This window comes from Sebastes umbrosus, chromosome 20 (genome assembly GCF_015220745.1).
Source record: "Sebastes umbrosus isolate fSebUmb1 chromosome 20, fSebUmb1.pri, whole genome shotgun sequence".
NCBI classification, from domain to species: domain Eukaryota; kingdom Metazoa; phylum Chordata; class Actinopteri; order Perciformes; family Sebastidae; genus Sebastes; species Sebastes umbrosus.
Genome location: NC_051288.1, coordinates 10130106 through 10261125, shown reverse-complemented (window position 1 = coordinate 10261125; position 131020 = coordinate 10130106). Strand labels below are relative to the sequence as shown.

The 131020-nt window shown below is 40.6% G+C and overlaps 10 protein-coding genes across 24 annotated transcripts; 4 read left to right on the top strand and 6 right to left on the bottom strand.

Annotated features, from left to right (window-relative positions):
- The first annotated feature begins 13154 nt into the window (after positions 1-13154).
- LOC119479701 (cytohesin-3-like) lies at positions 13155-49474 on the top strand. Its single transcript, XM_037755602.1, has 13 exons — positions 13155-13530; positions 29644-29726; positions 30165-30229; positions 31740-31806; positions 31972-32090; positions 35017-35097; positions 35211-35323; positions 37543-37691; positions 37835-37946; positions 42771-42847; positions 45097-45168; positions 45280-45434; positions 47995-49474. Exons 1-13 carry the CDS (start codon positions 13512-13514, stop codon positions 48065-48067), a joined length of 1185 nt encoding a protein of 394 aa, XP_037611530.1. The 5' UTR covers positions 13155-13511; the 3' UTR covers positions 48068-49474.
- On the bottom strand, positions 48996-65006 carry usp42 (ubiquitin specific peptidase 42). 6 transcript variants are annotated; one of them, XM_037755555.1, is made up of 18 exons: positions 63165-63490; positions 61682-61930; positions 60931-61137; positions 60659-60769; positions 60335-60434; positions 58806-58873; positions 58618-58688; positions 58409-58491; positions 58172-58283; positions 57949-58089; positions 57489-57589; positions 57200-57368; positions 55784-56494; positions 55588-55670; positions 53029-54150; positions 51274-51587; positions 51096-51161; positions 48996-50971 (listed from the first exon to the last, which is right to left on the bottom strand). In XM_037755555.1, the coding sequence occupies exons 2-17, from the start codon at positions 61920-61922 to the stop codon at positions 51100-51102; spliced, it is 3696 nt and encodes a 1231-aa protein (XP_037611483.1). In that variant the 5' UTR covers positions 61923-61930; positions 63165-63490; the 3' UTR covers positions 48996-50971; positions 51096-51099. The 6 variants fall into 6 exon arrangements, with proteins under 6 accessions (XP_037611483.1, XP_037611481.1, XP_037611480.1 ...); XM_037755553.1 differs by adding an exon at positions 64721-64739 and having other exon boundaries at positions 49005-51161; positions 63165-63281; XM_037755552.1 differs by adding an exon at positions 63849-63988 and having other exon boundaries at positions 49005-51161; positions 63165-63281.
- A 1694-nt stretch (positions 65007-66700) lies between these two features.
- On the bottom strand, positions 66701-77673 carry eif2ak1 (eukaryotic translation initiation factor 2-alpha kinase 1). Of its 2 annotated transcripts, none has more exons than XM_037755573.1 (15): positions 77475-77673; positions 75498-75665; positions 75253-75389; positions 74515-74558; positions 74319-74418; positions 74148-74228; positions 73969-74062; positions 73806-73854; positions 72154-72538; positions 71313-71421; positions 71103-71209; positions 67833-67947; positions 67637-67716; positions 67237-67470; positions 66701-67025 (listed from the first exon to the last, which is right to left on the bottom strand). In XM_037755573.1, the coding sequence occupies exons 1-15, from the start codon at positions 77635-77637 to the stop codon at positions 66900-66902; spliced, it is 1992 nt and encodes a 663-aa protein (XP_037611501.1). In that variant the 5' UTR covers positions 77638-77673; the 3' UTR covers positions 66701-66899. The 2 variants fall into 2 exon arrangements, with proteins under 2 accessions (XP_037611501.1, XP_037611502.1); XM_037755574.1 differs by lacking the exon at positions 77475-77673 and adding an exon at positions 75847-76435 and having other exon boundaries at positions 66843-67025.
- LOC119479699 (ankyrin repeat domain-containing protein 61-like) lies at positions 68408-71101 on the top strand. Its single transcript, XM_037755600.1, has 5 exons — positions 68408-69071; positions 69432-69526; positions 69751-69922; positions 70090-70287; positions 70387-71101. The coding sequence occupies exons 1-5, from the start codon at positions 68889-68891 to the stop codon at positions 71011-71013; spliced, it is 1275 nt and encodes a 424-aa protein (XP_037611528.1). The 5' UTR covers positions 68408-68888; the 3' UTR covers positions 71014-71101.
- A 95-nt stretch (positions 77674-77768) lies between the features above and the next one.
- Positions 77769-83725, top strand: pms2 (PMS1 homolog 2, mismatch repair system component). Of its 3 annotated transcripts, none has more exons than XM_037755570.1 (16): positions 77769-77898; positions 78487-78558; positions 79027-79166; positions 79300-79386; positions 79466-79568; positions 79664-79847; positions 80212-80379; positions 80628-80725; positions 80808-80907; positions 81092-81176; positions 81267-81419; positions 81507-82305; positions 82396-82563; positions 82654-82754; positions 82853-83022; positions 83259-83725. In XM_037755570.1, exons 2-16 carry the CDS (start codon positions 78545-78547, stop codon positions 83400-83402), a joined length of 2514 nt encoding a protein of 837 aa, XP_037611498.1. In that variant the 5' UTR covers positions 77769-77898; positions 78487-78544; the 3' UTR covers positions 83403-83725. The 3 variants fall into 3 exon arrangements, with proteins under 3 accessions (XP_037611498.1, XP_037611495.1, XP_037611497.1); XM_037755567.1 differs by having other exon boundaries at positions 79024-79166; XM_037755569.1 differs by lacking the exon at positions 77769-77898 and having other exon boundaries at positions 78229-78558.
- Positions 83726-84055: 330 nt separating this feature from the next.
- rsph10b (radial spoke head 10 homolog B) lies at positions 84056-91401 on the top strand. 2 transcript variants are annotated; one of them, XM_037755572.1, is made up of 18 exons: positions 84061-84346; positions 84492-84567; positions 85191-85259; positions 85693-85866; positions 85951-86036; positions 86117-86237; positions 86408-86584; positions 86711-86923; positions 87007-87196; positions 87308-87416; positions 88298-88377; positions 88636-88781; positions 88918-89022; positions 89144-89335; positions 89435-89494; positions 89737-89827; positions 91012-91229; positions 91266-91401. In XM_037755572.1, exons 1-18 carry the CDS (start codon positions 84111-84113, stop codon positions 91290-91292), a joined length of 2370 nt encoding a protein of 789 aa, XP_037611500.1. In that variant the 5' UTR covers positions 84061-84110; the 3' UTR covers positions 91293-91401. The 2 variants fall into 2 exon arrangements, with proteins under 2 accessions (XP_037611499.1, XP_037611500.1); XM_037755571.1 differs by lacking the exon at positions 91266-91401 and having other exon boundaries at positions 84056-84346; positions 89420-89494; positions 91012-91247.
- Positions 91402-91759: 358 nt separating this feature from the next.
- On the bottom strand, positions 91760-100086 carry dlgap5 (discs, large (Drosophila) homolog-associated protein 5). Of its 3 annotated transcripts, XM_037755560.1 has the most exons (19): positions 99958-100086; positions 97500-97747; positions 97223-97410; positions 96999-97073; positions 96847-96886; positions 96660-96752; positions 96463-96549; positions 96208-96285; positions 96031-96080; positions 95669-95925; positions 95298-95471; positions 95112-95200; positions 94841-95001; positions 94637-94738; positions 93552-93801; positions 92829-93442; positions 92543-92708; positions 92178-92230; positions 91760-92033 (listed from the first exon to the last, which is right to left on the bottom strand). In XM_037755560.1, exons 2-19 carry the CDS (start codon positions 97735-97737, stop codon positions 91926-91928), a joined length of 2823 nt encoding a protein of 940 aa, XP_037611488.1. In that variant the 5' UTR covers positions 97738-97747; positions 99958-100086; the 3' UTR covers positions 91760-91925. The 3 variants fall into 3 exon arrangements, with proteins under 3 accessions (XP_037611488.1, XP_037611489.1, XP_037611490.1); XM_037755561.1 differs by lacking the exon at positions 99958-100086 and having other exon boundaries at positions 92178-92221; positions 97500-97737; XM_037755562.1 differs by lacking the exons at positions 92178-92230; positions 99958-100086 and having other exon boundaries at positions 97500-97737.
- Positions 100087-101500: 1414 nt separating this feature from the next.
- ccz1 (CCZ1 homolog, vacuolar protein trafficking and biogenesis associated) lies at positions 101501-114554 on the bottom strand. 3 transcript variants are annotated; one of them, XM_037755590.1, is made up of 17 exons: positions 114378-114554; positions 112990-113065; positions 112798-112894; positions 112582-112679; positions 112113-112206; positions 111897-111977; positions 111761-111808; positions 111579-111662; positions 109892-110067; positions 109294-109375; positions 109021-109082; positions 106437-106548; positions 106098-106131; positions 105807-105924; positions 103813-103971; positions 102140-102267; positions 101501-102025 (listed from the first exon to the last, which is right to left on the bottom strand). In XM_037755590.1, exons 2-17 carry the CDS (start codon positions 113001-113003, stop codon positions 101970-101972), a joined length of 1443 nt encoding a protein of 480 aa, XP_037611518.1. In that variant the 5' UTR covers positions 113004-113065; positions 114378-114554; the 3' UTR covers positions 101501-101969. The 3 variants fall into 3 exon arrangements, with proteins under 3 accessions (XP_037611518.1, XP_037611519.1, XP_037611520.1); XM_037755591.1 differs by having other exon boundaries at positions 114491-114512; XM_037755592.1 differs by lacking the exon at positions 112990-113065 and having other exon boundaries at positions 114378-114535.
- Positions 114555-116956: 2402 nt separating this feature from the next.
- On the bottom strand, positions 116957-121918 carry pvalb9 (parvalbumin 9). Of its 2 annotated transcripts, XM_037755632.1 has the most exons (5): positions 121669-121918; positions 120210-120277; positions 119499-119631; positions 118888-118997; positions 116957-117255 (listed from the first exon to the last, which is right to left on the bottom strand). In XM_037755632.1, the coding sequence occupies exons 2-5, from the start codon at positions 120268-120270 to the stop codon at positions 117230-117232; spliced, it is 330 nt and encodes a 109-aa protein (XP_037611560.1). In that variant the 5' UTR covers positions 120271-120277; positions 121669-121918; the 3' UTR covers positions 116957-117229. The 2 variants fall into 2 exon arrangements, 1 of the variants encoding a protein (XP_037611560.1); XR_005204737.1 differs by lacking the exons at positions 118888-118997; positions 119499-119631; positions 120210-120277; positions 121669-121918 and adding an exon at positions 118561-118697.
- Positions 121919-124941: 3023 nt separating this feature from the next.
- Positions 124942-127501, bottom strand: LOC119479720 (parvalbumin beta 2-like). Its single transcript, XM_037755631.1, has 5 exons — positions 127349-127501; positions 126792-126866; positions 126224-126356; positions 125498-125607; positions 124942-125389 (listed from the first exon to the last, which is right to left on the bottom strand). Exons 2-5 carry the CDS (start codon positions 126850-126852, stop codon positions 125364-125366), a joined length of 330 nt encoding a protein of 109 aa, XP_037611559.1. The 5' UTR covers positions 126853-126866; positions 127349-127501; the 3' UTR covers positions 124942-125363.
- Between the last annotated feature and the right edge of the window lie 3519 nt (positions 127502-131020).

Genomic DNA, 131020 nt, shown 5'->3' with positions numbered 1-131020 from the left:
ATTCAAAGTGCTTTACATAAACATTCAAGAACATTTTGACAAAGCGCAAAAGATCATTAAGACATAATTAAAACAGTTATAAAAACATAAAAACATTAAAACATTAAAAATTAGAAAATAAAAACAAGCTAAAAATAAAAGCTAGGATAGAAACTAAAATAGCGTAAAACACAAAAGAGTAAAAGCTCTAGTGCAGTATCAGATCATTATCTGGTTTAAGAAAAGGCACCCGCAAACAGGAAAGTTTTAAGCTTTGTTTTAAAAGAAGTGAGAGTTGGAGCGGTCCTGCATGTTTCTGGGAGCTTGTTCCAGATATTTGGTGCATAAAAACTGAATGCTGCTTCTTCTGCATGTTTAGTTGTGACTCTGGGGACACTAAGCAGACCTGATCCAGATGACCTGAGAGATCTGGATGGTTCATAACACAGCAGAAGATCGGAAATATATTTTGGCCCTAAACCATTTAGTGCTTTGTAAACCAGCAGCAGTATTTTGAAATCAATTCTCTGAGAGACAGGGAGCCAGTGTCGAGACCTCAGAACTGGACTGATGTGATCCACTTTCTTGGTCTTAGTGAGGACTCTAGCAGCAGCGTTCTGAATCAGCTGCAGCTGTCTGATCGATTTTTTAGGAAGACCAGTAAAGACGCCGTTACAGTCGTCAAGTCGGCTGAAGATAAATGCATGGACTAGTTTCTAGTTCAAAGGGGTCCCTTGACCTCTGACCTCAAGATATGTGAATGAAAATGGGTTCTATGGGTACCCACGAGTCTCCCCCTTTTCGGAAAATTATTTTTATTCCTATTATAATTCCAAACATAGCATGACAAACATAACAAAACATAACACCGGTGCCATAATGCAAAAAAACAAAAATGAAACCTTACATTTAAAGGGACTATTTGTAACTTTTTAAGCGTATAAATGTAACGGGTCGCCACACATGCGCGTTCGCATATGTGCGCTCGCGTGTGGTTGGAGCCTCGTCTTCGCTGCCTGCTCTCCTTCACTCAGAATGCGCGCGCGTCCTCGCTGTCTCGCTCCACCTCTAGACGTGAACGCGCGCTCACTCCACACTGCAGAAGAGTTAGTTCAGCTCTGAGAATATCTAGTGAATGCACAGGGGACGTTTGTGCAGAAATAACTGCTGCAGCTCCTCCAGACCAACAGAGGTTTCCCGTGTCTTGTGAAGTGACGGAGCTCTTCAGAGAATTACGTTACCCTCTCGTTACCGACCGGGTGCCGGTGTCTCCTCTGCTCTCTCCGGCTGCGGGCGGTGAGAGCAGGGAGACACGCTGGAGAGCCCCGCTGCTTCAGCCTGCACTGAGGCAGGAAAAGCCAACACTAGGATCAAATCTAAATCATGTTCATGGAAAGACCTTTGTCTGGTCAGCTAACATTACTGCCAAGCAGCTGAAATATAGAGTGATATCGTGCTTTTAGCTGACGTGTGTTGCCTCACTGTTTTGAGCGATGCTCGTTCAGGTATATTTAGAGCGAGCAAGCGTGAGCCCGACGCTGACTTTCGTTGATTTCACGGCCACAGGTGTCGCTGTTAAGAAGCATTTCTGAAAGTTACAAATAGTCCCTTTAACATTTAATATGTACATACATAAATACACACATACACATCACCTCCCAATCCCACACAGGTCCAGCCTTCTTCCCACCCCTAGAAATGTAGTGGAGTAGAAGCATAGAGCAGAAAATACGAAATACGCAAGTAAAGTACAAGCACCTCACACTTTTATTTTGTTCTCAAGTTGAAGGATTTTCTATCTATTGATTCTTCAAAAATCAGTAGCAGAAAGTAAACTCACTCCATTACAATTGTGCAACCGTGAGGTAATTGTAGCCTAACTTCTTTTTTATACTTTCCCCCCACTACGTTTCATAGATAAATAATAGCTTTTAACTCCACTACAGTACATTTATCTGATAGCGGTAGTTACTGATTAATTTGTAAATAAAGATTTTACACCAACATATAATAAAATGATAAAATACAATGCATTTTTCTAGATTAAACCACCCACAGTATATAAAGTAATTAAATCAGCCTCACTTCGGCCAACTGCAGCATTAAATATATGTATATTAATAATCCAATAATATGGTTATATAACACTCTGAAGCCACTCTGTATCATGAATAGTTTTACTTTTGATACTTTACGTATAGCCTATTTTGCTCATAATACTTTAGTACTTTTACATGGGTAGATTTTTGATGGATATTTCTGTCATTGCTGTAAATGGTTGCTTCTTCCTTTTTCATGTAGTAGTCTAATGCAAAAACAATCACTGCAATTCTTCATGTGAACACGAGAGGGCAGCATTTTATAATTTTACAGTTTTACTGTCCAGACTACAATTTATGATACTGTCCAAATCTTTATTGACAAAAATATAAAATGTAAACACCTAACAGACACACACACACACCTACATGCTGTATCTTTCCTCACAGTTTGTCTTATTCCTAAAGACTCATGCATCATCTCTGTAATGGTTTTATTTCTCCATCAATTAACCACTGATTCCATGGCAACCACTCAGTGTAGCACACACACACACACACACACACACACACACATTCGTAACCTTGACTCTGGATTATGTTATTGGGGGATTTTTCCAGCCAACAACACATTAATAGGATAAACGTCAGCATTAAGTGGGGGCTAAAAGCAGAGGAGAGAGATTAATGAAGGATAAACAGGCCTGTCGCCGGCACATCAGGGAGGCTGTAAAACACAGCGGAGTCACACTGGGGGACCTCAGGATGTCAAACTGAGAGAAGACATTAAAAGGGAAATCTGCTCTGAGGCGGTATTCATGCATCGCCAGAAAAAAAAAACATATTTTAGAAATCAGTAAGAATTTAGTTTAATGGACACTAAGCTTTTCAAAAAGGTTGGTCATATTAGACTGCATGCATCCAAATTAGCAGCAAATCCATCTACTGTATTTGCCCAACACTGCTGGTTAGTATCACATTTTGACTAGTTCGTCCTTTCGGCGCAATATTATTATTTCCCAGGCTGTTCTACTGACATATAACTCATTTAGCAGGTCTTTTCATGCATGCACCTAACTGCAGTTTGTCCACTTTGGAGCTCTTACAGTGATTGAGCTCTCTTGCTAGACCAATTTTATAGCTAAAAATACTGCTTTAACTGCCTTTTGACATAAAATAAAACCCAAATATGCAGCATTTTTGTGTTATTAAAGGTACAGTGTGTAGGATTTGGTGGCATCTAGTGGTGTGTTTGCAGATTTCAACAAACTGAATATCCCTCCACTCACTCCTCCCTTTCCAAGACTGCGGTAATGTGAGCACAAGTGCAAAATTGTCCCTACTTTAGGAGCAACGGAAGTCAGACGGCGGCTGGCGGTACCACTGTTTTGCACTCTGCGGCTCACGTTACTGCAGTGTCGGAGAACTACGGTGGCCTTCAGGTAACATCAAATTGCGAAAGGCTCTCTCTAGAGCCAGTGTTTGGTTTGCTCGTTCTGGGCTACTGTAGAAACATGGCGGAGCAACATTGCGGTCTCCGTGAAGAGGACCCGCTCCCTATGTAGATATGAAGGACTCATTCTAAGCTAATGAAAACACAACAACTTTGCTAGTGAGGCTATTATTGTGCACTGTCACGCTCAGCTCTCCTCCTGCTTCCCTGCCGACCCTCATGCACATCCCTTCACACCGCAGGTCGGAGAGTCATTTTATCGGATCATTACGTTCAACCATTAGCTCTCTAAATAATCACCAAGATTTAATGACCCCTGTCACGGTGCTCTCATTTGCATAGGAGTCAGATTGACTGTCTGCAGGCAATCAACACTTTAAATGCCAGAATGTGCTCCGTAATAGCAGCGCTCGCTCAACAGAGTCCACGGGACGTCTGCTATCACACAATGTGGAGAAAGTCAACACTTCTAATGGAGTGAAAGCTGAAGGATGAGAAGTTATTCCCTGGATTTCATCATTTCAGCTGAATTGAGCACATAAAGCAGATGGCTGAACCAGAGGCTTTGGCATTTTGTGCTGCTGCTATCTCTAGTTTCCACATGATCAATGTAAGAAAGTGCAGTAATAAGATCCTATAGATAACTAAGCGTTGCAGTGAATCATCCAGCAGCTCGAACCGTGACATCTGATTGGATTTTCAGAGGATTTATCAGTGGAGGCGAGTCTGATTAGAGCGCTGCGAAACTGATAATAGAGTTTCATAATGCCGCTTTTTTTAAAATGTCACAGCTGCATCAAAGAATAACATTTTGTCATCCATGAAGGCCTTTCTATCAAACTCACAACACATTATACACTCATAAATGCACAAAAACACCCTTTACTCTTGTGCTAAATCTACATGCACAGCCGCACAATACAATAAATTCCTGAAAATGCCTCCAACAATTGACTGCATGTTGAGCTGTGACAGAAGGGTGTGCAGTTTGCTTCAGATTGGTTTCAGGCAGCCATGTGCAGCTTGTTTATTAACCACTGGCAGCAGATGTTGAAGCTCTCTAAAAATAAACTTTTGTCCTCACTCTGTATGAGCGGTGACATGCAGCATACGCAGAGCTTTAGTCATCAGGAGAAAGAGGACTTCTTCTGTGTGATTACTCGTGTCCAGTCCCATCTATTCTCAAAGCTATTCTTTTTTTCTGATGACAATCAGCCATGAGTCATTTCTGCAATCAGATGCGATCAGATCTATTAGAGCTGTGAGGTGAATCACATGCTCCTGTGATGGGAAGTTTCCAGCCTAATGGCAGCACTTTGCTCCCAGTTGGAAAGATGTCCCACGCGTTTCCTTTGTCCTCGCTCTCATTTTCTGTGTGCGTGTGTTTCTCTTTCTCCATTTTCTCTTCCGTTCGTCACCTCCTGCTTCACTCTCTCAACCGCTGTGAGAAAGGAAGTGTGTCACGTTACTTGTGTGTTTGCATTAGCAGGGAATGTGTGTAGGGGCTGTTGCAGATGGTTTTCACAGGATTCAGGAATTCCTCAGAAGCCTGACATCCTAAAACACACAAATGAACTCTTGAGACCCATCTTTGAGTATTTATTCGTACAACAATAAACTTTATCAAAAGAACCCTGAAGTTACTGGTAATCTCTGGTGATAAATCAAGTGTAGCTGACTCAGCCTAAATGCTCAACACAGCTCAGATAAATGCAGCATGTTATCTTATTGCTTTAAAGTTCTCTACGTATTTCACCACGTGCCAGGCAGACATATTGGAGGGCTGAGTACACGATGAATAATCAGCGTGTCTCAATCAAAATAAATCAGACTCTAATTCTACCTCATTATAACAGTATGGGTCATGAAGTAGGTTACTTGCTTACAACGTTGCTGCTGAACAACTGCAGCCAAGAGATGCTCTGGATGAATCCGCCGCCACACAGCACAGGGTCATTTCCTTGATGAGAGTGACAAAAGTTCAGGGCACGAAAATTTGGATGAGCCTGTTCGGAGGGCAGGAAAAAAAAAGCCACACTGAACTGAAGAGGTACTGTGCAGAAACTGTCCACGCTGATATGAGACAGGCTGGAAAAAAGCCCATGAGAGGAGTGTATTTGTGAGAGGCTTTGGGTGTTTGTCTGGCAGAGAGTATGGACCTGCTGTATGTGTCTCTTTGTGGACTAAATGGCTGTTTTTGTTCTTTGAGATTCCAGTTTTGACGAATTGTTGTAATTTAGGCCCACTCACCCTCAAGGTGTGTGATCTCCCACATTTCCCACCAAACCTCCAGAGAGCAGAACGTGTTGCATGCTCTTGCTGTTGGGTATAATCTTAAGTGGTATAGTAACAGCGATGTTTTTCCCAGTGAAGATAAAGTGAGACTACTCATAGGCTACTCAGAAAGTAAAGTCTTTACCAATATTGTCTATTCCCATTAGCCCCCAGCTGTACTTTGAGTCTAGTGCTACACATTTTAGTAGCATGTTAACACGCTAAGATGGTGAACATCAGTCTACACCTGCTAAACATCAGCATGTTAGGCACTGTCATTTTGGCATGTGAGCATGCTGACGTTAGCATTCAGCTTCAGCAAAGTGAGTCCTCACATACGCATAAAGTACATGACTTTTGGATGCATTGCATTCTGGTCTATGGAGGCTACTGAGAGAGGAGAATTAGAGCACAAACCCCAAAATCTCACCATGACATAAACTTGCCTACATTGTTTGACTTGCGGGGGAATAATAAACTTATCCAACCAAATAACAAAATAGTTCAAAATACATCATATTTCAGAGGGCCTGCAATTATTATTATTATTATAAATTTTTTCCCAATACTCCTCACGCAGCCTTGCCAACACATGCACAAAAAATACATCAAAATGTGCAGGATGATCGGAAATGGTGTGCTGTGATTTTTCTCAGAGATACGCCTAGCCGTTTTCACGAAAATCGCAAAAAGCTGCCAAAAATGTCCCCGTAGAGAAAAATGGGAAATCAACGTGAAGAGAGCTTCCCACTGTATGTTAACAGGAAACTAGGGATGAACCTATTTTTTTCAAAATAAAAGTCCCAAAAGGTAACTGTCTTTTAATTTTTTTAGTTGTCTGTTTTTGTTAAACAATATAAACCGTGATAAGTCACGGTAAACTGAAGCAGATTTCTGTGCAGGAATGTAAAAATGTGTAAAATCATAAATTCACCCAAATGTGTGCTTGCTTTTTCTTAACAAAGTCATATCAGCCAGCTGACATAGCCCAACCCTGTACTTCTCACATGCGTGAGTGCATATTGTATATGTGCCCAGCTGTAATCATGCTGCAGCACATGACCATAGTCATCCATATGACTGCATGACCACTCATTAGGGCTCGAGGTCAGTCCATCCACTCCCTGGCTCTGCACATGAGATGTTTTAATGTGGCTGACATATTCTGCCTTGTAGGAACCCGCTTCCAGAGAAATATGGAGTGCATCCATCCAACATTTTTTTTTCTTCTATTTTCTGGTGAAAAAATAAAAATAGCAACATTTTAGAGCGGCCAAAAATGATGACAGACTAAAGCCAAGTTTATGGGTCAATAATTAATCAAAGAGGCTGAGCCAAGCAGAGGCTGACTCTTGCATCTTCTGTTCTATTATATTTGCTGGAATATGGTTCATTTGGGAGACAAATACTTCATTTCCAAATGCTCCTAATCCCACTAAAAACACTGTGTGCATTGTGAACAGCAGATGAATTAGCTCCAGTGCTTCATTGATTAGAGGGAACTAATTGAATTGTAGCATCGAGAGTGCTCTTGCTGGGCTCCACCCTTGTTGGTTCCACTGAAACTGGAAGTGGAGCCTCTTCCTGTGCTGGTCCGGACATCTGCACTTAACATAGGATTATTCCCAAAACTGACTGCCTTCACTTTCCTCAGAAAAAACTCCCCTTTACTTCTTGTGAGCATTTCAGGGAGATACACCAGCAGAATAAAAAGAGAGATGGTGATGAAGACGTCAACATCAAGTTTCTCTGTAAAGATGGAACTCTGTTTGGTTCCTGTCTGCCTTCAGGGGGTGCGGGGAGGAATTTATGGGATCATGCTGCAAATTAATTGTAACTACCAACGTTGTGGAGCCAGTATGTTGTTTATGCCTGCAGCTTTTGAGGGAAAAAAACATGTGAGACCATTAATTATCTATTTTGGGAAAGAGAGGACAGCTGGTTTTACAGTACACTGTCATCCATTTGGAATTGAACATTTAAGCATTTTTGTGGAAATGAAGGGAAGTAAAGTCATCTTTATGTTCCTGAAGAGAGAGTAGCTTTTGTATCAGTAACATGTGATCAGATCATAAGAGTGATGCTCTGTTGTTGAGACTGAACTAATCAATACTTAAAGGTTATTAAACCGTTCCGAGTCTTTGAGCTTTTGCCATTTGATAATTTGACCATTACAGGCTGATGAATTAAACATAGTACTGTAGTATGCTGTACATACCAGTATAGAAAAAGTATATATATATATATATATCATATGCAGTAATCTGCCTTACTTCAAGGTACTGTCAGTACAAAACAGCCCTTGAAACGTCATGAACAAATTTGCATTGATTGGAAACGTGTGTAAATTTAGTACTTTGGTCATTCCAGTAATGCTGAGGTCATTCCTGGTGTATGAAACAATGGATTCATACATCAGTTATGTCAGCGTGCACGGCTCTACTGCCAGCAGGTGGACCTTTAAAGCAGCAGCGCTGCACTGAGATTTTGACCACAGAAGGGGAAGTAAAGGTGGCAGTAGTGTACCAATTTACTTGTTGCGTAACAGTTCACGCTTTGCATGAACAAAAGGAAATTACAACATAATTAAACATTCACTGTATAAGTTCACAGCAATGGTCAGACTGGGTCTGCGTGCTTAAGGTCTAGCATACCCGTACATGTTAAAACTGGCTACTTGCACTGACGATGATTGACTAAATGAGCCAAAAGATGTAATTCAAATAAAAAAAAAAGAAAATTGTGCTGTAAAAAGGGAAAAAACATTAGACTGTTGTCAAGCTATTAAATAGGTGTTATCAGTCGCTATAACCCCCATAGATGTGGGTCAATAGGGGCCTACTACACCCACAAGTAGGTTTTATCACCTATTCACATGGTAGATCACCGAAAGAAGGTATAAAAGAACGCAACAGCTGTTTTTTTTTGCCTAAACTCAAAGAAGTTGTAGTTTTGTTGCCTACACCTAAGGAAGTCATTTTGTTTGTGTTCAAGACGTGACGTTTCATTCAGTTTTGCAACATGTTAGAACGTGTTACTTTTATGATTCACTTTTACAATGTAGTAGGCGTAGTAGGCCCCTAATGACCCACATCTATGGTGCTTAAAGCGACTGATAACACCTATTTAATGGCCTGATAACAGTGGAATCGGGAGCAGCAGCGTGTTGTGTACAACTTGCCAAACAGAAATCATAACTTCTCAATTGGATAAACATTTGTTAGCAAAACATAGAAACAGTTCACTACATTAGCAGCCTCCTGCTCCTCCTTTATGGAGCCCTTTTAAAGGCCAGAAAGAGCCAGAGCAGAGCCAGACTTCTAGATGGATTAATTTGCAAATTTGCACCAATAAAGTACAATATCAACTAAAGAAGGTCCCGTGTTATCAACTAATGTTACCTAATGTCAAAATATAGTTTAAACATATTTATTATTTTAGAATATATTGTGCTTTTATGTGTTTCTAAATGAAGTTTGTTCAACGTGTAGTCAGTGGAGTAAAAAGTACAATATATCCGTCTGGATTGTAGAGGAGTGGAAGTATCATATAGCATTACAATGGAAAGTACAGGTAAGTCAAAATTACACTTAGTTACATTCCACCACTGGTAGTGAAGTGACAGATCAGATTTCATAACATAGTAAGGGTGGAGGAGGGCAGGCCGATCACATCACTTCCTGTTCTGTAACTTTCTTCCATTGTCCGCCTGTAGTGCTGCACAATGAGTCCCTTCCTGAACACGCTGGGTCCAGCCTTCACATTTGTCCCTGCAGTACATCACTGCCGGGATCTTCCCTGGAAAAGCCTCAGTGAGGTATGAGCTCACATGGGCAGGGACCGACAGGAAGTATACAAGCTGTTTTTGTTTTTTTTCTTTGGCCACTCAAAGGTGTCCTCATGCCTGCATCACTAATAAGGAAAGTGGGGCGGAGGTATGAGGTCAGACTGAAGAGAAGCACTGTTGACGTAGAGTTTTAGAGACGTTTTTAGGAAAACTCTGAAGCAGTTCATCAAATGTTTGGATTTGAATGTACAGTTAAATCTGATCTGCAATAAAAACCAAAGACATGTTTCCTGCAGCTTATCAGTTTACCTTCACATCATTAATGAAGGAGTTTGAACTTAAGCAGCCTGTCCTCTGACCTTAAAGAGTAACTTAACACTGACTGGAAGTGTTTTGTAGAGAGTCTGTAAGTTGCAGATTGATCTACTTATTGGCTTTGCCTCGCTGAATGTTCTGAACAACTCAGAGAGTGAAATGTGTGGTCAGAAGTAGTCTAACTAACATACTGACTCTTGACTGTGTCCACAGTCTGTATAGGCTTCTTTTATCATGTCCACACTATTCTGCTGCTGTACCCTCACTGGTTTAATAGGCAAATATGAGATTTAAAGAGGCACTATTGTGTGCAAAGATTCAGAGTCATCCAGTCAAAATAAAAATTTAGAAAACAGTGTAACAATGGCATATGTATATTTATTATTGTTGGTATGTTTTTAAAAAGACTGAATGCTAAGTTGAGACTGAAAGTTCATTCTTGACCTTGGAAACAATAGCTTTGATCATATCACATCTTCCTCAGCTGATGGATTCACCAAGTTGTCACTAAATTGTAGATGCTCAAGTTTCCGTGGACTTTTTCTCCTTGTTGGCTGAGGAAGACTGTGTGATAGGATAGAAAGCTCCAGAACAGCTGCTAATGGACTTTGGAGTGCATTGTTTTGTACAATACTTATAGCCTGTTGGGTGAAATATTTGATCTTCATTAATCCACGACATCAGATGGAATAATCCAAATACAGTGCATCATTTTAAACATCTAATGAAGATGTTAAGAGACTGGCTCTTCTCAGTGTACCTTCGGTCATCATTCCTGCCAATTATAATAACATTTTACTCAGATCCCAAACACAACATAGTAGAACAGAGTCAGTTAGAGCCAGCCACCTGGTCAGACACGCTGTAAATCAACACCCAGTTATCTGAATCAAACTGAAAATGGACAGGGTAATAATTAACACAGCTTTATGTTCAACTTCCAAATAAGTTGATTAGATAAAACGGTAAAACTTGGCATGTATTTATGACATGTTTACTTACAACAAGCCCTATTGGACTCTGATGTACGTGGTTTCATCAATTAAATGTTAAATGACGGAGAAAACTATGTAAGTATGACCCCTAAAAACTTTATATCCCTTTAGTTAGTTTTATATTTGTCCCCAGTGGATAAATATATAGCTATAGCTGCCTTCAGCAGTGGTAGAAAGTAACTAAATACATTTACTAAAACACTGTATTTAAGTACAATTTTAAATTTTGATGTACTTGTGCTTTACTTAAATATTTCCATTTTAATACATTATACGTCTACTCTGCTACATTACATACACATACAGGAAAAAAATGTACTTTTTACTCTTTTAATAATCAGATAATGTAGTATGATACCGTAGCGTTACAATGACATGACACAACTGCCTATGAGCACTTTTACTTTTACTGGTTGATACTTTAAAGGAACAGTGTGTAACATTAAGGGGGATGTATTGACATAAATTGAATATAATATCATAAGTATGTTTTCTTTAGTGTATAATCACATGAAAATGAGAACTGTTGTGTTTTCGTGACCTTGGAATGAGCCGTTTATATCTACAGTAGCCCAGAACAGACAAATCAAACACTGGGGTTGCGTCTGAAATTCCATACCAACATGCTACTTAGTACGCTAAAACAGTATGTGCGATATTTTACTATGTTCGAAACCTTAGTATGGAACCAATAGTACGCAAATTGCCTACTATTTCTGGTGAAATATTACAGTTTGCAATGCTGGACACTCTACGGCATAAATATCCCACAATGCAATGCGGTAGTGATGACAAAGTTCATAACAGATGTTGGCGGACAGCTTTGTAATATCATTGACGCTTCAATTTAACTGTAATTATAAGATTTCGCAATGCGCGGCGTAATATATCTTTTAAATTAATTCAGACTTTGATTCTCACAAATTGTCGTTTTGGTCAAATGAGGTTGGCATGGGTTACCATGGTTACACATCTCCGAGGATCTCAGGAAGTGACGACATAAATTACTACTCAGTGCGTCTGAAGAGATACATACTACTGTTTATACACACCAAAGTATGTAGTGCATAATATATGATATCGGACGAAGCCCGGCCATTTGCGTTTTCACGTATTAGGGAGAAGTTTCAGTCGGTTGCAATTTGCAACCTCCTACACACTGCACCTTTAAGTATTTTTGTTGCTTATACCTTTATACAGTAAGTAATATTTTGAAGGTAGGACTTTTTTTATAGTTTGATATTGCTACTTTTACATTTAAAGGGACTGTTTGTAACTTCTTACATGTATAAATCAATCCGGGTCGGTGTCCCATGCGCGCTCGCGTGTGGCTACGCTGTTCAGACTCAGACTCCAACACAAACTACACAGAAGCACCAAAACCGCAAAGTTATATCTAATGAAGCCTGTCTTGCAAAACAGTGTTGGCCGCGTTCGGAGGACGCGGGGGAGACCGTAGCTTTGGTCTCCAGGACCGGAGTCTCTGCTGTATTCTGCTCCTCTGCTCCTCTGCCTGCTTGCCTTCACTCACACACCGCGCTCGTACTCGCTATTTCGCTCCACTCGTGCATGCGCATACACTACACACTGCAGAAGACTTCGTAGCTCTGAGAATATCTAGTGAATGTCCAGTGGACGTTTGTGCAGAAATAAATGCTGCAGCTCCTCCAGACCAACAGAGATTTCCCGTGTCTTGTGAAGTGACGGGGCTCCACAGCGAGAAACGTTATCATCTCTGACCAAAACTCCGGTGTCTCCCCTGTTCCTTCTGACCGCGGTCGGGAGGCTGAGGCAGGAAAAGCCAACACTAGGATCAGCAGTGATTCATGGAGAGACCTCCGTCTGGTCAGCTAACATTACTGCCGAGCAGGTGAAATATAGAGTGATATTGTGGTTTTAGCTGACCTGTGTCGCCTCACTGTGTTGAGCGATGCGTTCATGTCTATTTAGAGCGAGCACAAGCGTGAGCCCGACGCTGACTTTCGTTGACTTAACGGCCACAGGTGTAGCTGTTAACAAGCATTTCTGATTCTTACAAACAGTCCCTTTAAATACTTCATTCACCACCACCAGCCACTAGTCCTCAGTGTTTTGTTGTGGGAATTTGGGTCTTTTAGCAATCAGTGGGGAATTTATTTATTGTCCAATTACACGCATTTATAGGCTGGTTACAGTATTTTTAGATTCAAAACATTTAAATTGAGCTGCCTTTAGTGTGTGTGTGTGTGTGTGTGTGTGTGTGTGTGTGTGTGTGTGTGGTGTGGGGGTGTTATTAGTAGGGGCGGGGCTTGGTGACGTCACCGTGGTTGCAGTGTAGCTAATGTGGATGCAGACTGAGGAGCAGCGGAGGATGGAGCAGAGCAGAGCAGCAGAGAGGCAGCTGCTGTCTCACATCGCGGTCTGATGAAATATCCCTTCTGCAAATTAAGGACCTGATTTTAATCTACACCCAGACTGCGGCTCCTTTTTTTCTGTCTCTTTTTATATTAATTTCTACGCTGCCATCTTCGCACAGGTCCACATCCACTTCATCTAGTCTGTCAACACACCAGCTGTCTGTCAGCAGGGAGAAGAAAAAGACAAAATCCTGTTGAAAAAAACACTCAAAATTACATTTTTCATTCGGACACACCTTTCTACTGGACTGCCCTGTCACTGCTACCATCAATATGGATGAAGACAATCACGGTAAGGCTGTTTTTATTCTGTCCCCATGCAGTAACACATTGGTTTCCTCTCCTCAGTGTGCATGGATGCATGGATGGATGGATGGATGGATGGATGTGTGAGTCAGGAGATGGAGGTATATGATCAGAACCAGGATGTTGTTGTGGTTTTTCCTGCAGACCAGCCCAGAAAAACAACAACAACAGTCTGCTGTCATGATTTATAACCTGATATTAAAGGAGCGTTCCTCATAAAAACAGAGAGGTGAGAGATAGAGTCTCCTGCAGAGAAAAAGCTGAAGTCATGGTATAAAACCCCCCAAAACACATAAATTTTATCATGCATGCACCTTTTTCCATCTGTTTGATGTCTTGCTGTAAGGCTTTGAAGTTGCTCTCACTATCTCGTAGCCTCTAAACTGGTGGGAATTGATAAGATAATCTGACTGGCACTCTTCCATATGGAGGATATGACCCAGCAGGGTCTACATCCTTTTGCAAAAACATAAAAAAAATAAAGAAAAAGAAGTCCCTGTTGGGATATTTGAGTCATACAGGAGATTAACCCTCTATACATTATGATTAGGTTGCAAAAGAAGCTGCAAATTGTGCAAAAATATAGGATGTGCAATGATGCAATGTAGCAAAAAACACTTTGAATGCACTAATCAGTTTAGAAAACATTCCTATTAAGAGAGGAAGTGCCTTCAGATTAAGTGTAATAAAGTCACATTGGGCTTTAATTACCCAATAGTGAATATTAGAAGAGTCATAGAAGGAAAAAAATCAAGTATAATGTGAGTATTTGGTGCCAGAGACCTGACTGTGTGTGATAAAGCTGAATGAATTGAACCCGTGCAGCTGCATGTCTAACCAGGATTAAAGCTCACATGGCGGGCGGCTGCAGGCTGAAGGCGTGTAGTGTAAACAAATGGCCATAGTCTGATAAGAGTTTGTCAGTTAAACTGTGAGAGATTAGCATGAGCCAGGGGGAGAGACACTCATCTGGACTTCCACTCTTGTTTCCCACATTATCCTCCATGTCTGAACAGACTAAAACCACGAAGCCTTGCCCTGAATTTGAGTCGAAGTGGGGATGACCCAGTTTGACCTATTTCATTGATCTTAATTTGCGCATACAGGGGCTGTGGTGTAGTAACAGAGCCTGCTCCTTAAGTAGCCATTGCTATTCCTGTCTTTCTACAATAATACTCCTCTCATGTCCTTATATTATTAGTAGTGGGCAACTGCGGGGTCTGAGAAGTGAAGCCAATGCCGAAGTGCCTTAAACTTGCATTCTTTCTAATAGCCAGCAGGGGGCGACTCCTCTGTCCTCTTCTGAAAATGAGCCTACTTCTCACTTGATTTATTACCTCAGTAAACATTGTAAACATGAGTTCATGGTCTCAATTGCTAGTTTCAAGTCTTCTTCAATACAGCATGATGTTCATTTAGTACATGATGGTCGCATTTAGAGTCAAATAGACCATAAAGCAGGGTATGCTTTAGGGCGTGGCTACCTTGGGATTGACAGGTTGCTACCACGGCGTTGTCCGGTCTGGGAGTTGTCCGTGTTTTCGTCTTAACCCTTTCACAGTGTGTTTTCAGTTCATGAAAGTTAATTATAACATTTTTAGTCGCCAAAAAATGTCTTATTCAGCGTTCGGTTGTACTTAGCTCCACTCTCACGTGTCACCTCTGGTTGCAAAAAACAAGATGGTGACGGCCCAAATGCCAAACTCAAGGCTTCAAAACGGCTGCCCACAACCCAATGGGTGACGTCACGGTGACCATACGTCCACTTCTTATATACAGTCGATGACTATTAGATACATTTTCATTATATTGCATTATACTTTCCTTTAGTGCCAACTTTGGGCACACATTGTACACAAGAAATTTCAAAATCTAATGCCGAAATTACCATGAAACTAATTGAACATATTCATGATCCAGCGGGAAAGAACCCTTTATATTTTGGACAATTCATTAGCTTTACTCTGGTAAAAAAAAAGGACTTTGCAATAACACTATCTACTTTATTTTGTGTGTTTCTAGAGAGAGGTTTTAACCTTGGTCTAAATGTTGTTTCAGAGGCTTGTTGAAAGTAATATTACTCTGAAAACCCAGTGAAGGACTTGACCTCTATCCTCCTTGTGATTTAAACCATACCAATCACATGTTCCACCCGCCATAGATGAGGCCACTCGAAGAAAGAGATACCGGTCACTGAAACATGTGACAGGATGTCAGAGAGGCCCAGAGGCTCGCTGTCTGTGATCAAACTGGAAGCATTGTGACACAAGCACAGAGAGATTATGTGCAGCAGCATGTGAGAGTTATTAAAATAACTTACCATAAATGTTGAAGTAATTAAGAGCTCTTGTTCACTTCGCTCACTCACACCCTCGCTGCCTCTCGCTCTCTTGCACGCATCACTTAACATTGTTCCACATGCACACCTTGATACGCTGGTATCACAGCACGAGCACTTGGCGCTAAATTTGTCTCCGGCAGTCACTTACAGCAGCTGAAGTCACAGTTACACCTTCGTCAAGAGCTGTCGGCAATTAATTCAGCGAGTAATTCGATGGCAGGCCTAAATAAAAAAAATATAAAGTTATGATAACTTAATAGTTTTGAATCAGGACCTGCAGTATGTGGATCAAGTCGTGGCAGACTTAGTAGTCTACAGCTGCTATTTCAGTGTGGCAGACACCAGAAGTGTGGACTCGAGTCACATGACTTGGAATCGAGTCAGACTTGAGTCACAAATTTGATGACTTTAGACTAAACTTGACAAAATCAAAAAATACTTGCGACTTGACATGGAATTTAACACCAATGACTCTTGACTTCACTTGGACTTTAGCCTTTTGACTTGAAAATACTTGATACCTTACCCCAAGCCCTAAGATTAAAAAGTATGTTATTTAAAATGTGTGCCACGAGTCAGTTAATTTCCCTTACTTTCCTGAATCAAATAACGTTAACGCTATTAATTCCCAGCAATTCAACACTTGATTCCCCAGTTCCACTTTGTTTGAACCGATCCAACAGCATCCAATCAAGTTGCAGGAGAGAATCTAAGAACTAATGTTACGTTACTGAGCTCCAGTTGGAAAAGATGATACCAAAGATAATTTCGTTCGCATACAAAAACTATGCAGTGGTCAACAAAAAGCTAATTGCATTATGCAAAACGTGCAGGTCGAGAAGTAAATGGCATTACATTTGGTGACAAGCGCATTATGACTTGTTTAGGACTCAAAACTCAAAGTTTAGGACTTGGCACTTGACTCGGGACTTGCCTGCTTTGACTTGGGACTTTTCAGTCTTGACTTGGGACTTTAGTGCAAAGACTTGAGACTTATAGAACAATGACTTGGTCACCCCTCTGGCAGATACATATTTAATCAACATTTAGGTAAATATAAGTATCAGATCGGACATCCGTACAAAAATCACAAGACTGCGAACAAAACCTATGTCTAAGTCATTTCTGGGGAGCTTTTAGCTCAGTGTTTGTGAATCCATCCAATGACAAGCCATGCTGTTCAGCTCTGCTTTTTTTTTGCATGCCAACAAATATGCACATGACCCTCATGTGTGTGCATTAGGGACTGTATTCCCGTGCTTGCATGTATTGTATGCATGCAAACTGCACAACATATGTTCAAAGTCGGGGCTATAAATTATTCTGCACCACTGAGTGAACAGATGCCATGATACTCTTTTTAAGATTAATAAATGGTATATGAACATTTAAGGCTCCCGCAAGCCACCTCTCGTGAGGCTGAAACAGTGTGTGGGGACTGGAAGCTGCATTTGGGTGATCAAAGTCACTGATTACCCAGGGCCCCAAACCGAGGAAGGGGTGGCGTAGTTTGTGAACTGAGAGACCTTTCGTAGACCAATGGAAAACCAGTAAGGGACATCATTGGTGGTGGAGTAACGGTGGTGTTGCAGCAAGGGGAGACCAACCTGCACAACATATTTGTCAGCTAAACTTATCTACAGACTGAATGAAACTATAAACGGTGCCGCTGTGCATTTTTTGCGGTACTCAAAAAGCAATGGATTCATTAGTACATGTTTACTGCGCTCGCTAATCAGAGGTGGCGCTTCTCTGCTCTGCTTACATGCCACAGAGCAGACAGGGCCGGGCCTCAAAATGGACGAAAAATCAGCAACAGGCTCGAAATCCTAAGTGTTTTTATTACTCACGCGTCTATTTTTAGCATCATCGTATAGCTGGATGGAGAAGTGGAAAGAACACAGAAGCAGAAATTGGCTGGAAAGTGGCTCAGTCAACGGCTGGATGGAGGCCACGGATTTTAACACTTGGCTTTCTTGTATTTTCTCTTCTTTATAGCAGCTTTGTTATGCTGCAGTCGAGGGATTAATATGGGCTGAGTAAATGGCTGTTTTGGGAGTCTTAAAACGCTGAATGGAATTCACCTTTTAAAAAATGCCTTGCACCTGAATAAAGACGTCTGAGGCTCCTTAACAAAACACATTTTGTGTTTTTTGGGGGTACAGACGTCACAAAATGTGCTGAAATGTTTGTTAATGGGGCTTCCTTGACCATATTTCCTGTGTGATAACCCCACTGTGTCAATCAACACTCTCCTGTCTATCTGGCCGTGGGAAAAGTCGAATAGCAAAGTCCTTTCCTTCAATTCTTCTATTCTCTTTGGACTGAACGTGTGAGTGTGCGCTGAAATAACAAATCGTATCGGACTGCAGCACTTAATGTTTTGTCTGTAGGGGCCTTTTTAATGGTGCACACATGGCGGTGCCTGTGTGCAGTATCACGCCTCGGCTCTCTGATTGGAAATATCTCCCTTAGAAAGAGAAACGGTGCCTTTGTTCTCTGCATTTTCTTTGTAATCATCTCCTCAAACTTACTGGACATCTGACTATATGCAATTATTTCATATCGCATTCACCCCGGCAGGCATGAAACCTAAGCTAAGGTGGCTTTCTGGAAAACCTGAATCAACACAATGTGTGTGATTTCTTGGCGCCCAGTACTGTACTTCTGAGGGGGATTAGCCGGTAAGAAGGGGAAGTCGGTGTGATTAGGGTACGGCCTTTATTGTGGTTGCAGGGTGAGTGTGTGGGAGGACATCAGACAGTCACTAGGGGCGAGCTGCTCTCTAGCTTTACTTCGCTAAGGGAGACTGGCTGGATTATTGTAAGTGGTTGGTGCTGAATGGCTAGACAGCAGCAGAAGAGAGCTCACACATCTGTGTCTGTCTGCATCTGCATGTTTCATCTACCTGACGACTCCCTGGAGATGCGCTGCAGCGCTGCATGTGGAATTTGCTTTTAGGTAAAATGCGTTGGACCTGAAATGAATTAGTTGATCGACAGAAAATTAATCTGCAACTATTTTGGCAAAAATGGCGAAGAACTGGTCGCTAGTTCCAGCCTCTCAAATGTGAATATTTTTTGGTTTTATTAGTCTTCTACGATAGTAAACTAAATATCTTCTGGTTTTGAACTGTTAATCAGACAAAACAAGAATATGTCGCCATGGGGTCTGGAAAAATAATAATATAATAACAGTAGATTAATCTATAATTAAAATAATCATAATTCCATAATTAGTTGCAGCTAAAATAATCTTTTCAAGAGTGAAAAGTAAATCACAGTAAACTCTTTCCTTCCATGTGTAATGAAGCTAGAAATATGGATGTAGTACTGTAGTATTTTTTAGTCATTAATGTATTTTCCCTCTAATATTAGCTTTGCACAGTTGGGGGAAAAAAACAGACCCGTCTAGCTTAAAGGTGCAGTGTGTAGGATCTGGCGGCATCTAGCGGTGAGGTTGCAGATTGCAACCAACTGAAACTTCTCCCATGTGCCAAGCGTGTAGGAAAACTACGGTGGCCGACGCCGAAATGTGAAAACGTGAATGGCAGTATCTAAAGCCAGTGACCGGGCTACTGTATAAACATGGCGGCCGGAAGACAATGTTCCATATCTAGATATAAACGGCTCATTCTAAGGTAACAAAAACACAACAATTCTTATTTTTCAGGTGATTATACACAAAAAAAAAACATAATTATTAATAATATATTCCATTTCTGCCAGTAGATCTCCTTAAATGCTACACACTGTTTCTTTTGGGAACAGACTATGCCATTTTAGCTAGTTGCACCAAAAATCAGTTCCACAGTCAGCCAGACAGCAGTAGTTTTAAGTAATAGTTTTAAATTTTGGGAAATATGCGTATTCGCTTTCTCTCCGACAGTTAGACGAAAAGCTCACTTTCTTGTCTTTACGCTAAAAATTAAGCTACAGCCAAGTGACGATAGCTTAGCTTAGCATAAAGACTGGAAACAGGGGAAAAATTTAACCTGGCTCCATCCAAAAGTAACACAAATCTAGCTAAAGCTTGTTTGTTAACACTTTATATCTTGTCTGTTTAATTCATACAAAAACTTGGTGTAAAAAGGACATGTTGGGATTTTTCGGTGGGTTGTGTCACAGTCTAATACTTGTTGTTTGTGACCTTTTGACATCGAGGTTTTCCTTTTTTCAGTCTTTGTGCTACGCTAAGTTGAGCGGCAGCTGGCGGTAGCTTCATTACCGTATCGATCTTCTCCTAATTTTGACGAGAAAGCAAATAAGTGTATTTCCCAAACTGTCAAATAATTGACCAGTACAAATACCACCATGTATCTTAAGCTATAAATCCTTTTAAAAGCCTTTGCTTTAATGTGAACGCTTTCCATACTTCACATCTGTTTTATTCACCTGGCTGCAGAAAGAATTCCCCTTTGGGTATAAAAACATGGAGCTACATTGCATTCACCACTTGCAAATTTCCTGCAACACCCCAGTAGCCTGACATGAATGTCTGCAATGTTTTAGGGGGGCAAAAAAAAAGCGTCTTTTATGTGTGTCGACACAGTTGCCAAAAAAATGTGTTCAAATGTACTCTTTACAATCTCGTCGGTTGACCCGGCAGGCTGGCTGTGTTGTTTAAAGGCTTAAGGGGAGATTTGAAAAGAACAGAAATTCATTCTTACTGCCAAGATTATGGGTTTTGTGGTGCAACATTAGAAGATTAAACACATAGTACGGTACCACATGCAACCAGACAAATACACAAACACAGACAGGGCTGGCGCGTGACGTGCAGGGATTGAGCCGGAGCTTGTAACAAACTGCACTGCTTAAGTGTTGAGAGAGAAGACTACATATGGACCTGATTAGGAGAGAGACTGGGGAGGCTTCCCGACATGTTCCCATCACCATGGTAGTGTGTGTGTGTGTGTGTGTGTGTGTGTGTGTGTGTGTGTGTGAGGGATACAAGACAGTGTAAGGCTGCTGTCGTGAAAAGAGGTACGCTCTGCCTGGAGTTATTGCTCGGAGCTGTCGAGAGGAGAAGCTCTTTAAGCGCGAGACAGAGAGCAGATGGGAGACAAAAGGAACGGCAAATTAAATGAGCGGGAGTCTGGGAGGAACACAGACGGACATTAAGGGCAGCAGAGATGTGCTGTGTTCGAGTAATCCACACCTAATGTCAGTGGAAGGAGGGTTAAGAGACGACATGGTCCAGCTGACCATACAGACAGGGTGAGGGAGGGGTGTTCATAGAAAGAGAGAGGCTGGAGAGTAGACGGTGTGTTTCTTGGCGTCTGGCTCAATAGAAATGGAGAATCACACCAACGCCCAGCTCGTTCTCACCTTAATACATGTCCTGGCTCTCTTTCATTTCATTTCCTGCACTTTTTCTTTCATGGTCAAGTGTATATTTTCCCTCCTGTTCTGTTTTCTAATAGACCTGGTGAGGACAGAGCTGTCTTTGATCCAGCAGGTAGCCATGGGACAGGTTGCTATGTAACATGATCCATCTATTAGGAACCAGCCAATACCAAGAGAGACCAATTAATCTAAAACTTTGTGGGTGGTTTCTGTTATTGTGAATGGGATAATGGTTGTCCGCCAAAGTCAGTGTTTTTGCAGGCAGGCGCACAACCATCACAGGAACATCCTGAACCGACACACAGAGCTACACGTCCTGGTCAACAGAGCCGCACACCGAAAGGTTTTGAAGTCGGTGCCAATCATCCAGGTTGACCCTCTCTCCCCGCTGATGTCTGCACATCATCAGCATCATCAGAGATATCGAAAACGTATTTCTTCTCATTCATCGTGTACAGAATAAAAAAGCACCCAATACAGATTTCAAAATTGCCTCCCAAGCTAGATATCTATCGCAATAACGGAGGTGAGCGTGTTCATATCAGATAAAGCGTTGCATTCATTCTGCTTCCTGTCAATCACCTGACAACCGCAGGAAGCAACAGCAGTGTCTGTTGTCAGGAAATGATCCCTCAAATATATGTCGACTTTCAAAAATGTATTGTGACATCCATGTCTTCCATCCTTTGTTTGTTCAGGCCAGGATTATTTCCAAAGCGTGAATTTCCAATCCAATCCAATCCAAATGTATTTATAAAGCACATTTAAAAACAACAAAAGTTGACCAAAGTGCTGTATAATTATACATAAAAAACATAAAAACAACACAATAAAACACTAAGACCAACTTAAAACCAACAGGACATTAAAATAATAAAAGCGTTAAGACCAATAGGAAAGGAAAAAGGATTAAAATAGTCAACTCTCATGCCGAGCCAAAAGCCAAGGAATAAAAGTGCGTTTTGAGGTTCGATTTAAAAAACAGGCAGTGTGGGGGACAGCCGAACAAACGAATTTTACAATAATAAAAGCAAGGGAATGCTAAATCAGCTATGTTAGCAGCTATGTGGGGTTGTACTGAGGCACAACGGTGCTTTGAGTTAAATGGTAAAATCAGCAGGCTAACATGCTAACCATGTTCACCATCCTAGTTTAGCCAAGCCCCCAGGAAGAGTGCCGAGCAATGAAGCACATTTTCGTACTGGCCACAACAGTGGAATTACAACTTCCGGGTCGGTCAAGTGATGCCAACGTTAGGCTATAAACAAACTACACCACAGTCGCATGAGTGCAAGTACACACAACGAGGCTGTAGAGGCAGACGTGTCGGCATGATGACGTCTTATAGTCTCATTTAGCCACTTGTTAGCAATCGCATTTACATAAAATCTTGAAAATTCAAGTGTGGGATATTATGTTATAGTATGTTTTGGAGATGTTTAGTATTAAAGTATTTTTCCTCCAATATTAGTTTTACACAAGACCTGGGAAAAAAAAAAGACCCGTCTATCTTAAAGGTGCAGTGTGTAGGATCTGGCTGCATCTAGCAATGAGGTTGCAGATTGCAACCAACTAAAATTTCTCCCGTGTGCCAAGCGTGTAGAAGAAACTACGTTGGCCGACGTGAAAACGTGAATGGTCCTATCTAGAACCAGTGTTTGGTTTGTACATTCTGGGCTATTGTAGAAACATCTCCATGGAGAGGACTTGCTCCGTATGTAGATATAAACGGCTCATTCTAAGGTTACGAAAACACGACAATTTGTATTTTAAGGTGATTATACATTAAAGAAATCATACCTATTAATATTATATTCCATTCCTTTCAATAGATCGACCTAAATGTTACACACTGTTCTTTGAGACAAGGGAACCGGAAGTGCTAAAATGCTAACTCATTTCCGGGTTTTAGGACTCATTCTTGCACCACTCTATTGGCCCAATGACTGGGGAAGATCGCCTCCGATGCTGTACCCAATTCTCTTCATACATCAATGGTAATGTTTACCATGTTCACCATCTTAGTTTAGCGTGTTAGCATGCTAACATTTGCTAATTAACACGAAACGCAGACAGTTGTGCTTGGACGTTATGTGAACTAGATAATAGTAGTAAAGAGGCTTTAACTCTGTGTAACACCAGTATTCAGCCACTTTTTGCTTAATTTGAGATATTCTAGCACTGTGAGAGAATGAAAGTGAATTATATTAACATAGATTTTATAGACTAAACTTTTATAGCGTCCCTCTAAATTCTGGCTAAAACCTGTTGACACTGGTGAGTGAACAGGGGGCCACATGGAAGGCACTCGGCCTGTGAAAGCCCCCCATCCTGCCTCGGACGCCAGAAGAAACAGCATCCATCTAATCCATTCTCAGGCCGATCAAATCATCAGATTATGGTTACTTTGGCCGCCAGCATATGGCAGTGGAAGCCCCTCAGATTCTGCTGGAGTTGTTCATCGAATCAAATATTGACACAGTGCTGATGCCGAGCAGATGTGTGATATAAGGAGGACATCGTGTGCGGACCACCTCCGATGCAACAACACACACACTCGCACAAATGCACTCACAGCAGGAGGTCACTCCCCAAAACTGCAGATTAACCAGAGCAATCAGCGTGAGGGCTCTTCAGCTCCCCGAGCCCCAGATTCTCCTCGCGACCCCAGATGTAGTTAAAAATTGAAGCCATATTAGCTCCCCAAATCTCTCCTCTCACGCAACGGCCAGGACTGTTGTTACTGAGTTATTAATGTACAGGCTACAGCACAGTGTACTGTACTGATGCTCGATTTCACCGGCACAGATACCACACGAAACGAAAATAACTTTTTCATACAATTTGAAAGGAAGTCATCTTAAAATGTGCTACTTGTTAAGGAATAGTCAGTGTATCTACTCCCCATACCTGATTCATTTAGCAGAATAATGATTCAGCACACACAGAAGCGTATATGTTTTCTGTTTTAATTGATTTCTATATGGTATGTCTGTCCTTTCTTTTGTTCTTTCTCTCTATGTAGAGCTGAATCGACTAGTTAGTTAACCAAATCATTTGTTTAAAATTATTTGATCTACAGAACATCATCAAAAAAATGGCATTTATTTTGATAATCAATTAATAATTTAAGTCATTTTTTCAAGCAAGAATGCTAAACATTCTCTAGTTCCCGCTTCTCAGTTGTGAGGGATTGCTGCGTTCCTGTATCATATGTGATAGTTATTTTTATATATAGGTTTTGGACTCTAAATATGATTATGATATGATTGTTTTTCCCTGTTTTCATCCATTCTGTGGACCAATGAATTGCTTAATTGAGATAAAGGATCCGCAGATTATACACAATAATGAAAATAATTTTTAGATGCATTTTCCAGCAGCAACAGCAGTTTGAAGAAAAAATGAAAACATGAAGAAGAACTTTAGTACGTGTTCATCATTAGGAGCTAGAGCTATCATGGCTGAACAAACATATGAAAGAGAGCTATATGACGTAAAGAGTCTTGCAGATGAACACTTTACAGATTGGGTTTTAAAGGAGACTAGAATGAAATGAATAGAATTAGAGGTTTTCCTCATTAAATGTAATCTCTCATTCAGCACTTCTTTCATCTGTCTTGTGTTGCTGGGATTTACTTTCCATATTCTAAGAGCATCTATCACAGCACTAGCCAAGTTAAACAGCAATTCATTGAAATTTAAACAACCATTAATTAAACAGCTCCCATGGAGTTTGCATGTGATTTCTTCCATATCCATGATATTCACCAACTATTAATGTCATTCATAAACTTTTTTAGCTGTAATCTCTGCTGTCTGAACAAGTAAACAACAATATAACAATGTTTTTCAAAAACGTACAACCCTTATCTAGACGTATGGAGTGAACCACGTGACATACTGTTGAGGATTTGCTAATTTTTGGTAATTTATACATTTTTTAACGATGTTTTCTTGTTTTTGTAACACTGGCTTCTCCGTTTCACTTATTGCTACATGGCAGCACGCTTTTTGCACATGCCCGTAAACCCCCCGTGTGTGTGACCTTTCACCGTCTGCATCGTGACCTCCTTCACCTCCTCACTTTGGCCTTTGCGCTGACGTCCCGGCATTCCTGCTTTGTGGGCTCAGAGCCAAAGTGCCTCTGCAGACGGCTACGCCAGACTATCTCCTGCTGCACATCACATCATTTCATCACTGGAGCAAAGTAGGTTAGAGGAGGGCAGCGGCTGGTCGGCGGCAACATCTGTGTATGTACGTGCTGTTATAGTGTCCATCACACTTCCGCTCTGAAAGACTCGTATTGTGTTTACAGAGCGGAGGGGAGGGCAAACGTGTGGGATTAGCGCCAGCTGCCGTTAGCGTGCGTGTGCTCATGTGCAGTTACATGCACGTTTCTCTGTCTGCATGTATGACCCAGGCCTTAATACAGAGCGTGTCCTCGTCTACAGTTAGAGGGATTGGGGGCGGCGGGTTTCAGATTAGAGTCTGGATCCAAGAGGAGGTTTCCCTTGCCTTCCCGCTTCCTTGCATGTGTCCCATTGTAATGTGCGGCGGGGCCAACCAGGGTAACAGGGTTATCTTTTTTTTTTTTAAAGCTCATCCACTTTAAAAGACATTACAGCCGTTAAAGTCGCTAGTCTAAAGCCAGTAGATCTGGACAAATCCTCCCTCACTCACACGAGTCAGTGAAAACTGGGCCAGCAGCCAGTGTTAAGTGAGCGTGGGATTTTCACTCTGAGCTCCATGTGCTCTGTCGCAACTGGTATGAATACTGGTTTTTAAGTTTTTCGATCGCTTCTCAAGACGTATAAATTTGATTTATTCTCCCCCTCTCTGTCTTTCCACTCTAACAAATGGCCTTATTGATATGCGACCAAAATAAACATGGTGAAAGTTATGAAACTGAAGGGTGATGAGGACTGGTTTGCGTGGGCCAAAGCATCCCAGCATTAGTTTAAATGCCATCAAAGCCTCTGGTTTCAGTGGGTGGCCATAGGGACAGTTGTTAGTTTTGGGTGTGATAAGCAGCAGGGGATTTACTCCTAAAAGTAGATTTAGGGGGATTTTGTTTTTTAAGGGGGAAACTCTTGTTCTGTGGTGCACATGTTAGAGTTTAAACCCTTTGGACCCTCTCAACCCGACGCTCCATACAGTGGATTTCTGAGCTTCGCATTGGGCAGATTTATTTTAAATATCACAGAGATTCAAATGGGCTTCGAGTCTAGTTTTCTGCATGCACACATTGAAATCAGCGCCTCACCAGCTACCCCACTATTGGACTATCTGACCCTCCCAAGGTTTACTATGAAGCAATGACTCACGCCATAAATGATTTTAGTAGATTACCAGTCGAGCGTGTCTGTGTTTGGTTTGAACGTGTGCGGAGGTAACGACCAGCCCCACGACGCCCTCCGTGCTTGTTGAAGACACTAAACTCATTTCCTGAATGAGTCATATAGAAGGTCACAGGGGGAGGTGTGTTAATAATGTAATTGGTGGACCACCTCTGTAGAAGAGCGTCCCCCCACTACTAAACAAGATTATGTACTGGAACAGAGACCTTAGCACTGGTTTTATAGTCCTCTCTATTATCAAACGCGGTTTGAAAGACATATAATACAGTATATAATACAGTAAGAGAGACCTGGAATGGAGGATAATGGCAATGCTTTGCCATTAATGGTGGTAGGCTTTTATTAAAGGCAGCATCCTCCGCTTTTCATTAGATTTGTAATGAATCAAGATTTCAATCATGCAAGTTGTTGCAGCCAGTGGAGATCTCCATTAGCTAATGCACGGCCTCAGGCGAATGGAAAACATGGAGCTGTCATCTTACTCTGAGCAACATATAAAAAGACAAAGAAGAATCCCAATATTGAGGCCGCAACTAATGATTTTTTCCCATTATTGATTATTCTGCTGATTAATCAATAATGGGAAAAAACATTAGTTGCGATTGATTGTTGATCATCATCGACTGGTTTGGTCTATGTGAAAATATAAAATGCCCGTCACAAATGAACATATTCATATTGCTTGTTTTGTCTAAGCAACGGTTCAAAACGTATTGTGTAGTATTAAGTTAACTATCATAAAAGACAAAGAAAACTAATATTTGCAAATATATACATTAGAGAAGCAGGAACCAATGTATTTTTTTGTTCAATAGCCATGCTAGCATCCTGCAAGGCTGTTCTTAGGCATAGTAGCTTTTTGAGCTAAATGTTAACGTCAATATGCTAACATGCTTATGTTTTATCATGTTCAGTGTTTACCATGGTCACCAACGTTTGTTAGTTAGCACTAAACACAAAGTACAGCTGAGGTTGATGATGAATGTTATTAGTTTTGCAGGTAGCCTATTGGTCATACATTTACGTAGCCTAATGGAAAATTGACCTGCTAGATGATGTTCCAGCTCTGCAAACATATAGTCTGGTTTGTGTGTCTGTCACATCAGTTCATGAATGAAAAATGTAAAAAGTGTAATATCTTTCAGTTTTATCAGAATTAGAGCAGTGCTGTGGCCGTAACAACCTTTTGAAGTTTGAAATGTTGACCTTTTAATTATAGCGTTTCCTCAGTCCAATCACTTTTTGTCTTTTTTAAACCGGAAAAAACACACAGATAAAATGCACTAACCCCCCTATGCGTTTCAAATTAAATGTCAAAAGGTCAAACATTTTGACATTTAATTTGAATGCTCTCATTATCTCCGGCGAGTTTAAAGTAATAGTTTGACATTTATTCTCTTTCTTGTAACAAAATTTGATCTAACAAACAAAATATAACATGTTAATTAGTGAGCTTTAGAGATGCTGGTAGGGTTTTTGTCTCTTCAAACACACCGTGGCTAGCTGCTTCCCCATTTTCCCCATTGTTTTTATGCTAAGCTAAGCTAATCACCTGCTGGCTCTTGCCTTATATTCAACGGACATACATCAATCTTCTTATCCAACTCTGCAAGAAAGCGTATAAAGAGTATTTCCCAAAATGTCACACTATTGCTTCAAGTACAAACTCTTCAAACTCAGCGCAACAATGGATCTTATACCCCCAGGCTATAACTTCTGTTGTGTTTGAGATATCCTGTAGGACAGATGGACAGATGATGCAGAAAGCATTCCTCAGGTAGAAGATTAAAGAACTGTGTAAAACAGCCTTGAAACTTTTTAAGAGCACTAATTGGCTTTAGAGCCACGTCCACAGCGCTCACAGTTGTATTGTACAAGTGCTGCGAGGTAGCCGGAGGTCAGCGACGTTAATTAACATCTTTTATTTTCATCCTCTCAGTCATTGTGCGTTTATATCCCCCATCTCTTGTCTATTAAAAAAAACATGGCACCACAAAGGAAATCCCTCAGCTGTTCCTCCCGCTGTTTACCTGACCCTCATCACGGTGCTTCACGATTACATAACTAGGTTAGGAAGCGCCTTTTGTTTCAGGGTTAATGTGAACACACCATTTATAACAATACTCAGCTCCTCTGAACGCAAACTCTTTTGAATTAAAAGTGGGCTGAATGCTTCCCTCCTTGTTTTACTTTAATTGGCGCCGCTTCCCGCCTGCGGAGGGAAAATAACAAGTTTTTTTTCTCTCCTTTAGCAACATGTAGGCACAAAGCTGCGACTGTGATATTAGACGTGCCATTTTTTCCCGTTGAGAGATTTTGCGTTTTCTGCCTCTAAGCTGGTTTAATGAAGCGAGCTCGCGCAGGATCTTCTGTGCTGCAGAAAGATGAAGGGAAATTGAGAAATAAAGTGTGCGTGGGGGAGAACGAAACAGAGAGAGAGAGGGGGGGGTGGAGGGGAAGTGGGATAAAAGATTGAAAAACAAGATTGAGACAGAAAGACGGAGTGAAGAAGAGGGGGGAAGAGACATCGAACAGATTATCCTCCCCTCTTTTTGCCTGGAGCTCTGAAAACCCTCACGACCGGGGGAATCAGGGTCGTATAGGCCGTGTTAAATTAGCAAATTCAGTTTTAATGAAAGAAAACTTAATCTGGATTGGTTTTATTAATAGAATTTGCCCCTGAGCCAAGTGGAGACGGAGGGAAAACACTTTCAAGTGGAATAATTAAGACCCTTTGCCTTCTCTCTTTCTCTACTTAATTAAGACGAACATGAAGGCTTGTAATATGTGTTGCTTTTGCTGAACAAGTCAAAACAGTTGATGCAGCAGCAGCAGCAGCAGCAGCCCCGTCACTTTACCGCATGAGGAGTGTGAATCTTTTTCGTTTTTTTACACCATCTCTGGCAGTGAACTCCTTAAGAACTTAGTAGGTGCTAGATTGGATTTACTTCTCTCATCTGCAGTGAGCTGAGAGAGTATATGTGCGATGCGAGCTGTGTACAAATGAGGTTTTAAGGTCTGCTCTGTTTTTTCTCCATCACGTGTTTCAGTTCCTGAGGATCTGTCCCTGGAGGAGAGGGATGAGCTGTCAAACATCCGACGCAGGAAGAAAGAGCTGCTCGATGATATTGAGGTGTGTGTTTGCAACATGTGAGCGTATACAATATGTTCAGGGTACATTTGAGCTTCACCTCAGTAGCTCGAGCGTCTGTTCATTAGCAGTGCAGTGTAACTATGGTGATAGTCTTGCTTTTTTTTTTTTTGATAAATGTCATGGACTGTATTGATAGTAGATCATTTTAATGTGAAACTGGGAACTAAAATATTCAGCAGTACAGTATGTACTTATTTCTGACCTGTTAATTCTTGATAATTTAATTTGCCTACGTACTGTACTGCAGCACAGTAGGTCTATTTGCATGCTGTATGTAATGCAAATAGACCTGCAGTACATCTTTGCATGCCCACTTTGCTCACAAAAAGCATTTCCGCTGCTGACTGTACAGTGCATATCTGTACCCTGGTACTTTATCCTGTTTTTGACTTAAAGAAACTCACTCTTTTCTCGCAGAGGTTGAAGTTTGAGATAGCAGAGGTCATGACGGAGATCGAGCAGCTGACGTGCGTTGGAGAAAGGTAAGTAACTGAAGTCAAGATGCTTTGTCATTCTGCACCGATGTAGTTTGTGCATGCAATGTTTACATCTTAATATAGCAGCATTTATCAAGCATTTTCAAGCACTCTGTGGCTTGACAACTGTGTGTAAATGTGTAAATTCAACTTATTGAGACAAAAACTGATCATTATAAGCTTTGTAGAGGTAGAATTTAGGCGGAGCTGATGTATTGCATTGCATTAGATTGTACAGGTGACATACATTTAACTGGAAACTAGGGCTGCCAATCGATTAAAATATTTAATCGCAATTAATCGCATGATTGTCCATAGTTAATCGCAAATGAATCGCACATTTTTCATCTTTAAAAATGTACCTAAAAGGGAGATTTGTCAAGTATTTAATACTCTTATCAACATGGGAGTGAACAAATATGCTGCTTTATGCAAATGTATGTATATATTTATTATTGGAAATCAATTAACAACACAAAACACTGACAAATATTGTCCAGAAACCCTCACAGGTACTACATTTAGCATAACAATATGCTCAAATCATAACATGGCCAACTTTTGAAAATGGCCATGACTGTTTTTCCTCGCCAAAATTTAACGTAAGTTTGGAGCATTATTTAACCTACTTCGCGACAAGCTAGTATAGATACCAATGGATTCCTTATGTTTTCTAGCTTCATATGATACAAGTATCTTCACTCTGGATTTAAAACTGAGCCCGCTACAACCTAAAAATCGCAAGTTGCGTTAATGCGTTAAAGAAATTAGTGGCGTTAAAACAAATTTGCGTTAACATCGCATTAACTTTGACAGCACTACTGGAAACACTAGGAGACCAGGACCAAAGCGATAGTATTTACAGGCTTCTATAATGAATGTAGAAAATATTAGGAGCCTTTAAATAAACAACCACGAGTGGACACATTTGTAGAATGTAAACTGTTCCTCAAGTCACTAAAATCCCCAAATTCCCAGAAAATAATACACAGAACATGACCTCTGTCACCTCTACAGCCCTAAATAACACTAATACTTGGTTTTACCTTCAGTTATAAATAGCCAGGACCAGAATATGACTCATTGCCTCTATCTTAGTTGAATTTGGGATTTGCATGTCCGGTCAGAGACGTCAAAGGCAGTTAGATTACAAAGGTGTAGGCTCACATAGATGTAGCTGGGAAGGAAGTGACTTTATGTGATAGCAATATTGGGTTACCATAGCTACCAGGTTGATTGTATAGATCAAATATTGACAGTGTATGTCGTCCAACCAACAGCTGCCTAAAACAAACAATGACAGACAATGTACAGCATACTGTATGTGCCCAGAGTCATCTGTTTTTCTGATTAGGCTCAAGCATGCACACATGTTCACACACATACTGTACAATGGGTAGAACAGATGTTGCAGGAACTAGTATCATCTGTTGCGACTATAAATAAAGACAATCTGCTGTTTTCAGTGTTTGGGGTAAATAAATAGTAACCCTAATTAAATGCTTCTGTATTGCAGTAAAACATCCCAGAGAAACAAACAGATCGCCATGGGCAGGAAGAAGTTCAACATGGATCCAAAGAAGGTAGGCCTACCGTGTATCCTGTAACAGCTTCCACTCTCTCTGTAGCCTTGAAAGGAGCGGTTTTCATCTGGTGTGAAGAGCGATCCATTCTCAGCCCTGTCATCTTCCATCATCCATCCTCAATTGAGACGAGCAGCAATCCCGTTTTCTCCTCTTCCTCTCCAGGGAATCCAGTTCCTGCTGGAGAACGACCTCCTCCAGCACACTCCCGAAGACATCGCCCAGTTCCTCTACAAAGGCGAGGGCCTCAACAAGACCGTCATCGGAGACTACTTGGGCGAGCGGTGAGACAGAGCATCCATCAGTCCTCCTTACATGAGATTTATGCTCCCCCTGTGATTAGAGAAAGACATTAAGGGCTGGATTTATTGATTAATGAGGGAGAACATGATTGACCCCCCCAACATGAATCTTTGAGTGTCTTCTCATTGTCCACCCATGTTGGACATATAACTGGTAATAAAAGGGGCCATCCGGCTCCTCATATCTCAGGCCAGACTGCTGGATAATGAAGAAGAAAGGAAGTGCTGCAGCTAGAGAGATGGATGGTGTTATCTAAGGGTGAGATTAGATAGTTAAACACACTGTATGAGGCTCACAGGGACGAAATGCACTGAATCAAAAAACAGGAAAAGGGAGCTGCAAGAGAGAGCACATCAAAGGTTTAGCGTCCCGGAGCTTGACTCATCATCATTCATCTGTATTTCATTTGAAATTACTAATTTGTAAAAAGTTATTTAAATTGGATGTGTTTTGAGATGAAGTATGTGCAAGACATATCCTGAGAAACTCCTTTGGTACTTTAAAGTACTATTTCTTACAGTACATCCATTTTGCTCCCCATAATCCCCAGTTGATAAAACACAAAGCAGTGATTCAACTGATAATCAGTCCTTCCATCTGCTGTTGTGAAACCCTCACAGTGTGATACTGTAACTGTACCTTTTAGCTTTTTTACATTCAATTCTCCATTGAACAGAAAGTGATGCATTTTATATTCCTGGTGCTTTATTTTATAGCCTTATAGACATATACTGGATTTATGAGGCTGATATATATGGATATTTGAGAAAATCTGATCATGATATATCGACCAGTATCGACCTATAGTCTTTTTTATACATAACCACATAATAAAAACATTTTGAAAAAGGATCCCTTAAAGTGTATATGTACTGCAGAACACACAGAATAAGATCTGGGTAGTCAGCACGAGTACTGATACCTGCTGCGCCTGAAGAAAATATTAATTTCATCAACAGAAGATCTAAGGGGAAAAAACATCACAGGCTATAGCTGCACTATTTGAATGGCAGGTGATCTTTGAGAAGTGTAGCGCAGAAACACAACACCAATGAGCGATTAACATCACAAATGTCACGAGAGAAAATGTCAAGGGGGAAAATAAGAATCTCAAACATTTCTAAGGCTGGCAGTAAGCCTATACTCCCAGTTGATTTATATACTTTTGTCTGTTACATACTGTCACAAAATTTAAAAAAAATTCTTTTTAAAGTTGCTCTGTATGATATCCAGAGAATTAATAGAGCAGCAAACAACTATTTGAAGATATACAGGAGTAATGTCTCCCTGAGCAGAGAATGAAGTCTCTCTCCTTCTGTGTGTGTTTTAATTTGAGCTTCTATCTGCTTTATTGACAGTTCCTCATCAGGTTAACACTGTTAGCTCTGTCAGCAGTGTTGCCGTTCTTTTCAATGTTAGTGCTGCTCAGCCGTCGCCATGTTGAGAGCCGTGCGGAGGCAATAGAAATGCTCCCAATCTCGCATTTAGCACCTTTAAGGAGGGCAGAGCGAAAAAGATTAGAAACAGAAAACTGTTTTTTTTTTTTTAAATCCCCTGAATAAATGCAACATTGTCTGAACTCTTTCAGTGCAGGAAGTCACATCAACTACAGTCTATATTACCTGAGTACAGGTGCTGATTGTGCATCAGTAGACAGATGATCAATAGTCAGTAGCAGAAACAATGAAACACACACACAATGTGAATGTTGGGGATGGGGGGACTCCTCTTGGCAATAGGCTTTACTCATGGATGATCATCAAAGAGGCCACCTACTCAGTGGAAATCACACTAAACACAGGCTGAGGGTTTACACTCAGTAATTATCACTAATTGAGCTTATGCAAGTAGCAGGAACCTATCATTACATGGTGAGCAGAGAGGGAGATGAAGAGAGGGGGAAACAGAGAGAGGGACACATGGAAAGTAAGAAGAAAAATAGCCAGAAGGAGGAGAGATAGTGGGAGATGGATGCAGACTGAGCGGGTGATTGACTCCGAAATTACGCTACCAGACCTTATTATTGTTCCTGTAGAATTGTCACATACAATACACTCACTGTTATCACACAGAGACACGTACTGTATATAATGCAATTTCATTTTCTGCAAACGGCAAACATTCAGGTTTCCTTGTAATAAATATACCTATAGCAATAAACATATATAATCCTCATAGGACAGGATTCATTTTATTTGGCCGCAGATGCCAGAATAGAAGTACAAGAAGAAGAAGAAAAGCCCCCAAGCCATCGTTCAAATAAATCCAAGACTGTTTTTGCAATACAAGTTTTGTTGTTCGTTTCCTGTAAGCCATCGCTCTTTGTACTCTTCCCAGCCATTCTTCAATCTCGCCACTAAAAACACAAAACGCTAAGTCTGAAAATTCCTGGATTCATTTGAACAACAACACACGATACCGTTGGCCCCTGATGTACAACAAACATGATCAGAGAAGCTGTGACCACAGCCTGAGAGCAGCTGTTGACTTTTTCTTCCCAAAAAACCCCCTCCGATGGCCAAACAATCCTCTGACGAAAAGGAGCCTGTGTGGGTTGTTTGGTTGTAGCTGTTTTTTCATCAGTCAAACGCACTGTTCCCCCCCCCCTCCCCTCAGGGTGGAGAAACACTCAGCATCAGCCAGCTGTTTAAATTGCTTCCAGACTCCGCACTCAGCGGTCGGTATGAATAAAGGCGCAAACATGACAGGAATGCTGAGAAACAGGAATTCAGGTTGAGGAATTCTTTTTCATAAAGGAAATATGGTTTAACCCCGCCCTGTCTTCTGGGTTCACATTGTGTTCAGAGTTATCTTCTCTGGATGGTCTTCTTGTTCTTTGAAAAAAAAAAAGAGGAATGGCTTAGAGATATTGGAAATCTGATTTTATCATCCTTTTTTTTCCACCAGGGATGACTTCAACCTCAAGGTGCTGCAGGCTTTTGTGGAGCTGCATGAGTTTGCAGACCTCAATCTCGTCCAAGCACTACGGTCAGCACATTGTTTAATTCAAATATTGAGCAGAAAAAAAGTTACAACAGCTATGTCATGTGACTCGCTGTGGCATCACAAATGAAACCCCTCTCTTCTCCCTCTAATTGTAGGCAGTTCCTGTGGAGTTTCCGTTTGCCAGGTGAAGCCCAGAAGATCGACCGTATGATGGAGTCGTTTGCATCGCGGTACTGCGGGTGCAACCCCGGAGTCTTCCAGTCGACAGGTCAGAAACAATGCAGGCTACTATCGTGTAAACCAGTGGACCCCAACTTATTTCATCAGACGTACCCCGAAAGGCCCGTCAGATGAGCTCCAGAACCCCCCTCACTGATCCCACCTGGCATGTCCAAATGTGTTTGTGCATTCACACTCCTCCGTTTTGATGTTTCAGCTATTTATCCATTACTTTTAGCTATTTATTACTTTAAGTTAAAGGTCCCATATTGTAAAAAGTGAGATTTGCATGTCTTTTTTTATTATAAAGCAGGTTTAAGTGCTATATAAATACGGTAAAAGTATCAAAACGCTCAATCCATGGAGAAATGCACACAGCCCGTATTCAGACACTGTGCCTTTAAACGAGCTGTCAGGATTTCTGTACATTTGTGATGTCACAAATCTACAATATTTAGACTATTTCAGTTTTAAACGTAAAGATTTTAAATGTGTCCCAGTTTATTTCTGGTTGCAGAGTATGTGAATGACACCAGCTGACAGGAAGTAGACATGGACCCAAACTGTTGCCTGGCAACGCAATTCCGTTGAAATGCACTAAAACAGAGCGTTTCAGACAGAGGGTAAAATACAGGCATATTTAGGCAGTATGAGGAAAATAAAGTTGTTTTTGAACATTACAGCATGTAAACATGTTTTAGTAGTAACATAAAATACAAGTATGAACCTGAAAATGAGCAAAATATGGGACCTTTAACTATTTCAACCATTTAATCCATCCGTTTTTATTCACTCTCAATCACCACAGTGTTGATGTTACAGCTGACTCCATGCGATTTCTTATTTTTTAAGTAAATTCTAACTTTTAAAAAAAAAAGATTATTATGATTTGAGCTAATCTTTTCACGTACCCCTTGGAAACTCCAAAAGTACCCCCTGGGATGCATAAGAGCAAAGTGCGAAATCCAATATGTTGGACAAACTCGATGCACAGATAAGCAATTTAGCCTAATGCACCAACAGAAGTACTGCCTGAGGGTGCGTTGAGTGATGGCCTGTTTTTTAAAATGCATTTCAATCATTAAGCCATAAGAGTTACTGTAAGTAAAGCTCAATGAGGATTAACCAGATTACAGTAACTACACATCACGGTTCACTGCAGCAGATGAGTTCAGAGTAAACAGCCAGCAACAAACAAGGGACATCCATTATTCAGGAAGACTCAACCCGGCTGAGTGATACATGGTCTTGTGATAAACAAAGCCTGCTAGTACAACAGTCGGTAAATAATTAAATAAGTTATAGAGCAACGTATTGTATACGAGATTGTTGAGGGTGCATGAGGTCCCATGGAGGGACTGCTATATTAAATAAAGTGTAATAATGTATGGTGGTAAAGCCACACAGAAGACTCTTTTTTTGGTCTTTTTAGAGATATGTTCTACAGGCCGCGACAATATGACAATTTGTGCGTAGGCAAGCATGCATGTATGTCCATGTGTGTAGCAGCAACCGCACGCAGAGCCTATAAAAATATAAAATGATCAGGGATCTTTAATCACCAGTGGAATGAGCAACCCGTCTCTCTCTGTGCTTCATACATTTTTTGATTACACCGATATTCCTCTCGCTGTTAGCAGCACCCTTTGCCCCGTATTACACACTGTGAGCAAAGCTCCTCTATTTTTTATAAAGAATGCGTGTTAGCGGGCAGACAATAGGCAGCACAGGACAGCCAGGACTAAAGTGTGTCAGTGAGAGGAGGCAGACAGAGAGGGATGAATGATTCATTTACAGGCAGCCACTGGCCCGTGTGTGACTGAACATTAACTCACAGTAGCGAGACTAAAGCCCTGCTTTCCCCCCGTTTTCTCACTTAAAATAGTCTACAGTCTTTTCTCCGTGTCTGCATATTTCTCGTCCCAGCCACTAGGAAAATTCCTTTAAATCAATAAAAGAAAAATCTACATGTAGAATAATTAGGGCTCACTTCCCAATCCTCTTTGCCATCTATAATAGCAAAATAATAATGGCTATATGTGTAAGAAGAAATAGAAATGAACACAAAATATCACCATATGCTGATGACATCCTGTTATATCTATTGAAAACCTGAAAATGTTACACTGCTCATGCTAAAAACAATTTGATAATGTCTAATATACAAAGTAAAAGTCCACCATAAAATTAAAAATAAAAATAAAATCTGGACTGTAATGATCTGTTATGTATTTTTGATCTATTTGATTCCCTTCCTGTTGCTCTCAGATACCTGCTACGTGCTGTCATTTGCTATCATCATGCTGAACACCAGCCTCCATAACCCCAATGTCAGAGACAAGCCCCCCGTGGAGCGCTTCATCTCCATGAACAGAGGCATCAACGAAGGAGGAGATCTGCCAGAGGAGCTTCTCAGGGTGAGGCTTGGTCTGTAATGTGTGTGTTTGTTTGTGTGATGATCGATCTCTGCGGCCGCTCTGTCATGCCTACTCCATACGAGCGAGTCATTTTCCTTACTGTTCACCTTTGTGATTAATTAGTTTCCCTCCCCTGTCTGCAGAACCTTTACGACAGCATCAAAAATGAGCCCTTCAAAATCCCAGAGGATGATGGGAACGATCTGACGCATACATTCTTCAACCCTGACAGAGAAGGCTGGCTCCTAAAGCTCGGTATGTTGCATTTATAGTCACAAAAGTAACCTTGATTATGTCGATTTATCATTTGTCAGCAGAGCCTCAGCATCGGTTTGATGAGCAGTGTCCTTTATTTCCCTGGTGATGAGTGTTTGTGTCGTTTGTGTGTAACTTGTTGGAGGTGGACAGCTCTTGGGCAACAGTGGCTGAAAAAAGCTGATCTTAACTTGACATTTGTCAATTTCAGCAGAATGAAACATTAAATCTCTGTTTGTCCCAGTATGCTCCAATTTTATTAGATGATTACTTGATTTAAATGATGCAAGATATTCTAACAGATGTTATGAGCTGATGCTAACACCACATTTAGTTTTTATTACCTGTTTTTGCTGGTGATTCAGCCTGAGGTGTTAGCCAGCTGCTTAACATCAGCATTGTCATCATGAGCATGTTAGCATGCCGATGTTAACATGTAGGCCTACTGACTGCAGTGCCTATAGAGTGCTAAAGAAATGAGTCCTAAAACCCGGATATGAGTTAACATTTTAGCACTTCCGGTTCCAATGGGTTTTTAGTTAAAAGCCTGAAATAAGGTCTATGGTTAACACAAGCTTAAGAGATTTTAACATTTTGTTCTACAATACAAAATACATCAGTAAATATGCCACTCGTGAATTTTGAATCCTTTATGTGTCTTAAAAAAGGCAGTTGCTAACAAGTTAAATGAGACCACAAACGCCAATTTCTTTTATAGCCTAACGTTAGCTTTTTACTTCTGGCGATTGCATTCACACTTCAAAAATCATAAAAGTGTTCATTTGTGAAGATTATCTTGCTAAACAAAATGTGTAAGTATCATAAATGTTGCCACAGAGCTTATTTTCTATAATAATAACCCAATGGAACAATCCCATTGGCTTTTTGACGAGGTAACCACGGCGATGTTAACTTCCTGTTTGGCCTACAAATATACGTCCTCCCTGCAGCACTCTATTAAAATGTGATAAACCTCTGCCTCAACAGACTTGTAATGGTAGTTGCAACATTAAATAGCAGCACTATAAAAACAAATTTTAGTTAAGTCATGATTTCTGCTCATGCAGCCTCATTTTTGCCCGAAAACTGTCCACCTTCACGGTGCTAGACAAGGTTGCTAGGAGATCTGTGACGCAACTGCAAAGTGTCTTTTCTTTCCTCGTCCTTCATCTCGTGACCTCTCCTCTTCGTTTTGTCTCGTATTGTCTCTCCTCTCCTTCCTCTTCCTCTCACTTGAAGCATGCTCCTTTTTGTGATTACTGGCATGGTGATTTCCGTGTGTCTTTCAAAAATCCTCCTGTGTTTTTTGTTCCTCGCTCCGTGTCTCTAACGTTTCACCCTTTCACCTTTTGTTCTGTTCTCTCATTCTGTTCTGTGATGGCTGTTCCTTCTTAAATCTCTGTATTAGGAGGTAGGTAACACTCCTTCCTCCCATCCTCCCGGTTCATCACAGAGTGCCCTCACACTGGCATTGGCTTGCCATTATCTCCTTAGCACACCGGGGCCCCTGAACATGCTAGCCTCCTCATTTAATTGGCTTTTTGTAGCAGAGCTGTTATTGGGCAAATGAGAACAGCATCGTGAGGTGATGGGTTGTCTCATTCAAAGGCAAGGCGAGTTGGAGGTCAGTGATCTCTCTCATTGTGCATGGGGATTGGCTGCATTCCTCTAGTGGCTCTGGAGGAGGCTGGATGACGCAGAGGGCTCGTCTCAGATGGTGCACACGCAAAACACAAATGTTTAAGAAGCCTTAGCATAAAAGATAGCTGTTGACCTCGTCAAACCAAAGTGCCACTCGCCACATCCCCTTTACTTTTCACAAAAATGTACCATGAATACCAGATAAAGAACGAAAAGTCACATATATTAGGCCATAAGCAAATTTTAAGCAATCATTAGTAATCAGGCAAGTTTGAAATCAATCCACATTAATTAAAATTATTAATTTTACTGACCTGTATTTACTGTAGTTGCGGTTTGAAAATTAAACTGGAGATCACGGGTGCTTTCACCTTTGAGTTCACTTCCATATTGCTCAAGACAACTGATTTAAAGCCTCTGAACACCCACACAGGTGTTTTCAGTTAACCCGGCTGATTAGACCTCTCAAGACTGTGTGGGTGTGTATAAACTAATTGACTGACGTCTTCCTGAGTCTCCTGATAGCTTTGTTGAACCTGTTAAGGCGGGATAAATTACACCTTTATCATTCTTATTGGTGGAGATTTGTGACCTAATAAATTCCCATCAAAGCGCCGGCCAACTTTCAACCTGAGCAGAGGTTTAATCAGCGAGAATAACTGAAAACACATGTGTGGGTGTGGCTTTAAATTGCATTTTGTTTAAAGGAATAGTGCAAAATGTTGTGAAATGCACCTATTAGAGTTAGAGGAGAAGATTGATATGACACTCAAGCATAGACCGTATGTAAAGGTGGACGACGCGTCTCCAATTCCTCCCACTGTACAGAAGTGAAGCCAAAATATTCCGGAAACAGGAGTTGCCATCTTGAGATTTTGACGAAATTTGGAGTCCGCGCAGTAGTGATCAGGGAGTGGAGCCGCGGTATCAAGGTCACCCGCCCTTTAGCGTACAGGCAGGAGATTGGTAGCAATCTTCTCAGCTATCTCTCGGCAAGAAAATGAAAAAGCACATTACCCAAAATGTCATACTTTTTCTTCAAAGCTGTGGAGTCAAAACATTTTATATGAGAAACCCTTAAAACTTTAGCAAGTCAATCAAACAACTAAATCATTTTTTTCCCTAAGTAATGCTAACGTGCATTGCTCCAACATAACTGAGGTTTGCTTCCTCGTGGATTCCCTGAAACAATCACCCAGGGGTCAGCTGAGCAGGTCACCTCCTGCTCTGTACCATTAGAGACGGCCCTGCGTGTCATACAGCTCCTGAGTAACCAGAACACACATACTCCAGCTTTAGTGAATGGGCTGCTTGAGTCTGCGCTGTGGGAATGTGTACCTACCGCTGCGTGGCTGGTCATGCAGTGAAATAAAGGAGACGCTCGCCTATTGTCATTCTCCTCCCTCTGTTCCTGTCCTACAGGCCTCAGTACCCCACGCTGCTGCTGCTGCTTCTCCTCTTCCTGTACAGACCTCCCCCTTTCTTTCTCATTTTGCTCTCTATCCCACCAGCTGCACTTGCCACATCATTTTAGGTCCAATTTCCCCCACCCCCTCCATTAGTGAATTCCACGCTAATTTTAGCTCCATCAGAGGAGTCCCTGCTTAATGAGAGGCAATGAGAATTTTTTTTTTTTGAATGAAGCACTCTGCTGGCCTGTCAGGTTGTTCAATATGACATATTGCTGCACTGCTATGAGGCTGTGAAGCTCCATAAGATCTCATTACAGTACATTATTAACCAGGACTGAGCCTGCTGCTATGCCTGAATCCATCATCATCATCTAGTGTTAACCAGCATGTCATAAAATACAGTTATTTAGACGTATAATCTATTATCTGCAGAGGGGTCACAAAACAGCACCTCCGTTGGTCACAAGTTCAGCCAAGCTTGTATTCTGGGCCGAGGACGGACGCAAACACTGTTTCCTGTCCTCCACATTCATTTGAACCGAAGTGAACGGAACAGGGAGACGTGATGTCAAAAGCATTATAAGTGGAACTTGGAAAGTTCAGCATGTAAACTGACAAAACATACCATCTAATCAATATTTAGATGAGATAAATGGCCAGTCAGTGTGCAGTATTGTGGCTGTTCTGCATGCGATTAACTTAAATTCATTCAACAAATCAGCTTTTGACTAAATTGCACCCGTGGGAAACATTTTTATAACACAAATTGTGAAAATTGAGGAATGCAAGACTTTAAACTCCCTGACACTTCCCTCTCCGGAGTGTCCATAAACAAACAAGTGAGTGATAAATCTGCTTTAGAAACGTGCAAACACGGGAGGTCCTGCAGCGGAATCCATAATACATGTCAGGATGAAATTAAACATATGACTAAATGGGATAAACAGCTCTCTCCAGACTGTAGCAGAATAAAATATATATATTTTGTATTCACCCAACAATAGTAGAGCATATTTTAAAATGCAGCGGGTGCATCTGAAAGTAAACATTGCTCATAAATAATGTACGACAGATGTTGGGTTTTACTCTAGCGAGCAGTATAGAGGGGAAAATCTGGGTCAAGTGAACATTACATATTGATTACATCAGTAACGACTGCTTTGTGCTCATTCTGTAAAGTCAGCAAACATGTTATTATGGTGCACATATTGCAAACTGTGCATTGACATCAGACGCATTGTGTGTTTTTGGGGATTACGTAGGTGAATTGCATCACTGATGATGTAATTAACAGAAAATCCAATAATCCCAATAATCTGCTTTTATCTGACGATGGAGGCAGATGGAGAGTCTCTTATAAGGAGATATCCTTATATTATTACTACATTCAGATGTTTAATTGTATATTAAAAAAGAAAGTGTTTGACCTGCAACAATCACAGTTTTCTGCCTCTGTTTTTTATCCTTAAAATATCAGCGGAGACAAATTGAGTGCGCTCCTGCTTTAGTCGCCACGTGTAGGCTATGTGGCGTGTACACTGTGTTGAATAGTTATCACAAGCCCTGCAGAGCCCTCAGGCATCCATCTCTTGAGACTGGGAGGGGGTGCTGGAGGCCTCTGATTGAGCCTATTAATGCAGAGGGAAAGAGCTGATGATCAGAACCAGATGTGGCACGTGGAGCCGAGGTCTCCTGCAGGTTAGCCTCTACATGACACAAACACTGTCGCCTCTTCGGTTTGAACTCACGTATTGCACGTTTCTCTCCGCAGGCGGCCGGGTGAAGACGTGGAAGAGACGGTGGTTCATTCTGACCGACAACTGCCTCTATTACTTTGAATACACAACAGTAAGTAGGCAGATTAACGTGTTGTTATGTGAGTCAGAACGGACTCAACCTGCTGTTGTTTTACCAGAACGTATATTACACAAATATTCATCTTTTTGCAGATTACCAACAGAAAAATAAACATATTTGATCAGAATGGATCTAAAAGGAATACGTTGGCATTATTCGATTCCTTTTTAAAAATATCGATAATAAAATTATATAAACAACATGTTATATGTTGGTTTTGTAATCTGTACAAAAACGTAAAAACAACAATTTATGGTTTTACGGGCGGTTATGTGTTTGACTATTTCTTGCCTGGTAGCAGTTATTTCCTGGAGTATCCACTGGTTGCCTGGCCAACTTACGGTGACGATAACATTCAAAGAAGTTACTGTGCCCGACCAGGAAATTGTCCATTATATAACCCTTCCCTTTAAACCAAAAATTGTTGATTTTTCACTTTGTTTTTTGTAGTTTTGTACATTTCCATTTACTTTATGCTAGGCTAAGCTAACAAACTGCTGGCTGGGGCTTCATAATTAGTGCACAGATATGAGAGTTGTGTCAATATTCTCATCTAGCTCTCTGCAAGAAAGTAAATAAGCATATTTCCCAAAATGTCAAAATATTCCTCGAAGAATCTTAATAAATATCGTTTTATTTTTTAAAATAGTAAATCCAATATTTGTAGTCTAGCTAAGTGAGTGAAACTGATAATGTGCAAATAAATGTAGTATAAATAAAGTGTGACAGGATTGTAAGTAAAGTGGAAACATAACAGATAAAGGTCACACACAAATACACACACACAGACAGGGTTAAAGACAGAGATCTTTGCCTTCCAGCTCTGCTCTTTAACAAATGCAGCCCCTTTGACCTGAATGAACCTCACTCCAGCAATTAACATGAGGCATCATGAGAAACATCTGCAAAGTCTATGGCACACATCTGGCACCGCTAAGCCGCGAGCCAAGTGCCTCCCCCCAACCCGCTGCCTGTCACCCCACGCTTCACCCCAGCATCCCCATTTCTGAGAAGATCCCCCCCCAAACACACACATGCGCCAATCCCTCAGCACACACACACACAGCAGCGATGGGGTACACACACACACACACTCAAAGTAGGCGCACACACAGCCAGCTGTGTGAGCAGCCGTCCCAGGGCATTTCCTCCCCCTGCTGTGCCCCCTCATTAGGGGTAAGATGACAGGCTGGTCCTCAAGGTCCCCTCCACCCCCACATCTGGCCCTGCAGACACAAAAGCAGTCACTGGAGGACGGAAGATGGAGGATGTAGGGAGTGTAGGGTTATGTCTCCCTCGGGTGCTGGCCCCTACGTGACCAGGAGGACTAAAAACTTCAAGTGTGCTTTTATCACCACCTTGATTTTTACTTCGATGCCGTCAGGCTCAATATAATGTAAAGCTAATGGTTCAAATACTTGGCGCTGCATCCAGCATAAAGAAAAATGTTGCCGCATCAACTTTGTGACATTAATATTTTTGTGCCTTGCTGGGGAGACAGTCATCTTGTATATCTGTAGCAAATTTCATGTCTGGAAGAAGTTAAAGACCAATCAAAGAAAGATCTTTCACTGAAGAAGCGAATGTCTTGTTGACAGGATTTATGGGAAATGTGCACTTAAAGGTGCTCTATATGATATTCAGAACATTAATATACTGTAGTATCAAACAACTATTTACCGTGTAAAGATATAGAGGAGTAATGACTACCTGAGCAGAGGATGAAGTCTCTCCCCCTCTGTTTGTGTTGTAATCTGAGCTTCTACGAGCTTTGTTGACATAGCCGAGCTGGCAACGCATGCTTTTAGTGCATGTGAGCGTGCCCGTACGGCAGTAACAGTCATTGTGGAAGTGTAGCACCCACCAAACGGTCCCCCCCCCCTCAGCTGTCGCCATGTTGAGAGCCGTGCAGAGGCAATAAAAATGCTCCCAATCTCGCATTTAGCACCTTTAATTTTTGAGAAACACTAGCAATGATGAAAACAGTGGTGTGACTATGTATTCAGTCATGAATATTAACAGGTATCACAACTGATTTGACAATGATCTCTTCATTTACAGACACAATGTAGCAGCATTCAGTCATTCAGTTTCTTCAAAAACTTGGTGTGTGATGTTATCTGGGCCTGATCCTTTCTTCCTTATGTGTCATTGCGCCCCCATTACACACTGATTTTGTCCTTAAGAGACACTGAATGAGTGACGTGTCGATGCTGAGTGTTGTCTTTGTATGTTTCCAGGATAAAGAGCCTCGTGGGATTATTCCTCTGGAGAACCTCAGTATCAGAGAGGTGGACGAGCCCAGGAAACCCGTAAGGAGCAACTCCAGACACCGTCTTCTCCCATCTCTTTTAAATTCATACAAACATCATACATTTTTTAAAAACAAACTCATATTTTCTCCCTCCCTGATGTTTCCGCAGAACTGCTTCGAGCTCTACAACCCCAACCACAAAGGTCAGGTGATCAAGGCCTGCAAGACGGAGGCGGACGGGCGCGTCGTCGAGGGCAACCACGTGGTGTACAGGATATCGGCCCCCACGCCGGAGGAGAAGGAGGAGTGGATCAAATCCATCAAGTAAGAGACGCCGCGTGTTAGCGTGGATCCATTTACACTGAGAGGGCACTTAGCCAATGCCGGGCTGCTCCCATGTGGGACTTTCTCATGTCTGACCTTGACTGTGAGAAGCAAACACACACAGAGCTGCGAGCTTTATCGTAAATGTGCAGACCAGCACAATACACACACACACACACACACACACACACACACACACACACACACGGTGGTGACTAAATGTGACTCTGTTTCTCACACTTCCACACAGATAACACTCAGAGGTGATTTCTGCTCTGCTGGATAAGCTTGCTTCCCTTTGATTAGACACACACACACACACACACCTACTCAGACACTACGCCTTGCTGCGCTCTCCAAAGTGTTTTGGCAGCCCTTACACCTGATTTGTCATATAGAAATGCTGCCTTGTTAACCAGGAAGAAATAGTGGAGGCGCAGCAGTAAATTGGGCCCAGTGGGTAATTGATCAGCTCGCTGGTTATCATCCACTCAGCTGCAGCTTCACCCGCAAATATGATCAATATCACAGCAGAAATCATATTACACAATGCTTCCATGCTCTAATGATAACTAAAAAAACACTTAGCATTGACATACGTGTGTCCATTAAATTAAAGTGATGGGTTTTTTGGCTAAGTTACTGGAAATCTTGTTCAGGGTGAGGCAGTTAAAGTGATTGGAAAGAGGAGAGAGGTGGTAATTTTTTTATGTTTGGGAGGTTTAGTCACTTGACCTACAGATGACACACTTGTTTCTCACATTTCACACTGCTGAAGCAGGTCTCAGAGCGCTTTTAGTGCAGAAGCACAAGTGTGAACCCGGAGTGTTTTAGTCCAGTTGCACATTATTCATGTAAAGTCTCTTCTAGTAGTTACTGCTGGAACAATAAAGATCACAGATTGGACTCAGCAGGACAGAGAGCCGCGCTGCCTCCAACACACTCTCACTTGACTCAGCTGCCGAGGCGGCAGACTGTCCTGTGGTCAGCAGATTCACACACACACACACACACAGAGTGTAGCCACGCTGTCCCACCTGACTCATCTGCAAAGTTGGAAACTGCTCTTGTGGTAACTCTTCTGTGCACACACACACATACGGCCATCTCAGCATGTCTACTGTTGTACTGCTGGGAAGGCTGCGGGTTACTCAGCGTTATTCCCATCCTCAGTGTGCGTCAGCGACGACACTTTTCCTATAGTGAGCGTGGATGACTATGGAGCCACTTTAAGCTACTTGCCCCTACACAAAAGGGCAGGCAAGGTTAGCAACTTGCTGGTGAACATGTGGCGCCTTCAAATGAAACTCGTGAGTTTACAACATGGGAGGTCGTGTACACAATATGCTTGGCGTTCAAGCGGTTAAGTCGTGAGAACACCGCTGCTTAAGCAACGGTAATATTAACGTTACAGTCGGCGTCTAGAAGCCACAGAGGCTAACAATTTAGCAAACTAGCAAGAGGGTAACATAATACAGAAAATGCAAAGGCATAATGACAGAGGACAAAGATGAGGCCGTTTGGAATATCAACATTTTCCTCAGACATATTATAAAATTACGAAGAAAAACAATATATGGCTAAAATTAAAATATATCAACTTATTATGCACCGAAAAATTAACTTCCAAGGCCTCCGCCATTTCTGACAACGTCAACGAACACGTGAACTCGGAACTTTAAGAAACTTTCCACGTACAAAGTCGTGAACACCACAAGAGGGGAGCGTTCATATGGACTCTTCTCGTAAACACAGTAAATACGACCCTATTTGAAGGCACCACTAGTGGAACACTCAGCAGCTAAAGAGCCAGATATTTCCCTCAGGAGTTGGTGGAGACCAAAATAGAGCAAAAACTGGCCAAGTGACTGGCCATCATCATATGGCTAGAAACACGACTCCAAACGAATGTTGCTTCCTGTCTGCTGGGTGTGTAAATAAGCAACTGTTATTACAGTAATTACAGCAACCCGTCACACTTGTCAAGAATTGTTGCACTTTCCTACGTACATTGTGACTGACGGCTTTCTCCTCTAAGACGGCTTTGAATTGACTAATTGATAACATTTTTTTGTTGCATTACTGGGTGCGTTTTGTTGTTTAGTGTGTTGTGTGTTTTTTCTGCGGATAGCATGAGATGCTGAGATATTTATAGCACAGCAAGCAAGGGGAGTTTGATTGAAGAGCAGAGGTGGAACAAATCACTGTAAATGTCAGGATTCGGTGTTGATCACAAGGAATCAAAGCAAATGAGTTTCTTTGTAGATCCACCAGAAAGCTGTGCAGACACAAGACACGATGATGTGCTTTGGGTAAAGATGCACAGACTGATAGATACACGACAGATTAAGGTCAAGTTAGTGAACTGAGAAATTACTGGACCTCATCTAGAAATACTGGAATGTTCTAAACATCATGAATCGATCATGTGTCTATAGTAACAGATCCGACTGTAATGATGACAAATTAGACAACATAATAGTCTAGACAGCGTACATGTAGTATTGACGGTGGGAAACAGTCGATCAGTGATACGCTTCTCCCTTTCCTCTCTCCGCAGAGCAAGCATCAGCAGGGATCCTTTCTACGACATGCTGGCCACCAGGAAGCGGAGGATAGCCAATAAGAAATGATGACCGTCCACCTTTCAACCACACCCCGCATCGCCACCATGTCTGTGACCAAGCAGAGTCCTCTGCAGTGTGTATGTGTGTGTCATGTCACAAAGGGTCGCGAAGAGGCCTCCGGTTTGTTCTTTCAGGGCTGGAGGACGAGCAGGTGGGGAGTTTATTTTTGCACCTGAAGATGGTCTGCACCTCCTCAGCTCTCGGTTGATGTGAATGTGAAGGTTTTATTTCATCCGGCACAGACTCTGAACACTGATGTGAAGAGGGAACTACTGTATGTGCAAAAGATTAAAAAAAATCTTTGCCAAGCTGGATGATAACAAATGGACAACAGAATGAGGACTACAGCCATGACTGGAATCATGGGAAATCTCTGCATAGTGACGAGATTGCCCTCTGCTGGACACATAACGGAATTAAATCAAAGGGAGGATTTGAAGTATCCACCCTCCTCGTACGACATTCCTTTCATCAAAACCGGCCTGGTCGTCTGCCAACAACACTCCCAGCGCCACATTTTATCATCTTCACCTCACGTCCTTCTGACAACTGCCAACAATGTTTCGTAGCGACCTGCAACTACGAAAAGCCTCAAGCTTATAAATCAGCTGGTCTGATTGTTACAGCCCACAAGTGACTGTATCTGTATATGCAAAACACACTGAGTTTCACTAGAAACTCATATACTTCATTTACAGTACGCACCCTTATTTCCTCTTTGAAGAGCAAAGGAATTGATGCATAATACTTCACATATATTGAGTGGAATGACCCAGTTTTCAAAAGCTATATACATCCTATATTAATTCTGTCATTTTATGTATTGAAGATTCACCTCTGTGTTCATTTCTTTTGTATTTATTTTCTTGATTTGTTTAACAAAAGAGGCAGCCCCCCCCCCCTGATTTACATTATGCATGTATAGAATATATTGTACATACTGTTTTTTTTCTTCTTTCTTTGTTGTGTTAATGTAGCATGTAAATCATAAACGGCCGTAGCCTATACCCGTTCACCTTTTTAGTTTAACAGCTAACAGTTTACAATAGTGGAAGAGGGACTTTTTTTGTGCAGCTCTTTGCGGAGCAGTGAAAACCCTTCTCACACTGTTATTGTTACTGAAGATCAGATAATACATGATGTTATATGAAAGAATATGCTGAGTTGGACAAGAGAGTATAGGACAGACGGGTTCAAAGACAATTGAGATACTGGAATTTTCAAAACCTTATTCGTGTGAATGCTGACTGGAATCTGAAGACTGATTTTCCCAAACAGATCGAGACAACTTTCAGCCTGATCTTTCATTAGCAGATGGGAGTTTTGAGGTTTAAAATGTGGCTCGATCTTAAGTTTGGGAAAACGGCTTCTGAATACTTTGATGAATAAAATGACATGCTGATCAGAAAAACAGCTTTTGTGTAAATGTGAATTCAGTGAAAAGAGGTTGACTTGCTAAACTTAACAGGTCTTTGGTTATTTTAAACATAAAAACAGTGTTGTGAATAAAATATGGAGTCAGCGGAGACATCTGGCCAGTGGCTAGAAATGTGTGTGTATTTAACTTGAATACAGTGCGATCAGTTTCCATCAACACTAAATGTATCTACATCATAATTTAACCGCAGTGGAAAGTTTGTTCAACAAGAGGCTCGGATACAATCAGTCTATTCCTCGTATAATATACAAAGGCAGACGGGAGCATTTCAAAAAATCCCTGACGACTCGTCAGTCATCTCAATCAGCGTTTTTTCATTCATTTCAATGCAGCTTGTAAACAAAGTCAAAGACCGAGAACGAGTTACAATTTCTGACATTAACAAATGTATTTTAAGGCTTTTACCTCATACAATGTATAAATTCTGACATGCTAAACTAAAAAGGTATAACAGCAGTTTTTCAACTTCTGTCTACAGTTGGAAAAAAAACAAAAGCAAACCATACTAACTTTTGTCCAGAAAAATATGGTCAAAATCAACATGAATTTGTCTAAAAACGGAGCAAAACAACAAAAACATCTACTGATAACCCTGATACAGGATTTTTACGTATAAAAATAACTGATAGTACAGTTCAAAATAAAATTCACAGTATTTTTGATGACGCTAGAAGACACAAACTGTATTTTTTCATTAAAAAGCAAACACAAATGGTCCACAGCCATGATAACAAAGTTTTGATGCTTTTTTTTTTTTTTAAATGTTTAAAAAAAAAATGTGAGAGAGAGAAAGAGAGAGGCGTGATCCAGAGAAAGACCTCCGCATCTGTGAAAAAGTTTAAAAATTACAGAGTGAATCTTAGGCTTCAGAGCAAAAAAAATGGAAACCAAATAAAAATAAAAGAAGCAGGGAAATGTCCTCAAGTCTGTCCAGGGTTAATGTGGAGGTATCAGGCAGCTCCTCTATCTCATTCATGAAGATCTGCCTCCATTAGTTTGTCCGCTCCCAGTGGGATCAAAGAAAAAACTCAAAAACGTTGCGGCTCTGTAGATATGGTGACATCTTGAACCTGCAGCCAACATGGTGCCGTACAGTTCGTCTCCTAGGCAACCCATTTCCCTTTAGTTTCATTCGTATTTTGAAGCAGGTGGATATCCGCGGTGGATGTTTTCAAGTCCTGAGTTCCACTGAGCAGCAGTTGAGATGTTTAAGCTCCAGGCTTTGTTTGTGTTCATACAAGTATATATTAATATTTTTCATCATAAATGTTTAACAGGTGACAGTTTTTCTTTTTAACCATAGTTAGGAGAATTACGGCAAATAATTCAATGCCTTAAAAAAAAGGATTCTGAACATTTAAAACACTTTTAAATTGTGGTAAAAATACAATATATTCCCAACGAAGAAGCACCACGTCAAAAAAAGTTATCAATGTCATTCCTCTGCTGTTGTTAAAATGGTGGTGATGTGTCTGAAACGAGAAAGAAGAGGCCTCCATACAATCTGTTTGCATGTGCAATAAGAGTTCCTACTGTTTATTAGCACTGACTGTACTAGAGCATACTGTGATAATCATTAAACGGGCGCCCACTCACAGAGTCAGTGTTTCAAGCCACTGGAGAATCCGTGGGAGTCGCCGTTGGTTTGGCTGTAACCGTTTCCTGCAAAACAGGGATCAGCATTTTAAATTGACATTAAGCTCCACAGCAGCATTTACTTCAGCATGTTGGTTATTTTTGAGGATGACTTTTAAATGTGATAAACCTGTGATACCTTTGAATCCGTTGAGATGGTGGTGAGTAGAACCGTTTGTGGGTGAGCTGTGGTTGGAGGGGAGTAGATGGTCAGCGCTGCCATCAGTGTAGTCTGTTCGCCGGCGTTTATCTGGTGAAAAACCGTTGTCGTGTTTAGCGTCCTTGACGTCGTAGTAACGTCGCTTGCGGCTCTCCCTCTCCTCGCTGCTTCTGTTCTTGTGGCTCCGGGCCGCTCCAGGGCTGTTCTGCTCGGCCTCGTCGTCCCGCTGACTCTTCTTTTTCTTCTTCTTCTTTTTTGTTTCAGCGGCTCTGTCTGAATCCACCTCGGAGCTTCTGGGGGAAGACGGACAACAGACCGTGATTATTGTTAATCTGCGACTAAATCCAAAACTCACTGAAGAGTCGGGCTTTGTCAACAGCTAAAGACAAATAATGTAGAGCTACAACTAAAGAGTATTTTCATTATTGTTAAAGTCTATAAAATATCAAAACATTTTAAAAATGTTGTATGACTAAGAAAAGCAGCAAATCCTTACATTTGAGGAGCTGAAACCTTGCTTGCTATGACAATTAATTCTCAAAATAATTGCAAATTATTTTTCTGATTAATTGACTAATTGTTTCAGCTCTACATATATATATATATATATATAGTTTACTTGGCTAATGAAAATGAATATTCCACTAATATTCCCGTTTACATGCAGCCTTTCATACTCCGGTTAATGTAACCGGTGGTGGAATTGTTCGACCAAGGGATGCACCGATATCGCATCGGATATCGGGCCGATACTGACTCAAATAGCTGGATCGGGTATCTGTGACAATGGGGCTGATCTATTCAATTCAGCTCTATGTTTATATACTATATAAATTATAGCCTTCAATTGTAATTCCAAGTTGTAGCAAGTTGCTGGTATATGATTTATATTTTAATGATAAATAACAATTCAGTAAATTTATATCATGTATTTATTTGTCACATTTAGTTTGACAAAGTTAAGAAAGCGATGTTTAAGTCATGCCTGATGTTGTCCTACACGTAAAAGATATGATCCCAGTCACTTCCACACAGTGAGGCATACATCTCATTAATTAAACACTGCTATCGGATCGGTGCTCAGTATTGGCCGATACCCAAAGCCCAGGTACTGCTATCGGTATCGGGACTGAAAAAGTTGGATCAGTGCATCTCTAATTCAACCGTGCGAACACAGCCTCCCTCTTTCATTCCTTCAACCACCTTCTTGAAAAGGTCGGCGTTGCGATATTTGTTTACATCCAAAAACCTGTTGATATCCAAGTCTTTCATAATGTTTAAAAGTAGTTGTGTTTCTCCTTCCAACCAGAAATGTGGGCTTTTCTTTTGGGCGTGCATCTCTGCAAACAGCTGATTGTAGAGCTGGATGTAAAACAGACAATAGGTTGTGTGTCGCAAACTGCCGGAAAAATCCCCAATTCAGACCCATGTTCTGAATGTGCTGTATACATGTCCAAAGAATGCTCCTAAAACCTGAATAATATCGGTATATCCAATATGTCTTAATCGGAAATGCTCCATTCAGAATAAGACCTAATTCAAAATATCCAAACAGGATATGCTGTTTACATGATCCGTATCAAATTCGGAATAATAGTGTCCATGTAAACGTAGTCAGTGAATGGCTGAGCAAAATGGCAAATATTATATATATATATATATATATATATATCCAAAACAAAATGTACACTAAGAAGTGTCATGCAGCATGGTGGTAAAGATAGCGTTACTCACCCGCTCTCACGGTGTCTGTCTTTATCCTTTGACTTTTTCTTTTTCTTGCTCTTTTTGTGTTTTTTAGAGCGGCGGGTCTCAGAGCTGTCATCCCTCTCCTTGCTTGGAGGATCAGCCGTCCTCTTGTGATTCTCATCCTCCCTGTTCGGATCTGATTCAGACGTGGAGAGATGAGCCCGAGGGGGCGAGCCCTTGGACTTTGTGGAGGTTTCTGGCTCTGTAGTGGGCGAGGAAGTCTCCTCTTTTGACGGATAATAGTCCCTCTCCCTGCCGTTGCATTTGTCCTTCATCGCCCGGGATTCTCGACTCTCCTGCTGCCACCTCCCGCGGCCATTAGACTCCTCGCGGTAGGGATAACCGTGTCCCCGCCGCTCACGGTCCCAGCCCTCTCTGGACCGGTGGTGGTGATAGTGGTGGTAATGGTTAGAGCACCGGTCACGATCACGCTCCCTGGGGTGGTGGATGGGCCGCTCCCAGCGCCGCTCAGACTCCAAGTCCCTGTAGGAGCGATTGTGAGGAGTCAAACGATCTCTGTACGAGCGATGATGGTGGTAGGGATCTCGGGAGTCCCGTCTGTACCGATGCCGATCGCCGTCGCTTTCTCGCTCCTGACTCCTGTCCCTGTAGTGTCTCTCCTTGTCTCTGCTCCAGTCAGAGTACTGTCTGTCTCTCTCCCTGTCTCGGGAAGTTTGTCCTTCATTGCCTCTAGAACTGGGCTTGGACTGCTGATGCTCCTTAGCATCCGTGCGTCCTTCAGTTCCTGCTGACCGATCACCGGTCTGTGGTAGATCCTTTGCTTCATCCCCACCTCTGCTAACCTTCTGTGGAGCTGCAGAGCCCCCATTGGTGCTTTGGGAGCAGTCTGGCGGGGTGGATAAGGCCGTAGGGTTGCCATGTGGGGCTGAGGAGGAAGCAGATTCTCTAGATGTGACAGAATGGGTCTTTGTAGCGGTAGCTGAAGGTGGAGAGCTAACAGCGGAGGATGCTGTATGCTGAGGCAGGGGTTCAGACACAGTTTTAGCCCTTGGGTCAGGAGTGGAGAGGGGCTGGCCTTCACTGGCAGCAGGATGGATGCTCTGAGAAGAACTGGCCTGGGATGAGGCAGAAGTATGCGCCTCTTTGCTGGAAAAACAAACAAAACACACGAAGCATTTAAATATTGCTTTGTATCACACTTAAGGGGTGCAACGTCTGTGTATACTGTAAAATGTAAGAAAAATAATGCAAATGTCAATGCAACCAAGTAGATTCTGACACTAATTTAAGTCATTAACCGACTGACTTTACTGTCTTTCACAGGCTGTAGCAGGTTCAGTTTTAGAGCTAGAGTGAAGGTACAGATATCATATGAAACTAGAAAACCTAAGGAAATCTTGTCAGGAAAAGAAGCTGAATAAAGCTCAAAAGTTTGGCTAAATTTTAGCGAGGGAATACTGGCATGGCTGTTTTCAAAGGGGTCCCTTGACCTCTGACCTCAAGATATGTGAATGAAAATGTGTTCTATGGGTACCGACGAGTCTCCCCTTTACAGACATGCCCTCTTTATGATAATCACATGCAGTTTGGGGCAAAAACAATGCAGTTGTTTGAATGCCCTATAAATGTGTTATTTGTGCCTATTCTAAAATGATGTGTTTGAATATTTCTGCATACTGGGGTCCCTAAACAGTCTTGAACTACATAAATTGGGTATCACTGTAAAGCTGAGACTCTTGTGGATCCAATGAGCCCAACTGTATTCATGTGTGATGATGTCAGTCCCCATTTCATTGTAGTGAGACCACTTTTTGAAACTTGACCTCGCTATATAAAATGACCTGTGGTGACCTCTAGGATAATCACAGTCTCATGAAACTTTACAACCACAAACTAGAGACCTAGCGCATTCAGAGGATGGATGGCTTTCCTAGGTAGATTGAGAATAAGGGGCTTTGTGAGCAGTTTCTAGAACAGAAGTGCTCGCCATCCAATCGCTGAAAAATGAACGCAATTCTTCCAGAAATCTCCAAATGTCAAAAGTTTTTAATACCAAATCACAGCATGGCTTTTTCAGTGGTGTTCCTCGAGGTCTTGGTGTAGTAATGAGGGATTTTTTGAGAATTTCTTTCAATTCTCGATTGGTAAAAAATGGTACAATTTAGCACTAAATCTGTATAACAAATAGTAGCAACCCAAAAATTGCTGCAACAACTTATGAGACATAATAGAGCATGGGAATGGCCATAATATACTTCTATCATAATATTCTAAGCCCTTATACACTTTCACCATTCATTTTAATTAATGTTTATTTCTGCTTTATGACTAGAACAACTTGACAGTACTGAGCTGCATCTCAGGTTCCAGCTTTCAGATGATGTACACCACTTCTATGTGACATCTACTGATGACCTGCTATCTCCCCTAAAGACACCCTGTCCCCCCGAAAAAAGACAAAAACAGGTCTATTGTGTGTCTCAGAGGGTTAAACTCACTAAACAAATACGATTTTTTAACTGCTTAATATGTGGTTGACAGAGCAATAACTGTTCCAGCAGAGAATTAGATTGCTAATCTTACCTTGTTTGACTGTGGTCACTGTCTAGTCCATTAGCAGCAACAGTAGCCACAGAGGATGAACTGCCATGGCTACTGCCAGAGACCTGAGGAGCAAAAACAAGACATTTATTATTTATCAATTTAGATACAAAACTACTGTTCAATAAGTTATCAATAATCAATATATTATGAAGCGAGAGCAAAAACCATCATTTACATTATCAGGGGTGCTGTGTCCGTTCACTTTGTGGTTTCCATAATGGTGCCCATTTTGACTGGATTTTGCGACGCCATTGGTTGGTCCATTTAATCCGTTACCGTTGTGGTGCACGCCTGACTCTCCGTTGGTGGCTTGAGTAGAATTATCAAAGACATCTCCCGTTCTGTTGTTTCCATTAAGGTGAGTCTTGGCTAGACAGCCGTTTTCCAGAGTGCCACAGTTCTCCTGGTCTGACTCCTCTGAAGACTCTTGGCCGTACGGCACCAAGAACGACGCTCCGTTCCCTCCCGTGTGGTGATCCCCGTTACTGCGAGACATGCCGTTAACGTGGTTAAGCTGACGTGGAACAAAGCGAACGTCTGAGGTAGACTGTGAGGAGGATAAAGAGCTGGAGGAGGAGGACGACGAGGAGGACGAGGAGGAGGAGGAGCTGCTGCTGCTGCTGCTGGCGGCAGAGGACGGCTGGCTGTAAGAGGACGAGGAGGAGCACGGGCGGTTCGGTTTGCCTTGTCCAATGTAGAATGAAAGCTTCTGGCGCTTGTCCTGGTCTGGGATCATCGTGGGCCGGCTGATTGAGTGAGAGATGGAAGAAGAGGAAGAGGCCAGTCCATGGCTGGGTTTCCCCACAACACTGCTGCTGCTGGTGCTGGGCTTGGAGTTGGTGGGATAGTCCCTCAGAGATCCATTCCCATTAACGTGGAGAGTGCGCTGAGGAGGAAACAAAAAGGACACAAGGATGTGTTTTGAGTGTCTAGGTAAAACACGGGCTATATATCTTAACCCTTTAATAACGGACCTCCTGCGGTCGGCCGCGGGAGATCGTTGTTTGCATGATCCTGTTTAAATTGATCTACAATAAAAACCATAATAGCTGGAGCATTCATTCTTTTTGCAGTGGAAAGCTAAGGATTCTGTCGTTTGCATGATCACATTGTATCCTCCTGATGACATCATTAAGTTATGTTACATGCAGAAAGTAACAAAATTTCAAATAGCCTTTGCACTCGATCTGCTCATAGAAATGAGCATATGTCCAAAAATAAATAATATGCATAGTTCAAATAACTTAAGGAATGTTAAGAATATTTTGCTTTATGTTTCTATATTTAGAAATCTTTTGGATCAATATGTATTGTGTGTTTATTTAGTAACATTTTATGAAAAAACATGTCAGATTTTTGTTTTTTCTTTGTATTTATGACACTTATTATGGTTTATTGACTTATATAACATTTTAACTTAGGTTGTACAGATTTTAGGGATATGAGGAACTTCAAGATAGTCCAAGAAATTACATCACAATAAGCAAAAATGCCAATGTAGGCAATGGCGAACCATTTCTACTGCGGAGCTCAAAGGGTTAAATGGATAATATTCAAATATGTATTTAGATGTTAGTAAGTCCTGCAGTACCTTGGTCATGTGTGGTGGCAGCTGGGGACCTATGAAGCCGATGTTGTTGTTGTGGTGGACGGTGGTGTTCATGCGGGGTATCACCACAGGCCGTGGAGACGACTGACCAGGGATGCCCGGGTTGTGGCTTATGTGGTTGTAGTCCCCTGTTTTCTTCACATCACTGGACCTTGTGACACACGAACGAAAGGAACATTAGAAATAGGTAACATTTTAAAGGGTTCATATTAAAGATTTTGAGACTTTTTAATGTCTCTTAGAATTTCTCTCAAAATGATGGTTGACTCACTTGATGTAGAAAAGGACATAGGCCTGCTGGTTGAGAACAGACCTGATGTCACTGACAGACACAGAGGAGTCGTTCATCTGATACCACTGGCCATTGCTTGTCTGGGAAACACAACAGTTGGTAGGTTTTAGCACATCATTGTTACACATCTTCCATTTCTTTTTTTTTTCTTTTCTCTGTCAAGTACAAATATCATCATGTATAAATGTGTTATCGTACATATTTTAACAGAATAATAATATTGTGTTTATATACTTCTTTGCACTCGAACTAGGACCTGGGAAAATATTTTACTAAGTCAAGACCTCAGTCTGTTAGGAGCAAGAGTTGTGTAGGAACTCTGCATTAAACTGTTACTGTATGGTGAGTTGTTGATAGACCGCTGGAGAGACAAATGTGGCCACATGGCAACAGCATTGCCCTGATAGATTAGAACAGTGGTCCATAGCCGTGCCAGCACCTTAATATAGCAGAAGTAGTGTCCAGCGTGACAGCTGAATCCAGAGTGGACCAGCACAGCATACAACCCGTAGACCTGGGGGTCCCCTTGCGACTGAGACATGAAGGGCCGGAGGTCCAGGTACTCTGGATATTTCACATCCTGATGATGACAAAACAGCTGATTAATATCAAATATTCATAAGATAACATGGTTCTATTATAGTCAACACATGTCATGGTACCTTTGTGATTTTGCCTCCACTGAAGTTTGCAAAGCGTTTTAGTGAGAGGGTGAGCACGTTCGCGCTGCGATGGATGGTAAATCTCTTTGAGGCTGTGACCATTTTTTTGCACCTGAGGGAAATAAATGTTCAGTTAGTTAGCTGGTAAACACATATACATTAGTGAACAAATAAATAAAACACTGGGTACTTCTTTGTCATCTTTTCTAAATTCCTTTAGTCTGTAAAACAACTCACTTGGTGCATTTGTAGGCATTTTCTCCATCCAGCTGTTCTGGCTTGACAAACTGCTCCAGAGCCTTGGAGACACTGGGAGCTGTCTGCATGGAGAGAAAGAAAATAGATTTTAATACTGTTCTTAAGATCATTGCAATGGAATTAATTTGATTTGTTACACATTTGCAGTAACACAGACATATCAGACCCACAAGTGATATTGTAATTACCTTAATTTCCAGAGTTATATCCAGAAAAGGGTCAAATGTATCGGAGACTGCTTTGCAGTTTAAACACTTAACTGAAAAAGGAAAAATCAGTGTTTATTTATTTAGTCTAGGAAAGCTGTAAAACAACAAAAAAATACCTCATGTAGAAGAAACAAATCAAAAAAACTAAATCAACACTTATAACTTACCTCTGGACCTTAGGTACCCGCCAAATACTTGATGGATGAAAGTGGTTGCCTGTGTTTGCCTGTCCAATCTGTCACAAAGATAAATATGAGGATGAAAAACAACCAATAAGGGTGATGACATAACTGACTGGTTGCTTATTAATACAACTAACAAACAAATATTTTCTGGCTGAACTGGAACAGAGAAAAAAATGTCACTGTACAGTATTTTGCACTGACAAGTCACAACATATTGCAGCTGAAAGAGCAGGAGTGAGAAAGGGTGGAATTGGAGCAAGAGTAATTAGATGAGAGGCCACCTGTTACTACAGAATGAGAATCGACTTGCTACTGGAGGTTCTTAAAAATCACTTTTAGGCTCCTGAAAACCACAATGGCCATCCCCAGTGAGTATCTATTAAACATGCATGTAGGCTTCGTATGCGTACGTAACCTACTTGGCAATGGCTCTACACTGATGTCAGACATTTCAGTCATGAATACTTCAATGCATCTACATATAGCTTTTATGCAAGATTAAAAAGGTCTTTCACATCGGGGGCGTGACGAATAAACGAAACGAAAACGTGAAATACTCGCCTGCGAATACTATATGTCTAGGGCTTTTATTGTGAAAGGTAAGAATGAAAGGAGTGGATCTGGTCTGCACCTTTGTCAAGGTTGAAAGGAGTAATAACGTTTGCCGTCCTAGTTCAGACTACGGAGCCTCCATGTTGTCGTTTTATAATGGTGCCTTCAAATGAAACTCGTGAGCTTGTGTTTACAACATGGGACTCGTGTAAACAATATGCTTGGCGTTCAAGTGGTTAAGTTGTGAGAACACTGCTGCTAAGCAACGGTAATATTAACGTTACAGTCGGCGTCTAGAAGACACAGAGGCTAACAATTTAGCAAGCTAGCAAGCGGGTAACATAATGCAGGAAATGCAAAGGCATAATGACAGAGGAAAAAGATGAGGCTGTTGGGAATATCAACATTTTCCTCAGACCTGTTATAAAATTGCGAAGAAAAACAATATATGACTAAAATTGCAATGCATTAACTTGTTATGCAAGGAAAAATTTACTTCCATGGCCTCCCATGGAATGCTGTGCTTTCAGAAACTTTTCACTTAAAAGGTCGTGAATACCACAAGAAGGGGGCGTTCATATGGACTCTTCTCGTGAACACGGTAAACATCAGCCCATTTGAAGGCACCATAAATAAAGGTGCAACTCAACCGGTTCCACACTACGGGATTGATTGATGCCTTTATTCGTGGTGTAAAAGCGCCGAAAAATCAACCTTGTTCCGGAAAAAAAACTATATTGCTTTTTTCGCCACTCAATATTCACGTTCTATGTGAAATTCCTCAACACAAAAACAACAGTTTGAAAAAATATATTGACATGAGAATTAATTGCAGAATCAGCACAATACACAATACATATAATACAGTAATACTTCCACATTCATTTGATGACCTATATTGATATTAAATAACTAATTATCATAAGCTGTGTAGAGTTTTGGAAATGTATGACACTTACTTGGTTCCAGGTAAGCAGGACTTTTGCATAGCATCCACTGTGTACCGCAGGAACTCGTGGGCATCCTCCTGGCTTCCATAGCGGAAGTGCTTAGCAATCCCTGTGAGGGAAAAAACACAAAACAGTACAATATATAAGAGGTTGATAAATGATATCGCACTTGCACGTTGATGCAAAAATTTCTCTTACAGCACACTACAAACTCCCACCAGAAAATTTCCCTCCAAAATTTAAAAAAGGTAAACAGCCACACAGCGCATCCTGTCATTCATTTCAGGTAATCATTTTGTAAAAAGTATTTTAGCTCTACAGACAACCACTTACTTTTGAGCTCGTTGAGCACACCTATGGGCTTAATGACATTCCCAGAGTTCGCAAAAACCTGAATGATGTGGTTTTGCATGGTGCACATCATACAGAACCCGGGCTCGTGACCTGCGGCAAGGATGGACAAAACATTGATGAGTAAGATTCAAATCAGACCAGAAAGCAGCTCATAGATACAAGACTGCTGTGATAATAATAATTACTGCTTGACTGTACAATTACACAAGAACATCCTTGGTACAAAGAAGAACCATGAAACACTAACTTACACGTTTTGGAATGCTCCCGTGTCAGCAAGTAGTTTGCAAACGGAGGGGTATAGGTGAGACACTGCAGGGCTGAGTTGAGGAAGCAGGTGTTCCCCATGTTCTGCAGGCCTGCACCAATGCGGTGGACCTGGGTCCACTTTAGGTTGAGCCGCTCTGGAGGGAAGAGGACCTTCTGCGGCGAGTCAATGCCATCGCCACTGCTCATCACTGTACACACAGAGTCAATATTATTACTATTGTTCGATGTTCTATGCAAGTACATAGTGGCCCATAGTAAAGGAACCTTCAGGATCTTACAGTCATAGCTATCAGTCTAAAGAGCAATGTGATCCTGACTACCGAGTAAGACTGTAAAACAAGCTGAAGGAGAAAAGACAAGGCATAGTTTCTCTTTTGTTTCTGCTGAACATGTCAGGCGGCTCCTCTTTATATCAAAACACCAATTGCGTCACAAGCTCAAGAGATTGATCATGCTCTCAGTTCAAAACTGGCTTTGTTATGTAACTGGATGAATGAAAGTAGAGTGGAAGCAGTAACACAACACCCACAAAACCAGTTGTGTCACACACATACACAAACAGTAGCACAAAAAGTTAAGCTTCATTAGTGCAGCTTGGTATTATTTATGCATGTGTAACTCTTCTGTGGTTTTACTGCGTGAGGAATAAATGGAGGGTAAGGCGTATAGTTTCCTCCCAGCTTTCAAGACACACGCATTAACAACACCGCTGATAAAAGCCCTCGCTCCTACCTTGCTCCTTGGGCCGGTCCACAGAGGAGGGTGTGCTGTTGTACACTGCAGCTCCAGGCGTTGGGCCCAGGCAGCCTCCTGCAGCCTTCAGCCTCGGAGAGTCGCTGGGCATGGTGGGACCCATTGCCCAGCTGCTGGAGCAGCTGCCGTCCATCCCCACGTCTCCACTGGTAAAGGGAGATCGCTTACACCCGACTGACTCGTGGTCAGACTTTTCTGAAGATCTGTCAACTATGGTCATTGTTCATGCTGTATGAGGAGCAGAAACAAAGAAGTATACGATTTTATGAGCTGCTGAAAATACAGATTAAGTTCAAGGTTTTGTGTTTTTTGTTTCTGTTGTTGCTTTATATATAGATACATTTCTGTGTGAGGCACGTCATGACAGTGACTGTATTCAAATATAGAGTGATAACATTTTCTTAACTCTTCTAGTGATAAGTGAAACGCCTACTAAATTCTTCTCGTCTTCTTGTTCTCACAGACCATAGCGCACACAACTAATTTGGATGAAAACTTTATAAACATACACTTCATCTTAATCCTCATACATACATACAATAAATTTGATCTCTGCATTTAACCCATCCCAAGCATTTTGTAAAGTACCAAGGGAGCAGCTTGGGGTTCAGCGTCTCGCTCAAGGACACTTTTTAGAACTGCTTTTAATGTGTAATTAATATTGTGTGTTTTATATCTTTTTTATGATGTCCTTGTTTTATGATCTTTTTATGATCTATGTAAAGTGTCTTTGGGTTTTTAGAAAAGGGCTATATAAATAAAATGTATTATTATTATTATTATTATGTTTCCTTTGACTTAACTAATTATTGGTTGTCTGTTGTATGTATGGATGTATGGACTGGGAATGCTACAAATGAATTGCCCCTTTGGGGATAAATAAAGTTGGAACTCACTCCCCAAACACATCAGAGACTGCACCAACCTGTCCACATTCAAATCACAAATCAAAACTCACCTTTTTAGAACCATCTTTTTTATGATGTCCTTGTTTTATGATCTTTTTATCTATGTAAAGTGTCTTTGAGTTTTTAGAAAAGAGCTTTATAAATAAAATGTATTATTATTATTATTAAAGTTGTCTGAACTGAACTGAACTTAATTAGCTTTTGGTGATAAGCAATTCATGGGACACTTTGCAAGGTTTCCTTTATAAAAACAAACAGGAAACATTCAAGATGTTGACTTCTGTTTTGAATATGTTCAAACTTCTGCTAAAGTTACCTAGTGAGGGGCTAGTAGTTCAAAAGAGGAAATGTCCCGGTCGGAAGCACGTTTACAACAACAGCTGTTCCCTCCCACCTGCTCAGCTCCAGCAGACTGACTGGCTCACTCACGTTGGCTGGCTAAAGACTGGCTGCTAGGCCTTTAACACGCAGCGTCGCTAAACCTCACTAAAACACGCACTAAACCTCCCTTTTAGCACCTTTGTGGGACGACAGAGCACCGATTAAAAGCTCACCTTTTGGTCGTCGACGACTGGAACAGAAAGGGGCTGATGAGGAACGAGGCAATCCCAAAGCCAAGAAGCACAACATGGAAACAGGCGAGCAGAGCACATAGCTAGCTAACACAAGGCCTATGGAAGGAGGATAGGTCACGGGTCTTGTTGTGTGGGGTACTGCACATGCGCAGTGTAACCACCTGACCCAATTCAATCTCCTTTAGCTGAAGTCTGTTAATAGAGGTATGAACTCCAGGATAAGGGCTTTGTTTCAGGACAACATGGTTTATACTCCGGCAGGACACACGAGAGTATGGCAATAATTTCACTTAAAGACTTTAAAGATATTGCATACATTCATTGCTTTTTTGTTTTGTGAGGAAGAAATTGTTGACAGATATAATTCCATTTCTTTCATAAATACAAAGAAATCAAGCTTTTTTTTGGGTAAATTTACACTTGTGAATGTGGAACTTCGCGAGAATTCAAATTAAATTCTGAGAAAATGTTAACAAGTATGAAATTATTGACATCTTTCCACAATTCACATGTTAATTTACAGGACCAGAATAAATGAGAGCAAGTTTCAGGATGTGATTCGCAGAAGGAAACAATTTACATCTATATGTCACTCTTTTACTTTTGTAAGAAATGTTTTACTGGATAAAATCTCTATATCAACTTAAATGACACATCTTTTACCTTATTTGTTAGAAGGAACTTTTGCGGTATGGACCTTTCTTCCAGTCAATATCACTAACAAAATTACTCCAATAAAATAGTACTGCCGGGTAAAATTAAGTTTTTGGTGAGAAACTTGAATAAATCCAGTTGTTTGAAGGAGATGTTTTCACATCAATATAACATAAATATTAGAAAGAGAATTATGTCCTGTTTGACAACTTTCCAAGATTTCTTTTAATCAAAGCAAATATTTAAATATTCATAATCATATGAATTTTGTGTTTTTATGCAAATAACCACTATAGATGACAATAACAAAGTACAGTACAGTACAGAGTACACTACCCTCCTCCCTACATGGTGTTCAAACACTGTAATTTACCATGTATATAATGTTTTATCTGCCACTTTTAAAATCTCTGCGCTTATTTTGTTTTTTTTCGCTATGCTTCTTTTGTATGTAAATGTTTTTAATGTTTTCTGCTGTTACTATGTATACTGTCATTTTGAAATAATAAAAAACAAATAAAAAAAAGATTGCTTCGATTTAGAATAGTGCAGACCAGATTCTACTGCGCATGCGCAATACCCCCCCTATGATATGATGATGCGTTGATGACGCGTGACGCAGCCTCCTTCTACAACCCTTGGCTAACAGCTAACCTTACGTGCGGGCGGCAATATTGATGCTAACGCTGCTAGCCTAGCGTTAGCTGGCACGATGGAGGCGGACTGACATGGCGTAGAGTCACACAACCACGAACTATGAACCTCAAACAGCAGCCTAACGTTCCTACTTTGAGATAAAGGCGGTTTATAACGCGAGGGTACCGTCCCCGGGTAACGGGACGTGTCTGTAGCGGAGGAACGGAGGAGGAGCGACTCGTTACCGGCGGTGTAGTGAGTTGCTCACTGCGCTGCTCTGCTCCGACATGACAGAGAACCGGTGTACCGCTACTACAACTAACCTCAGCCGCTCAGCGCCACTAAAACAACACCGCTGCACACTTAAAGTGGTAAAGATGGTAAAAAATAAACAACACACTCACCTGGAACCTGTTATGAATACGTTAATAGCGGTTGTAAATCCATTCCCTTATTTCCAGCGGGTGTCCGGCGGTGAACAATGACGTAGCTAATTGCCCCACGGGTACATCCGGGGTACCTGCGATGAAACGAGCTCTCTGATTGGTCCGTTCGTGAGAGGGAACGTGTTTCAGGGAAGATCCGTCGCATGTACACTCCTCTGACCTTTGTGTACATAATGTACAACCATCACTGCGTGATTTGTACCCATAAATCAATGCTCCAGCATAATTTGGGTATATTTGTTTTACTTTTCAGGTTGAATTTCATTCATTCATTCATTCATTCATTCATTCTCACTGTGCAATATCATTTTCCACTTGTGCAATTTTGTTAATAGTCTGTTTATTGTCTTTTTGTTTATTTACTGCTCCTATTTTTATACTTCCTTCTATTTAAATGGTAGAACAGAATACAATAGAAAGCTTTATTGTCATTATATTAAATACAACGAGATTCACAGTTGCCACTTCTGGTCAGCGCTTTAAAAACAAATACTTTACAAGACGAGGCATTTAAAACATATAACAGGTAAAACACACATAGTTATAAGGTAAATAAAATAGGTAAAGTAGATGTAATAAATAAATATAAACTGAAGTGTTACACTAGAAGTATAAAATATAAAAATAGATGTAATGTAAACAGAGGTAATACTCCAGCATTATTCGGCTGTATTTTTTTTTACTTTCAGGTGGAATTTCATTCATTCATTTAATTCTCACTGTGCAATATCATTTTCCACTTGTGCAATTTTGTTAATAGTGTATTTATTGTCTTTTTTTGTTTTTTTGTTTATTTATTGCTCCTATTTTTTTTACTTCTATTTAAATGGTTCATATTTTGTTACACTTTGTTTAGCTCTTTTTTTTACTGTGTTAGCTGATGCATCTGTTTTTTTGCACTATCCCCTTTGCTGCTATACACTGCAAATTTCCCCACTGCGGGACTAATAAAGGAATATCTTATCTTAACCAGACCAACTTGACAGCACAGATTGTCATATCAATGCTGAAATGCTCATTTTTTTTTTAATTTCTTTTCTTAAACAATATTTTTATTGAATTTTACATATAAACATATATACATATGGTAAATGGTAAATGGACTTGCATTTATATAGTGCTTTTCTAGTCTTCCGACCACCCAAAGCGCTTTACACCACATGTCAGCATTCACCCATTCACACACACATTCACACACTGATGGCAGAGGCTGCTAAAGTGCCAACTTTGCCCATCAGCCACACACATACATATATACACATACAGACAGACTAAGAATATTAATAATTAAATTATACAATGAAATGTTTAGTCAGAATTTCAAAGAAAGAGAGACATGACATTTCATGTATTTCACTTATCTAACAAAGAAAACAAAGAAAATAAAAGATGAGACAAAATAAATAAATACCTCAAAGAAGAAGAACAAAAAAACAAACAAACACAACAACACACAACAATTCCAACAATAACTCAACATTTAAACCACCATCAACCACATGCACAGGCCAGAGGACAAAGACATTTGTTTGAACATCGTTGCACTGAAATAAATGTGTCCCCATAAAATTGGAAGACTTATTGTGTCCACAAATGGTTTTTCAGTTTGCTGACAATGGACAGCTTCTTCTTCAGGGTCAAGAAGCTGCACAAAATCATAATGCACATTGTGAACTCTGCTTATAGGTCCCTTTTTCAATTTGTTTTGAGTGTACTTCATTCAAAGCAACATTGCAAATGGTCAATAATCACATATAGCTTCTAAGAAATCCCACAAGATGTAGCAGAAGTAGGTTTTATTGGACAGCTGAATGAAGATAAATAATTGCACCCTTACATCCAGGCGTACAAGACACACTCAAATGCTAACACACACGCACACGCTCTTACCACCTGCACCAAGTCACCAAACCATAGTACAGCAGGGGTTGAATAGATCAAGTTTTGACAGTCTGTGGAGGGTTGAGATCTATAAGGCTCAGGTCTTGTCCGACTCAGAACTGGGAACTGTGACTTCTGAGCTCTGAAGCCGACTGATCTGTCTCCTCAGCTGCATGATCTCTTCCTCCTGCTCATCAACCTTTCTCTGCAAACCATGGATCACCTGAAGAGGGAAAAAAGATTGTTTGGTAATTATTATAAGGAACTCTACTGCAGATGCAAGTGTTATTAAGCCTTGTTGGAGCCAACAGAGGGCCTTTTCTGGTGACACATGCAGCGTAGCCACGCATACAGTAAAGCAAAAGCTACACATTATTAAGTTATCCTAAATGGAACTGACATTTGCTAAAATATATCCATTTATCTCCACATACTATGTCTTTACTGCAGAAGAGTTCACTCTGTAGAAGCTCGCTGGCCGTGGGACGAACACCGGGCTCCTTATTCGTCAGCTTCATGATGTACTTTGTCATGACTGGCCACCTCTGGCAGAAACAGTCTGGGATTTTCCCGTCTCTCAGGTCCCCGAGGGTCCGGACCCGCTCCATCTCTGTCCCAAAGGGCTGGAATAGCTCAAAAGCCAGCACCCCGATGCTGTACATGTCGGACTGGGGGAGCAACAAATAAAGTTGTTATAAATGTCATAAGAGATGATTATAACGAAGATTAATGATACAATTATAAATTATAAAAGTATAACACGAAAATGTGTCATTTTACATAAAAAAAGGAAGTCTGAATTCATCATAATTTAGGTAGTATGAATATGCTTACCTTTGAATCATAATGGGAGCCCTTCAGTTGCTCCGGTGCAGCATACACAAATGTGCCAACACCTGTAGTATGTGTGGAATCTGCAAAACACACCAGAAATGTGACTTTAAAGCAAATAGCGCCATCTACTGGTTTTTCTGTGAGGTGCTGTGTCATGTCAAATATAACAAGCTATGAGGTGCAGTTAAAGTTTTACCACTGCTTGGAGAAGTGGTGCTTTTATGGCCATCCATTATTATATCCCTGCAGGCCAAACCAAAGTCCCCAATCCGAACATGGCAGTCATGACCGTGGAGGAAAATGTTCCTTGGCTGTGGAAAAAACAAAGACATTACAATTAGTTCCATATGTCAGGGCGGTCAAGGTTTTTGCATGTGAGATGACAGTATTTCATACGACATATAGAGGGCAGAAATAAATAATGTAACGGTTTCAGAAGCCTTCGTAAAAAGGAGGGGTAATTCTGAAAAATCCAGCTGCTTCACATCACATAAATAATACTATTCAAATTTGGAAAAACTTTATGTCCTGCATTTTAAAAGAGGGATTGGCAAGCATGTAAGCTTTTGCAAAGTAATTAGGGCTGCGACTAACGATTATTTACATTGTTGATTAATCTGTAGATTATTTTCTCGATTAATCAATTAGTCGTTTAGTCTATAAAATGTCAGGAAATGGTAAAAAAAAATGTCTTGTTTTGTCCACAACTCAAAAGATATTCAGTTTACCGTCATAGAGGAGTAAAGAAACCAGAAAATATTCACATTTAGGAAGCTGCAATCTTTACTTTTTTTCTTAAAAAAATACTCAAACCGATTGATTATCAAAATATAGCTATTAATTTAATAGTTGACAACTAATTGATTAATCGTTGGAGCTCTAAAAGTAATAATTCCCTGCTTCCCTAAAAGTCAAATATTGAAGTGCCACAAGAGCTGTAAACTACTCAGAAGGGCGTCACCAGTCCCCATATATGGCCCCTCACGCAGCGAGAAGTTATCAGTTGTGACAGGAAGGCCTTGCATCAAACTTAACACACGGAACTCTCAAACCAGAACGGAACACAGAACTCTCACGTGATTGAAAACACCAAACAGAGAAGCAGAAGTTCAATTTCCTCTCCTCAGAGAAGCAAAAATTAAGTAAGAAATGCTCCGCTTGCATGGACAAACCAGAATAACCAGCTTTCAACCACCACACACACCTCCTGGAAGACTGAACACAGACAGCAACGAAGCTGCGATGACTGGTCATGTTGGAGGAGAGCAAGGAACAGGAGGGTAGGAGCGCAAAAGTTGTCAAGTTTCTCAACAATGAATGCTACACCGCAATCATGGACGAAGACTCGGGACGCATAAAAGACATGTCAAAAAAGTATGGGAGCAACTTTCTCATCGAGATACAAGGCGGCACACCCAGAGAAGTCTTCTGGAAGGTAGATACAACAATGCAACACACAGTTTTTAAAATTATTTGTGAGAGTTGAAACATGTACAATGTAAGTTTCACACTGTCACATGGACAGAAACACAGCATCTTACTGTATATATTATAATATCGCCAAATCTTATACAATAGACACACACTAGACACACACTGCCTTACGCATAGGCAGCAATAACCACAAGAAACTCAAGGATTACTCACTCAATTGTGACACGTTTATGATCCAATGTGATCACTTAATTTATGAAGTTAAAAGGAAAAAGGGCGGAATTTCTTGCAGTGTTAGACTGCAGCATATTTGTATTCTCCACTTTTCCATTTTGTCGTGTCTTGTCTTGTTTTGCCTCAGGGACCTGCTACTCTCCCCCTTCATCTGGCTGCCTCTTACAGGAGAGTAAAGAGCATGCAGAGCCTGCTGTCAACAGGGGCAAACCCTGAAATGAGGTCTGGACAAACACACACCCGACAAGGATACACACACACACACGCACTCACACAGTAACACCAAACATCACACCCAGAGTGACTTGACAAACTCCTGTTACAACTGCTGTGAACTCCAAAAAGTGACACCCAGCGCATGTTCCTTTTGGTTCCTGGTTCTCTTACTAAAAAAGCAAGACAGCTCTTCGTCTTCACCAGATTCACCGTCTCCTCCTCTGTCACAGGGACCAGCTCGGTCGAACCACTCTGCACTTGGTGATAGCCGGCTGGCCGAGCATCCTGACCACTTGGCCGAAACCGGGCTCCAAGTTCCAGACCGCTGTGTTCGGCGTACGCAGGCAGGCAGAGGCCTGTCTGCGGCTCCTCTGTGAGCACGGCATTAATGTCAATGCGGAGGTGAAAAGTCTTTAATATAGCAAATCAATTAGCCTCTTTTTGTACTAATTTAAGTACAAAAATAAGAATAAAGTCACAAGGAATGAGTCATTTGTGATGTTTAAATGAAAAAAGACTGCAATTTGAAATGTTTTGCCAAAGGTGTGCTTCTTGTGGTTCCCCTCTAGGTGGAGGGGAGTCACCAGACAGCTCTCCACTTATCAGTACGCTACGTGGCTCTGTCTGCTGTCCAAATTCTGACCAGCTACGGTGCTGATGTTAATGCTGTGAACAGCAGTGGGATGACGCCCCTGCATATGGCTGCTGGGATCCTCCATAAGGACATTATGGCCAGCTTGATCAAAGCGGGAGCTGATATGAACATGGTTCGTTCCTCTGTTCGCTTTTCTGTCATTTGAGTGCTCTTAATTCCTGTTGAAATATGTGCATCATGTCCTGTCCTACATTAAATGACTATTTTCAAGGGGGTGGAGCACACTGGGAACACTCCCCTGCACCTAGCTGCCGTGGCGATGGCTATGAAGACCACTAAAACCCTGGAGGACGACATCAGCTGCATCTCCGAGCTGCTTGAGCAAGGGGCCGAGGCCAATGCCGTGAGCAAAGCCGGGATGACACCTTTACAGGAGGCGTGCAGCATTGGCAACGAGGAGCTGGTGGACCTGCTGCTCAGGTACGGTGCCGACATCAACAAGCTGAGCAAAGCAGGGGAGAGCTGTCTGTTCCTGTTTCTGAACCACAGGCCTAATGTGAGGAACAACTCTCTGCTAGTGAAGCTCCTCAGCCTGACCTCCCCGCTCGCCGTCTACAACCAGAGCGGCCTCCTGCCCTCCACTTTGACGCTACCGTGCTTCTTCAAACAGAGAGACCAGCTGCTAAAACTCTCTCAGCAGCCGAGGAGGCTTCAGGATATTTGCAAGAGTGACATTTATCTAAAACATGTCACAGGCAAGAGAAAAAAAGAGTTGAGAAAAATCCTTCCTGAGAAGCTATACGATTTTGTGTTCAACTACTGGGAAACAAACATTTCCTTTGCGACAGTTGGTGACCGGGACTCTTTTAACGACTTCTTAGACATAACTCTTATTTGACACCTGTGTGTCTATGCAAACTACGTGTGACTGCAAAAGTTTGCATTAAGCTAACCTGACCTCGAATAAAATGTATCGAAGCACCTTACCTTCAGGTCTCTGTGCATGATTCCCCTGGAGTGAATGTACTCCACTCCTTCAAGTATCCTCCTCAGCAGGCTGAGTGTGTGTTCGGTATCAACACATCCATACGGACCTGAAAATACAAAAGTATAATTTTTTTTCCAAAATTATATTTGATGTAATTTTATAATAAACAATAAGCATTTTGTAAAGTAATGTTTGTTTTAAACAATTACATTTTGAGGCTTGTTCTTCTTTGGGCTTGGTGTCCCTCTCGGAGATCCAGTCCTTCAGTGAACGCTCACACATCTGCATCTGGATGTAGAGCATCAGGTGGAACTGTACCTGCAGACACAGACAAACCATAACTGAAAACTTAACATCATTTTAAGTGTAAGTTTCACTGTAACTTTTGTTTTTAAAGAGGACCTATTGTGCTCATTTTCAGATGCATACTTGTATATTGGGTTTCTACTAGAACATGTTTACATGTTAAATGCTAAAAAATATGCTTATTTTCCTCCTAACGGCTGTGCTGCAGCACCTCTTTTCACCCTCTCTCTGAGCTTCGCTTCGCTGCCCCCTTCGAAAAAAGCCCAGTCTGCTCTGATTGGTCAGCTGGCCCACTCTGTTGTGATTGGTCAACCGAACCAAACTCTTTAGACTCCGCTCCAGCTCCGCTCTAACTAGATTTGTTTGAGGGCGTGTCAAACTAGCCGCTAGGCAGGTATATTATAAAAAATGTGTTACTTGGTGACATCATCCCGTTATGGAAGAAAAGACGGGACTTCTAGCAAGACGTTTCAGGCAGTTCAGGAGCAGTGTTTGTATGGGGGAGAAATATCTCCCTTTTGTGTGGACTTTGTAACTTTGCCGACCTTTTTCATGCGCAAAAAAACTATACAACACACTAAAGGAAAGGGGAAAAAAGCACAAAAGAATAATAGGTCCTCTTTAACTAACTAAAAAACTAAACTAACTAAAACAAATTACACATTTTAATTTCAGTAAGTTACAAAGCATGGCAATCTTTAGCTTTCTACTAATTTGTCACTGAAAGCCTCTTTAAGTACCTACCTCTTTAGAAGGCTTTGTTGTGCGTTGGTCAGCCCACTGCTGAAACTCCTTGTCGATGCAGGAGTTGTTGTTCAGTTCGATGCTACCCCTGCTGGACTCCTCCTCTATAAGCACCGAGCCGTCCCACGCCATAGCAGGACATTTGGAGCTCTGCTTCGAGGCACCTCCCTGTCCCAGGAACACACAGGGGACGTAGTTCTTTGGGATCCGGCGCATCGTCTGGGCACACACCACCTGGCCCTTCTCCTGGGTTGGAATAAAAGCTTTGACGGGCTCCGTCTCTCTTGGGGGTACTTTGGCACTTGATGCAGAATCTGTCTGTGCTTGACTGAGGCTTTCAAAAACTATGGAGGAGCTGGAGCTGCTGTCAGAGATCTCATCAGAGCTGCGAATGAAAGAGCCGGCTTAGGTTTAGTGTTGTTGGACAAAATAATTATTTATTGCATCTACATTACCCTGAGATAAATACTGTAAATACAGTTTTTTTATTTACCTGCTACATGGTCATAACAAATATTACTTGCCAAAAATAATTTCTACCTGCCAAAAAAAACATTTAATGGTCAATGACAAGAGAAAAGACGTTTTAGTAAAACATTTGCTTGTTATATTAATCAAGTCCGTAATTCATCCAAAGATGTCCACCACAAGGTAATAATATTAAGTATCAATAAACCTAATAAATAATATTAGGGCTGCAACTTAAGATGAATTCCATTATCAATTAATATGCTGATTATTTTCTTGAAAAATATCATTTAGGTTGTGTCTGAAATCGCAAACTATGCACTAAATACCCATTCTGTGTACTATCGGTTAACATACTTTTGTGTGAATAAACAGCAGTATGTATCTTTCTGGACGTACTGAGCAGAAATTTACATCGTCACTTCCTCGGCCTCACCTCCTTGCCGGTTGGAGGCGTGTAACCATGGTAACCCATGCCAACCTCATGTGACCAAAACGGTTATTTATGAGAATCAAAGACTGAATTAATTTAAAAACTATATTATTTTTCAGTTCAGCAATTTCCACACGAGTGAATCCTCTTCTCGAACAAATTAATAAAGGATCTCTGAAAAAATAAACAAACCCAACATCTCAATGGTGCTGTTGTGTGTGTCAAACTCCCACACACAGAGAGCAGAGACAGAAGCCTTCAGAGAGTTACTCGCCAAACGGAAAATCCACACGCATTTGGCGCTTGTTAATTTCGGACCCTGATTACAGGCATCCTACGGTACCTTTGGTAATGTAGAAAAAAAGTACCATCACGTTTTTAGAATTTTGGCATTGACTTGGTACCGAAGTATCGGTTCTCGTGACATCCCTACCTGGGACACATTTTTAATGTTTACGTTTAAAACTGTGAGATGTTGTACAGTTGTGACATCAAAAAGTTACAGAAATCCTGACACTGTTTCAAAAGCACAGTTTCTGAATACGGGCTGTGTATATTTCTCCATGGGTATTTATATAAGACTTAAACCTGCTGTATAATAAAAAAAGACGTTCTCACTTTTTACAATATGGGACCTTTAAGATTAATTCCATTATCGATTAATATGCTGATTATTGTCGCAATCATTTGACAGAAAATGGTAAAAATGACCATTAATGTGAGATACGTTAACCTTGGATACTGATCCTACCTGTCTTGTTGTCCAGGTGACTCCAGTGCAGGCAGGAGAGGCTCAGGATCTGCAACACAGTTGTTTGTCACATAAAGCTTCTCTTACGACAAGGACAGCCCCTGTTATTGTTCACTAATTTCAGCCCAACAAACTTGTCACAGGACAGTGGTTAAATACTCACATGCCGTGGGCTGAACATGTTCCATCCACGCAGTGTGATAGCCCACGACATTTACATGCAGCAGGCTCGACAACATTTTGACTTCCCTGAGGACCTGGAGCCAAACAAATAATGTCATCATTAGTCTATTATATCTCTAGTCGTGAAAATGGTCTATTGATAAAACACTGATGGCCCACCTTCATGCAGTCCTCCTTTGACACTTTTTTGATAAGGATTTTCTTCACAGCATAAAACTGTCCATCCAGTTTATTCATAACCTACAAATACATAATCGTGTCAATCAACTGGTGTTCTTCTTTAGAGGAGTGTGTTAAAAAAATAGCATGGAGTAGAACAGAGTGGAATACCTTAAAAACATTTCCATATGACCCTTTTCCGAGTCTAAATATTTCTTCAAATTCACTAAGATACCGCGATGTCTGTGCTTGAAACAGTCCCTCCTTAGGTCTGTGGGAAGGCAACAACAAACATCTCTTACACAACACTTAAATATTTAATATAGCAAGTAAGTCAATATTAAAAACTAATCAAAGTACAGCCTACCTTACAGCAGGATTGTGTGCATTTGTGCCGTGACCTTGTTGTCCCTGCAAAATGAGAAGAGGATAAACTTACTAACCACACTGTGGATATGATAACATTTAAAGGGGACCTATTATGCTTATTTTCAAGAGCATGCTTGTATTTTGGGTTTCTACTAGAACATGTTTACACGCTTTAATGTTAAAGAAAACGCTTTATTTTTTTTCATACCGGCCCAGTCTGCTCTGATTGGTCAGCTGGCTCACTGTGTTGTGATTGGTCAACTGACCCAAACTCTTCAGACTCCGCTCCAGCTCTGCTCTAATTTGTTTTGTTTAAGGCTGTGACAAACTAGCTGCTAGGCAGGCATTATGTAAATATGTTACTCGGTGACATCACCACGTAACGGAAGAAAAGGCGGGACTGTTTCTGTTGGGGAGAGTAACTCCCTTTGGAGTGGACTTTGGGCTTTGTAACTTTGCAGACCGTTCACATGTACAAAAAATTATAAATCACACTAAAGGAAAGAGAAAAAGCACAATAGGTCCTCTTTAACACGAGAATCAACTAGTTAGTAAATTGTTAAAGCATTACCAAATTTACAAAACTATAAGTTGATCAATACTCTTATTCACAAGCCTATTTTACAAAATACAAATACCCACTTTACATAATAGTCCTAGTCCCAATTTGACAACATTAACCTACTGTACTACAACAATACCCCCTAGTGGACATGCTGGTGATTTATCCAGTTACCTGTGGATACAGCGAGGAGCTGGCAGCATGAAGCAGCTCAGTGAAGGCCCGGTTGTGTTGCAGTCTGACGGTGCTGAACTCGTCACTTATGGCCAAAGGTGAGAGGAGGTTCATGGCAGCTAAACGCTGACCAATGACTGTCAGAGGAAACAACAAAATAATTTGCGACTAAATTTGGAAAAAAATACACTTATCTCGGCGTAAATTACAAGCTGTAAATTCCAGTACAACATCTCAGTACGTACCTTTAAACAGCGTTCGTGAGCGTGCTGGATTGGTCTCGTAGACGAAGCACAGGTGCTCCAGTAGAGACCCCAGGAGAAGGTGGTTGGGGATCGCCGAGGCAAACTCTTGGATTGACGGGTAATGTCTACCAGCCATCAACAACTCACGGTTATTATCTGTGTCAGAAGCTGAGCATACAAAAAAATTAAATGAGAAAGAGGAAGCAATTCACTGGAAAGGAAATAATTCACTGTTTCAACATGATTCTTTGTTCGGTTTCTGTTCTTGTAGCACAAATTCAACAGTTTAGATTATATTTGACAATCAAATACTCATGTAATCACAATATTTTCTTCTCTGTAGTCTTACCTTCTTCGATAACTTTTGCTATCATTTCAACAATGTTTCTGTCTCCTAGGTCCATTTTTTTCTGTATAAAAACACTTTTGGTCCAACATTAAGCACTCACAGAGCTGTACTAATGATTATCCTGTTCACCTCCCAGGCGAAATATTAGCTCATCTTCTTTATACATAAGGGGGCGTGCACAGCAGTAATGCTTATCTGCCTGGTCCAGCAGACACCAGCCTCCTCCACCTACTGTACTCACACACTGACTGTAAGCACATGAGGAAGCCGAGACACTCGGTCACTGAGCCAGAATGGGAAGGAGGGGCTTTTTCATCCCCCATACACTTCACACTTTACTCTCATGCATAATGCAGGATGTGTGGAGTGGCAAGTCTAGACTTGTCCTGAAGCAGAAATTCATTCATTGTCTTGATCTTACATATCGATGATGTCACTAGACCCATGCAAATTGATTTGACACCTGCAAGATTATGAGTAAAGGGGCATTACACCAAATTTAAACATAAAGGTCAATTTACTCGTTGTAGAGAGTACTGTGAAACAGCTGAACAAAGTCTTCTGTCGCACTGGAGGGTGCTTTCTAAAGTCTGAGAAAATAACCCGGATGATTAGGGTAACCCTAAATGTGGTATGAGTTTTCAAACATATGACAAACATAAGGAACAAAAAGTCTAGATGTCCCAGTATCCGTTGCTTCTAATTTGACCAGTCTATTTTTAATCGGTCTTGTGCTAGTCCTCCTACTTTATGAATGTCCTATATCAAATTACTGGAGTACCCCTTTAAGCCTGTTGATTAGGATTGAGCATTGCCTTTAATTCCTTAACTACGCCTCTGCCTGTTTATAAAGGCAAGAAAGTCTTTAACTATTCATAATCTGAAAAGCAGCAGAATTTGAAAATGTTTGGAAACCTTTGTTGGAGTTTCTTGGACGTCAAGGGGTCACAGTCAAATGTATCTGTTGTGTGTTGCTGAGTGCTGTTGTTGGGGGTTGTTTTTTTTTTTTTTAGGTATTTATTTATTTTGTCTTATCTTTTATTTTCTTTGTTTTCTTTGTTAGATGTGTGAAATAATAAGGAAGCTGGTTAATAATTAATAATTGACTTATGGAGAAGGGGTGGGATTAAATAAGTTTATACTTCTTCTCACTTCTTTTCCAATATGTAAATCAAGGCATCAAGTGTTGACAATTTATTTTTCTTACGCTTTTCATTGTATGTATATACTACTTGTTTCTGATTGTCCACTTGTTGGTATGATCATTTTTTTCTTTATTTAAATTTTTTTTTTTTTTTGTATTCTACATGTTCGAAATACATTTTGAAATTAAATGAAAATGAAATACATGAAATGTCATGTCTCTTTCTTTGAAATTCTGACTAAACATTTCATTGTATAATTTAATTATTAATATTGTTAGTCTGTCTGTATATGTATATATGTTTATATGTAAAATTCAATAAAAATATTGTTTATAAAAAAAACTATTCATAATCTGATGTTTTATTCTGGTATCATGGTGTCAGGTAATGTGGGATAAAGCAGAGTCAATAAGGATCAGTAAACATTGAGTCACGTTAGCCAGCACCATGGAGTTCAGGAGTTGAGGAGGAAAAGCTGCTTACTGTCAAACTGGACTTCATCGTCCTCTTCGCTTGCCAGACTTAACAAGCTGACGTTACTCTCAACCTCGTGTCTCCTGATGGCTTTAAGGACCAGCAGGTTGCTGCTGCTTCCAGAACAATCCTCTGACCTCAGCAGTCCAGTGCTGGATGAAGAACTCAACATGTTTATAGGTAAAAAAACAAAATAATGATGACTTGACAAAACAAAATACTACCCAATTCACAACAGCGACATCCTATATAAGCAGTAAAAACTGCGTCAAACTACTTAGTAAATCCTTCCTTCTCCGGTGTGTTTACATCCCACGAATGTATAATAAAGACAAGGTGAAAGATTTCTCTCACTAGTCTCCCACACGGTTAGAGGACTGTCATGTTAACACACGGCCATGATTCAACAGCCGTGGAGGGACCGTCTGACAATGTACGTGCTTTACTTTTTATATTTTTATAAATAACATTATTATATTAACTAATAAAAAATGTTTTACCCCAAAATTAGTATAAAAAATGAACACACGTGTTGTTTTATAATAGTACAGCTTCAAACTACAGAGAATGACCCTGCAACAAAAAACTATTTGTTCGTTTTTACTATATGAGGTAAATGCAGATGAGCCCTAACATCTCCAGTTTCCGGTGTGTTTGATGATGAAATGCTACAAAGTTTGAGGCAACGGCTTTAATAATACTAATTTATATACAGCGGTATTATTTTTGACACTTTTATTAATCTTATGTCTTGTGTTTGTTTTGTTATGTTGCTGTTTTGCAACATTTATATTAGTTTTAATAGTCAAACCTGCGCAGTTTGGCGCACAGGTGAAGCTCTCGAACAGTCTGCGCAGTGCGCGGTACAACTTCACTTCTGTGTGTTTACAACATGATGTGAACGAAGAGGTTGCACTACAATGTTTAGCACTAACAGTTAGTGAAACCACTGGTGCAAACTAGCTACATTTGCACGGATAAGTGACATGTTAGTTGGTGTCTCTTCCTTTCCCTGTTTCAGATTAAATCACATTTCATATTTTGAATGAATTCCTCCTGAAGCCTTTCAGTCCTTGAAGATGTCTGATGCTTGGTAAGATATTTATTTAACATGCCTGCAGATATATGTTTTTTACATCATGCAAATCTCTATTTTAAACACTTATTACATTTTAGGTCCAGTACTTCCTGTTGTCATATAGGTTTACTTGAACCAGCACCAAACTTCACTGAAAAATCTGACAATTTATGTATCATTATGTAACTTTAGGCTATCTATTGACATGCAATTAAAAAAAAAAAGGTGCTGACATGAATAATGCGGATGCACTCTACAATTCGGCATGGCAGCCAACTCTCCAACTAGTATTGACTTTAGTAGAACTTCATGTTTTATAGGAAAGTCACCTGACATTCCCACAATCCTCATGTGTTCATCATAGATCAGAGAACACAGAGCATTTTTTTCTTGCTAGTTGTACATGTATAAATCTGTTGCTGCAGTGTAATTTAACAGGAGGTAAAGTTATACATCACTGATTGCTGGTTTTCTTCTCAGCAGCTCTGAACCTGCAGGAGCCATCAAGGCCATTGACAAGCACTCAGTGCATCAGATCTGCTCAGGACAGGTGGTGCTGACTTTGGCCACTGCTGTCAAAGAGCTGGTGGAAAACAGCATTGATGCAGGGGCCACCAATGTTGGTAAGTATTGATGCACATGCTTATATTTATGTCTTTTTTAAAAAAAAAAAGCCATGTCCAGTACAATAGGAGATATTGATTGAGCAAAATATGGGCAGAAATTCCAATATCATGTTTCTGCTGCATGTTACAGACGTCAGGCTGAAGGAGTGTGGAGCTGAACTAGTGGAAGTGTCAGACAATGGCAAAGGAGTAGAAGAGGCCAACTTTGAAGGACTGAGTAAGTGTCAGCTTTGTTTCTCTCCACCATGTTGCCTAATGTTTTTGGTTAAGTGAAACGAATTCTGTCTGTTCCGCAGCGTTGAAGCATCACACGTCAAAGCTGAGGGATTTCTCTGATCTCATCCGCGTGGAAACATTTGGCTTCAGAGGTGAAGCCCTCAGCTCTTTATGTGCTCTGAGGTAAAACACTTCAACAGCCACATCCATTTGGTACACACACACCTATTTTACTTGTCATCTCATCCTCTAAAATCCCCTCCGACCCCCTGCTCCAGTGTCCTGAGTGTGGTGACGTGCCACGAGTCCAGCCAGGTGGGGACCAAACTGGTGTTTGATCACAAAAGCCACCTAGTGCAGCGGTCCCCACATCCCCGGCAGCAAGGTACCACGGTCAGCCTGCAGCAGCTCTTCTACACCCTGCCTGTTCGACACAAGGAGTTCCAACGCAATATTAAGAAGGTCAGTTATTAAAAGATCATTTTTGCATGTTTTAGTCTACTATGTGACTACAAATCATATACTTTTTATGAAACTCTTGATAGTTTTCCAAAGCATAAACTTTTTTCCTACATTCTAAGCAGCCATTGGTTTCCATTCATGTTATATTTTAATCACAAAATGTATTATAACAATATGAATGTTCATTATGATCTGCTTTGTCTCAAACCTTTCTAGACTTTGCAAGTTGATTTTCATACCATGAAGGGAAGCCAGTGGAGGAAAAACACGTTAATCAATGTAAAAATGATCTGCTGAAATGTAACACTGTAAATTGACAAGAACTTATCATAACCCCCAATATTTCATTGTTCTGTATTTTCAGGAATACGCCAAAATGATACACATCCTGCAGTCCTACTGTATCATCTCTACAGGAGTGCGTATCACCTGCTCCAACCAGAATGGGCAGGGAAAGCGCAGCACAGTCCTCAGCACCAGCGGCAGCCAGAGCATGAGAGACAACATAGGGGCCATATTTGGACCAAAACAGGTTGGGACATTGTTTTCACACCTTTTTTTTGATTATGCTGTTTATTTGCAATCTGAAGGAGGTGTCAGTCTCACCATATCTCTGCTCTTTAAGATGCTGCTTACCAATAAGTAAAACACTTTTATTCTATTTTAATATTCATTGTTGGAACTGTGTAATTCCTCAGTTAAAGTAAAATATGCAAATAGTTTTGTCAAATTGCCTTATTTGGTTTGCTAAATATTAAACATTTTTCCTTTTTTCTGCAGCTACAGAGTCTTCTGCCTTTTCAGCAAGCATCACCTGCAGAAAATGTTATTGAAGAGTACGGACTCAAAGATGCAGACCTACCCAAACAGCTTTTTTCGTAAGTGATACAATTGCATGTAAGTCCTGCATTCTCTGCAAAAAAGCAGTTTTTTTAATTAAAAAAAACTCTGTTTTGGCAGCATGACAGGGTTTGTGTCACGAGGAGACCATGGTGTTGGGAGAAGTGCCACAGACAGGCAGTTCTTTTTCATCAACAACCGGCCATGTGATCCCCTTAAGGTAATTTAAGTCCACCTATTTGTCATTTATAAGCAGTATACAAACATTTAATAATGGTTTCGAACACACTATAATCTAGTTGTGAGATGATTTTAAGTGTTTATTGGGGTACTGTATTTGTCAAAAAATTATAACTTCTCCTATGAAGATATGTTCTAATCTTAGTTTTTTTCCCAATTTGCAGGTGACCAAACTTGTGAATGAAGTGTATCATATGTACAACAGACATCAATATCCATTTGTCGCCTTGAACATAGCTGTTGCCTCTGGTAAGAAAATTGCTGAACTGAAGATATTTCTGAAACACTTATTACTGACTTTCTGGACTACATGGGGTTGTTTTTGTGGTGTTATTTCAGAGTGTGTGGACGTGAACGTAACCCCGGACAAACGACAGATTTTCCTTCAAGAGGAGAAACTCTTGTTGGCGATTCTAAAGTCCTCTCTCATCAACATGTACGAGGCCGGAGTCAATAAGATCAGCCTGAACTACACACCCATGCCCACCTCCAGTAAGAACAGAAAATGCACACTCGCAAATTAATATCCCTGAGTGTTTTTCCAGTGCTTTTATTTTGACTGTTTGTCATTGTCTCTAGATACAACGTCTGCATCTGAAATCTGTCAGGTTGTCCCGTCTAATGAGCCAGAACCTGGAGAGGACATGGAACCAATGATTCGTAACCCAAAGTCGTCCCTAAACCTGGCCGGCCTAAAAGCTGCTTTTTCAAGTCACCACAGCTCCAATTCTGGGAACAAGTCAAACGCGGCAAAAGCTGCTAACAGTGGCCCAACACAGAAAACAATGCAGTCTTTTTTTAAGGACACTGTCAAGTCTCCTCCCTTCAGCCCAGATGTGACATCTCCTTTGAAACCCAAAGCTAAATGCTCCCCAGTTAAAAATTCTGTGCTAGATGGGTTCAGGTACGGAAGGATGTCATGCAGTGATGCAGACTCTGAAAAAGACAGCGCCGTGTCCAGCTGTGACGTCACTGTTCCAACGCCAGATGTTCAGTGTTCTGACCTGGAGTTCAGTTCTCCTGAACTGGCCACTGACAGTGTTAAAAACGAAGAAGACTATAGTCACACTGTTCCTGAACACCCAGAGGTACAGACTGAGCCACTGTGTACTGTGAGCCCAGATGCCAAGAGGGCCAGGACAGAAAACAAATCCAACACTTTTTCGAAACCGTCCTCAACGGTGGATGCTCCAGTCTGCCTACAGAAGAAGACGGTGCCCCTCCAGTTCTCTTTCCAAGAGCTGGCGGGGAAGGTAAAGAGGTTACAGGACGTACAGAAACAGAGGGCCGGCGACGATCTGTGCTATCGACGCTTCAGAGCCAAGATCAACCCCGGAGAAAACCAAAGTGCAGAAGACGAGCTCAAGAAAGAGATCAGGTGGGATTTTACTCCTCTAACTACTCCTGAACTTAATATTAAAGTGTTATTTCCACAACAGTAAATACATTTTTTCTTTCATCTCTACAGTAAAGACATGTTCAAAGAGATGGAGATCATCGGCCAGTTTAACCTGGGCTTCATCATCACCAAACTCAACTCAGACATCTTCATGATCGACCAGCACGCCACGGATGAGAAATACAACTTTGAGATGCTGCAGCAGCATACTGTGCTCCAAGGACAGAAACTCATAGCGTAAGAATCTGAAGCAGTTGATGAATTTTGCCATGCATTTTTTCAAATTGTCTTTTTAATAATCCGTTTTTTTCCTTTATGTGTTTGCAGCCCTCAGAAGCTTCACCTCACTGCTGTCAGTGAAAATATTCTCATGGAGAACATTGAGATTTTCAGAAAGAACGGCTTTGAATTTCTTGTCGACGAGGACGGTATGAACATTTAAATATGAGTGAATAAATATGAGTTTAAGCTCAGTTATTTTGATGATTACGAATACTAAACCAACATTTTTTTATTGTGACTGCAGCTCAGGCGATGGAGAGGGTTAAGCTGGTATCTCTGCCCACCAGTAAAAACTGGACGTTTGGCCCAGCCGACATTGAAGAGCTGATCTTCATGTTGAGTGACAGTCCGGGGGTCATGTGTCGACCGTCTCGCGTCAGGCAGATGTTCGCCTCCCGATCTTGTCGAAAATCTGTGAGTTCTGCTGATAATAAATACTTTTAAAGTGTTTTCAGAAATTTACAAAGACCAGGTTTTGGCTTTAGATTAGGATCACTTAAGGTGTTTGTGATTCTGTAGTCTATAAAATGTAAAAACACCGTGATGGTCCTTTTTAAATATCTACAAGGTCAGTTTTGTTATAGACTAAGTGAATAACATTACTATTTTCCTGACATGTTATCTATTGTTTTGTTAATGTCCGTTTCCAGGTGATGATCGGCACTGCCCTGAGTGTGAGTGAGATGAAGAAGCTCCTGGTTCACATGGGGGAGATCGAGCATCCGTGGAACTGTCCTCATGGCAGGCCCACCATGAGACACCTCGCCAACCTGGACATCATCTCACAAGACTGAGAATCTCACTTTACACCGGCTTAATTAATATAACTGGAATGTGCTTTCTTTCCAGTTTATTTCTGTTAAACACTGAGTCCAAACCACAGATAACTGTATTTTTCAAATGCTTGGTGTTGACTGTTTAGTATGTTTTTAATGTCTGTTATGTTCTGATTGTATTTGTAATTTGCATCACAAAGTCATATTTTTTTAGATTTTAACACCCAATTAGCAGGGTAAATAAAGAAAATATCACACTTTCTTTTATCTGTATTGTTAAATCAATATTTTTTATATTTTAACACCCATAATGGGGTAAATAAACAAGATATCACACTTTCTTTTATCTGTATTGTTAAATCAATATTTTTTATATTTTAACACCCATAATGGGGTAAATAAACAAGATATCACACTTTCTGGTGTCTGTATTTTTAAAATACTATTTAAAAAAAAGATTTAACACCCAATTAATGAGGCAAATAAACAAGATATAACACTTTCTGTTATCTGTTATATAAATACTATTTTTTCAGATATTTTAACACCCAAATAATGGGGTAATTAAACCAGATAATGTCACTTTCTGTCATCCGTATTGTTAAATCACTGCCAGTGGATGGTCACTGTATTACCCTTTTTGACTGCTACCGGTTGCGGTAGTTGTGAGCGCCGTTACCATGGAGATGATTCTAGCTTGAGTTAGAGATAAATAAACGGCGTTAAATGACACAGGAAAAGAAAGAAGACGACAAAACTACGATGAAAAACGATCAACAGGAAACGTGCGGCGACTCTGAGCTGCCTCATACAGCGGAAGGAAGAGAAACAGAAGAGTTAGTGAGCTGTTCTGATGCTTTAAAAGCGGATGTGGAGCAGAAACAAACCGACCTGCAGGATGAGCAGCCTGAGAATGATGACATTAATGAACTACCCTCACTCTTAAGCTTAGTCGTAGAGAGGTAAATTATACTCAGAACTTTAAACATTACATAATTATTAATTCTTTATTAGTTTTATTTTATTTTTCCTGCCTAAATCCAGTTATAATAAATGTCCAGGGACTTGTGACCGGAAGTGACGTATATGTTGGTGTCTCATTGACAGACATGAAGGAGAAACCTGTGAAGGCCAGTTTCATGGAGAAGGGGTTGCTTGTTTTGAAGGAGGACATGTGTACAAGGTAGACTATTTTTGCAAATAACGCCACATTATTTGACAATACAGTAAATGCATACTCCCAGCCAACATGGTTATGTGGGCCCCACATGGGTTGTGCTGGGCGTACCTGGGTACCAAGTGGGTATGTATATACATACAGATCTTATCTGGGGCCCACTTGGATCAACTAAGTTCGTCCCACATGCTACCCTTGTGGGTCCTAGTTGGGTCACTAATGGGAAATTAGTGCATGGGGCCAACATAGAAACTGTGGACAAACCCACTTACAACACATATTTCAGCCCATGGAGTCCCCATGTAGTACCCACATAGAACTTAAAGCTAGGACCAAGATGGGTCTTGGGTATGTTGCCCAGTTGGGGCCCACATAACACCCATTGTAATCCTGTATGGAATCCATGTGGGCAATTGACATTGGGTCATTATGGAACCCGCGGACAATCCCATATAGGGCCCATTTTTCAGCCCATTTACTACCCACATGGGCCCCACATATAAATGTTGGCTGGGCTTTAGCCTATTGTAGAGCATTTATTTATTGTCCATTCACTTAAATTAAAAAATAGTGCTAATTATATTATATTAAACTATTTCATGAAGTCACTTTTTTTCATTTTTCTGAAGGGGATGTTTTCTGAGGGACTTATGGATGGACGTGGTGTCTTCACACGGACAGATGGATTGAAATATGAGGTAGGGCACAATAATGATATATTATGATAGCTGCAATGAACTTTAATTTGATAGTTTCTTAAGCAAAGTGCTTTACAATTACCAATGTGTACATAACATTTCTTAACCTTAAGTAAATTCCATGAATTTATGTAACTTAACTGGCCTAGTGTATTACATGGCGATCTATTTGGGGGATGGAGGGATTTATCATCATCATTATTAGTAATTGTTTTATTATTATTTATTTTTTTTCAATTAATGTTTTGTTTTGAATTATGCATTTTCTTTTGTTAATTTCCAATGCATAAAACAAATAACATTTGATTACAAAAAAAATCTAAACATGCATCCTGTATACATACAAAATGAAATAAAATTCAGTAAGGTCAAATGAAATAGAATGTGATAAAACAAGGAGTTTGACAGGGGTTTTCTATTTCTAATCCAACAGGGAGAATTTGTGTGCAACATGCCCATGGGCCAGGGCGCCTACACCTGGCTGGATGGCAGCTCCTATGAGGGGGAAGTGTACAATGGTATACGACACGGGACTGGAAACTACAAATGTGCAAAAAATGTTGTGTCCTACACAGGGCAGTGGGATCAGGGCAAGAGACACGGAAAGGTATGATCCACCAATTCACATCAGGTATAGTCTTTTTTTTAAAGTTTTTTTTTTAAAAATCGGTTCTCTTGTTGTTGTGTTTAGGGAACCGTGTATTACAACCAAGATAAGACCTCTTGGTACAAAGGCGACTGGGTGAAGAACAACAGAGAGGGATGGGGAGTGAGACAGTATGTAATGGAGTACATGATCTAATCTGTAGCCTGAGTGGCATTTGAACCGCCCCAAGGTGACATCTGTGTCTTAACAGCTACCCCTCTGGTAACATTTACTCTGGCGAGTGGAAGAACAACCTGAGACACGGAGAAGGCACGATGAAGTGGATAAAACTGCAACAGCAGTATGAAGGGATGTGGCAGAATGGAATCCAGGTATGAAAGCACACCCCAACATATTGCACAAATTCTAGGACAATAGCTTTGTAACTTTGCAGACCTTTTACATGCACTAAAACTATATAACAGATTAAAGGAAAGGGAAAAAGCATAACAGGTCCTCTTTAAAACAATCCTGTTTGTGTTTTTGTTCTCTTCTCTGGCAGCATGGACGAGGCACACACGTCTGGATCCTGAGGCGAGCAGATCTATCCCATTATTTCCAGAGCAATCATTACAGTGGAGATTTCGTTCAGGGTCAGAGACACGGGCAGGGGACCTTTTACTACGCCGGAGGTCCGATCTATGAAGGAGAATGGAGGGAGAATAAAAAACATGGGAAGGTTAGTCAATGATACAGAATTGCCTCTCACAATCAATACACGTATGTCCCGAAATTCAGTTAAATTCACATGTACAGTATGTAATTACCATCATTTCTAAAAGTTAATGTACTTTATGGTTCATAGGGAAAATTCACTTTTGAGGATGGGCGTGTTTTCGAAGGAGAGCTTGTGGACGATCAGATGATGACACACGATCTGGATGGAAACAATGGTCCCACTCCTCCTCTGCCTGGTAAAACGGAAGATACAATCTTGTTTCTTTCAGATATGGCTCTGAACATTGACTGTCTTCTGGAGAAAATCCCTGAGAGAAAGCGCGACGCTGAGCGCAAACAGGTCAGGTCCCGCTTTCCACTGCAACATATGATCTTTTTCCCACGTCCTTATCTCAACTCCATACGGTTGCTCGTGTGTAACAGGTGGAGTTAGTGGTGTTGAGGCAAGCGAGAGAGCTGAGGTCCGTCTATAGTTTCTACAGCAGACTTGGTCAAGCCCACTCCCCAGACAACACCTTCCTGCTGTCCCGCCTGCAGCTCTGGCGCCTGTTCAAAGACTGCAACATCCACCATCACGGCATCACTCTGACACAGATAGACCATTTTATCAGAGGTGAGAAGGACTAGCACTCACAATCACTCCCACATATTGATCCACCTGACATATACAGGACGGGGCATTGATAGCTCCACAATAACAGTGTTTCTACTCTGTGTGTCTCAGAGGATGCTACAACAGCAGAGATCCACTCTCCCTTCACTCCCATGCTCCTGCGTAGACTCCTCAGCGGTCTAGTGGTTGTGGCCTACCACATCTATCATAAGGACATGGTGTAAGGAATGGCTCCTCATTAACAGATCATAACCAATTGATGAAACAATTGTATCTCTTAATAATTAACTTTTTATTTAAAGAGGACCTATTATGCTTTTTCCCTTTCTGTTAGTGTGTTATATCGTTTTTAGTGCATGTAAAAGGTCTGCAAAGTTACAAAGCCCAAAGTCCACACCAAAGAGAGTTTCTCTCCCCCACAGAAACACTGCTCCTGAACTGCCTGAAACGCCTCGCTTGAAGTCCTGCCTTTTCTTCCGTAACTTGCTGATGTCACCAAGTAACACATTTGCATAATACCTGCCAAGCGGCTAGTTTGGCACGCCCTCAAACAAAGCTAGTTACAGCACAGTAGGAGCAAAGCCCGAAGAGTTTGGTTCTGTTGACCAATCAGAGCAGACTTTAACTCAAACAGAGCGTTTCAGACAGAGGGTGAAAAGAGGTGCTGCAGCAGAGCCGATATGAGAAAAATAAAGTGTTTTTTTTGAACATTAAAGCAGGTAAACATGTTCTAGTAGAAACCCAAAATACAAGTATGCACCTGAAAATGATCATAATAGGTCCTCTTTAACAAATGTTAGCATGCTAACATGCTGAACTAAGTTGGTGAACATTATACCTGCTTAACATCAACATGTGACACACTGTGAGCATGTTAACATGCTGACTTTAGCATTTAGCTCAAAGCACAGCTGTTTCTCCAACTAGAAAAGGGCTCCAGTGATGTTAGAGTTGCAAGGTTTTCACTCAAAAAGCAACATGGGCACACAGAAGAACTACCCCAGCAAGCAATAACACAATGTTATTGTTTTTTTATCCTTGGTAACTGATTTTGAGCGGGGAAACACTTCACAGAAAGAATCCCTTCTCTTCTTTTCACAGGTCACAAAACAACCTTCTGGCAGCCTGCTTTTCCAAACTGATGACAGACAACATCCTTCCTAATTCTAAGAATGTAAAAGGTGCTAACAATATTATATTATACATGGCTCATGTGCGCACACACACATAGACACATATTAGATGACAAAGGGACCCGCAAACTGATTTATTACAGCATAAGAAGAGGCATTATCAGATTTCAGGTTCCTCGTTTGTTGGGTCTTTTTGCACGTTTTTTTCTGAGACGACACACCTACAGGAACTGATTCATCACCCTTGCTTAGCTCTATATTACGCAGTAATGGCTGTTCTCATTAACTGTAGCTGTGTTGATCTAGGCTTCCTGTTTAGGCAGCCAGACTGTGCAGTGGTAGCTGAGAGCTACTTAAGGAAGTGCTGGGAGGTCTATCAGGCTTACTGTAAAGTCAATGCAGCCAGAGGTGACCAGACCATGACCTGCCGACACCTGCTGTGGATGTTCAAGGTGATACAGACTGTAACACAAAGATTACTGTGCATAGTAACTTCTTATCATTTAGAAGAAATTGATGCAGTTTCTGATGCTTGTTACTACAACAAAACCAGAGGGCTGCTCAGTAGTTTCTTGTAACCCCTGCTAGGATCTCCATCTGCTGGACAATAACCTGACCACAGCGAGATTGCTGCAGATCATCACTGCAGAGAGCCATGACCCCAGCTACCTGACCTCCTGTCTGGATCTGGAGGTCTGCCTGTGGTGTTTACACCATTCATTATTTTTCAGTGCCGATTGACAGATTAGCATTAATCGACTTACCCTTTTTTTGTGTATTCCGTTCCCCTTCCGTCCTGCTCTTTGTGCTTCAGATTACATTCCTGGAGTTTTTTGAGGTACTTCTGGGCTCTGCTGAGGTGAAGTGTCAGCAGGTTTCTGAAGGCCTGGAGGAGGAGGAGGGCCCGTCACCATCCAGCCCTGATGCTGAGGCCAGGAGGGATCTACCTCCTGAGGTGGAGGCCATCGAGGAAATCTTGCAGACTACAAACAGCCCTTCCCAGGCGGTGAGATCCTTATTCAAGACTCTCATGACCTCTGGAAACTGTAAATTCTGCACTAGAAAAAAAACAAAGAGTAACTTTTTACGGTTTCTTTCCATGCAGGTGGCAGCTCCAGTGAATTCCCCCATCAGTCCTGAAATCTCCAGCACCAAGTCATTGGAGGTTGGTTGCAACAGACAATCTAGCATGCAAAAAAAGAAAATGTGTTAATGCTTCTACCAGAAATTCCCAATTGCTGCTGAAACAATGCAACAATATCACAGCCAACATAAGACATCTAAATATCCAGTATTATCAATATTGATACACCCCTGCTGCTTGTATTAGTGAAATATGCTGTGAGCTCGGCTATATGACGTCGCTGAAATCTCTAATAAAACAATTTTATTTACATCTTATCATAGACAAGTGACACAGCAGAATTATCCACTGCTCAGGACGTGGTAAGTCAGCAAGAGGTCAAGGCTAAAGTCAATGAGGAACCTCCATCTGCAGGTTTGTTTTGTTGCTTTTTATTTTCTGGTTCTTTCAAATTGTGTTTTATATGCCTGTACTTAAACGTACATACAGTATATGTATGTCTAAATCGTAGAAGAGAAGACTTCAGCAATCTTGTTTATGCTACGTTCAGAAAGTGAAAGGACATTAAATTCATGCAATGACTATATAGAATATACACACGTGGACAAAATTGTTGGTACCCTTCCGTTAAAGAAAGAAAAACCCACAATGGTCACTGAAACAACTTGAAACTGACAAAAGTAATAATAAATAAAAATTCACTGAAAATTAACTAATGAAAATCAGACATTGCTTTTGAATTGTGGTTCAACAGAATCATTTTAAAAAACAAACTAATGAAACTGGCCTGGACAAAAATGATGGTACCCTAAACTTAATATTTAGTTGCACAACCTTTTGAGGCAAAAAATGAAGCATACAAAGAAAAGAACACTTTACCTAATGTGAAACATGGAGGAGGCTAGGTTATGTTATGGGGCTGCTTTGCTGCATCTGTCACAGGGTGTCTTGAATCTGTGCAGGGTACAATGAAATCTCAAGACTATCAAGGCATTCTGGAGCGAAATGTGCTGCCCAGTGTCAGAAAGCTTGGTCTCAGTTGCAGGTCATGGGTCCTCCAACAGGATAATGACCCAAAACACAGCTAAAAACATCCAAGAATGGCTAAGAACAAAACATTGGACTATTCTGAAGTGGCCTTCTATGAGCCCTGATCTAAATCCTATTGAACATCTGTGGAAGGAGCTGAAACATGCATTCGGAGAAGGCACCGTTCAAACCTGAGACAGCTGGAGCAGTTTGCTCACGAAGAGTGGGCCAAAATACCTGTCGACAGGTGCAGAAGTCTCATTGAGAGTTACAGAAATCACTTGATTGCAGTGATTGCCTCAAAAGGTTGTGCAACAAAATATTAAGTTAAGGCTACCATCATTTTTGTCTAGGCCAGTTTCATTAGTTTGTTTTTTAAAATGATTCTGTTGAACCACAATTCAAAAGCAATGTCTGATTTTCATTAGCTCATTTTCAATACATTTTTATTTATTATTACTTTTGTCAGTTTCAAGTTATTTCAGTGACCATTGTGGGTTTTTCTTTCTTTAACGGAAGGGTACCAACAATTTTGTCCACGTCTGTATATTGTATCATATTTCCTGTAGAGCACACAGAAGAGCCTAGAGGTGAAGGAAAGGACATGCAAACCAGAGGAATGGAGGCCAGAGACCGTGAAGTGGAGCTCTGGGAACAGACGATCCATCAGTTCTTCAACCATTTTTTCTTCCCGGCTGTTGAATACAACCAGTTAGTGTCCAGGAACATGAAGGAGGAGAAGCTCCGCCAGGAGGCCCAGAGACGCATCGCTCTGGCCAAAGCCCAACTAAGAGCAGCCAGGTAGTACACTGCTAGCAACTCCCAGCTAAGATGTATTAGTATTATGTAGTCAATGTATTAGCTATGTAATGCATCATTACTCATGAGATTTAACTAGAAAGAACAGCAGTGGTTTGTTCCCAGCTTTGAGAATTAAAGACATGCTTATTCTACATAAACACAGCCACTAGATGGCGTCTTATCACTTTCCCTCCCTGAAGCTTCCCTTCCAGTGTCATCTCGGCCTCTTGGATGTGAACTGCCAAGTCATCCTACTGCTCCTTTACTTACATTATTGTGCCATATACACGTGTAGTGCTCAGTGATGTACTGTATTGTGTTACAGTTTGACGAGGCACGAGGCACAAGAAGGCTGATGAATGACACGAGATGCAGCAGAGAAACCCAATGAACGCAGGATGAAGCACGCTGTTCTGTACCTGAACTCTCCACACAGCCCAAATACAAGTGACTAATAAAAGCATTGAGTGCACTGCTGATTTGTGCTTGGATGTAAATGAAGAGTGACGGCCATTGGCTTGTTGTAACTAAAACTTTAATCAGAACGCAACACTATATTCCAGTAATCTAAAAATATAAATCAGAATCACTCAGATACTTTTTTTCCCCAAAATACAGTAACAAAAGTAGTCAATATATGTAAAAAACTTTAACTTGTATAAGAAAATCTCTTTGCTGCACATTAGAAGGGAGGGGTGAAGACCATGAGGTCACTCGGGCAGACAGACTGGCGTATCCGGTCCTTCAGGTCCGGGGTGAAGAGAAGCATCGCCGACTCGGCTGTCTGGGCCTGAAAAATACACAAAGAAAAATACTGTGAGAATATTCAGCAATAATACGGCTGAAATAAATAAATAAAAGTGATAGTTAAAAGGTTAAAAAAGGTCAATATTTGGAAGTAAAGAAATGATTAAAAAAAGGAAAAAACTTTGACCTGTGGTGAGTGAAGAGTAAACACCGAAGACACCGCTGGATGTGCTGTAGTGACAGTGAGAAGTGAGCATAGCAGTGAAGACAGTAAAATGTGCAATTTAAAACATCAGTTTAAAATAAACCAGAAGAAGGCTCAGTGTGGTATTCCCTTATAACCAGGCAACATATTCTCTGAAAGTTGCAGCATGCACGTGTGATTTATTAAAAGATAAACATATTACTTACTACTCAAATTCCCTTTAATATAAATTCTAGTTTTGCTAACGTCAAACTAATGTCTGCCTACTAGAGCTTTAGTATGCATTAGTGTTGTTAAGGTGTACACAGAGTGTGTATATGCACAGTACCTATGGGCATCAATCATACCTGCTTCCTGCTGAGTAAGCAGGTCCTCTGATTGACCTCTGGGACTCTCCATCTCTACATCCACCGCCATGGGGGACAGCGTCTCTACGGCAACCGTCTCCCGCGGTGACAGGCTGCATCTCTGTGAAGGCTGGAAGTAACGCTCAAAGTCCAACGCAGGATTTTCCTTGAAATTACAAGAGAATAACTTTATTGTATAGCAAGAGAAAACAGCTTTTCAATAAATGGCATCCTATCAAGGCTGAGATTTCGCTCTCTCTCTAGTGAAGCCTGAAAATGTGTTTACCTCGACAACTGAGCTGTCTGGTGTGTCACACACAGACTCTTGGGCATCAACAAGGCCCTGCACAGCAGGTGAGGAGATGGGAGGCTGACTGGGCGTCATGTAGGGTGACAGCGTGAAACTCAGGGATGATGAGGGCTCAGGGGCCTCGGAGGGTGGTGGAGTTGTTTTGCATGGAGAGAGGGAAAGTCTTGGAGAGAGAGGGAGGTCAACCGCTGGTTCCTCTTGCTCCTCGACTACACAAATGGACGGAAGTGAATGTAAAGGCGTGCTCATTTCAGGAACAGAAGCGACGTCTTCCTGCATGGAGACGTCATCTGAGAGCACTTCCTCGACGGGTGAGAAACAAAGGGAGACGTTTACGGCGTCCTTTCTGTTGCGGCATGACTGAGGAGTGCCGTGTTGAGACTTTGGTGCTTGTGCTGGGGTTCGGTTGAGGGAAAGACGGAGGTGGGAAGGAGTGTGGATGGGCTGTGCAGGAGAGGCGGCGGGGTGGAGGGGAGTCTGTGCCAGCGCGAGGGATCGCCGGGTGACTCTTCTAGGTGTGAGGTAGTTGGAGCAGGGAGAGGCCTGAGGCAGCGCGGCAGCACTCAGACAGCCAGATCTCCTCACTGATCCTACAGACGCGACAATATGACAACACGGTTATTAGTCCAACGAGGAAAAGTACACAAGCAAACTGACAAATGACATGAAAGCAAGGCCCTTCGGCAATTTTCCTCTCACCCGATCGTCTGGCTGGGCTCTCCACCTGGAAGAAGCCGCCGTCAAAGACCACTGGCGGTTGGAGCTCTGCTTGTGGTTCCTGAGAGTTCAGGCTGTGGTTGTCCTCTTCGTTACCAGCGTCTTTTGCTGCTTTCTCCGCCTCGGCTGCCTGCTGTTTGGCTTTCATGGCCGCTTTCACTGCAGCCAGGCGAGACTTGGCTGCTGCTGCTTTAGTTCCTGTTGGCTTGGCGGGTGCAGCTGATAGTGGTTTCTATCAAACGGCACAGGACAGATGCGTCTTACTATCCACATCATGACACTTTTTGCCCATAAACAGAGCAAACAAACCTATTTTAAACATGTGATCATATTGTTAAATCTTTAGAAAATACTAGGGCTGTCAAAGTTATCACGGCGTTAACGCAAATTTGTTTTAACGACACTATTTCTTTGACACATAAACGCAACATCAATCTTTCAGAGGTTGTAGCAGGCTCAGTTTTAAAGCTAGAGTGAATATCCTGGCATCATATGAAACTAGTACCATGTCATACTAGCTTGTCACGAAAGAGGTTAAATAACGCTCCAAACTTGCGCTAAATTCTGGCGATGAAAAACTGTCATGGCCATTTTCAAAAGGGGTCCCTTGACCTCTGACCTCAAGATATGTGAATGAAAATGCATTCTATGGGTACCCACGAGTCTCCCCTTTACAGACATGCCCACTTTATGATAATCACATGCAGTTTGGGGCAAGTTATAGTCAAGTCAGCACACTGAGACACTGACAGCTGTTGTTGCCTGTTGATTTGAGCATATTATTTATGCTAAATGCAGTACCTGTGAGGGTTTCTGGACAATATTTGTCATTGTTTTGTGTTGTTAATTGAGTCCAATAATAAATATACACATACATTTGCATAAAAAAGCATATTTGTCCACTCCCATGTTGATAAGAATATTAAATACTTGACAAGTCTCCCTTTAAGGTACATTTTTAACAGATAAAAAATGTGCGATTAATCACGATTAACTATGGACAACAATGCAATTAAATATTATTATCGATTGACAGCCCTAGAAAATACACTGCAAAGAGTCTTCACCTTCGCTACTTTCCTCTGCCGCGGCGGTGGCTTGTGCTCCTCCGTCCAGCCTCGGCTCTCTGCTTCTTTAAGAGCGTCGAACTTCTTTTGGACATCCTCTACCTGAAAGATAAGCAGAAGTTCAAAATATACTGTATATACTTATCTTCTGATGGGTTTGGTGTCTGAAAACAATGTGTTGTCCCTCTCGTGAGGCCCACTCACCTGGTAATACACCATGTCCCAGAATCCCTGCAGGTCAGTACAGGTGGTGATCTTCTCCCCTCGGCCCAGATCGCAGTCGTCCACCAGGCCGCTGAACTGTTTGAAGCGCTCTTTCATCAACAGCCTCGCTTGGCCTACTGCTGTACGCATGCGGTCTCTCACTAAACAAGACAAGAAAGACACTGAATTACAACTGTTCAAGTTAGGGAATAATGTATTTTTACCCCTTAAACGCCACTAAATATAGTCACATATTGAGCATGACACTCACTCTCTTCTGGGATGGACTCATCTTCCACTTTAGGCTCCCAGTCGACACACAGAGTCGTCAGTCTGTCCGTCTCATTGACAATTTCCAATCTGAATAACATAAAAAAGATTGTAAGAACTTTGAATCAACTGGGAAAACAGAACAACAGATGACGAGAAAGATAAAAAAAAAAAAAAGGTATGCCACCTGAAGTATGGTACGTCATGCTTTGATTCCAGGGGGCTGCCTGGAGCAAGAGGGGCCATCGTTTGAGAGGTGTGTGGAGGAGAGCGGCGAGGAGATTTAGCAGGAGAGGGTTCGCTTGGCTCAGCCTGAGGCTTGGCGTTGAAAGCGGGGATCTCTGGAATGCTGAAGCTGGGGCTAGGCAGGGAGAATGAAAATATGGCAGTGAGATAGGAAACACCTCCCAAGTTTTAAAATCATACAATTTTCTTAAGAGGCTCCAAAGACACAAATCTCTGGTACCTTTTTGTTTATTATTTACTGACATAATTGGGCTATTATTTTACGGTGTTTTAAAATATCTTCAACAAAAACAAGAGGGAAAACAGACAGACCTGGGTGTGAGGAAGGCGTCTGCTGAGCGAGGAGTGAGAGGCTCGAACTTGAAGGACGACAAGCCAGTGGGAGCCTGGAAGATAAATCCACGTGGAGCGAAAGAGGATGGCGCTTTGGCGGGATCTACAGCGGGGATAGAGTCAGCCGCCGCTTGGTCCACCACCATGTCTTCCTCCACCACCATGTCTTCCTCCTCAGAGCAGGGTGCTGGGCTGGGGGGACAAGGTTCTTCCTCTGGCTCGTGCATCTCGGGCTCCTACACGAGACAAAAAAAAAAAAAAAATCAGCAAACTGATTAAATTGACAAGTTACTGGGAAAAAAAGATAGTTGCGGATTTCAAACCTTGTGTGTAAAACTCACAGAAATGCTCTCCATGGGCACAAAAGGCTCGACAGTGTTGTTGACAGTTGCTGCATATTAAAAAAGGTGAGAGACACAAATATATAGTATAAGAAGTAAAAAAAAACAACATGGGAAAAGTGAAACTGATCAACAGTCTCTAAAATTGGATGGCTCTTTATCAACATTTAATGATACCTTTACAGTTCCTTTCTCGGTCAGAAGGGGGGGCCACTTGGTTGACGAACGCTCTGCTCCTTGTTGTGGTTCTTACATCTGAGGGTGAGGAGAGGCATTTAAGGATGAGAAGAGTGGTTTTACAAAACAATAGGATCTCTCTGTGTTTGCTTTTATGGTCACATCTTCTGTGTTTTTTACCATTTTTATGGCAAAGAATAAAAATAAAAAAAACTGCTTAAACTGCGGCCTTGGCTCGGTGTGTAGCGTACTTGCCCTTAGGTTTGTCTTTCACCACAGGAGCTGCTGTAACAGGAGGCCTGTTGGCTGATCTGGTTGGCAAAGCTCGTACGACAGGCTCCACTTGAGTGACACAGAGAGAAACAGATTGAGATGCAAATAAGGGAACACAAAACCAACAATGATGGCTTGGCTCCAGGTCCAGAATTGTGCAAGGATTTTTTCCTTCTTACCTGCACAAACTTTGGTCTTGGAAATAGCTGGCACAGGTGCAAGCTTGGCTGGAGCGACCCGGCTCCTGGTTGATCTTTCCACGGCAGGTTGAGCTACAGGAGGAGAGAGAGGTCAGAGCTAAAATACGCCATGTTGCAGAAGACGGTATGCTTAATTTAAAATGAAGGGGGTATTTGATTAATTTACCTTTCTTTGCCGCAGTATTTGAATCCTGCATCTTCAGAGGCTGTAGAAAAATTTGGCAGAAGAAAAGCGATGCAACAAAGTGCACATTAGCTTTTAGTTTTATGGAATTAATATGAGAACATATGAGAACGATATCTCAGAGAAAGTAGTACCCTCTGCACTTGCTGCTGCTGTCTCATTGAACGAGTGACTCTGGTACTCTGGGATGGAGCTGTGTTCACTTTTGTCTAAAAGACAAACAAAAATCACTGGAGTCATTCATCATTACAACTGTCAGTCACAAAGAGCTCTCCTTCTGTTATAACTCATGTCATCATATCCAACCGTAACCAATGAAAGCACAGCAGTGGGGGAGATATTTACAGTAAATAGTCACCTCTTTAGCTCTGGTTGAGGCGGCTGGGACCGCGGGCAGAGAGGCAATGATAAGGTCGTCCTTTGGATGATACATGCCCGTCTTAAATACCCCTTTGCGCTCCTTTTCTCTCTTTTCTTTCTCCTTCTCAAGAGTCTTACGCTCTTTCCAGCGCTCCAGCTGTTTCAACCTCTCTTCTCCAGCCACATCTGTGAAGAGATAAAAGAGGATTACTGCTGTGTGCTGTGAACACATTATTAGGTTTGAGTTGTAGCTGTGATGGAAAATAACGTCATACTTTTAGCAGATTTTGCATTGTTCATTGTCTTCTCCTGAATGGTTGACATGTTGGCCACCGCTACGGAGGCATCCAGAGAAGACATTTCCAGCTCCGGGAGCTCGGCCAGCTGCCTGCGTGTGTTCACGGCCCGTTCTCGGTTCTCCTTCTGGGACTGAGACCTCCTACGGGACATCTTTACCCTCAGCATTGACACACTGGTGTCCCGCTGGCGCAGGTGAGCAAATTTAGAATCCATGTTCTGGTATCTGGAGGAAAGAGGAACAGAATATGGTGTATTATAAGCATATGAAAGTTATTAGAGGTATGGAGGTACATCATATTCGATGTTCTAGTAGTACTTATGGCACAAAAAATATAAACTTTAGTGAACAGGGTCTTAATAAAAAATTAAGAGAACCAAGAAGAATCAAAAACTGAAGTTGTAATGGCAAACTGACACCTGTTTTTAACTGTGGTCAGCTATAACAATTAATCTGGTAACTGGATAGGAATTAGACAAGAAAATAAATAAATACAAATAACAAAAACAAAGGGCTTTAACTGACTATTGCCCTTATATACAGACGTGGACAAAATTGTTGGTACCCTTGCGTTAAAGAAGGGTAAACCCACAATGGTCACTGAAATAACTTGAAACTGACAAAAGTAATAATAAATAAAAATTTACTGAAAATGAACTAATGAAAATCAGACCTTGTTTTTGAATTGTGGTTCAACAGAATCATTTTAAAAAACAAACTAATGAAACTGGCCTGGACAAAAATAATGGTACCCTAAACTTAATATTTTGTTGCAAAACCTTTTGAGGCAATCACTGCAATCAAGTGATTTCTGTAACTCTCAATGAGACTTCTGCACCTGTCGACAGGTATGTTGGCCCACTCCTCGTGAGCAAACTGCTCCAGCTGTCTCAGGTTTGAAGGGTGCCTTCTCCAGACTGCATGTTTCAGCTCCTTCCACAGATGTTCAATAGGATTTAGATCAGGGCTCATAGAAGGCCGCTTCAGAATAGTCCAATGTTTTATTCTTAGCCATTCTTGGGTGTTTTTAGCTGTGTTTTGGGTCATTATCCTGTTTGAGGACCCATGACCTGCAACTGAGACCAAGCTTTCTGACACTGGGCAGCACATTTCGCTCCAGAATGCCTTGATAGTCTTGAGATTTCATTGTACCCTGCACAGATTCAAGACACCCTGTGCCAGATGCAACAAAGCAGCCCCATAACATAACCGAGCCTCCTCCATGTTTCACATTAGGTACAGTGTTCTTTTCTTTGGATGCTTCATTTTTGCGTCTGTGAACATAGAGCTGATGTGACTTGCCAAAAAGCTCCAGTTTTGTCTCATCTGTCCAAAGGACATTCTCCCAGAAGCTTTGTGGCTTGTCAATATGCATTTTGGAAAATTCCAGGCTCACTTTTTTATGATTTGCGTCCTCCTCGGTCGTCTTCCATTAAGTCCACTTTGGCTCAAACAGCGACGGATGGTGCGATCTGACACTGATGTACCTTGACCTTGGAGTTCACCTCTAATCTCTTTGGAAGTTGTTCTGGGCTCTTTGGTTACCATTCGTATTATCCGTCTCTTCAATTTGTCATCAATTTTCCTCTTGCGGCCACGTCCAGGGAGGTTGGCTACAGTCCCATGGACCTTAAACTTCTGAATAATATGTGCAGCTGTAGTCACAGGAACATCAAGCTGCTTGGAGATGGTCTTATAGCCTTTACCTTTAACATGAAGGTCTATAATGTTCTTTCTGATCTCCTGAGACAACTCTCTCCTTAGCTTTCTGTGGTCCATGTTCAGTGTGGTACACACCATGACACCAAACAGCACAGTGACTACTTTTCACCCTTTAAATAGGCAGACTGACTGATTACAAGTTTGAAGATACCTGTGATGCTATTTACAGGACACACCTTAGTTTAACATGTCCCTATGGTCACATTATTTTACATCTTTTCTAGGGGTACCATCATTTTTGTCCAGGTCAGTTTCATTAGTTTGTTTTTTAAATGATTCTGTTGAACCACAATTCAAAAGCAATGTCTGATTTTCATTAGTTAATTTTCAGTGAATTTTTATTTATTATTACTTTTGTCAGTTTCAAGTTATTTCAGTGACCATTGTGGGTTTTTCTCTCTTTAACGGAATGGTACCAACAATTTTGTCCACGTCTGTATATATAAGTTTATCAATTACTTTTTTTAGTCAACAAGTCATAACCATGATGGCAAATGTCCACAACCATTACTGCTCCCAGTAGACCACATACACACGAAAAACTGACAAGAACTGCACTTTACTGTACAACAACTGTATATCAGTACTACTCAGATGTACTTCTCAATGTGCAATATCATTTTCCACTTGTGCAATTTTGTTAAGCTCACTGTTCAGTTAGCAACGAAAAACTAAACTATCTTTTTAGATAATATATTACACATCTATCTTACCTTGCTGTTTTCCAGAAGACACTTAAAAAACGTAAACTTCCTCCTCTTCTCGTCCAGTAAAAACACTAACTGCTCAACGGACCATCTGAAAAACATAACAATCATGGCGGGTGACTTTTTGAATTTCATCTACGGGGGACGCTGATTGGCTGCAGATCAAGATTTGTGAACGCTGATTGGCTGTAAATCAAAGACTTGTGAACGCTGATTGGCTGAAAAATCAAGACTGGTGAACGGTGAGCGCTGATTGGTTCTTTTTCTTCTTCTTCGGATGATTTTTGTGTGGTAACGACTGTAAGATTTGATGCTTGATGCCACCCATTGGTCTGGAGTGGGAAGTTTGATTTGATCACAACCTTGTTCTTGCTGTCTGTAATTTGGCCTGTCGTTATTGGAGGTTAATTTTAATCTGTAATGTTATTGAATCGATTAATAATCATCTTAGACTGGTACTGTTTTTTAGAATGCTTGGCTCCCACAAAACAGCAAATATCTATGATCCCTGGCATGGTCCAAGGTATGGAGGATGAAACCTGCCAAGATAAAAAATAAATGACTCAATAAATAAATAAATATGTCATTAAATGCAGGAAACATAATATTAAAAATAAATATAGCCATTATTAATTGATAAAATGTGCCATAAATATATATTTCTGTTTCAATTTGCTTCTTTATTGATTTCTTTGTATTAATTCCATTATTTATTTACTCTTGTTTCATTTTAATTATTTATTATTTTATTGTCAGCCCCCTCATTTAAATAACGAGGCAGAAATGCATAAAGAAATGTAAAAAGAAATGTGTAAAGAAATGTATACAGAAAAGAATACAGAAATAAATAAGTTTGGGGAAATAAATAAGGGGTGAAATGCAAAGCGAAAATTGTGCATAAATAAATGTATAAATACAAAAATAAATATATATATTTAAATGTAAAATAAAATAAATGAATGGATAAAAAATAAATGCAAAAATAAATAATACATAAAAAAATAAAAGGGAAAATCAAACAGAAAAGTGAATAACAAGGGAATTAATAGAAAGATAATTAAATAAGAAGCAAATTAAAACAAATACCAATTTAGGTCACATTTTACCAATTCATTAATGGCTACATTTATTTTTTATATTATGTTTGTTACATTTAATGACATTTATTTATTGATTCATTTATTTTGGATTTTGGCAGGTTCCGTCCTCCATACCAAAGCCCCCAGTTCGAAACATTTGAGGTTAATCCTCAAATTAGTTCTTTGCCTTTTTTTACAGTAGATGCAGAAATGATTGCTTTAAAGCACAAAAACATGCATAATTCCCACAACAAAAGCAGCCATAAACATTTTGTACAAGTAAAAAGATGCTGTCCTAGTACTGTTTAATAAATACCCACTTGTAAAAACTACCAGAGGTTTGTAAAACTTTATTCTTGTGATCTGAAAATGTGTCAGGTAGATTTCAGATAAACTATTGCTATTTGGAAGTTGGTCCAAAGCTTTTACTTGTTGTGCATCTTCAAAAAAACAAAACAACTTACACCAAGTAAAATTACTTCTTAATTTATTTAAAGTTAGTGCAGTTGTTTACAAACCACAATACTTTTGACATGATGACATCTTTTTTATCACTGATCAAAGGAACCTGGAGTAAACTGTTCTGTGCATGTCAGTATTTAAATTAATTTGAGACATTGTCATGATGTGTTCATAAAAGAATGCATGAACAAACAGTTTTGAAAGAAATCCAAATTAACAGTCAACAAAACCCTTCAAGTATGTACAAAGAAAATGAAAGAAAATAAAGTACATGTACAGTAAAAATCTGGATTTACACTTAATTACAAGAGAAAATTACAATTTTTATAGGTTAAATAAGAAAAAAAAACTTGGTGAGAAAGCTTTAAATCTTTTTTATTTTACAATGCAATTATTGCATTACGCTGATGCTGTCATGATACCCTGCAACACTGACAGTTTTTAGTGTGGCGAAACAGTCTCCGTCTGTCAGCTCCATCAGTCCAAGAAGAAAATGTTGTTGAACTGCGTTGCACAAAGCCTCTTAACCTCCTCTGTAGTGGAGAAAAGACAAAAGGGCGAAGCAGAGATTAAGTATGAAGGCAGATTGTCTATTATTGTGGCGGTAGTGACACAGATTTACTCATCACCAGCTGGTGGAGACGTACCGTTTACTTCGATCAGGTTGGCGTTCTTCTGATTCAGGATCACATACAGTTCTCTCTGGTCTGACTTCTTGCCGACTACCCAGTAGTCTGTCATAGCCTTTACGATGATTTCCTCATCCTCGTCGACCCTGGGAGAGAGATAGAAAGAACCATCAAATAACACATTTACAGCCGGTTCTTTGTATTTGAGGGCAACTGTTCTTCTAAGATTACGTACTCACCTACACAGACCATCAAATTCAATTAGAAAAGTCATATAATTAAATATTATTTATTTATTTATTTACAAAATTACCTACATTTCAATATTTAAAGGGACTATTTGTAACTTTCAGAAATGCTTCTTAACAGCGACACCTGTGGCCGTGAAATCAACGAAAGTCAGCGTCGGGCTCGCGCTTGCTCGCTCTCAATATACCTGAACGAGCATCACTCAAAACAGTGAGGCGACACAAGTCAGCTAAAACCACAATATCACTCTATATTTCAGCTGCTTGGCAGTAATGTTAGCTGACCAGACGAAGGTCTCTCCATGAACATGATTTAGATCTGATCCTAGTGTTGGCTTCTCCTGCCTAAGTGCAGGCTGAGGCAGCGGGGCTCTCCAGCGTGTCTCCCTGCTCTCTCCGCCCGCAGTCGGAGAGAGCAGAGGAGACACCGGCACCCGGTCGGTAACGAGAAGACAACGTACTCTCTGAAGAGCTCCGTTACTTCCCAAGACACGGGAAACCTCTGTTGGTCTGGAGGAGCTGCAGCATTTATTTCTGCACAAACGTCCCCTGTGCATTCACTAGATATTCTCAGAGCTAAACTAACTCTTCTGCAGTGTGGAGTGAGCGCGCGTTCACGTCTAGAGGTGGAGCGAGCTGAGCTGTCTGAGTGAAGGCGAGCAGGCAGAGGAGGAGGGTACAGCGGCTACACGCGAACACGCATATGCGAGCGCGCATGTGTGACGACCCGCTACATTTATGCGCGTACAAAGTTACAAATAGTCCCTTTAAAAGTGCTAAATGCAAGATTGGGAACATTTCTATCGTCTCCGATTAGCTCTGATTACAACACACACAGAGGGAGAGTGACTTCATTCTCTGCTCAGGTAGACTTTACTCCTCTATACCTTTATATAGCAAATAGTTGTTTTCTGCTATATTAATGCTCTGGATATCATATAGAGCACCTTTAATTACACTAACAGTATGAGTATGATTCAAGTGTGCTGACAAGCAGCATCTACACAACATCTGCACTAAAACAGGAAGTGATATTGATACCGGGATAAATGCTATGAATGTCGATGCCACTGTACTGTATGTCCCCCAGACTGAAAATGGGACTCTCACATGACTGCAGTCTCATTACTGCCTTAAAGGGAGCGAGTTTACAAAGTCAGCAGGAGCATCACGTTTATGTATGAAAATGACGCAGCTGTGCTGATATCTAGGGGGAAAGATTGAGAGTTTGTAGTTTTACACATTTTCTTTCCTGCGTTTGTGAAATCTGAAAACACGGCAAAGCTGCCGTTTAGAGCTGAAGAGAGTTTTAATTCTACTCTTTGGTCTTCTACTTGGATGACCAACAATGTCGCCAGGATGATTTGTGGTCATTCACTATAAAAACAAGTGTCTAGAGGCATTCGGTAAAGATAAATATAAATACAGCTACAGTTCTTGTACCTGGCGAAGTCACAGTTGATGTCTCCCAGGATCTTCATGAGGTCAGGGTGGACCGAGGTGAGGCAAACACTGGCAGTCTTCCTCATGTGGATGGTGCTCTTCTCCGCCAGGTTCATGTGGTTGAAGTAGATGAACTTAAACTGAGGCTCCTTCTCTGGCCTGAATGGACACAAAATTTAAGGAACAGATTGAAAAAATGATCAAACTCAAAGCAAAAAGAAGCCCCTCCGGTCACTTTTGGGCCTACACAATCCTTTAAAATTGTTTCACCTGGTGGTTCTCTCTGGGGAAAACCATTCTGTAAACACACATTATTGATAAATGACACAGTAAGCCAAATCACTTTGGATGATGACATCCGACAAAAGTCAAGTTGTGCATTTTAATTAAGCCTACTCCATTGTCAACCCGCGTTACGGTGAGGTGAGGATACAGTTATTATCACAGCTTGACAATAGTACTGTAATTGAATCTTTGGAAGAGTGTGATTGTATCTATGCTGCCTCTAATTATTTACAGTTCCACCGGGCCAAATCAGGACACAGACCTGAATGCCAGCTAAGGAATTTGGGACGGCATTATTTATTCAGTGGATTTTTCACTAGGGTGATTAAAAAAGGAGCCCATCAAATTGCCCGGGTCTTGGATTACAGGCGGGGACGTATCTGAAGCTAACTGCTGGGGTTAAAGGAGAGCGGGCCAGGATGGCAGTCTTTAAAGCTCCGCTGCTTGAGTTACCCCTAAGTAGTGCCCTGACCATATCCAGTGGTATTAGAGTCTCCTCTGTCGCTGCCAGAGTTAATACAATGGCTTGACTGTAAACTGATGACAAACAGCATGGCGCCCGTAAAAAAAATTGCAGCACTAAACTTTTGATTAAGGCAATGAAGGTTTTCATCTGACAAGATAACACTGATAGTTTAAAAGAAGTAATGAATTTCCCTGAAGCCTCCTGACCCGTATGTTACATTATGGAAATAGTTTTTGCCTGTGTGTGATGTAGTGCTAAAATGAATGACTGATTTACCAATTAGTCTACAAAATCGCAGAAAATCAAGAAAAAAAAAAAACATCACGATTCCCGAACAACACTCAAAAAACTAGAAATATCCAGTTTACTATCAAATAAAACAAAGAAAAGTAGCAATTCCAGCTGAGAGGGTGGAACTCAGGAATGTTTGGCATGTTTACTTTAAAAACATCTTAAACGATTAATTGATTAAAAAAATAGCTGATTATCTTTCTGTTAATTAACTAATCAATATAATGGTAATATCTTTCAAGTCATTTAAAAAAATCAAACATATAGTGTTTCCATCTTCTCAAAAGTAAACATTTGATGGCCATTTTTGGACATTTTCTAAATCAAACAATTGATGGAGGAAAAATTTACAATGACATTAAAGGAACAGTGTGATGGGTTTGGCGGCATCTAGTGGTGTGGTTGCAGATTGCAACCAACTGAGTACCCCTCCGCTCACTCCTCCCTTTCCAAGACTGTGCTAACGCCGTCCGCCTCGCTCAGAGGCCATTCTTACCATAATAACACTACTTTAGGAGCTACGGAAGTCAGACAGCGCCTGGCGGTACCGCGGTTTTGCACTCTGCGGCTCACATTACCGCAGTTTCACAAGCGTGTCGGAGAACTACGATGGCGTTCATGTAACGTGAAAAAGCAAAAGGCTCTCCCTAGAGCCAGTGTTTGGTTTGTCCGTTCTGGGCTGCTGTAGAAACATGACAGAGCAACATGGCGGACTCCGTGGAGAAGACCCGTAGTATATATGAAGGGCTCATGCTAAACTAATGAAAACACAGTTATGAATATTATATTCCATTATGAATATTATATTCCATTTCTGCCAACAGATCCCCAAGACAGTATCTTCATAACCTACAAAGTTGGACACAATCTGGCCAGTGAGACGTGACAAAAACAACAATTCATCTTGACAGTGTGGTGAGTTGTTAATTTGAATGGTGGATTCTCAACTGACCCTGATATCCTGCGGTTAACTGTGAACTGTTCACATATGTCAGATGCCAGCAAAGTGAGCTGAGGGCCCACCAAGCCGTCCAGCTGTTCACAGAAGTCCCTCGTCAGCTCCACAGAGGCTGGAAAGAGATGGAGGAGAGAGGGGACATTGGGGCACATGAGCTGAAGGAAAAGTCATATTTTAGCTTTAAATGAGCAGTAAAATGGCCTAAATGCTAGAAAATGATTTGAAGAAATTAACCAGAAAAAGGGAAGTGAAAGTTAACTGTTAGTACAGTAGGAGCACACTTACCACTGATCATGAAACAAGCTGCAGCGCTCATCGCCTTGAAAAGAGCAGATCAGTGCAGGTTAAATGCAGAATCAAGGTCAAACAGGTTAGATATGACATTAATGTAATGATGAGGAGCATCGGGGGGGCGGGGGAGGGGCGTACTTCATCATTTTAAAATTCAGCTGTCTAATCCCAAAAATCCATATCGTTTGATAGAGCAGTGGAGTATAAATCACAGATTATGAAAATCATTCTAAAAAATGAACAACACCTTCCCCCCGATTTTAATACATTAAAACATACTCCTGTAGTCTGTAGACGGTCACGAAATAGCAGATCAGATTGACTCTACCTCACCTTATAAACAATCAAGTGCAGTTCCTCATAGCCATCCTCTGTGCTGACGAATATTTTAGGAAATCGGAATTTGGCCTCTGGATCTTTAAGATTGGTAGGTCCTGTCAAAAACCTGGAGAGGACAAAGGAGAGCGTGGCTGGGTAAATATTACAAGAATGGGTGTGAAAGTCAAAGAGACTCATTACAAAACAGCTCACTAGGATTTAAGTTGGTCCGGTGGTGGTGTTGGAGGAGAGGCCATCGGGTGATTAAAATCAAGAGGTTATCCTCTTTTGAGGATAGATGCACTCAGCAAATTACCAAAAGGTTAATTCAATGTTTTATAAGATAAAATGTGATGGTTGCACAAGAGGAAAGCTCATGGGGTGTCCACAACTTCTGTGGGTTGGTTAAAGTCCTCACAACTACTGGATGGATTGGCATGACATTTTGTATAGATATTAATGGTTCCTGGAGGATGAAGCTGACTCGTGATCCCCTGACTTTTTCCTCTAGCGCCAGCAGCAGGTCAACATTTTAGTTTGTCAAATACTTTGGTTTATGATCACTAAAGGGAAAAGCAAGAGTTGTCAAAATCAAATTAATCTGGTGTGGCAACTAACAATTATTTTCATTATCAATTAACTTGCTGATTGTTTTCTCAATTAATCATTTTATCGATAAAATGTTAGAAAATAGTATGGGTGGGGGGAAAAAAATCGGTACATAGTATTGCAATATTTTGCGTGGCAATATTGTATCAATACACAGATGTCAAGTATCGATCTTTTATTATATAAACTATTAACCTCTATTAATCCGACGACCTGGCGGCAGGCCCGGACGCTATTCTGTCTTTCAGGCGGCTCAGTCTTAAAGCTAGAGTGAAGATACTGGTATCAGGGAAGAACGCTAAATAATGGGAAACGTGAATTTCAAAATAAAAGCGTATCTTAAAGATGATATGTTTCAATGTTTTCACTTTGCATCTATATATTGGATCGTTGATCATTGAATCAATATATTGATCGAGATCGATGTATCGTCTCACACCTATAAAAAAGCACTTCAAAATTGCCAAACTGGGTATGAATCATCATCTGGGTACCATGAATATTATTATTATTATTATTTATTTCACAGCAACAGGGCATGTAGCTGTCAAGATATCTTGGATCAAAGTGTCGGATGGACTAAACCAGACCTAATCACGTAATTAGCAAATTAAACATGAAAGAAATTCATTTTCTCTGTTCTAAAAGTGGATCAGAGGTCGCTGACCCCCTCACTCCGTCATGACTGATCCAAAATATAAGACCACAAACAGAACAAGGAGTTCACTGTTGTGCTCTTCTTGCACTGGATTCCAAGGATGCCACTTCATATTAAGTGAAACCAAACATTGGAAGCTCTATGTGTTACATGTGCCTCTCCTGTGCAGCTCTGCCTGCATGGATCTTTTATATTTGACGTTTCTAGTAGTTACTAGTTGTAACTATTTTTTCTGTCTTAATATTCTTTATATTCCAGTGTTGTCATCCAGTTGGAGCTGTAAAAGTTGCGTTTCCTGTCCCATGATAGGTCACTAGGAGTCAACCTTGGACTACTGCAGCAGCTCCACTTCACCACTTCAGCAGTTAATTCCAACATCATGCAGATTAAATTTGTACACTTAAATTTATGAGAAAGTGGATTTAAACCCTGAAGTGATACTTAAACTCCTGCTCTCTAGCTTAACAACAAAGTGTTAGCCAAGGGAGTTGCCTCCTTAAATAATTTGGTTGACTGCGAGCAAAGAAGGTCAAAAACCACATGATGTTGGCACAGAGACACACATGCATATGTAAACACTCGTGCAAATCCAGATTATGCTTTTTTAACATTATTCCACTGACTAATGATCAACAGACATTTAAAGGACTAGAGTGTAGGATTTAGGGGTATCTATTAGCAGAAATGGAATATAATATTCATAACTATGTTTTCATTAGTGTATAATCGCCTGAAAGTAAGACGTTTTTTTATTTAGCTTAGAATGAGCCCTTCACATCTACATAAGGACCTCTTCACGGAGTCCGCCACAAACTAAACACTGGCTCATGCGAAGGCTTTTAACTTTTTTTATGAAACCTGAAGGCCACTGTAGTTCTCTGATACGCTTGGAAAGAGAGGGGTGAGCTGAGGGGTATTCAGTTGGTTGCAATCTGCAACCACACCACTAGATGTCGCTAAATCCCACACACTGAACCTTTAAACAAAATCAAACTCTTGTTTTTACGCTACCCTCTGCAGAGGAAGTGGGTACACAGATACAGATACATGGGCTACGTTACAAATTGCATACTTTTGATTATTTTTAAGTACGTACTGCTGCATGCATTATGCATATATTTTGGGACATACTACTTCGTTGCACCTTGAACTTTGACCCTCTTGCTCATATATCCGATGTGCAGAGGATTGTGGATCAGAATAGCCAGAAAAGCATGCTGGTTTGCATACTGCAAAATGCTACCGGATGTAGTAGGACATGCTGGTATTTTTTTGGCACACTGCATTTGTCATACTATGTATTGGGACATACAATGGGACCAGGGGACTTACCTCCCATAGTGCAACAGATTCCCTGCGACCTCCGGCCTCAGAGGAGAGTCCCTGCCAGCCAGCTAAAGGGAGAAAAGAAGGAAGAAAGGTTAAGGAGTGAAAATGCATGACGTAGCTTTGAAAGTAATATTCACAGCTCATATTCAGCTCCTTATACGCTCCGTCTGGATCATTAATATTAAAACCATTTTGATCACATTACACTCTTATACTGCATATCATCATGGAGAAGCATAGTATAATCTGTCACCGGCTGCACCCCCACCGCCTCACCTCTGGTTCAGAGTGTCTGGGGAACAGCGAGGTCGTCAGGTACTTGTACAGTATCCTCATGTCATCTTGTTCCAGTCCGCTCCTGCAGACCCAACGACGACAAAAATTACACCTTTACAACACCCGCTGCCAAAATGCAAAACCAAAATGTGTGGCAGTATATTTCAGTTTTATGCTTCATGGGTAAGATGTTGAAACAAAGTGTCCCCTGGCTGTAATTACTCTTCAATGAATACTCCAGAGCAAGACCGCTTAATTTGGACAATAATTAAACATCTCTTTTCTGTCTGTCTAGTGACGGTTCACAATGAAAGATCACACTGAGTCATTTCATTAGGAATCATGTAATCCCCTGTGCTTACACGTCGAGCCCGGTGGCTGTCAGCTCAATTAAAAAAGGACAAGTGACGTGTCGAGGAGCACATTAAACCTCAAAGAGGATTACAGTTGGCGTTTAAAAAGCCACCTCTGTTTACCCAGCATGCCATGATGTGTTTGTAGATGTCAATGCTGTGATTTTTTGGTTGCAATTATGTGTAGGTTTGTATAAGGTTGCAGCCTACATTAACACATATAGAAACCCAAACAGTGTCTGTACCAGATAAGCTGGTCGTTGTACAGGAAGGCTGTGTATTTGATCAGACTGAGGCTCTCCTCCACCCTGTTGACGAAGGACTGGATCTTCAGGTAGGTCATCTTGTCCAGTGGGAAGAAGCTGATGCCTCCGAATACATCCAGCAAGTCGCAGGACTGCAAGTGGAGAGTCTGCAGATACTGGAAAACACAACGCAGACGCACAAACAAAAATGACAGGAGACACAGGAGAAGGAAAGAAGAAAGGGGGGGTTAGTTTACCCGCCTATAAAGTGCTTGCTTACAGTGCAATAAAGACAGAGGAATAAGAAACTCTCTGACCGACGCTCCGCAGAGACGCTTGCATCATTCTGACATTCAACCTCTGATACGCACACCACAGCCTCTCTCTTTCTCTCTGTCTTTGGGTTACATGGTGGAGAGGGAAGCCTGTGTTAACTTAAGAAGGGTATTCCCTAATTACAAATGAATGTTTTATACTTTTACATATTAAGCGTTAATGCTTGGAGCTGCGTCGCTCCAGCATACAGTCACGCTACAGTCAGGGTGACTGTAGCGTGAGGCGAAGTCAGCTAATGTAGACAGACAGTTATCAAGAAATGAGGCATAACCGCAAACAGCTTTCCAACAGCTTGAGTATTTAAAAAGAAACAATGCCCTTATATCATCTGCGGCTCAACTGACTTTTTATTGTATAAACAACTTATTAGAGAGTGCGCTCGAGGGAAAATAGTCTTTGAGTCTTCATCTTAAAAATTAAATTCTCCACCGCTGATGTAGAAAAGATAAGCAGCGTTTATTAATGTCTATTTCATCTTATTTTTATCGTATTCTAGAAAGTGTGTTTTATTTTCCCTGTTTTTAAGTTCATTCTATGTCTATTTTGCCTTATTGTGAAACATGTTGTTCTGCATTTCTTGTATGAAAGGTGCTTTACTAATAAAGTTTATTAACTCTGTGCACATACATTTAAATGAATCATGCTGTCAAAGCAAGGTCAATATATTCCAGGCATGAAAAGACAAATGAATGATATGACTCGGACAAAAAAACATATCTACGGAAGCCTTAAAGGAACAGGATCTGGTGGTTTCCAGCTGTGAGGTTGCAGATTACAACTCCTCCCGTGTGCCAAGCGTGTAGGAGAGCTATGGTAACCTACGCAAAAACGCGAATGGCCCTCTCTAGAGCCAGCTGTTGTAAGAGTAGAGTGCTTAGAGTGTGTGTGTACGAGGGAGTGGTGAAGCAAGAGAGAGAGAGAGCGGCGGCGACGGGAGCGAGTAACGTTATCGACTACGGCCCAAGCCGTTCTGTAGAAACATGGCGGTGCAACGTGACGGAGAGAGGACCCGCTCCCTATGTAGATATAAACGGCTCATTCTAAGGTATTGAAAACACGACGACTCTTATTTTCAGGTGATTATACACTAAAGAAAACATACTTATTAATATTATATTTAATTTCTGCCAATAGATCCCCCTAATTGTTACACACTGTTCCTTTAAACGGACATGAATCAAATATTTTTTTAATACCATTATCTCGAGATCACAAGTTAATTATGTCGTTAACTCGAGAAAACGAGCTTTGTTATCTCAATATAACAAGATAATTAACACGTTATCACGAGAAAAAGGCTTCCATACATCCACTTAGAAATAAGGATTTTATGGATGGATAAGCTTTTTACCCTGTAGAAGAACTTTTCAAGCTTCTGAATGAGCAGCTCCACTCCGCCGGCTTCCATTGCTCTGCCAAACGTACCGTTGAAGAGCTAAATCGCAAGGAAAATAATCACTGTTACAACATTATTCTTTTTGCATTATGAAAGCCGAAAATGCATGGCAGATTCTAAAACATACTGGAACTCACCTTGTACATACTGTAGCATTCTCTTACTACTGCACCGTAAACAGTGTCCTACAGAGTCGAGACGGCATGGTGAGTACAACTTTAAACTGACAACATTCAGTGAAAGAAATACAGATGTTGATTTCTCAGTACTCACAAGTATTTCCTCTTCCTGATATTCTACTGTGGGAGGTTTACCGTCTTTGTTTGGTTTCTCGATCATTGGGTTTCGAACCACCTGAGGGATGCATTTGAAATAAAAACAGCAGATAAAAACGGATTAGCTAAATTGCATTCCAAAGAAGGTCAACTGAGTCTTAGGCAAATAGAGTAAATACTGAACAAGTAATGTAAACGGAAGCATTTCAGATACCATGACTATCCAGAAATTGTCTTCGGGCTCGAAGAAAAACTGCCGGTTCTTCTGTGTGTGCAGGGATTTAGCTGGTTTTGTTGGACAAAACGTCCTGGAAGATAGAAGACATGACAGTGAAAAATAAAGGAGACACACCCAAACAGGATGATCAGCCCCTTTTACAGATATTAGATATGTATCAGTGTGTATCTGGCCACTTATTGCAACATTTCCCTATTCTGTTATACTTCAGATTCAAAGAAATGGCACTTTTCTTTTGGTTTTCTTTGAAACAGCTTGTTAAACTAAGCCATGAAATTTGAATTAAAGTGTCTGGTTAAACGCTTTTGAAATTTAAGCCAAGTCTTAGAAAGATGCCAGAAGGCTAAATAAACACATCAAAACCCACCCAGACAATAAAATGATAGGAAAATGCTGCTGTAGTTATAATCTGCTTCTGTTTCAAGTACAGCACTGAACTCTTTACCTGGTGAACTGTACAATGGCCTCACAAAGGCCCACATTTCTGATCTTCTCGTTCTTCTCCACGTCACTTGGGTGGTAAAACAAGATCTTCTTTTCTTCCTGAAAATAAAAAAACACCTTGAATCCCACTTTCAAAATGTTTTCCTAATTACCAAAGTAAACTGGTTCAGCTGTAAAACATGTGCTTAGCAATTCTTCATCTGGGAATTGACCTCACCTCTCCTTCCCGTGGTCCAAACGTGGGGTTGTAAACGAAAAAATTGAGCAGAGATGGCGTGAACTGTTTCTCTTGCATTCCTGAAGCCATTCTGGGACTGTAACAGACACAAAGAGAAAGTTGACAGAAACAGATAAAAGACCTCTACATATCAATGTCGGCCTTGCATCATCACAACCATGCGTGCTTTACCTAATCATCAGCATTAGTGTAACTTGTGTCTGGATTTCCTTTGCTCCAAAGACAGTTTGGTTAGCATGCCGTGTGCCTGCAGAATGAAGACATCACATTCTGTAACATGGCAAGTCTAGATATAAAAATCATTAACTTCTAAATGGAAGGACCACACACACTGAGTACAGTTGATGTGCATCAGGTCAAAGTTGGAAGTACAGAAGGCATTTATACTAGTAGGGATGCACTTATCTGACACGCAAGATCAGTATGTTCTCCAATACTGACAATAGGTGGATCGAGTATCGTCAACGACGTGACAAAAGAAAATATTATTATGCAGCGAACTATATGGATTTTAAATTACAATAAAAGAGAACACTGGTATCAGATCTGTACTTAGTACGGGCAGATACACTGATTTGAGGTACTGGAATTGGTGTTGTCAGATTGGTGCATCCCTAATCCAGACAGTGGTGGTAAAAAAAATATTTACTTTTAACAGTGTATTACAGTGTATTAAAGGGACAAGTGAGTAGTGGTGTAATAAAAAATATCAATACACTTGAGTATAGCAATATTATGTTTTGTGATACTGTATTGATTATCAAAAACACTGTATTGATTGGCTTCCCACAATTTAATGAACATGATGGCCTACAATATTGACATTTAAAATGAGTGCTCATAGAAATCTCTGCTGCATATCAAATCAAGCACTTCCTAAACTAATAGCCAGCTACCAACAAGAGCAAAGTTCTTCATAAATCTAGCTTTTCACAATATAAACTGGGGAAAAAAAAGTTCGGAAACTTGTGTTTGGTGGATTATTTCTCTGTTGTTACAATGTTAATTGGCATTGTATTTTACATCGTTGGAAAGCCTGTTTATTTACCTTCACAATGATGTCCAACTTGTAAGGATCATACATTTGTGGGATGAGCAGCACAGCTGATTATGTGGGTAGCACGCCCAAGAAAAATTTGCCAAAATGCTCTGCCAATGGTAAACACAGCTCTTTGTTTATGTTTTCGCTATGCTTCTTCTGTATGTAAAGGAGTTTTAATGGTTTAGGCTGTTACTATGTATACTTAATACTTAATAATACATAAATTCAGGAACAAGTTCAGTGTTTTTCCTTCAGTAATGTTCAGTATTTTAATAACTATCATTGGATACCTTTCTCTTCTGCATCTAGGAGGTAACTGACGGTTGTTTGCCACGTGTATTACATGTTGTGACGCGTACAACTACTTGATAGTAACTGTTACTAAGACAACAGCCGGCCGTTGTTAGGTCAGTTAGAGCAGCTAGTTAGTTAGCTGTGTCTGCTAGCAGAGATCCAACCGGAGGATTTCTCGGTGTTACCGGGACGGTAACAAGAACAACACGACGGTAACACTCACCTGTCTGAGCATAAACACGACACGGTCAGCTACTCGTGGTCAGAGACTGCGTAAATAAACATAAACAATGAGTAAATGAGATCAATGAGAGGAGATGAAGCATTATACTTTACATTCTCCACTTCCTGCTTTTGACAGCGCGCTGTGTCACACGTTCAACTGCTCGGGTAGGGTCAAGCCAAATAAAAGGTTCCTAGTCGATACAGTAAGGGAGCATGAGTTGAATTGTAGAATCACTTTAGAATAGAAAGCTTTTATTGTCATTGTATTAAATACAACGAGATTCACAGTTGCCACTTCTGGTCAGTGCTTTAAAACAAATACTTGACAAGACTAAACGAGGCAGATAAAACATATAACAGGTAAAACACACACAGTTATAAAGCAAATAACACAGGTAAAGTAGGTGTAATAAATAAATATAAACAAAAGTGTTACACTAGGAGTATAAAATATAAAAATAGATGTAATGTAAACAGAGGTAATTGCACTTGTAAAATACGTAGGGTAGATGTAATAAATAAAATGTAAACTGGGTTATTAAATGTACTTTTGAATGTGCAGTGATGTGGGTTCCTACTGTAATATTTGGTTTAAGCTGTACTTAGTATTGGGTCAGTTTTTTTAAGAAACTCCTGTATGCAAAGAGGTTTAAACCTGCAGTAGGCAGAACGTTTTTGATAGATAGATAGATAGATAGATAGATAAATAAATAGATAGATAGATAGTAACTTTATTGATCCCAAGGGAAATTCAAGTTTCCAGCATCACAGTTCCATAGTGCAAAACATGTTAGTAAAAAAGCAGTAAAAAAGTTAGTAGTGCAAAGTACAAAGCACAAAAAAATATACCAGATATAAAAATACAAGGAGATGAAGAAGAAAACTGTTAAAACTGAATATAGTGCAGAAGAGACTGTTAAAAATGAGTATAGTGCATTATTATTATCTAGTGTCTTATTTATCCCAAAGATTGTGGGAGATTTTGACTAGGGGATGTTTTGTGCAACTGATGATGTCCTTGTTTCCTTTTCAAATCAACTTTTTTAAAGGAATTTCCCTAAATTGATAAATGTCATAAGTGATCTGGCTATAATCAGATGTTCTTACCTATATTTCACGGTCACAGTTCTTCAAAAATGTGTGACATTACCTCCTTTTCAGTCTCTCATAAGTTATTATTATAATAAATGTATGTATATAGATAGATAGATAGATAGACAGATATATATATATATATATATATATATATATACATATATATATATAGATAGATAGATAGATAGATAGATAGATAGATAGTAACTTTATTGATCCCGAGGGAAATTCAAGGTTCCAGCATCACAGTTCCATAGTGCAAAACATGTTAGTAAAAAGGCAGTAATAAGTTAGTAGTGCAAAGTACAAAGTACAAAAAAATATACCAGATATAAAAATACAAGGAGATGAAGAAGAAAAACTGTTAAAACTGAATATAGTGCAGGGTAACAGCTGTGATACACGACTATTAAAAAATTAATATAGTGCAGAAGAGACTGTTAAAAATGAGTATAGTTCAGGGTAACTCCAGTAGCTTAGTCTATGAAAGTGCACTGTGTGCATTATTATCTGTCCTGCAGACTGTCCCTCCCTAGAGAGGTGTTGTACAGTTTGATGGCTCGGGGGACAAATTATTTCCTGAGTCTGTCGGTGGAGCACTTGGGGAGTTAAACTTCTGGGTTATTAAATGTACTTTTGAATGTGCAGTGATGTGGGTTCCCACAATAATAATTGGTTTACGGCTCTGATTGGTTGTTTTCCTCTGGTCTGTGAAATCCTGCAGATGCCATTAGGAGCACCGGAGAACACCGAAGGACACAGAGGCACATGACTTTTTTTTTTAGATTACCTGTCTCATGCACTGCTGTCAGGATAGAGTGACTGTTTTATAAAAATAACTTTTTTTAATCATATTTGCTCCATTTCTACCCACTGCAGCTTTAAGAAATGAATTTCAACAAATTTCCTCTATACTTCATCTTAATCCAGCTAAACATTCATTTGGTCTCAATAGCAATTTCTCCTGGGCCTTGTCTTGTTTGTCCTTGCATTTGATTACTGTAACTCTTTATTTCACACAGGGGATAATGATGGCACTCTGTGCTGTTTGGTTGGATTTGTTAACAAATCGTGTATACTAATAATACTATATACTTCTGGAAGGCGTCATTTGTTATTTTAATCTCCACTTTGTTTAAATTATACCGCACATTAACTTTCACATCAATCCCCTTTATGTTTCATATGTTTTCTTTATGAATAAATATAAATCCAAGTGGGAATAAAATCCAAAATGATTCTATATACTGTATATACAGCCTTTTACAATGAAACGTTTCCTTGGCTGTGTCATATTCAGACATGCAACACTGGTAAATAATTCTATAATGCTTTTATTCCTCGCTCTCATCCATGTGCTTTATGCTCTTGAGGAGTATTTGTGTACATTCATGCATTATTGCTGCACATATGTATACAATACAATATGAGGATTTGTTTACCCATCTTATTATTCTAAGAAGGGATAAGCACAAAGAGGTGATCTGTGTTTCCACATGTTTATTCATCTCATTCATTGACAGAGTTGGGGTTGCGCACAGAAAAGAAAACATGGACCAACACGGCAGAAAGACATGACATCAAAAGTCTGTTGTCTTTAAATGGACAAAAGGTCATTCAAAAACAATTAGCGCACACAGAATTTAGTAGAAAACATTAGAAATCACTGAGGATGGAAGCTGGGATCAGAAGACTCCAGAGATGGGGGCAGAGGACTGAAGACCTGAAGACTTGAGCTCTTATCATCTGCAAAACTCAGTGCTGGACCATAGTCTGGAATTCTAGAAGAAAAAAAGCATGTTTAAATCATTTACAAAAATAATCACCAAATATGATGGTCAACATTGTTTTGGATTATCCAGATCATTTATCCTTTATGCAGCAAATAAACATTGAACATTTTTTTATGACTTTAACTCTGAGCTCAAGAGATGGATTCAACCAAACCTCTACAGTAAAACATGCATAAGTTAAGCATAGTTAGGGGTGTAATAAAATATTGATACACATGAGTATTGCGATATTATGGTGCGTGATACTGTATTGATTCTCCAAAACACTGTATCGATTTTTAATTAACCTTTTAAAAATCCAACTGCCCGCCGTCCACTATCCGATTTTTTGGAGGTTGCTCAGTTTTAGGGCTCATGAAGCTACTGGCATCATATGAACTAGAAAACCTAAGGAATCCATTGGTACCAACCATGTCATACTAGCTTGTTGGGATTGAGGCTAAATAACACTCCAAATTTATACTGAAACTGTCATAGCCATTTTCAGAGAGGTCCCTTGACCTCTGACCTCTAGATATGTGAATGAAAATGGGTTCTATGGGTACCCACGAGTCTCCCCTTTACAGACATGCCCACTTTATGATAATCACATGCAGTTTGTGGCAAAGAACATGTATTTTTTTGCATGCAGTATACATTTGTTGTTTTTGCCTATTCTAAAAATTGTGTATTTCTGGATACTATGACCGTATTCCTAAAATCAGATTTAAAAAAAATCCCAATATATTGCCTTTCTTACAGTATGGCAACATATCACAATATATTGAATCGTTACCCTTGTATTATGATACCTATCGTATTGCCAGATTCTTACCAATACACAGCCCTAATGCGTATGCATAAGTTACTCTTTCGTGTTGCTTCTATCAACTGTGTTGCTTGTCTAATGCATCTGATATTGAAGATTAAATCAGCTCACGAACATCACAGCAAAACCTTCCCTCATGGATGCACATGTAAATTACACTGAACACGGAGAGCAAAGCTAATGCAAATAACTTGTCCAATTATGCCTATTATTCTTATAGTCAGTCCTTTGTTCACTGTAAAGTAAAGAAGCCCGAGGCAGTGCACAGTGATGCCATTCAATACAAACATTTTTTTAGCATCAGGTGCAAATGACAAAAGACTGGCTATGTAAAAGATTTTTTTTTTCTTGCGGCAGAAGTGATCTCAATGGTTGAGTTAAACCTCAGTGGCCAGAACAACAGAGTCCAACAGTGCCTGAAGAGAAAACCTTGAATTGCAACAGAATTTAACATTTTGAAATTGAGTAAACATGTTTGCTTTTACCCAGAAATCACACGCATTTCCTGCATTTGAACCTGAGTGCTGCAGTACAGCTGCAAACTGGGTTTTTAAAGGCAGAAGGTAGGAAATCATCAAGGTGAGCAGGTCCAAAAAAACACAAAACACCAACCAGGCAAACCACTCACTTCAAATTTAGATGGTCTGGCAAATAAGTTAAAAAGTCCAGAATGCATTTTTTAAATATATTCAGAAACAAAGATTGTTATGGTTATTTGACCCCACCCACTGAGATTGAGTCCAACCAATGAGATCATTTCTGCTTACATTATGAGTTTGTACAGAAAACAATCTGAGAAATCAGATACTGACCCTCTACTCCAATTCTGCCATCGCTGTCATCATCGGCTGCTGAGATGAAGCTCTTAGTTTCTGCCTCGGTCAGGGTCCGCGCCCCGGGGACGAACCGCTGCAGGAAGAACCTACACACACACACACACACACACACTAAGAGTATTATTTTCTCTACGCATTTGAGTCGACTGTACACTATTAAAAACACCTAACCGCACCAATTCCTAAATTGCACGGCTCGAGTCGACCCCTCAGGGTGAATTATATAACACAGAGGCAATAACAACACTTTGCCCGTTAGTGGATTATTAGGAGACGGCTTAATGGTGCCATCCATCCCAATAATACCACTGTGTGGTTTATTGTACCACATCTCTCTTTCTGTCAGACACACACATTGTATACTTAGCTTTAGATCTCACTACAAATCATTTTATATGAAAATGTTACTTGAAGTAGCAAGAAGAGAGATTGTTTCCAGTGCATTACTGCATTTACAGTGACAGCACATCAGTTAGGATAATGGTGCACATGCAGGTAAAGGGATCAAAGGTTAAGATTCATTATGTCTCAGAGAGGACTGTTAAACCACATAGATCAGGCAAACTAACTGTTATTGTTTCACACACTTGAGCTCAGACTCCTCGATGAAGCCGCTGTTGTCCTCATCGAGGATCTGGAAGACGTCTTTGACTTCCTGGGGCGTCTTTGAGGACAGGCCGCACAGCTTGAAGAACTTCTTGTAGCAGAATGACTCCGGAGCTGGAAACAAACACCACCATAGATATATCACAAGGTTTAGAGTAGACCCACGAGGTTCAGCATGCAGGTTGGGAGCTGATGTGGAGATTAAAACAGTGTGTGGCTGCTGTCCAGGTGGGAGATTTTCCACCCCTGTTTTTATCTTTTAAGTCCAGTGGACACATGCCCGACAAGATGATTGAAAACGCTTTCAAATTCAGTTAAAGATGGATATGACTTTAGTGGAGAGGATACTGTACAATATTGAAAACAATGCAGCCTTATAGAAGATTATGTCAGTGTTTTGAAGATCTAAACGCAATATAGATTATGAGTAGGTCGATTTATCAATTGGATAGATCAGGATTATTGTGCATTTTATCAAAATTAAGTGTGAATTTAGTTAGATAATGATAAAGCTATTGGTCCTGTGAAGGTGTTATCATAATGTTGAAGTCGTGGATTGATGAGTCATGTACTCTGCATAATATGCTTGCTGGCATTTAATTGAATAATGAGTAGTTTCAAATATTGGTAGGGCAGGGCTTAGTCCAGTGTGTGTGTGTGTGTGTGTGTGTGTGTGTGTGTGGAAATGCTACCTTGACAGTCCTTGACAGCATTTTCAATGGCCTCAGCTGAAAGAATGGAGGTGAGCGACATGTTGGTCCTGTGGAGTCAAAGAAAAGCTCTGTAAATTATTCACACGCTCTCTCTCTTTCAGACACATTTTCTTCACCTACCTCAGGCTTTGTGATTTGCTCCAAGTCCATTTTTGTGTCAAGCTGGATTAACTTTTTTTTGTATTTGCAGATGTATCTAGGTTAATATCATGATCTCATCAAAACTCCAGTGGTGATTGTTTGACATAAATATGCTCGAGTTGTCAGAAAAAAATGGAGAGAATCAGTGAAACCACAAACTTACATGTATTTTGGCAAATTCAAAAAAGCTGTACTGCTTCCTGCCTGAGTGTTTTAATGTAATCCATTTAATAAATTCCTAATAATTATGTTATGATCTGTGTCTTCCTGGTTGGATTTCCCCTGGGCCTCCACATGTATTAATTACTGAGGCTATTTGCTGCCCTTGAACTGCTTAATTGGACTGGATGGGCTGGACTGAGATAATTGGCACTTAGGGACTGTACACAAATTATTGAAGTGGGAAGAGAGAGTGAAGCTTATATTTTGTTTTATGAAAAAAAAGCAAAAGGTCCCTTCTCCTAAAAATAATACATATTTTAACCCCAGAATAAATGAAAAATATGAATAAATCAAGTTGAAACATCCACCCCTGTTCTCCAAACAAATACAGACTTTCCTTGCTTGAGCAAAAATGAAAAATAGATAACTTTTTTGACCCCCTGCCACACCTGCTGCAGTACGAATTGGACAAAATAACGCACACAAATAAGAGGGAAAGTCACAAATGTCACGTGACCCACAAACAGAAAGAAAGAGATTCACAAATGTGCAAATGTTTTTTCACGTGTACAAATGGATCCACAAATGTGTATATATCACTTTACAAGTAAACCACATTTTTATGTGAAATTCAAATAGCGTATTTGCAAATCACTCTGCATTTTTGATGATTTGATTTTAATAAAAAAAAAAAATACATGTTTGTGGATCATGGTACACATTTGTGGATTGTCTTACAACTATTAAAGTCCAATAAAAACTTCCATACCCCTCTAATCATTTTTTGTACAGTCCCTTAAAAACCTGAGGAGTTCAAATATTATCTTGGTGTTTTTATGTTTTGTATGTTTTTGTCTTATTGGAATATATTATAGGAATATATATTTTTAGTGAGCTGAAAACAAATCATATTATTCATAAGAAAATCAATGCACATAAGAAAAATGAATGCTCAACTTCTTGGAAGATTTGGTGGCAAAATACTTTAGTTAGTCCACTAACAAGAATTTCAGACTAAGGCTAAGCATGTCTAATAAACCCCTGAAAAATTAAAAATAAAAAGTTCCCGCCAAGCTTCACAGAGCAACACACCTGGACAACACCTGTGTTTCCCCCATGCAGCTGTGGGACTCACCGCTGTTGGCTCGGGTTCCTCTCCGTCCGGGTCCAAAGCAGCAGCAGCAGCAGCAGCAGCAGCAGATAGATAACTAGATAGATAAGGCTTTGTGGTGGCTGCTGACAGCTGGCTCTCTCTTATATACGCCGGGGTGGATGTGAGCCGAAGGATGCTTGAGTTTCCAACCTGTTCGGATCAAATGTTCCCTCAGCCTCCTTCTCGTGTTCCTCACCTGCTCACCTGCCCAATTAACCTTCACTGTTTATATCCTCTATACTCCTTCTCCTCTCTCTCGTATACTGTCATAAAACTGTGCTTTTTGTCCAATCAACTTTTCTCCTGTGTCACATTCCCCTCCCTTTCCCCTTCTCCATCCTCCCTCTCTCTCCTCCTCCTCCTCCTCTCTCTCTGCAGGTGCATGTGTAGAAGCTTACAACATCTCAAATTTAATCAGGCCCCTTTACTCTCTTTGTGAATAATCTCCTAAATTCAGATGAGCAGAGCAGCAGGTCATAACTCCTCTTATGAGTCACCGCCAGGGGATTGTTATCCTCATCTGACACAATGTATCGCACTGTTGTTATTATGACAAGCTTTGTCAGTAAAAGATGAGGACTATAAAATCTCACTGACTGTTTTGGGAGTATTTTATTCACCTATAAGCCTGTTTAACAGGTTGAAGGAGAACTTTGGTGTAATTTTTACATGAGCTGAAGTAAGAATTATGTTAAAAAAGAACCAATGTGCTGGTATCCTATTACCAATTTCTAACAGATTATCATCAGAGGGAAAGGAAGTTGAAAAACTAGAAATACTTTATGGAATTTGAATTTGAATTCCTGAGCAGAACTGTCTTTTTAAAGTAAACTTTAGAGGATAAAAACACGATATTATTTAAAATAATTAGAATACATGAGTATTGAGTTATACCACTGCTGTTTTGCCCATTACAAAAATGCTGTAAGAAGTGTTTCTGTGTAAGAAACATTTCACTTACAAACTCAAATTATTCTTCATTCACTTACGTGTAACAAGGGTTAGATACTGGGTCAGCTTAGTGTATTATTATGATGGTTTTCAGCTGTAACACACAGTACTCCTGCTTCTTTGTATTTTTTGTTTTGTTTGAACTTTCCTCCTGCACTTTACACTGTATATTTTTATATGTGAAATGTTTTGATGGTAATATTTGACCTATTGTCATTTTTTTATAAAGCCATTATAGATTTCTACCTCACCCTCACACATATTTTACATTCCTTTCATGTGAATTGTATTTTACTTTTTTATATGTGCGAAACAAATAAATGATAAACGAAGTACAAACGCATGCACACACACCTGACCTACTGTAAGGTGAGGGGTTGGGTGGGGACTGAGGGATTTTAAGGTTTGCACCTGGTCGCCATGACAACTGGCCACTCTAAACTGATGAGTTTGCTGTCTGCGAAGGGGAAGCCTTTCAAACCATCTGACACAGCAGCGTCTCCTGTGAATCCAGTCAGCACTAATGGCATTAGCAGAGAGGGGAGGGATGTTTCTTTTGTAACGAGAACCGAGGGAATAAATCTCATTATTCTTACAAGTATCACATGCAGCGAAGCTCTGACTTAACACTTTGTGAGTGGCAGCATTTTCAGTTGTCTCAATGCCACTTGTTAAACTAAAAAAAAGTGTGAAGCTCAGAAAACAACTGTACTGTATTTCCAAGCCTCCAAGTTTGCAATGTAAAACCATCAAGCTGAGTCTTGTGACTTATTGACAGGTCAAAGGCTCCATCTTGTGGCTGCTTCCCGTCAATGCAGAGCCATCTTTATTTGGGTCGTGGCGTGCCAGGGAATTAAAGGTTCACCACACACTGCATGAAATGAGAGCTGGATTAAGTAGGGCAAGAGTCGGGTACCTACGTGTTTGTTTGTTATGTGCATGGGAGTTTAGATTAAAGAGGTTTAATCTTGTGTTTTCTAGTTAGGAGCCTTTAGCTGGATGAGACCTCCAACAAATGTCCCTGTTGATAGTGTGAAAGGCAACTTTTAAAGTGAGACTGTGTAACTTTTGGAAAACAGAATAACACATTCTTTTTTTTACAAATTAAAAGTTGAATTCATAAGAAATAAAGCACAGTCAGGGCTTTTGCTGCTACAGCCTTACTTGGTCTGGTATGACCATAGACTGTATATAAAGATGGACGACATGACAGCTCCCAAAAAGGAAATCCCAAAGCCTATGGAAGGAGGCTGGGTCTTGGGATATAACGCATGCGCAGTGTAACTGAAGCTGCGGTCGTGCATTGCGATTGGCTCAATTTCGGCGAGTGCAGGCCAGATTTAACTGCGCATGTGTTATACCCCCGGAGATATGACGCGTTGATGACGCGTGACCCAGCCTCCTTTCCATAGGCTGTGGGAAATCCAAAACACCTTGATCGCCCCCTGGTGGCTGGATGCAGTATAGGTCAGAAAGCCCGCCCCCTCCATACTGGATGGGACATGGGCCAAACTAAAAAGTCAAAGTACACGTCAAATAATATTTTCCCAAAGATTGGTTCTGTCATGTTAGGTAGTTCTTATAACGCTGCTGTATGTTCAAGTGTTCATTTTTCTGATAAGTTTGGTTAGCTGTGACCGTGCTCGGTTCGTGATTGGCTCGAGCGGGGGAGTGGGCGGGACCTCAATACCGCTGCTCCGGTCCCCTGATCACTACTGCGCAGACTCTGGCTGCAAATAATGTCAAAATCTCAAGATGGCCGGGATATTTTGGCTTCACTTTTGTACAGTGGGATGGAGTGGAGACCATCTATATACTGTATAGGCTGCAGTCTATGACCAGTAGCTTATGGTGGCTAATGTTATCCAACTTTAGGTAAGTTTTGCTGTATAATGCACATTACTGAGTCACTTCGCTGACTTTTTGAATTTTCCACTTGTGCTGTTGTTATATTAGATTAGCATTTTAGCTATATGTTTAGAATTTAGCATCACTTTCACTGGTCGGCACAATGGTTGCTGTGGCCTTCGGGGCCTTTTCATGAAAAATGCACTTAAGATTTCCTTTAAAGAAACTGTTTTAGATCACTTTCTCTAATGTGGCCATTTAGTGGATTGCTTTAAATGAAATGGTCAGATTTACTTTGTGAAATGTGTTTCCTGTTCCCAGATTTATCATTTAGATCATCTTCTTTGGTGTAAAAACCAAGGATGCTGTCAGTGTTACCTTTGCTGTCAAAAATATTTTTTTGGTAACTTTGATTCACTGATTCACAACCATATTGAAAAACCAAGGTCAGACTTGTGTTATTGAAAAAGAACCTTTATTGTTGTCTCATCGTCTGTCCGTTTCCCATTAAAAGAGCATCATCGCTGATCTCACAGTAAGCAAAAACTCACATAGTAAAACTGGGACAGAAGTGAGAGAGAGAGAGAAAGACACAAGTCAACCGCGCTATACACTTCAGTCAGGTACATTCATCGTGGACAGCATAAGGGTGAGCATGGCCAGATAGAGAGAGAGTGAGAGGGGGAAGGGTAGGGGATTGGGGGGAGCAGTTTGTTTACGGTCCGGGAGGGGGGGGGGAAAGGTCAAGTGTATAAAACTGGTGTGTAGAGCTGAAGAGAGAGAGTGAGAGGGAAGAGGAGAAGAAGAGAGGAAATGGATGTCTTGGCTCAAGTTGTTCCTTTAGAGTAGTGAAGTAAGATGTTGGTCAGTTTCTTCATTTAACCCTTGACCATGGCGGCAAACTCTGCAGGGAGAACAGAGAAAGAGAGTTATTTCAATATATTTGGAGAGCTTTGCATATATCTGAAGCCACTAGTTCTAAGTCCAGATAAAGTTCCTCTTGTTTTCTCACCATCCATTCCGATCATGCCGTCGCCATCGCTGTCACCGGCCTTGAGGAAGGCCTTGGTCTCAGCCTCGGTGAGAGCTCTGGCAGAGGCAGAGAAGTTCTGCAGGAACAGCCTGGAGAGGAAGATCGCAGAGTATTACAGTAAATATATGCCCTTTAGAACAGAAATAAATAGTTATTCTGCCAGATCATGAATTGTTTGGTTTTGAGAATTTTGTAGAAGTCAACTCTCAGAAAATCATGTAATTTGCATTGCAGGATTGCACTTAATCTGGCCCAAAAATGTCAAGCTGGCTATGTCTCCTCTGATATTTATGTCACCCTACAACATGAGACACCAGAGGAGAGAGCTGGCATAGAGTTACTCCAGAGGAGAACTGATAGTATTCTGAATTCACCATGGCCTAAAAAAAGATAAACCCTGAGCTACAAGGGCCTAGAGATGTCAAATCTAAGCTCTCACACTTTAATAGGCTACTTTATCAAAAAGAAAGCACAGCTACAAGCCAAGTTTCTGTAGGCCTATAAGGCAAGAATGCTTAATTGTACTTTTGTTTAGTATATCTCGATGAAAAGATTAAGTAAAAGTAGGCCTATAAGCCAAGTATGCTTAGACATTTCTGTATACTTTTCAGTATGAGCCAAGTATACTTTCTTATTTTAAGTTTAAAAGAAGTATATTAATTGCATAGTTGAATAAGCTTCTATTTGATAAGAGAAGGTGCTTACTTCAGCTCATCCTCCTCAATGAAGCCACTCTTGTCCTGGTCAATGACTTTGAAGGCATTCTTGATGTCATCGGCGCTCTTGGCGGACAGACCGACCTTGCCGAAGAAGTCCTTGTGTTTGAAAGTGTCGGCTCCTGTGAGGAGAAAAGATGAGGGATTGTATTAGACATTGCAGATAATATCAAAGTGTGTTTCACAGCTGCACTGGTCCTTGTTTACAATGTCATTCAGTATTTTAGCTCCATTTGCAGAGGTGTTTTTCTTACAGTGTCTATACTGATACAAATTACAATATATGCTTTCTGCTAAGGCATACAGAAAGTGACATTCTGCATGCTTGCTGCAATATTGATCCAGTTTAAAAGGATAATCGTGTAGTGTTAAATACAGAAAAGGTGCAAGGGGCACCTTCTAACTAGCTGTAATGTGATAATGTGATTCTGTATTAGCGGCTGAATTCTGCAGCAAGACATTCAGCTACCGATAAAGTGCATGATCTTGTGCATGTGTAGCTATCATCTCCTAAGTTGTAACACTGCATGCTGTGTCGTTTTCAAGACGGGGTTTACCTTGACAAGCTGCAAGGGCTGCAGTGATGTCAGCCGCGTTGAGGGATGCTGCTAATGCCATTTTTATTTTTTTAGCTGAGGGAGAAGAGCAGAGGAAAAGTCATCAGTTCATCAGTTCATCAGTTCAGCTACAGCAAATCAAACAGTTTCACTTTGAATCTATAAAGCATGCTCCTTCACTTCCTGCACTTTAGGTCACAGTGTTCAAAGTTAAAGAGCTACATGTAATCTTGCCAGCATGCAATATATTTTACAGTTCCTCTCTGTGAGTATTCCTCTCTGGCAGCCCCAAAAGACAAGGCACAAATGATCAGAAAAGGTAGTCCAATTCTCCCAAAACCAAAGCCCTCCAAGGCAAAAGATCAAATATCCTTTGCAGCAAATAGATTTTTTTTCCCATTTGGTTCCTTAGTGAGTCCAAACTCTGAGTTTCTGATGTTCAGAATCTGGCCTTGTGCCGCCCTTTCCTCGATTTATATCCCATTGCATGAAGTTGAAGCCCTGCAACAATCTTTGAGTCAGGCAATAAAGGTCTGCAGCTCCTCAGTGAAACTCACCTTAGGGTTATCCGTAAGGACTAAGAGGGGGATTCGCTTTGGATGAATCTGCTCACTGCAGTGACTTCCCTCAGCCACTCTTGCAGGCTTATATACCTTCACTGAGCCGAAATATGATGCATAGGCCATGTAATGGACACTGTGTGCAAAGCAGTCAAAGCAGTCGGTCAGAAAAATGTGTCCAGTAGACAGAGCTGTTCTATTTATATGCACATAAATGAAGATGCTTAAATGGTAGGCTAAGTGTAGGCCTATGCAAAAGTGCTTGATATTGCATAGGGCTAATAATATACGCTGCTGATTTGGGTGAAACGCAGTCTGTGGCAGTGTAGTTTTGATCTGTTAAACTGTGCAGAGCACTACGGAGGGAAGAATGAGGTAAACTTTTATATTGTGTATTACAAATTTATCAGGCAGGTTTAGCTTAATACTTTTTTTATGTGTTCATGTATTCAAGACTTGTGTCATGAGTAATGTAAAGGTTTTCATTAAACTTTTTAAATGTGACTTTTAAATTTCTTCTTTATTATGATGGTTTATAAAATACATATTTTAAATGTCAGTTTACGTCTTGGCCAAATAAGCCTAAGTTCTTCATTTCTAAGTTCTTTAATAAAGAAATCATTTATAAAATACCATGTTATTGTTTCTGATTATGTAGCTTATAGCAAAGCACAAGCCACCCTGCAGTTTTACACCACAAATAACCTACACATGCGTCTGAACTGTAAAGTTTTGGTGAAAATGAGATATGCGTAACTGGCATTTGTAAAATGTCTGCAATGACTTTGCCTCCATTCCAGTTGTCAGAAAAGTCTGGTTGTTGTGATTTATTATCGCAGGTGATGGTAATGTGGTGATCGAGTCTTATGTCTTTATATGTGTTGGTTTTTACGTGGATCACAACAGGAATGTACCCAATGATTAGCATTTCTCTTTTCTCACGTTTGGCTCAATGTAATGGGGCTAGTAATGAAAGCTATGGGTGTAAGAAAATATTGAAAATATCAAGTATCGCGTTATTATTTTTTGTGATACTGTATCGCTTCTCAAAAACACTATTGATTTTTATCTAACAGCTCACATGCAAAGATTAACTCAGTCAATACTTTATTGAATTTGAAAAGATATGCGCCCTCTCAGTCTATTCGGCCTCTCAAAGTAGTACTATGATGTTGGATGTTACAGGGCCTGTGATAAATGCTAATGCAGATCCCACTGTTCTGATAGCATTAAAAAAGTAATTTTTTTTACTCAGATTTTATGCATACGGTGCTGTGTTCTTTATACTATGACAGTTTTCCTATAATTAAAAAAAAAAATTGCAATATATCGCCTTGCTTACAGTATTGCAATATATCACAATATATCGCCTTGCTTACAGTATCGCAATGTCTCACAATATATGACCTTACTTACAGTATCGCGATGTATCACAATATATCGCCTTGCTTACAGTATCGCAATGTATCACAATATATCGCCTTGCTTAAAGTATTGCAATGTATCCCAATATGTCGCCTTACTAACAGTATCGCAATGTATCACAATATATCGCCTTGCTTGTATCACAATATATCGCCTTGCTTAAAGTATCGCAATGTATCATAATATATCGCCTTGCTTAAAGTATTGCAATGTATCCCAATATATCGCCTTGCTTACAGTATCGCGATATATCACAATATATCGCCTTGCTTACAGTATCGCGATATATCACAATATATCGCCTTGCTAACAGTATCGCAATATATCACAATATATCGCTTTGCTAACAGTATCGCGATATATCACAATATATCGCATTGCTAACAGTATCGCAATATATCACAATATATTGCATTGCTTACAGTATCGCGATATATCACAATATATCGCCTTGCTAACAGTATCGCAATGTATCCCAATATATCGCATTGCTTACAGTATCGCAATGTATCGCGATATATTAAATCGTAACCCCTGTATCATGATACGTATCATATCGCCAGATTCTTGCCAATACACAGCCCTACTGAAAGCTGCAGAAAGTGTCCGTGCACAGTTTAGCTATTTAGGTCTAATAGCTAAACTTTCTGCGAAATGTAATGCATTTTTATCAATGTAATGCCAGTCTTTGTCGGAGGGTGTAAAAAGAGGGGCCAAAGAGGGGGAGGGGTTTGATTGGATGGCCGGTGGTATCCATTGGAATGCTTTATTTTAATAGCATATATGATCCTAATCTACTTACATGCATCTGAGGGCCGTCAGTCAGGTTTTATTTTTGGAGCTTACACCCATTCAGACCATTTCTCCTTATGGTGATGCAACTATTTGAGATGCTATTTTGGGAAACACCAAAAACTGATATCATCGGGAACCACCGTGTGGTTGCGTAATGACACCGAGTTCTCACACTACACCAGACAATGAAATTTAATGAGGAACTGGTCCAGGGGTTCTTTCCATGCCCATATTAGCTCTCATGATGGCTGCAGGCTGTTAGGTGCCTATTAAACATCAGGTGGCAGTGTTGAGATTATCCAGTGACTAATAGGATGTAGAGTTAATATTGAGTTATCATTAGTTTTTATTCTATTTAATTTATGTTGTATTTATTTATTTATTTATTTTGGGGGGGTAGGTAGTTGTTATTATCATTATTAGTAATAATTAAATTATTATTTTTATATATATATATATATTATTGTTTTGTTTTGAATTAAGATATTTTTGATAATAATTTCCAATGCATATCTTTATAACCAATCAAATTTGATAACATGAAATATATTTTTAAAGCAGATTTTTCATTTTCTGTACAAATTATCATAAAATGTATATCCAAAACATTCAACCTGGGTATTTAATACACTCTCAGTTTAACTGCAGCTTCAGTTCCACATTAATTGAGCTCTTTGAATATGTAAATTTGTCACTTCCTTCAGTGCAGTGGTTTCAGGTGTGTGATGTATCAGCAGCCACAAAGAGCGATACACAAACAGAATTATATACAGTATATAAACACATATATATATATATATATATACTATATATATTTCAGTTCAAATCTTCTTAAAAGCTCAGTAAAACTCATCTTTGGCCTTTAACATCTGCTGTGGTCAAGTGAGGTCTCTCACCTCAAAGGACTTGGCCATGGATACTGTAACTATTCCTGCCCTTCTTCAATATCAGGTTTATATTACAAATATCTCACAGCGGGAAAGAAACCCATCAAGCACCAGAACGTCTGCAATAGGAGACCAACCTGTTCTGAACTTTACATTTGAAATGTACATGTGAAAAAAAGTGAAAAAAAAGCTAAACCTTAATTTCCCATACTTTATACAAGCATGTATGACTGTTATACACACTTACAGCTGGGGCAGACATTCATTTTGCCCTTTCGTGTAAAGTAATTTATGATTTTAAATGAACTACGTTTCTCTAATGCTCCACCTGAGAGCAGGAGTTTGTTCCCTCCGCTGCAGCAGAAATAGAAGTGACCTATATCCTCTGCCATCTGAGAGAAAGTTGCAAATAAATGTGCCTCATTGACAGAAGTCCTGTAAATGTACTGGCACAGAAACTCTATCCTGTCCCAGAGTTTCACACTGGAAGCACTCAACCGGCACAGCTGAGGCTCTCTGCCAGACGCCCCAGTCCTCCCATCATAGAGCTACTTCTCTGCCT

Coding starts and splice junctions, on each gene's coding strand:
- LOC119479701 (XM_037755602.1), top strand. Junction 37,947..42,770: donor AGGCTGGCTCCTAAAGCTCG/GTATGTTGCATT, acceptor TTCTCTCCGCAG/GCGGCCGGGTGAAGACGTGG. Junction 42,848..45,096: donor ATTACTTTGAATACACAACA/GTAAGTAGGCAG, acceptor GTATGTTTCCAG/GATAAAGAGCCTCGTGGGAT.
- usp42 (XM_037755551.1), bottom strand. CDS start 61,922: ATGACCATAGTTGACAGATCTTCAGAAAAGTCTGACCACGAGTCAGTC. Junction 60,770..60,930: donor ACGGGAGCATTCCAAAACGT/GTAAGTTAGTGT, acceptor TCCTTGCCGCAG/GTCACGAGCCCGGGTTCTGT. Junction 58,492..58,617: donor ATATAACTCTGGAAATTAAG/GTAATTACAATA, acceptor CTCTCCATGCAG/ACAGCTCCCAGTGTCTCCAA.
- LOC119479699 (XM_037755600.1), top strand. CDS start 68,889: ATGTTGGAGGAGAGCAAGGAACAGGAGGGTAGGAGCGCAAAAGTTGTC. Junction 69,072..69,431: donor CCAGAGAAGTCTTCTGGAAG/GTAGATACAACA, acceptor GTTTTGCCTCAG/GGACCTGCTACTCTCCCCCT. Junction 69,527..69,750: donor GGGGCAAACCCTGAAATGAG/GTCTGGACAAAC, acceptor CCTCTGTCACAG/GGACCAGCTCGGTCGAACCA.
- eif2ak1 (XM_037755573.1), bottom strand. CDS start 77,637: ATGTTGAGTTCTTCATCCAGCACTGGACTGCTGAGGTCAGAGGATTGT. Junction 74,559..75,252: donor GCTCCTCGCTGTATCCACAG/GTAACTGGATAA, acceptor CTCATTTTGCAG/GGACAACAAGGTCACGGCAC. Junction 67,948..71,102: donor TCATGCACAGAGACCTGAAG/GTAAGGTGCTTC, acceptor TTTTTTCCACAG/CCAAGGAACATTTTCCTCCA.
- pms2 (XM_037755567.1), top strand. Junction 81,177..81,266: donor GAACATAGCTGTTGCCTCTG/GTAAGAAAATTG, acceptor GTGTTATTTCAG/AGTGTGTGGACGTGAACGTA. Junction 82,306..82,395: donor GAGCTCAAGAAAGAGATCAG/GTGGGATTTTAC, acceptor TCATCTCTACAG/TAAAGACATGTTCAAAGAGA.
- rsph10b (XM_037755571.1), top strand. CDS start 84,111: ATGACACAGGAAAAGAAAGAAGACGACAAAACTACGATGAAAAACGAT. Junction 84,347..84,491: donor TTAAGCTTAGTCGTAGAGAG/GTAAATTATACT, acceptor TCTCATTGACAG/ACATGAAGGAGAAACCTGTG. Junction 89,336..89,419: donor CAAACAGCCCTTCCCAGGCG/GTGAGATCCTTA, acceptor AACTTTTTACGG/TTTCTTTCCATGCAGGTGGC.
- dlgap5 (XM_037755560.1), bottom strand. CDS start 97,737: ATGGATTCTAAATTTGCTCACCTGCGCCAGCGGGACACCAGTGTGTCA. Junction 96,286..96,462: donor GGTGAAAGACAAACCTAAGG/GCAAGTACGCTA, acceptor CCTCACCCTCAG/ATGTAAGAACCACAACAAGG. Junction 95,201..95,297: donor CATGACGTACCATACTTCAG/GTGGCATACCTT, acceptor TATGTTATTCAG/ATTGGAAATTGTCAATGAGA.
- ccz1 (XM_037755590.1), bottom strand. Junction 111,978..112,112: donor ACAATTTCTGGATAGTCATG/GTATCTGAAATG, acceptor TGCATCCCTCAG/GTGGTTCGAAACCCAATGAT. Junction 111,663..111,760: donor AATGCTACAGTATGTACAAG/GTGAGTTCCAGT, acceptor CTTGCGATTTAG/CTCTTCAACGGTACGTTTGG.
- pvalb9 (XM_037755632.1), bottom strand. CDS start 120,270: ATGTCGCTCACCTCCATTCTTTCAGCTGAGGCCATTGAAAATGCTGTC. Junction 119,632..120,209: donor TGCTGTCAAGGACTGTCAAG/GTAGCATTTCCA, acceptor GTTTGTTTCCAG/CTCCGGAGTCATTCTGCTAC. Junction 117,256..118,887: donor TGGCAGAATTGGAGTAGAGG/GTCAGTATCTGA, acceptor TTTTTCTTCTAG/AATTCCAGACTATGGTCCAG.
- LOC119479720 (XM_037755631.1), bottom strand. CDS start 126,852: ATGGCATTAGCAGCATCCCTCAACGCGGCTGACATCACTGCAGCCCTT. Junction 126,357..126,791: donor AGCCCTTGCAGCTTGTCAAG/GTAAACCCCGTC, acceptor TTCTCCTCACAG/GAGCCGACACTTTCAAACAC. Junction 125,608..126,223: donor ATTGAGGAGGATGAGCTGAA/GTAAGCACCTTC, acceptor CTTCCTCTCCAG/GCTGTTCCTGCAGAACTTCT.